The following is a 144,179-nucleotide window of genomic DNA, read 5'->3' as shown; positions in this document are numbered from 1 at the left end:
AGCATGTTTATGCATGTTTGATCTTGAGATGTGCCTATGATTTAAATGTCTATGTGATGATAAGGATTTTTTTTAGATTGATAATATGATAATAGGTGCATGCTAGGGTTTGTGTTTGGATTTATGTTGATTAAGCATGTAGGTTATTGTAGGAGTTTTGTGAAGCATGATGTAAAGATGAATTTCATGATTAAATATGCTTGCTGATTTTTGTGTATAATTGGTGAGAAATTTGGTGAAATAATGATTTGCATGCATAAGTGATGTTCCAAGTGCTATGATGATTTTATGAAATTAAAAGGGTGTTTTAACTCACATTAAAATGATATTTTTACTCAAATTAATACCTACAGTTTTTTTTTTTTTATATTTTCTGAAGAAAATATACGTTTTAATTCCAAGTTGGTGAATTTTAAGGGTTTAATTTGTTGCTGGAAGTTTTGGTAAAAATGTGAAATGTCTTTTAAATGAAAAGAAGTGTGTGTGTTTGTTGAAATAAATTTGTGTATCCTAGTTTCAGCACGAGATTTTCACTCAGAATGTGTACAGCTGGCAAATAAACGCATGGAAGAAATAGCCAGTGAGCCCATGTATTCTCCATGTAGACAACACGGTTTTCATGATGGTTGTACGAGCTAAAGATGCATAAATTGATAAGCGCGAGATTATAATATTCATAAGGCATGACCTCCATAGTACAAGCTCGGCAGTATATCCAGCTCGTGGCAACTTGGAGATATGGCGTGTCCGCGGATCCCTGAAGACCCGGATACTTTATACGATCGTTTATGACCAGCCTGTGATATTTAATGTCCCATATATTAGGAGACTATTTATTTCATGATCAAATCATATCCTAGTATAAATGGGAATATTTCATATTAAATGTAATAAATGTGTAAATCCGTGATTGACTCACGCGGTTACCAAAACCTGTCCAAGGAATTTCTCTATAAATAATGAGAATATTGGACAGGAAAAGGGACGATTATTCTGTAATATCGAAACTCTGTCAAAATAGAGAGAGAAAAGCAGTAATAATATAGACTAGTGGACTAGGTGGATTTTAACCACTGAACCACGTAAAAAGACCAGTGTTCTTGAGAGTTATTTTCTTACTTCGGTTTGTCATCAAGCACTAATTCAACCTTGTTATTCTCTTAATTCACAGTTGGCGAAGAACCGCGTCAACAAAATTAATACCCTAAATCATGCATATATTAAAATGATATTTTTAAATGTAACAATGAATTTTCACATTTTTAATAAGTATGGTTTTCTTTATTTTTAATTAAGAAATTGTTGGGTTTATATTCATTTGTGACTTTTAAACAAAATAAATATTTGCTGAAAATTTAGATTAATAAATTAAAAATAATTATTTTTTTAACATATATGGATTTACACTACATAAATTAAGACTTAAAAAATACAAGTAAAAATATATTTTTCCCACACTTAAAATTATATTTTCTCACATCAAATCTTGTAATTTTGTTAATTTAAAAGAAAAAGTTATTTTCTAAAAGAAACATGATATAAGTACCTTTAGATAAGTTCAATTTTTTGTTATTTATCTATGCAATTTAAAATAATAAATGGAATTATTATTTTTTGAGAAACTAAGAAAATAGTTAATTAAATTATTTTTATGAAATAAAAATAATGTCTTAAAATGTTTAATCAACTTAGGGATTTAGAAGAAATAAATAAATGGTGAGGAAATCATGTTGCTAAATCCTTATTTGAAAATGTTAGAAATAAGCATGTAGAAATTATCGTTTTTAATGTCACTTTTTAACAATGCTCTCACATATGCATGTCGCATGCAAATACACTTTTACGTTCAAATATATGCCTATTATGAAACCATATAATTCTTACTTGAAAACCATGCATGGATAATAGGTAGAATTGACATTATTCTTTTGTGATTCTGTGTGGGAAATGTGTATGTTTGGAAATTATGTGTAATTTGCACCATGTATGCATGGCCCATGCACACATGGGGTATATGTGTTGGGCACAAGTAATCTCATGTGATGCTAAATATTACTATTTGATTATGATTATAGGCTCGTTGTGAAGTTTGTTCAATTTTTTCTTTGTTTGGACCTGAGGTAAGGAAGTTAGATAGAATTCTATATGTTTATGCTATGAAATAGTAAAATGGGTTTGTTTGAGGATAAATGCTATGTATGATGATGTACCTTGTGATATGAAGTATGAAATGATATTTTGAGATGATATGATGAATTTGATGAATCATGTATTTCCTTTGTGTTGATATGACTCGATTGCATGTGTTTTGTATGTTGTATGAAAACGTGAATGGTTGTTAGCATGTTGAATGCGACACAACAAAGGGGTTACTAAGGATATAAGATGTAACCCGAGTTACTAAGGTATGATGTAACTCATAGGGCGATGCGCCGAGGTTATTCAAGGATCAGAGCCTCCTTTTTACCTCAAGATGTGACATGGACAATAGAGGGGGCCATGTTCACAAGGATGTGATGATAATGTCTATGATGTTGATACTTGAATATGTATAATGTATGCTCTATAATGGTTACGTTTATGCATGATGTATGATGACGACGTTTAAATATGATGTATGAATATGATTTATGTGAATCTTACGATATGATTATGTTTTGTTGTATTTTCTTATATGTTGTTTGTACTTCCTTACTGGGCTTTTAGCTCACCCCCTCACTTTCCCCCTTTCAGGTAATAAATAGGGTTTCTCTTTGGCACGCGCTGTGATGTGAGGAGTTCCGACGTCAGAGTGTGTATGGCATGGGGGTATCCTATGGACGAATAAACGATCAACTTAAACACCGAATTTTAAAGAACGATGTTATGGACTTAAATTTTAAAACTATCAGTGGGACTTAAGCTTTATTTATTTTAAACGTTGCATAAGTAGTCTTATTTTTATTTTAAACTATTGGGCCCAACTTGCATTTTTTATCAAGGCCCCACTGGATTTTCATATGTTAAGTGGTTTTCTTCTATATTTTATGAGTATAAAGACGTTTGCAAAGTATAAGCTTATGGCGTTTTACAAATGGTATCAGAGATAGGTTGTCCATGTTTCCAAGGACCCTCCCCATACACGCTAAAGACGGGAAAATCTCACCTCACCGGGTTATAAGTATTTGTTCAATATGTTATCATTTCCTTCTGCTTTTTAAATTTTATAGTTTTGTTATTGCAGTATAGTAAGATGCCTCCCATTATTAAAACCACTAAGAAATAGTTACTTAAGAAAATCTGCGCGATACCTAAGGTCCAACTCGAAGAGGACCCCTACGATTGGAGGATTGCGGTGTTGAAAACAACGACGGTGGTTTACGATCGTATTCAAGGAATTATGAACAAAAGAGGGGCATTGCTATGGCCTATAGAGCAATATTGGGTGTTGAGGGAAGCACTGTCGATGTATCCCGAGGCCCTTCTCCAGTTGGCCATGTCATGGCACAACGTCATTCAGAATGACCTGGACTTTAGCACCATCGAGTACGTGATCTATGATCTTATGGACAGCTGCGATTTTAGTCGTGAGGATCCGATTATGGTAAAGACAGACGACAGAGAGATGAAGGAGTGTTATGAGACGGTGCATGATCTAGATAGAGACATGGCGTGTCAAGAGGTTGTGCATGCCATACCTCAAGTGAGCGCTAGGATGAGGGCATTGGCAATCGCTCCTGACTACTTCCACATCTCAGAGGACGTCTTCGACTACAACTCTAGGATGAGTCCACAATTGAGGACTAGAGTTCATCACGTAGATCGTTCATTGAAATGTTAATGAATAAGATGGGACTTTTTAAGAACCCTAAGGACTTATGTTTTTGGTTATAGAACACTTTATGAGTTGTTTGAATTTTTGGAATAATTTTGAACACACTTTGAATGCTATGGTTTAATATTTTTCCTCTTGCAAACTCTAAATGGTGTGGATTTGAAATGTATGATTTGCACGAATATCTATCAAACCATTATGCGATTTGTCCTCTCTTATGATTTTCGTTTGGTGCCTTAGAATCTCATAATGTCAACAAGAGGAAGAGGAGGCAAGGGAAGAGGAGGAGGCCAAGGAAAGGATGTCTCCATAATGTCTAAGGCCATGACAACTCCTGAAGTAGGAATGCCATCAGTCCAACTTGCAGCCCCAGCTGCACCAACTGTGGATCTGGCCGCAGAGGTAGCAAGGATGAGGGAACAACTAAGACTAAGAGATGAGGAATTAGCATATGCTAGACAAGTGCCCCAAATGCCCCAAGTGCCTAAAGTACTAGTGGCGTAGCCTCAGCCGCCAACACCACCACCTGCACCATTACCTATGACTTATGGGTTTGAGCCAGTTTATGAGCATTTCCGAAAACAAGCCCCACCGACCTTTGAAGGGAAAGCTGATCCAATGGTGGCAGAGGATTGGTTAAGATCAGTTGAGGCCATCTTCGATCATATGGAGTTAAATGATCGCCAGAGAATCTCATGTGCAGCCCACTTGCTCAAGTTGGATGCACGGATATGGTGGGATGTGGTTAAATAGACTTGTAACCTGAATACCATGACTTGGCCAGATTTCATTTAGGATTTTAGTAAGAAGTATTACAATGTGGCAGTGTTAGCAACCAAAGTAGATGAGTTCGTGACTTTGGTTCAGGGAAACCTATCTGTCACTGATTATGCACAGAAGTTCGATAGGTTGGAAAAATTTGCTCCTGAAGTTGTACCAACTGAAGCTCTGTGAGTCCAAAGGTTCATGAGAGGACTCAAGCCAATGATTTCTAGGGACATTAAGATGACCAATGCTGAAGTGGTTAGTTATGCCGAAGTACTAGAAAAGGGAACATGAAGCAGAATACTTGGAGGATCGGATATGGAAGGACAATGCTGCCCAACGGGAGGCCCATCGAAACAAGGATTTCAACGAGGGCAATAATAGGAAAGCTAATGAAGGGCAGAATAATGGAACCGACTAGAGACTGAGACCCCCGACCATAAATAACAACAGTCACAACACTCAGAACCACCCTAACAACTGCAACAGTCGCTATAATGATCGAAACTGTGGGAATCACTAAAGCAATAGAGTAGAGCACCCCACCTATCCTAAATGCTCGAAAAGACATATGGGAGAATGCCAGACCGGAACCAACAAATGTTTCAACTGAGGTCAGGCAGGACATCAAAGAAAGGATTGTCCACAATGGAAAACAGGACAAAACAGTAACAACAATCTAGTGCCAGCATAAGTTTTTGCCTCAACCCAAAATGAAGCAGCCAATAGTAACATCGCAGTCACAGGTCAGCTCCCTATATCTGGTATGATGTGTAGAGTCCTTATTGATTCTAGAGTGACTCACTCTTATATTTCCATGAATATGATTGATAAGTTGGGTATGCCTTATAAATTGTTTGAGCATAGTTTTAGTACAATGTTACCGTTGGGAGACATGATGTTGTCAACTAGGTGGTTATAGTCAACACCTATAATGACAGAGGGCAGTGAGTGCCCAGTAGACCTTATAGAACTACATATACCAGACTATGATGTCATACTTGGCATGGAGTGGTTATCCAAACATGGAGCGTCGATTGACTGTTATGATGTCATAACTTATTTTGTTAAAACTAATATTTTTTTGTGGGCTTATAAATCCTTTTTTGTTGTCTCGTACACCCATAATATTGGCACTGGAAGCACAGAATATGATGCAACATGGTTGTTCGACATTTCTGGCTAGTGTGGTGGATAAATCCAAGGAAACAAAGTTGAAACCAGAGAATGTGCATATTGTTTGTGAGTTTCCGGAAGTGTTTCCCGAGGAATTACCAGGATTACCCTCGGATAGAGAAATTGAATTCATGATCAAACTTGCACCAGAAACAGCACCAATCTCTAAAGCACCCTATCAAATGGCACTTGCAGAGTTGAAGGAACTCAAGAACCAGCTACAGGAATTGTTGGATAAGGGGTTCATACGACCTAGTCATTTACCATGGGGAGAACCAGTCCTATTTGTGAAAAAGAAGGACGGGAGCATAAGAATGTGCATCGATTACTGAGAACTCAACAAGGTTACCATTAAGAACAAATATCCTTTGCCTAGGATAGACGACCTTTTTAATCAACTGCAAGGGGCAGCAATATTCTCAAAGATTGATCTGTGATCCGGGTATCATTAGTTGAAAGTAAAGGAGGCAGACATTCCGAAGATGGCTTTTGATAAACGAGTTTTAGGTTCGTTTATGGTCTAGCTTTTAGGAAGGTTTTCATTAGTTTAGGGCTATTTTATTGCATAATTATGCTTGTTTGTTCATGTTTCAGGTTTTTGATGCTAAGATGGTGAAAAGAGTGGAATGAAGTGAAAGTGGAAGAAAATGGAGTTATTTTGGAGAAAATTGAGTCTTTCGAGAGAAATAGGTCTGATTACTAGCGCTACAGCACTATCATAGTGGCGCTACAACGATTGAAAGGTGACCTTAAATCTTTTGTTTCTATCAATAGTGCTACAATGCTACAAAATTAGCGCTACAATGCTTGAAAAATCTGAAGAGTAGCGCTACAACGCTAGTACATCAAATTTTGATGGAATTTGGCTCTGTATGTAGCACTACAACACTCAAAACCTAGCGCTACAGCGCTATTGACACAGTTTTGAGATTTTTAGGCACTTTTAGCAGGACAAAATGGTCTTTTCACTTGGGAGCATTGGAAAACTATTTAAGGGATTCTACGAATTTAGCAAGCAATTTTAGTTTTATAAACCCTAGATCTAGAAAAGGCTGCTGTAATTAGATTTCCTTTTCTGGTTTATGACTTTTTAGATTTCTTCTTCATCTGAATTCTTTAGGTTATTTTCTATGAACAATTATTTGAATTTTATTGTCATTATGTTATCTATAAACTAAATCTCTTATCTAGGGATTAATGTAGTCACTTGAATTTCAATTTAATTTTATTATGATGTTCTATTGATACTTCTTCTCTATTCTAATCTATATGATGTTTGTTTAATGCTAGTAAATACTTGATCACTATTTACTTGATTTAATGGTTTTGATTCAAAATTCGAAAGATGAGAATTGAATATGCTATCATTATATAGACATAGGTTGCACATTGGACGAAAGTACCTGTATGGCTTGTGTAGTAATTAGGTTTCCATGCTGAATGCCTTATATATGTTTAAGTTTATCACAGAAATGTAGAAAACCTGCATATAGGCCGAGATCTTATATCTTGAAAAAGAATAGGAATCGATTATGTTAACCTGCTATTAGAATAGGAAGAAGAGATTTAGAACTAATTATTAAAATTAATAGAATGAAAAGTTGATGAAATTAATTCCTAGGATTTTTATTATTGATTTTTAATTCGTTAATTTATTATTCTGTTTCTAGTTATTTAAATTAAGTTCATAGTTTAGAATTATTCATCTTAATTTTAATCACCAAATAGAAAGTGAAAAACAATTATTGGTAATTGGTTAATAGTCTCTGTGGGACGATATCTGTTCTTACAGACTTTATAACTTGACATGACTATGTATACTTGTGTACAGATTTAACAAATCAAGTTTTTGCGTACAGACGTGGCTGTTCAGGTAAGTCTCTTTTCTCATTCTTTATGCACTTTAACATTGGGGACAATGTTCAATTTTAAGTTTGGGGGAGAGATTTATTTTTAGTGTTATGTTATTTTATGTGTTTTTTCAGTTTGTTTTTTTTTTGTGTGTGTTTTAGAGTGTAAATTAATTTGATGACAATTGCCATTTTAATATGATTGACTGTTATGTTGTATAATCCAAAGGAAAAATTGATGTGCTGCTGAAACAATCTATGTGCTTGGTTAGATTACTTTGTTTTTTTTCACTATGATCTGTTGATATTAGAGATCTATTGCTCAAGATGAGCAAATATTATAATTGAATTATTTTATGCATGACGAATTTGGATTGTGGACTGAAAAGATTGAAAAAAAATTCTAGAACCTGTTTGCTTACTATTTGAGATGAAATTAGAAACAATGCACAATTAGGAAAATGATATAGGCAATTTTTTGGACTGATTGTGCCTTTCAAGCTAACCCTATTAAATTTTATCCTTAGTCAACCCTTTTGAGCCTTATAACTATTTTCTTGTTAACACATTCTTTTGAGCCTAGCTGTGAATTGGATTACCATTTACTCTTTTGACCCATACCATGAGCATGAAAACTATTATGTGAGGGGAGTGAATGTGTAATGGGATGTTATGTATCATGTGTTATTCAGAAAATTCATTGTGATTGAGAAAAGTTAAAGAAAGAAAAGAAAAAGAAAGTGCAAAATGATTAACACTCCCAAACAATTATCTATTGAACAAATAAAAGTTTGGGAGAGTGTAGTGTGAGAAAGAAAAATAAGAATGAGCTGGTTTTGCATAGTTTTCTCAATCGTTGAAAAGAAAGAAAAAAATAACAAGGGATGAGTGGTTTGAAAAAAAAAAAACTGAATTGGGAAAGTTTGTTTAGTTGGAATGATTGTGGTATGATTAAGCTTAAAATGTTTCTTTATCTACCTGTACCAAAGCCTTCTATTACAACCTTTGTAAAGCCCTATTGATTCTTATTTGTGCATTTGTTTATATTAATGGAGAATAGTAAGTAGTGCAGGCATATGGAAATAACTTAGTTATGTGGTTAGTTGGTGAAAATTTGATGTGCATAAAGTGGTTCAATTATTCTATTTGTGAGTTATGAGTAAATGATCTTCAGCGTTAATAAATTGTAGTGAAAGGGTGAAGTATTTTGACTGAAAATCTAGATTAATATTTTACATAACATGTTGCTTTCCTGAGAATTATATGTGCATAGTAGTCGTGAGTGTTGGAATTGGTTAGTTATGTCAATTTGGTTTGCTTATGTTTGAGTTTAGTTAGATTCATTACTCGAGGGCGAGTAAATGATTAGTTTGGGGGAGTTTGATAAATGAGTTTTAGGTTTGTTTATGGTCTAGTTTTTAGGAAGGTTTTCATTAGTTTAGGGCTATTTTATTGCATAATTATGCTTGTTTGTTCATGTTTCAGGTTTTTGATGCTAAGATGGTGAAACAAGTGGAATGAAGTGAAAGTGGAAGAAAATGGAGTTATTTTGGAGAAAATCGAGTCTTTCAGGAGAAATAGGTCCGAGTACTGTTTCTGTGGATAGCGCTACAGTGCTAGAAAGGCGACCTTAAATCTTTTGTTTCAGTCAATAGGGCTACAACGCTACAAAACTAGCGCTACAACGCTTGAAAGATCTGAAGAGTAGCGCTACAGCGCTAGTACATCAAATTTTGATGGAATTTGGCTCTGTATGTAGCGCTACAATGTTATCGATGCAGTTTTGAGATTTTTATCCACTTTTAGAAGGATAAAATGGTCTTTTCACTTGGGAGCATTGGAAAACTATTTAAGGGACATTATTCTGCGAATTTAGCAAGCAATTTTAGTTCTATAAGCCCTAGATCTAGAAAAGGCTGCTGTAATTAGATTTCTTTGTCTGGTTTATGAATTTTTAGATTTCTTCTTCATCTGAATTCTTTAGGTTATTTTCTATGAACAATTATTTGAATTTTATTGTCATTATGTTATCCATGAACTAAATCTTTTATCTAGGGATTAATGTGGTCATTTGAATTTGAATTTAATTTTATTATGATTTTCTATTGATAATTCTTCTCTATTCTAATCTATATGATGTTTGTTTAATGCTAGTAAATACTTGATCACTATTTACTTGATTTAATGGTTTTGATTCAAAATTCGAAAGATGAGAATTGAATATGCTATCATTATATATACATAGGATGCATATTGGACGAAGGTACTGTGGATACCAAAAAATCCACACTAAAAGAAAAAAATACATGATCCCGTATTGAAATGAGTAAAGGTCTACGAACGTGAAATAATTGACCCAACGAGCAACACAAGCTAAGTTATAGAGTTCAGGCTAGCCTAGAGCCTAAGGCCTAAATGCTCATATGAGGATGGGCCACATTGCACAAAATAACCTCTATAGAAGCCAAAAGAAAAAGTAACATACTCCCGAGGTAGTCCCAAGAGAACATGAATCAAATGATGGAATCTTCAATCCTCACGATAGTGGCTACATCTTAGACAGGCCCATCTCGCACATATGCACCATGCTGCACCACGCCTTGCGAGGCCGCCTGCGCACCTATGGGTCTCGCCCAAGCGCCATCTCGCGCAGATGCTCCAGCAACCTCGCCCAGGCAGCGTCTTGCGCGAGTGCTCCAGCAGCCTCGCCCAGGCAGCGTCTCATGCAGGTGCTCCAGCAGCCTCGCCCAGGCAGCGTCTCGCACAGGTGCTCCAGCAGCCTCGCCCAGGCAGTGTCTCGCGCAGGTGCTCCAGCAGCCTCGCCCGTGCACCGTCTCGAGCAGGTGCTCCAGCAGCCTCGCCTAGGCAGCGTCTCGCGTAGGTGCTCCAGCAACCTCGCCCAGGCAGCGTCTCACGTAGGTGCTCTAGCAGCCTCGCCCAGGCCGCGTCTCACGCAGATGCTGCAGCAGCCTTGCCCAGGCAGCGTCTCGCGCAGGTGCTCTAGCAGCCTCGCCCAGGCAGCATCTCGCGCAAGTGCACCAGTGGTGTCGCCCATGAGCCTCGCGCCAAGTGAGGTGCACCCCGCCTCGTCCATATGCCATGCACCACCATGGTCTTGCACCACCATGGTCCCACAGCCCCCAAGGTGCCTCACACCACCATGGTCTTGCGGCTCCCATGACCTCGCACTACCATGGTCTCGCGCCTCGCATACTCGTATGGGGTCTAAGACCTCTAGAAGGAGCGTACAAGGAGCAATAGGAGAGACCCAAGAACTATTTGGTATTAAGCCAATAGTGGTGTAGATGACTGAGTATATCGTTCATGTTAACACGCAAGCTTTCCTACACTTAGTAGAACATGGGATAGCTTTGAGCAGATACATGCCTTGAAGATGCGAGAATAATCATCAGGTACAAAGCACCCGTACCTGTATGGGTGCAGGACGTACGACCATGAGGAGGACAGAAGCGTGACCCTGACATCTATATAACACAAGTAGTGGAGGTACGGATTTGTACAGAGAGTGGAAGCACTACATGCATGCCTCTGACTATGTACCAGGCCGACACCATGACCTTCTGCTCCACCACGACCTGTGCCACTACCCTGACAATGTACCTATGTACAATCTTGTCCCCTGGGACCACAATGTATGAGGAGCCATTAGAGCTCCAATATAAATAGATCATCACCCCTCTAGAAAAGGGGTTGAAAAATTCATTGTACACCCAGGCTATTAAAAAATATACAAGGGCTTACTCCATTGTTGATCTGTGTTGATCCTTTCATAAGTTCATCCTACGTTCTTATCTAAATATCTCCATACTTACCTTTGAGTTTTCTGATCTAATTCTGTTGACGAGATTTCACCATCAATAGTTTGGCGCCGTCTGTTGGAAGAACAAGCATCAAGCCAATGTTCTTTAATCATTTCCAACAAAGAAAGATGCTAAGACGTTCAAAACACCTACGACAAATACAAGATGATGAGGTTCGCCGGGACAGAGTAGAACGGAGGGCTTCTAGGGGAGACCCCCCTCCACCTAAGCATGGAGGTAAACCAGAGGAACCTCTTCCCCCAAGGGAGGAGAAGGAAGCATCGTCCCCGGCTATCCGGCCTGACGGAGGTCTTTTAGAGCCGCTAGTGCATCCACTTCACCGGCCCCTGGTGGCACCATCTCAGGCCACCAAGACCCAGGTCCTTCGACGCATGGGCCAGGCAAGGATCCCGGGGTATGCTCGGTAAGTTCCAACTCAAGGACTCGCTTCTACAAAGATGAGATTCATGAGTTACATAAAAAGACTCGAAGGCTGGAAACCACAATAGAGAACATGCAGGAGGTCTTAAACAACCTACTGCAAGGAAAGTCAAGCATACCCCTTCCTAAGCATAAAAAAAGGGAAAACACTGTCCCCATAGACGATGGGAGAACCTGACTTTCCACCAGTAAGACTCCCCCGAGGAACACAACCAAAGCAAGGGTTCAGTCTGAGGACCCGCGAGACCCCTCAAGCAAAATGAGGAAGGGACTAGACAATAAAATGCGAAGCCCTCGAGGCAAGATTACCACTGCACTTGGGGGGCACGAAGATGATGAATAATTTGACCGTGATTTACCCTTCGCATGGGAGATCCAGCTGAGCAAATGCTTACCAACCTCAGAGAGCCTCGCATGACTCCATACGAGGGTACTAGGGACCCAAAGTATCACTTAGACTACTTCAATAACTTGATGAGGTTAAGAGGGGTCAACAGCTGAGTAAAATGTCATTTCTTTGTTGTTACACTGAAAGGTGTTGCATACAAGTGGTTCAGGAGGTTAAGGCCAGGAACAATCAAATCATGGCAGCAATTCTCTAACGAATTTCTTCAGTAGCACCATGTGGTCAGCGATTACGTTATGCCGCTTACCAGCCTCGCTAACATAAAACAAGGCAAAAATGAGAGTCTGAAGAACTATATCCATAGGTTCAATATGGAGGCAACAAAGGTGGGAAGTCTGACCAAAGCGGAGCTCAAGATGGCTATTATAGCTAGAGTTTGTCCAGGAAGCAAGTTATGGGGTAACAAGCTCAAAAGAGAAGTTTCAAATTTAGATGATTTCTTCGAAAGAGCACAAAAGTACATACATGTGGAAGAGGGCCATAAGAACTCGCATGTTGAAGAAAGCAAACCTTCCTCCAGTCGCCCCACTTTCAATACGTTTGAAGATTCCATATAGAAGGGGACGTCGTGCTAGAAGGGTCGCTGACCAAGTTTAAAGTTGGACGAGGACCATCTAGCCATAAAAGTCCCGACTCGAGAGGAGATCACCTCAAAAATCATAAAAGGGTCTCAAAGTAGACGCTTGCAAAAAGGGTCTCAAAGTAGATGGTTGCAAAATGGGTCTCAAAGTAGACGGTTGCAAAAAGGGTCTCAAAGTAGACGCTTGCTAAAAGGATCTCAAAGTAGACTCTTGCAAAAAGGGTCTCAAAGTAGATGCTCGCAAAAAAGGTCTCAAAGTAGACGCTTGCAAAAAGGGTCTCAAAGTAGACGCTCGCAAAAAGTGTCTCAAAGTAGACGCTTGCAAAAATAGTACTATGCCTAATGACGAGAAGGACGCTTCTCGCAAGAAATAATAAGCGCGCGAAAAAATATATCAAAGGATAACTAGAACCCAATGGGTCAACATATCCTTATAGATACAATTAAGGTGCACCAAAGAGAGACCTATCGAACTCCTTCGCTTTGGCTCAAAAGGACCTCGAGCATAATAATAATGAAAAAAGAAGAAAGAGAAGAGTCTACAAGAACACCTAAAGGCCTCCCTATAGACTGGGGGGCAAGTGTGGATACCAAAAATCCACACTAAAAGAAAAAATACATGATCCCGTATTGAAATGAGTAAGGGTCTGCGAACGTGAAATAATTGACCCAACGAGCAACACAAGCTAAGTTATAGAGTTCAGGCTAGCCTAGAGCCTAATGCCTAAATGCTCATATGAGGATGGGCCACATTGCGCAAAATAACCTCTATAGAAGCTAAATGAAAACGTAACACACTCCCGAGGTAGTCCCAAGAGACAACAGATCAAATGATGGAATCTTCGATCCTCACGATAGTGGCTACATCCTAGACAGGCCCATCTCACACATATGCACCATGCTGCACCACGCCTCGTGAGGCCGCCCCAGCACCATCTCGCGCAGATGCTCCAACAGCCTCGTCCAAGCAGCGTCTCGCGCAGGTGCTCCAGCAGCCTCGCCCAGGCAATGTCTAGCGTAGGTGCTCTAGCAACCTCGCCCAACCAGTGTCTCACGCAGGTGCTCCAGCAGCGTCTGGCGCAGGTGCTCCAGCAGCCTCGCCCAAGCAGCGTCTCGCGCAGGTGCTCTAGCAGCCTCGCCCATGCAGTGTCTCGCGCAGGTGCTCAGCAGCCTCGCCCAGGCAGCGTCTCGCGCAGGTGCTCTAGCAGCCTCGCCCAGGAAGTGTCTCGCGCAGGTGCTCCAACAGTCTCGCCCATGCAGCGTCTCGTGCAGGTGCTCCAGCAGCCTCACCCAGGCAGCGTCTCGCGCAGGTGCTCTAGCAGCCCTGCCCAGGCAGCATCTTGCGCAGGTGCTCTAGCAGCCTCGCCTAGGCAGCGTCTCGCACAGGTGCTCAAGCAGCCTCGCCCAAGTAGCGTCTCGCGCAGGTGCTCCAGCAGCCTAGCCCAGGCAGCGTCTCACGCAGGTGCTCTAGCAGCCTCGCCCAGGCAACATCTCGCGCAGGTGCTCCAGTAGCCTCGCCCAAGCAGCGTCTCGCGTAGGTGCTCCAGCAACCTCGCTCAGGCAGCGTCTCGTGTAGATGCTCTAGCAGCCTCGCCCAGGCAGCGTCTCGCGCAGGTGCTCCAGCAGCCTTGCCAGGCAGTGTCTCGCACAAGTGCACCAGTGGCGTCTCCCATGAGCCTCGCGCTAAGTGAGGTGCACCCTACCTTGTCCATATGCCAGACACCACCATGGTCTCGCGGCTCCCATGGTCTCGCACCACCATGGTCCCGCGACCCCCCAAGGTGCCTCGCACCACCATGGTCTTGCGGCTCCCATGACCTCGGACCACCATGGTCTTGCACCTCGCGTACTCGTATGGGTTCTAAGATCTCTAGAAGGAGCGTACGAGGAGTAATAGGAGAGACCTAAGAACTATTTGGTATCAAGCCAATAGTGGTGTAGATGACTGAGTATATCATTCATGTTAACACGCAAGCTTTCCTAGACTTAGTAGAACGTGGGATAGCTTTGAGCAGATACATGCCTTGGAGATGTGAGAATAACAATCAGGTACAAAGCACTCGTACGTGTACGGGTGCAAGACGTACGACCATGAGGAGGACAGAAGCATGACCCTGACATCTGTATAACACAAGTAGTGGAGGAACTGATTTGTACAGAGAGTGGAAGCACTACATGCATCTATGTACCAGGCCGACACTAGGACCTTCTGCTCCACCACGACCTATGCCACTACCCTGACAATGTACCTATGTACAATCTTGTCCCCTGGGACCACAATGTATGAGGAGCCATTAGAGCTCCAATATAAATAGATCATCACCCCTCCAGAAAAAGGGTTGGAAAATTCATTGTACACTCAGGCTATTAAGAAATATACAAGGGCTTACTCCATTGTTGATCTGTGTTGATCCTTTCATAAGTTCATCCTAGGTTCTTATCTAAATATCTCCATACCTACCTTTGAGTTTTCCGATCTAATTCCGTTGACGAGATTTCACCGTCAACAAGTACCTATATGACTTGTGTAGTAATTAGGTTTCCATGCATAATGCCTTCTATATGTTTAAGTTTATCACATAAATGTAGAAAACCTGCATATAGGCTGAGATCTTATATCTTGAAAAATAATAGGAATCGATTATGTTAACCTGCTATTAGAATAGGAAGCAGAGATTTAGAACTGATTAGTAAAATTAATAGAATGAAAAGTTGATGAAATTAATTCCCAGGATTTTTATTATTGATCTTTAATTTGTTAATTTATTATTCTGTTTCTAGTTATTTAAATTAAGTTCATAGTTTATAATTATCCATCTTAATTTTAATCACAAAATAATAAGTGAAAAACAATTATTGGTAATTGGTTAATAGTCTCTGTGGGACGATCTCTGTTCTTACAGACTTTATTACTTGACACGACTACGTATACTTGCGTACAGATTTAACAGATCAACTTTCAGAAATTCGCTACAGGCATTATGAGTTCCTAGTGATGTCTTTTGGACTCACTAACGCCCCAGCAATATTCATGGACATGATGAACAGGGAATTTAAGGACTATTTGGACAAGTTTGCAGTAGTGTTCATAGACGATATCCTTATCTACTCGAAGACCAAGGAGGAGCACGAGGAGCATTTGAGGTTGACCCTAAAAGGACTACGAGAACATTAGTTATACGCTAAGTTCTCTAAGTGTGAGTTTTGGCTGGAACAAGTAACTTTCCTAGGGCATATAGTGTCCAAGAATGGGATAGCAGTGGATCCGTCAAAGATCAAGGACATTAGAGACTGGCCCCAGCCGAAGAATGCCTTAGAGGTTCGAAGCTTCTTAGGATTAGCGGGTTATTATCAAAAGTTTGTCAAGGGTTTTTCAAAGATTGCCACACCTTTGACCAACTTGACCCGCAAACATCAGAAGTTTGCATGGACCGAGAAATGTGAAGAAAGCTTTTATACCATGAAGGATAAGTTGATCTCTGTGCCTATCCTTTGTGTTCCCACAGAGGGTGGGAAGTTTGTGGTATATTGTGACGCATCAAAGAATGACTTAGGGTGTGTGTTGATGCAGGATGGGAAGGTGGTAGCTTATGCTTCTAGACAGCTCAAGGACTATGATCAACGGTATCCCACCCATGATCTTGAGTTGGAAGCAATGGTGTTTGCACTAAAGATATGGATACATCACCTATATGGGGATAAGTGCGAAATCTACACTGACCACAAAAGTTTGAAATACTTCTTCACTCAAAAGGAACTGAATATGAGACAACAAAGGTTGTTAGAAATAGTGAAAGACTATGATTGTGAAATACTATACCACCCAGGAAAGGCCAATGTGGTTGCAGATGCATTGAGTAGGTGGGGACATGGGAATGTCTCAGCACTCCGCACAATAGAGGTGCCTCTCCAGAAGGAGATTATAAACGCCTGCATCGAGTTCGTGACAGGAGGCCTAGCTAACCTTACGTTACAATCCTCCCTACTGGGACAAATTAGAGAAGGGAAGAAAGTGGATGAAGCCCTAATGAAGCAAGAGGCTTTGGTATAGGAGAATGGTAGTAGTGACTTCACGATCTCTAATGGTGGATTACTGCGATACAAGGATCAGATTTGTGTGCCCAATAATGATGAGATTAAGGAAAATATTATGAAAGAGGCGCATACAACACCCTACTCCTTACACCCAGGGTCGACGAAGATGTACCAAGACCTTAAGGCATTATATTGGTGGCCTGGAATGAAGAGGGATATTGCTGAGTTTGTTGCCAGATGCTTGACATGCCAGTAAGTCAAGGCAGAACACCAAAGGCCAGTAGGGCTACTTCAACCACTTTACGTTCTGAAATGGAAATGGGAGGATATAGCAAGGGATTTTGTGGTAAGATTACCCAGGACCACAAAACAACATGATTCTGCTTGGGTAATAGTTGATAGGCTCACTAAGTCCACCCATTTTCTACCAGTTAAGACCACCTACTCGGCAGACCAATATGCAGAATTATATGTGAGTGAGATAGTGAGACTTCATGGGGTTCCAAAGTCGATAATTTCTGATCGAGGGTCAGTGTTCACATCGAAATTTTGGAAGGGACTACAGAGAGCTATGGGAACAAGGTTAAAGTTTAGTACCGCGTTCCATCCTCAGACCGATGGGCAGTCTGAGAGAACTATACAAATTCTAGAGGACATGTTGAGATGCTGTGCTTTGGACTTTTCAGAGTCTTGGAACCGATACCTACCCCTGATGGAGTTCTCTTATAATAACAGATATCAATCCACTATTGGGATGACTGCCTATGAGATGCTTTATGGGCGCAAGTGTAGATCTCCTTTGCACTAGGATAAGGTTGGGAAGAAGTAGATTTTAGGCCTTGAGGCAGTTAGGGAAGCCAGTGAGGTGATCGAGAAAATTCGCCAAAGGATGCTTACCAGGCAGAGTAGGCAAAAGAGTTACGCGGACCTTAAGAGAAGGGACATCGAGTTTTCAGTGGGTGAGTTTATGTTCTTGAGAGTCTCGCCCATGAAAGGTGTTATGCGTTTTGGAAAGAAAGGGAAGTTGAGATTTTGGACAGAGTAGGGCAAGTTGCGTACCGTTTAGCACTGCTCCCAGCACTACCCGAAACACATAATGTCTTTCACATCTGGATGTTGCGTAAGTACGTGTTAGATCCCTCTCATGTTTTGAGTTACGAGCCGTTACAGCTGAAGCAGGACCTGAGTTACAATGAACAGCTAGAGCGTGTTATTGAAAAGGGAATCAAGGAACTGAGATCCAAAAGGATTCCATTAGTTAAGGTCTTGTGGAAGAATAGTACGGAACGAGAAGCAACATGGGAGTTGGAGGAGGACATGAGAGAAAAATATCTCGAGTTATTTGGTAAGAAATAATTTTGGGACGAAATTCCTTTTAAGGAGGGTATATTGTAGCGCACCATTTTTTTTAATTTTGTGCTTTGTTTTATTTAATTGTTAAGTGTTGTGAATTAATTTTTTTTATTTGTTAGAATTGTTTGATAGAAAGTGTGTGAATTTAATTGTTAATTGTTTGGTTATTTATTAATTTAATTTGTGAATAAAATGAGTTTTGGTTGAATGCACCAAGGTGCATGGTAGGTAGTGATGCACCTTAGTGATTAAGTGTGGATATGTGCATGGTTGCATGGTGCACATGCAGTAGAATTTTCTACAAGCCTTTATTTTTAGAATTATTTTTATTTATTTAAAAGAAGAAAAAAAATAAAAATAAGGAAAGGGAAAGTATAGTGGACGACAATGGGTGAGAAAAGGGAAAGATTTTTGTTCCCATTTATTTTTTTTAATCAAATAAAATAGATTGGATAATTATAGTTAAAATAGGAAAAGAGTTGTCATCTTTATTTTCCTACCATCAAGAGAAAAATCAAATAAAAATAAAAATAAATGAAAATAAATTAAAAAAGGGGAAACTTACCCATTTCCCACTAGGCTAGGCTATTTTCTCTAAGTAAGATAAAAAGGGAAGAGATAAAGGAAGAGAGCCATTTGCTTGGTGGCTGCCGAATTCAAGAGAGAGAGAGAGAGAGAGAGAGAGAGAGAGAGAGAGAGAGAGAGAGAGAAGAGAAAGAAGGAGAAGAAAAGAGGAGAAACTTTGAAGTCATAGGTGAGTGTCTTGATGTTTAATGAATTAAATCATCTCCTCTATATCCTCATCTTTTTATTTTAATCTCTAGTACTCATATTGATGATATTGTTGTTCTTTTTTTTTGTGTGGGTTTCGAATCCCTAGAGGTTGGTTGCAGTGTTGAATATTTTGTGTTCTTGATTTTACAAATCAAGAGAGGTAATGAATCCTTATCCTTTTTGTTTTTATGTTTTCTTGAGTTATATGAATGGTGGTATATTGATTTTGATTCTCTTTTGAGTTTGGGTTGAAAGGTTGTGTTGTTGGATGCATGGAAGATTTGACCTAGACATGTTTCTATGATTTTATGTGATATTGTGTTTTGATAGGGTTCATATGTTCATGCTTATGAGTTTGGGGTAAATTGCTAAATTGAGGGTTTCGGCCTGTAGGGCTTGATGTATGTTGTGTTGTTTGATTTTGTGTCACATATACATGTTAGAAACATGCTAGGAATTTCTTGGGTTTTGGAAAACAATAAGGGATGGAAGCATGAAGTGGGTTTTGACCCTAGGGTTTCTTGTATCATGTGTATCATGTTTGATCTTGAGATGTGCCTATGATTTAAATGTCTATGTGATGTTAGGGATTTTTCTTAGATTGATAATATGATAATAGGTGCATGCTAGGGTTTTTGTTTGGATTTATGTTGATTAAGCATGTAGGTTATTGTATGAGTTTTGTGAAGCATGATGTAAAGATGAATTTCATGATTAAATATGCTTGCTGATTTTTGTGTATAATTGGTGAGAAATTTGGTGAAATAATGATTTGCATGCATAAGTGATGATCCAAGTGCTATGATGATTTTATGAAATTAAAAGGGTGTACTAACTCACATTAAAATGATATTTTTACTCAAATTAATACCTACAATTTTTTTTTTATATTTTATGAAGAAAATGTAAGTTTTAATTCTAAGTTGGTGATTTTTTAGGGTTTAATTTGTTGCTGAAAGTTTTGGTAAAAATGTGAAATGTCTTTTAAATGAAAGGAAGTTTGTGTGTTTGTTGAAATAAATTAATACTCTAAATTATGCATATATTAAAATGATATTTTTAAATGTACCCATGAATTTTCACATTTTTAATAAGTATGGTTTTCTTTATTTTTAATTAAGAAAATGTTGGGTTTAAATTCACTTGTGACTTTTAAACAAAATAAATATTTGCTGAAAGTTTAGATTAATAAATTAAAAATAATTTTTTTTTTAACATATATATATATATATATATATGAGTTTACACTACATAAATTAACACTTAAATAATACAAGTAAAAATATATTTTTCCTACACTTAAAATTATATTTTCTCACATAAAATCTTGTAATTTTGTTAATTTAAAAGAAAAAGTTATTTTCTAAAAGAAACATGATATTTATATGTACCTTTAGATAATTTCAAGTTTTATTTATTTATGTAATGACTCGGATTTTTAAGACTCGATAATGCAGAAATATAAATGTTGTCATTTAACCAAATGTCTCAAAAACCCGTATAAAAAAAAAAACTTTTTAAAAGTCGTATGACCATACTTAACATTTAATACAAATATATTTTATAAAGAGTAGAGTGAGCCTAGTTTAGGAAAATAACACAACATTTTCAAAAATAAAACGGCTTCCTAAAAGGTCGGTCCACATGTACATTCGCAAGGTAGACTCTAGCGCTCACTGCTTTGCCTTACCCTTGTTCTTACCTACAACAGGAAACAACTAGGTAAGCGAAAACGCTTAGTAAGTTCAATTTTAAAACAAAAGCATGCAGAGAATTAGGGTTCCGGATCCATCCGGACCCTACACAATCAATTTTTAGAACGCAAAAGTGTCTTGAAAAACTTATGGTCATGTCTGATAACCAATGATAAATTATTTCATATAAATAGATAAATTCCTACACTCAGAAAATCCCAGAACAAGCAGATATATTATATCACAACTATTTCTTATCAACAAATAAATCCCTGCACTCAGAATATCCCAAAACAAGCAGATATATTATATCACAACTATTTCTTATCAACAAATAAATCCCTGCACTCAGAAAATCCCAGAGCAAGCAGATATAATATATCACAATATAATTAGAGACCAACACTCAACAACTTCCAAAAATTTGGGCATAACACGCCTTCCAGCATAAATGCTAATCTGTAAGAGAGAACCGAGTCTCAACACTAAGATCTAGCCAATAAATATCCCCATCAAGGGTAACTATCGTGTTACCTAGGGCATCGCTACTTATCCAAGAGTAAATCCCTCACAAGGGTAACCATCAAGTTACCTAGGGCATCACTACTTATCCAATAGTGTAATCAAATTTACACGATTTTACAGAGACATCTATGTTAATCAGTGGTGCTGGTGCCCCTAGGGTGTTCAACCTCACTCAAACTTGGAAACCCCTAGTATCTCCAGGCACTCTCACTGAATGGCCAATATTCATGGCTACTATCTTGGAATAACTTATTAGAGCACTTGCTCGGGTTCTAACCGTTCACTGATTAAGTAAGCATGAGGGCCCCTAGGTCCCATTCATTTTGGCGACCCTAGGTTTAAACTAGCAATCTTCATCTCTTGGCCACTCGTCGCGGTAATGCACTGGACATAATAAATCAAGTAGTGTGACGGGGATTAGCCGTCTAGGATATGACGGATATCTACCGTCCATATTTTCTAAATCAGCACCCACTAGACTAACGCCTCTAAGCAACTTTCTACGATAGTGTATATATGTGCATGTGTCTCTGTACTAACATACAATACAATAGTCGTTTCATGTTGCAGCCACACAATAGAAGTTGACTTACTTGGAGTCCTTTGCTCTTAGCAAGATTTCACCCTCCAATGTATAATCCAGTTATGCTTAGCCAATGCTGTAATTATCCATACAGTATACTCGGATTAATTATGACATTTCATAATTCACTATTATTATTTTGGGTAGTTTGGTCATTTTAAAAATCATTTGTAAGGATTAATGATCCTTATTTGGTTTTAAACCCATTAAGGAAATTCATACACAAATATTTGAGACTAAACCCTAAGTCTCGGGGAGACCTATCCTATGGTCTCGATACCTAGGCTTAGGTATCACAATAGTATTTTTCCACAATCTGCTAAAAACTTTAAAAGTATCACTATTAACCCGTACTTTCAACAAGTCGGGTAAATATATGGACGATTTTAGCCATTATTATATCCAGAAAATACTAATTAAATTCCTTAATTATTTTTCAAGAAAATAAACTCTTAATTTTCGTTTTATTTTTCTTAAGGTTTTAATCTCTAAAAACTGTTTTAAGAAAATAGCCTAATTTATCTTAATTAGGAAAACCGTTAAAAATTTCTCATCTTGACTAGTTAATTTTCTGAAGTCAATTAATCAAGTTTACTTACTAGAAAAATAATTCACTTTATAAAAAAAAAAGTGAATTATTCTTAAGAAAATGAGAATTCGTCTGAATGGTTGGGCAAGTCGCCATTTATCTTATGCTGGTCGGGTCCAGTTGGTGCACTCTGTTTTATTGGGGATTCGTTCTTACTGGATGAATATATTTTTGTTACCTCAGAGTGTAATCAGAGATATAGGCTGTCTTTGTAGGAAATTCCTTTGGGGTGAGAAGGGCAACAGAAGCAAACTTCATCTTATCTCTTGGGAGCATGTCTGTCGGCCGAAGTGTTTTGGTGGTTTGGGTTTTCGGGAGGGTCCTTCTTGGAATAAGATTCTATTAGCTAAATTCATCTGGGCTATTTCCTCCAAGCAGGACATTCTTTGGGTAAAATGGGTCAATAGTATTTACTTAAAAGGAACTTCAATCTGGGATTATCTGTAAAAGAAAGATACCAGCTGGTATTGGAGGAATCTTATCAAGTTCTGTCATGCCCTGTCTAGATCCGATTTGGAGGCTGCAGTTGTGAATGGGAAACTTCAGCTGGGAAAACTTTATTCCTTTGTGCTTCCTGGAAATTTCGTGTACTATGAGAAGGCTGTTTGGTGTAGGCTTTCGGTTCCTAAGCACAGATTCATCCTATGGCTAGCTGTGAACCAGAAGCTCCTCACAAGGAATTTGCTTCATCACTGTCATGTGCCTATCACTTCTTTATGTTGCCCTGTCTGTACTCAAGAAGATGAAAGTTATTCTCATCTATTTTTTGAGTGTCCTTTCTCCAAGAGAGTAATGCAGGCTGTTTATGTGTGGCTGGGAGGGGCTACTTGGCCTGTTCAGTATGCCGCTTGGACTCAGTGGTTGTCTTTGCCTCGCACTGATTGGATTTCATTGGTGGCTATTGCATCTTTTGCGGCTACTGTGTATTTCATCTGGCTGAACAGGAACCATTGCTGGGTTGAGAAGAGATGTTTGCCTGTGTCTAAGATTGATAGCTTGATTAGATTTTCAGTTAAGGTTAGAGTGTAGAACCTAATAGATCGGCATTGTACTATTAGAGAGAGACAAATGATAAATTTTGTCAGCAATTTGTAACTTGAGGTGGATTGTCTCCAGCCTTTGTTGGTTGTATCTAGTTTGTTTGATCAATATAATTTTCCTTTTGATAAAAAAAAAAAATTCACTTTATTATTTTCTCAAAATATAGGGTTTTAAACCATCTTTTAATTTATTAACTTATTAATAAATTAATTCTTTTATTTTTAGAAAGAATAAAAATTCTTTAATAAAAATAATTCTCACTAAACTCAAAGTGGTATTTTATGTCAAAATATGTTTTCAAGACTTACCGCAAAGTTTTACTTTTTACCTTAAGTTCCAAAATCTCATTTAGTGTGAAAACCTCAATTTTCACATTTTTAACTACATACTTTGTTAGGTCATAACTTGAAATTTACTTACCCAATTATTACCAAAATTTCCCAATTCTATTTTTGGTATGCCATTTAGGTCTTTGTAAAATATTAGGTCAAAAGGAGTATTTTTTATTGGTGAAAATATTTTCCAACAATGAGGTAAAAATGACCTTATTTTCAAGTCTTTAATTTTTCCAAACTTTGACACTTAATAGCTTTCAAACTGTTGAGTATTTTCTTACCAAATTTTATAGTGGAATACTAGGTTATGCTAAGATTATGTCCACCAAATTTTAGAAAAAACTGGGTTCATTTTCCCTATACATTGGCTGTCCAAACTTTGCCCCAAAATTAAGAATACGAAAAAACAGTTTTTTACCTAAACATTGAAATAGCATAACTCACTCATTTTTAAATATTTTTGAGTGTTTCAAAAGCTCAATTTTATGTACTCAATCTAAAAAATATCACGGTAAAATTTAATTTTACAAATTCAATAGACAGTGGATGCTTGACCCCTTGGAAATCACAGCTCAAAACTTGTCTTTTGTTTTAGGGTTCTCACCAAAACCCTTACGGATTTTGGTCCCTATTTTCAAAAATCAACACACAAGCATCATAAAAATTATAGAGAAACTACCATAGCCTTATTACTTCACCAATAAGAAACTTTAAGCATTAAATATACAAAATAATGCTTAAAAATTAAAACCATACAATAACAACCATAAAAAGTAAACTTTTTACCTCTTGTTGTTCTTGCTCTAGGTTTTGATGTTCCTACTAGCTTTGAGTCCTTCAAAACTCTTTCAATACCTTAACCAACTCCCCCCAACAACATATATAGTTAGCTATTGAAAGATGTATGGTGAAAAACTTTACAAAGTCAAGTTTTTTGAAACTCTACCTTAGGGAAACCCTTCCTAGACCAAAGCTTAATGCTTTCAAACCTTCTTAGTGTTCTTGAGGTTGAAGATGGAGAGAAAACTTGAGAGAGAGTTTTCAAAAAAATATGAGAGTGAACGTGAGAGAGAGTGGTCCGTTTTGGGGGGGGGGGGGGGGGGGGGTTAGAAGGGTTTAGACTTCTCTAAAATATCCTAAAAACACTTGAGTGTTTTACTATCCACTTGCCTATTAACCCTAATATTTAAAAATGGGATTAAACTTAATGAATTTGGTCTACACAATATTTTTTCCTCACTTGGTCGGCCACCCTTTATTTATATATGTGATTATATATATTTTTTATATAAATGTTAATAAATATTTCCTAAGAAGAAAAATCCAATTTGACTTCATATAACCTTTTTCACTCTTATTAAGTTTTAAAAATAAAAATTAACACATAATAATTAAATTAAATGTCTCTCAAATTTAATTTAATTAATCACACAATAAAATTTAAGCTAAGGTCCATTCATGGAATAAAATTCCCCAATTCGGTAAAATTAAGCATTTAACACAAAATGCCCTAAAATTTCCATTTTCCCTTAGGTTTATTATTTTTGACCAAAATTTAATTTTTATGAATGTATTTTATGCCCAAAATATATTTGCCATAGTTTTTCATTTTATTTTCTAAGATTTTTACTCGAACAGGGTTTTTGTGTTAGTCAAAGACCGAAAGTCTTATCTTGACTTTTAATCACAAAATTCATAATTTGGCTAGCAATAACTCATGGAAATAAATTCCAAACAAATAAAATATTATTTAAAATAATATTCTTAACTCGGGGAAAAAAATCCCGACCCGAGTCGTTTCAAGGTACCCGAAACGCAGGACGATACAATTTATCTATGCAATTTAAAACAATAAATGTAATTATTATTTTTGAGAAACTAGGAAAATAGTTAATTAAATTATTTTTATGAAATAAAAACAATGTCTTAAAAGGTTTAATCAACTTAGGGATTTAAAAGAAATAAATAAATGGTGAGGAAATCATGTTTCTAAATCCTTATTTGAAAAAGTTAGAAATGAGCGTGTATAAATTATCGTTTTTAATGTCACTTTTTAACATCGCTCCCACGCATGTCACATGCAAATGCACTTTTACGTTCAAATATATGTCTATTATGCAACCATATAATTCTTACTTGAAAACCATGCATGGATAATAGGTAGAATTGGCCTTATTCTTTTGTGATTCTATGTGGAAAATGTGCATGTTTGGAAATTATGTGTAATTTGCACCATGTGTGCATGGCCCATGCACACATGGGGTATATGTGTTGGGCATAAGAAATATCATGTGATGCTAAACAACACTATTTGATTATGATTATAGGCTCGTTGTGAAGTTTGTTCAATTTTTGCTTTGCTCAGACCTAAGGTGTGGAAGTTAGATAGAATTCTATTTGTTTATGCTATGAAACGGTAAATGGGTTTGTTTGAAAGTATGAAATGCTATTTTGAGATGATATGATGAATTTGAGGAATCATGTATTTCCTTTGTGTTGATATGACTCGATTGCATGAGTTTTGTATGCTGTATGAAAAAGTGAATGGTTGTTAGCGTATTGAAGGCGACACAACAAAGGGGTTACTAAGGATATAAGACGTAACCCAAGTTACTACGGTATGACGTAAGTTATAGGGTGACGCGCCGAGGTTATTCAAGGATCAGAGCCTCCTTTTTACCTCAAGATGTGACATGGACAATAGAGGGGGCCATGTTCACAAGGATGTGATGATAATGTCTATGATGTTGATACTTGAATATGTATGATGTATGCTCTATAATGATTACGTTTATGCATGATGTATGATGATGGCATTTAAATATGATGTATTAATATGATTTATATGAATCTTACGATATGATTATGTTTTGTTGTGTTTTCTTATATGTTGTTTGTACTTCCTTACTGGACTTTTAGCTCACCCCTTTACTTTCCCCCTTTCAGGTAATAAATAGGGTTTCTCTTTGGCACGCGCTGTGATGTGAGGAGTTCCGACGTCAGAGTGTGTATGGCGTGGGGGTATCCTATGGACGAATAAACGATCAACTTAAACACTGAATTTTAAAGAACAATGTTATGGACTTAAATTTTAAAACTATCAGTGGGACTTAAACTTTATTTATTTTAAACGTTGCATAAGTGCTCTTATTTTTATTTTAAACTATTGGGCCCAACTTGCATGTTTTAACAAGGCCCAACTGGATTTTCATATGTTAAGTGGTTTTCTTCTATATTTTATGAGTAGAAAGACATTTTGCAAAGTATAAGTTTAGGGCATTTTACACTTACATTTTGAATGTTATCCCATCTAAGACCATAAGCAAAATGCTACTGGAACTATGGAATGGAAACAAACCTAGTTTGCACCATTTTTCGCATTTGGGGTTGTCCTTCTCATGTTCTTAGACATGAATCAAGGAAACTTGATTCGAGGTCTGAAGTATGCATTTTTGTGGGCTATGCTCTAGAAACAAGAGGCGGTTACTTCTATAGTCACAAGGACGAAAAGGTATTTGTTTCAACAAATGCGACCTTCCTTGAACACGACTATATGAATACCTATAAACCTCGAAGCAAAGTACTTTTGGAGGAACTCACAACTGATAAGATTCCATCTCTTTCATCGTCATCATTAAATGATAAATACAAAACAATGAAACCACTATTCCTGAAAAGGAAACCCCAGTGCAACGACGTAGTGGGAGGATTGTGAGACAACTTGTTCGCTAGGAATATGAGGCATATGACCTTGTTTCTAATACAGACAAGGACGATCCATTAACCTTCAAAGAGGCTATGGATGATCCTGAAAAGGAGAAATGGCAAGAAGCCATGGACCAAGAAATGGAATCCATGTATTCCAATTCTTTCTGGGAACTTGTTGACCCTCCTAAAGATGTCAGGCCCATTGGGTGTAAATGGATATACAAGAAGAAAAGAGATGTTGATGGGAAAGTGGAGACTTTCAAAGCAAGGCCAGTAGCCAAAGGTTACACTCAGAGAGGTGTTCATTACGAAGAAACATTTTCTCCCATGGCCATGCTAAAATCCATTCGCATCCTCTTATCCATAGCTGCCATGCATGATTATGAGATATGGCAGATGGACGTCAAGACAACCTTCTTTAATGGCTTTCTTGACGAAAGTATCTATTTGGTACAACTAGAAGAGTTCATCAAGAATGGGGAAGATTAAAAGGTGTGTAAGTTGTTGAAATCCATTTATGGGTTAAAGCAAGCATCTAGATCTTGCAATATCACCTTTGGTGAAACAATTAAAACATATGGCTTTGAACATAATGTCGACAAAGCATGCGTATATAAATATATCAAAGGAAAAGTGGTGGTTTTCCTAGTTCTTTATGTGGATGACATTCTCCTCATTGGCACAATGTAGAGACACTGTCAAACGTAAAGAAGTGGTTAGCCGAAAAGTTTGAAATGAAAGATTTGGGTGAGGCAAGCTATGTTCTGGGAATCTGAATCCTAAGGGATAGGAAGAACAAGCTCTTGGCACATTCTCAAGTTAATTATATAGAAAAGGTGATTGAAAGGTCCTCTATGAAGAATTCCAAGAAAGGTCTGTTACCGACCAGACATGAAATTACTCTTTCTAAAGAGCAATGTCCAAAGACACCTCAAGAGGAAGAGGACATGAGAAAATATCCCTATGCTTTAGCAGTTGGGAGTCTTATGTATGCTATGTTGTGTACTAGGCCTGACATATGCTACGCAGTAGGGATTGTAAGTCGTTATCAATCAAATCCATTTCTGGAACACTGGATTGCAATAAAGCACATTCTCAAGTATCTTAGGAGAATGAGAGTTTTATGCTTGTATATTCAAGGGGTGAGTTAAACCTTACTGGATACACTATTCCTGATTTCCAACAAGACAAAGACAGTCGTAAGTCGATGTCTGGGTCAATATTCACTCTTGGTGGAGGAGTTGTAGTATGGGGAAGTATGAAACAATCCAGTATTGCAGATTCAACCATGGAAGTCGAGTATATAGCGGCTTGTGAAGCAACTAAGGAAGCGGTTTGGTTGAGAAAGTTCTACATTGATCTGGAAGTAGTTCCAGATATGGATAAGCCATTCATTTTGTACTGTGACAATAGTGGAGCATTAGCTAATTTCAAGGAACCTAGAAGCCACGAGAGAGGAAAGCATATAGAAAGGAAATACCACCTAGTTAGAAAGATTGTGCATAGTGGTGATGTGACTGTTATGAAGATAGCGTGGAAAAAAACCTGGCAGACCCGTTTACCAAGACACTTCCTGCAAAGTCATTTATGGGTCATGTACAAAACATGAGATTAAGGGAAATGCCTCACTTGCGTTGAGGGTAAGTGGGAGATTGTTAAAATTAATGCCCTAAAAACATATAAAGACATTTTATTGATTTAAATAAAAGTACAATTTTATTATATTTGAATGTTATAATTAATGTTTGAATTAATTATATAATAATATCAACAAAATTCCTTATTCATTCATAAGAATATGATCTTTTATTAGTACGAGAGAATTAAGGTCATATATTATGAATAAAATAGTCAGTAACATATTAAATTAAAGAATCTTTAATTAATGGTTACTAGTGCGGTTTACTAAGCATACAGGATGCGAGTGATCTAGACTCGGATTACAGATGTAGATAGACATCTTAGTAAATGTGTATTATATAATAGAGATTATATATGACATGACCGATGACAATTAATTATCTTTATAAACTCATCGTTTGACATGAAGTCCTGTTTATGTTTATTGGGTCTTTTGATTCACTCGTTAATGTTTCTTAGTATAATGAGGCTAATGACTTTTGTTTTGGAGATTCAATATCATGAATGGCTGGGAACATGATTTACAATAATAGAATCCATACTTTCCTAACTGATCGAATATTGGTTCCCTTAAGGGTTAATTCTGGAACTGAATAGTTATTGAGCTCAAATCTATGATATGATTATAGATTAATTATTTGCTAGTGAATTAATGGTACTTAAGGAGCAAGTAGTAATTAGAAGGGAAAAATGGTAATCTTGACCAACCCTAATTAACGAACCAATAAATGGAGGACATAACTAATTTATTGATTATATGAATGGACTATAAGAGAAAACTTTGTAAATATAGTTCTATAAATACTTAGAGTGAAATTCCATATTTATAATTGAGTAATCATGGAATTAATAATAAGATTATTGGATTAAAGAGTTTGATTAATAATCTAGTTTATTAGAGCTTCATGTTATAGGTCCATGGTCCCTAGTTCATCTCTACCCTACACATGCAAGGGTAAGGGTGTGAAAAGAAAGATTTGTAGAGAGGACTTAATTACAAAAGAATTAATTTTCCATGGCAAGAAAATAATTATGTGATAATTATTGGCAATTGATTAATTATGAATTAATTAATTATTTAACTCTATAGTTTTTATTTTGAAAAACTATAAGTTAAAATAAATATTAATCATGTTTGGATTTATATAAAAAGAGATTAATAATTATATTATATAGAATAAGATATTTATTTATTTATTTACAACTGATATTTTAAGATAAAGTTTTTAAATTAATTGATATTTATTTTGGGATAAATATATTGTCTTAAATATTAATTAAATAAACAAATAAAAAATTAGGGATAACCTTAATGGCGTGGTCGAATCACTCACTCTACAGTGAGTGTGGCGCCACACACATGAATTTACTACCCCTGGGATTTGAATTTTGAATTTCAAATGATTTTTTTATTTACTTATTTATATTAAATTTTTTAAAAATATGATTTAAATTAAATTATTAAATAAGGTTATAACTGATCAGTTTTATTTTAATAAAATAAAGATTAATGTAGTGCACCAATTTTTATTTTATTTTATTATTATTACAATGGTTTGTTTATTTTTTTTAAAAATTAATTGTTAAGTGTTAGAATTTTATTTTTATTTTTTGGTAGAAATTATGTGAATTTAATTTTGTTAATTGTTTTATTTAATTATTCTATTTTAAGAGCATTCCTGAGTGTTGGTTGGGTGCACTAAGGTACATGGTTAGTAGAGATGCACTAGAGTGCTTGTGTGTGTGCATGTGCATGGTGTGCATGGTGAGCATGCATTAGTTTTCATGCATGGTGCATATTTTTCTATTGATTATTTATTTATTCATTTTGCTTAATTAATTTAGAAATAAAAAGAAAATAATAGGAGGAATTATACATGAATATTTTTAGAAGATATGTGTTTATTAGAGGATTCGAGATTTCATAGAAAAAGAAAAGGAAGCAAGAGGAAGAGGAGAGATAGGGTAGGTGTGTGTCATGAGGGAGAGATGTCATGGAAATTTGTTTCCTTATGTAGTTGATAGACATCTTTTCTATTGATTTTTTTTGTATTTTTCTTTTATCTAAAAATAAAGGATAAAGGGGAAATAAATTGGGGAGTTTCCTTTTCCATTGGAGCATAGGGTTTCAATAACTAGGGCATTTAAATAGAAATAGGAAGAGCTTGGGAGCTTTTGTTGGTGGTCGACTGCATAGAGGAGGAGGAGAGAGAGAGAGAGAGCACGAGCAAGGGAGAAGGAGGAAGAAGAAAGAGAAGGAGAAGAGGAAGGGTTTGAAGTCTTGAAAGGTGCCAAAAGGTGAATCAACTTTGTGAGATCGATTACTATCAAATGAGGTAGTTGATCTCTAGCCTTGTTATTGATTTGTTTTTATTTTGATTTATTGTTGTTGTTTTGATTTTTGTTTTCATATATGTGTTGATGGTTGTTCCCCATGTCTTTATTTTCATCAAATCCATAGAAACATGCTAAGGATTTTGTCTATGGGTTGGCGGGTTGAATATTGCTTGAGGCCTATGGGGTTCGACCTAGGGTGTTGAAAAGGGATTGCGAGTATAGTTGATTTTTTTTGTTGATTCTTTTGATTTTATCTTGATATTGGAAACATGATCATATTGGTTTTGATATTGCATCATTTAGGGTTTTCGAGAATCCTTGTGGGGATCCTATGTTTATGTTACCATAATCATGTTTAATTTAATAATTTGTAAACGGATATGCAAGTATGTTGATAGATGAATGCTAAGGCTTAAGATTTGTTTTGGTCTATTTTATATTATGATTGTCTTTTTAAATATTCTTGCAAATATGAAAAAGGGGTTTGGGTTGTTGGTTATGAAGGTTTGGACCTAGGGAGGAAATTCACATGTTCAATTGTTGTTTCATTTTTCTTTTGTTTGTTATTTTATTCTATTCTCATTTTTCATAAGAAAGGGACTTAATGGATTTGGAAAGTTATTTTGATGAGAGAACATGTGTATATTCGGCCTTGGGTGTTGACATGGTTAGGGTAGTTTGCTTTCTTTTATGTTGTGAGTCTTCCATGCTAAATGTAATATTGAGGTGTACAAGTGTAGAAGAATGTTAGGATAAATTGCTAAATTGTTAAAATCATTATAAGCGTTGTTTAAGCATGTTATATGATTTTATGCTTGCTGTTATTTTTATTTTATTTGATGGTGATGATAAATCAATGATTTTAAAATGTACAAGTTATGCCTCAAAGTGATGTTATGATTTTATATAAACAAAAGACATTTTATTTCACATGTTAATGAGGTTTTTATAAAATTAAACACATGTAGTTTTTTTTTTAATGTTGTGAAAGAAAAACTATACAATTTTTATGCTTACAAATTGATTATTAAAAAATTATGTAATAAAATGGTTGCTGGATTTTTTTTTAATTTCTTGAAAGAAATTTTCTTTTAAATTAAAAATATAAGGTATATGCTAAAATATTGTACGTCTTAGATCTTATACATAAAAAATATAATTTTCCACATTCTAAATACATATTTTTCTCATTTATATTTATCTAGTTTTTTTTATTATTTGTATTTATTTACAAAATAATTAAGTAAATTAATTTAAAGGTGATCTAAGAATTTATTTAATTATTTATAAGTACCTACAAAACTTTGTCACATTCTATTAATTATTGTTAAATAATAAATGGGAGTATTACTTTTATACAAATTAAAGCTAAGGAATTATTTTATTAAATTAAAAATTTTGTAATAAAATTTATGAATGAAAATGTGTGATTTAAAGAAAGAACGTGGTATTAATTAAGGTGGCAAATTATTTATGTATGCTGAATTTTTAAGAAAGTGGCAATAAAATGAACAAGTAGAATTATTAACATGAACACTAATTTTAAGAACACTCTCACGTATGCATGTTACATGCAAGTGTTTTTTTTTTTTTTTTATGTTTAAGCACAGCCTATTATTCAAATGTATGATTTTTGTTTTGTAACCGTGAAAGATTAATTGGTAGAATTGGCATTATTCTTTATGATTTTATGTGACGTTGTTATGTGAATAGAATTGGTGTGCAACTTGTGCCACGTGTGCATGACCCATGCACATTTGGGGTATGTATGTTGGGTATATGTAACTATACATGATTTTAAAACGAACGTTTGATTATGATTATAGGCTCGTTGTGATGTAACCGCACTTTACTTTTTTCTTGGACTTGAGGTAAGGAAGTTAGCTAAAATTCTATGAATTTTGTTATGAAAGGTATGAACTGAAATGATAGCATGAATTATGGTGTTATGGAATGTATGAGCTAAGGTAAGCTAAAGTGTTATGAAAAGTATGAATTTCTATGTTATGATATGAACTGCTATACATGTTGTAGCACACCAAATTATTATTATTTATTTATTAATAAATGTGCTTGATTTTTATTATTAAATGTTAAGTATTAGGAATTTTTTTATTTGTTTGAATTTTTTTGTAGAAATTATGTGAATTAAAATATTTTTAGTTGTTTTATTTAATTATTTTAATTTGTAAGTTCATGAGTTTTGGTTGTGTGCACCAATGTGCATGGTTGGTAGAGATGCACTTGAGCACTTGTGTGTGTGCATGGTATGCATGGTGAGCATGCATCGGTTTCCATTCATAATGTATTTTTTATCAATTAATCATTTATTTATTTTGTTTAGTTAGTTTAGAAAAGAAAATGAAAATAATGAAAATATGGGAAATAAATAGGAAAAGGAGAGAGAGGGTGTAGGTGTGTGGGAAAGGAAGAGCAATGGAAGTGAGGGTTTACCTTAATTAGATGGGTTGACAATCAATCCTTGATTAAATGGATTTGAAGGCAAAAATAAAGGGAGGTAGAATTTTGGAAAGTGCTCTTTTCCCACCTACACATAGGGTTCAACGACTAGGCATATAAAAAGAAAAAGGTAGGGTTTGAGGAGCTCGTAGTGGCTGCCATGCAAAGAGAGAGATAGGAAGAGAGAGAGAGAGAGGGGGAGCTCATGGAGAGGAAGAAGAAGGAAAGAAGAAGGAAAGAGAAGGAATTTGAATCCCCTAAGGTATGAGTTTAGATTTATGGTTTCATTTTTCCTCTTCTTCTTGGTTCTAAGTTCGGTGGAATTCATGGTGATGCTAGGATTTAATTCAACAAGAGCATAGGGGAGGTATTGGCCTAGGGTTTCAGCCTACAAGGGTAAGATTGTTCTTTAGTCTCTTATGTTGATTGATATGAGAATTTGGTTTGGTTGGTCTAATGGTTTGGTTATTATGATAAGTTGTTGGAGGCTAGCAGTCAAGAAAGGTGACCATAGTTATTTTTGAGTTCTTTGATTTCTATCAAAAGAGGTAATGGAACCTTTATCCTTATTATTGTTTTTGTGGTTGCTATGATCTCTTTGGATATAATCTTGGTGTGTTTTATTGGTTGATCAATTATGTTCTTTTATGTTTGAAATTTGTTTTCTATCTTGTAATCCATAGGAACATGAAAGGAAATATGCATGTAGATTATGTATGAATAGTTTCTATAAAAGATTTGCTATGAAGTTTATATTCTTGTAAGTGGCTTAGACGTGTGGGCTCTATGGTTGTGTGTGCTTGTGTATGCTTGGGTGTGTATGGGTATTTAGGCAAACATGAAGAAAACTTTGGGCTTACATGATGTATGAGGTTAATGATATCTTATGTTTATGTTTCCATGATCATTTTGAATCTAATGATTTATGTAAAAGGATGCAAGAATGTTAATAGATACATGCTAGGGCTTAAGTTTTGGCTTGACCTATTTTATGTTAATGTTGCCTCTTAAATATTCTTGTAAAAAATACAAAAGAGATTTGAGATGTTTGATCATGAAGGTTTCGGCATAGGGTCACAATTGGTGTTTGAATTTTTTATGTTTATTTTAATTGATTTTTTCTATCAATTGTTTGTGCTTTGAAATAGAAACATGGATATAAGTGGGTTTCGACCTTATAAGTATAGTAGGGTTTAGAGGGGTTTTATTTTGTGTTGATTAATTTGCATGCTAAATGTAATATTGTGGTGTACAAGTGTAGGAGAATGTTAGGAAAAATTGTTAAATTGTTAAAAGCATTATAAGCATTGTTTGAACATATTACATGATTTTATGCTTGCTGTTTTTATTTTATTTGATGATGATGATAAATCAATAATTTTAAAATGCACAAGTGATGCCTCAAAGTGGTGTTTTGATTTTATATAAACAAAATACATTTTATTTCACATGTTAATGGGATTTTATCAAATTAAATACTTGCAGTTTTTTTTTTTATGTTTTGTGAAAGAAAAAATGGTTTTACTACAATTATGTGATTTTAATTAAATAAAAAGCTTGTTGGAATTTTTGGTTTATTTAGAGAAAATTTCTTTTAAATAAAATAAGTAAAACATGTGTTCAAATAAAGTAAAACTTAGGCTATGTATACGATACATGTGATTTTTCCACACTTTAAATATGTATTTTCTCAATTATATTTATGCTGCTTTTTTATTTACAAAATAATTGATTAAAATTATTTCTAAAGGTAATCAAAGAATTTATTTAATAAAGCTAATGAATTAAATCTTTGCAATAAAGTTTATGGATGACAAATATGTGATTTAAAGGAATAATGAAGTAATAATATAAGTGGCAAATTATTTTATACTTGCTGATTTTATAAGAAAATGACTATAAAATGAACAAGTAGAAGTATCAACTTGAACGTTAATTTTAAGAACACTCTCACGTACACATATTACATGCAAGTGCATTTTTACATTCAAACGTATGCCTATTATTCAAATGTATAATTTTTGTGTTGTAACCATGAATGATTAGTTGTTAGAAATGACATTGTTCTCTATGATTTTATGTGACGTTGTTGTGTGAATAGAGTTGCAATACAACTTGTGCCATGTGTGCATGCCCCATGCACACGTGGAGTATGTAGGTTGGGCATGTGTATTCTTATGTGATTTTAAAAACGAACGTTTGATTATGATTATAGGCTCGTTGTGACATACCCACACTTTACTTTTGCTTGGACCTGAGGTAAGGAAGTTAGTTAGAATATTTTTATGAATTATGTTATGAAAAGTATGACTTGTTATGTTGCAAAAGTTAAAGTGTGTAGAGTCCCAGAATGTTTACTTAGTTAGCTAGCTAGTAGTAGATGTAGTATTTTAAATTTTGTGGATTTTGGTTCAAACCGGGACTTAGTTGGAAACTCCTAGCAATAGTTATGGATTTTATAAGTTTAACCTATAGTTTAAAATTATTAATTATAACATAAGGTTTGATTAATGTTGCTGGTTATAAATATGATAATTAATATAACCTAAGGTTTAGATAGAGCCAATTGGAATATGACACTTGTCATAAGCATGATTATTAAGGATTCATTATTTTAATGATAAAATAAGGGAATATAAGACTTAGTCTTCACCAGAAATTGTTAGGGTCGTATTTTGACTCAGTCAAAGTAGTCATACAACCTTAATTATGCTGAAAAAGTGTAATTACGTGTTTAAAATAATCACGTATGCCGATATATCGCAGCAATAGAGCCGATATATCGCCTGACGATGAATACAGAAAACACGTTGATGTTGCACAATCGTACGAACGAAGACTCGGAACTAGGGGGCAGCTGATATATTGCCACATTGGGGCGATATATCACCCATATTTATTTATTTATTTATTTTATTTTTGTTTTAATTTTTAAAAACCACCTTTGACTCCTTAGACATACCTCTGTTTGTTTTGACCGAGTCTTCAGCCTCTGATTGACGAATATTAAATTATCTTCAATTAAATTCATTATTTTTATTCAAATCAAAATGGGGTTAGTTTCACTTACCTCTATAAATAGGACATAGTACCCAACTTTTTCACTTACTCTTCAGCTGTGATCAGACTCCAAGGTGCTAGTGAGACCATAAGAGTGATACACTTGGGTTGGGAAAGAAAAATATTTATCATTCTTAAGCTTTATCAAACACTTGGGAAGTGAGGATTAGAGTATTTCGATATTGGAGTTAGGCCAATCCATAAGGTCAACAAAGGTACCCTTATTCTTAAGTTCAATTCTGTTTGATTCCTTAGTTTCTTTAGTTTTCATTCATGTTCTAACTTTTGTTATGGTTTGTGGTTAGGTTTTTAAGTTCTTTGAACTTAGTTCTATTCTTTTCATCTCTTTCCTTTAGAAATACTCACTATTCTATTGCTGGTTTTAGGAGTATTCCAAGCCCCGCATTTGTTCTCATATCCCGGCTTTGGTAAGGAAAATAGGCTAGATCTTGTATGTTTGTATGATATGTTATGCTTTTATGTTATGTTATGTATAATATGTTATGATAAGTTTATGTTTTAATATGTTATGTTATGATTTACCCTACCTCAAATATTAGACAGGGGACCTAGATGGGTGATCATACACTACATGTGATCTAACCTACCTCAAATATTAGACATGGGACGTAGATGGTTTATCACATGTCATAATAGCCATTATTAGTATAGTCTTATATGGTGTATGTTTTTATAGTCATATTTTTATAGTATATGTATGATATGTTTATAGTATATGTTATGTATATGTTTTATGTTGTTAGTAGTTTTCCTTGCTCGGCATTAGGCTCACTCTTTTTCTTTTAGTATGATGCAGGAAAAAAGATGCAAGGGTAGAAGGATTCTTGGAAGCTTGGTGTGTGTATGGAGGTGAGTGGAGTGGATGGGCCGCGTGTCGATTCGAGGACAATGTCTTTTGTTTTAGTCTCTTTAAATTACTTTGTTATGTATTTTTCTGCATTTAGCTTTGTAAACAATTTTATTTAATGTTATGTTTTATTTTAAAACAATGAGCTCATTTATGTATTACAAATATTATTTTTTCAAAGTTTCAATAAAGTTATGAATTTTCTTATGTATGTTCTTTTCAAAGTTGTAGTTATGTCTAGTAGGTTTAATGACCTAAGTCTTATAGATAGTTAGGTCATTATAAAGTGTTATGGAAAACATATGTATGATTAGCCAAGTTTTATGAAAAGTATGAGTTATTACATTATGTTATGAATTGTTGTTATGTTTGCTTGTATATTGTATGTAAAAGCAATAGGTTATTAGCGTACTAAAAGCGACACAACAAAGGAGTTACTAAGGATATGATGTAACTCATAGGGTAGATGTGCTGAGGTTATTCAAGAACCTGAGATCCTGTTTACCTCATAGAGGAGGTCTTACTAGTTTATGCTTTTCCTGGTTACCATAATGTAATAGGGGTGCCATGATCACGTGATGTAAATGTATGATTATGATGTATGATTATGAATATGATTTTGTTATATGATTTTATAATATAATGTAATATTATATTATATTATAATATAGTGTTTTAAATTAAATAAATGTGACAAAGTGTGTCACATATTGTAACATATAATAGAGAGTTACAATATTTAGATATATGAGATATATCCAAATAATGTAACATATTTGGTGTTACAAATTTGTAACTTCCAAATATTACCCTTTATTGTGTAAAATTGTTGTTACACGATATTGAGATGAATTTCATAAAGCCATATGTGATATGGCTATTAGAGATATGATTTTAACCCCAATAATGTGTTTTGGGAGTTACAAAATCATTTGGGAGGGTTTGGAACCGTTTGGAAAAACATAACATTTTTTGTGCTGAAATTGGTCGGTGGTCGCGACCTGTGGGACAGAGACTAGTGGCCGTGGCCACAGGCCAAAAACAGACAAATTTTTCAGTTTTTTCAATCTTTGTTGAATGGCTCGAAAAACCCAAATAACTCCCAAATCTCTTTTTTAATTCCATATTAATCCAATTAAACATTGGTAACAGCCATTGGGGTTGCTGGAATTTGAAATTCAAAGGGTGTCTCTAAACTCTATAAATAGGAGCCTATAGCTCACTTGTTAGACACAACATTTCTATCCATTAAAGCACTTGGCTAGAAACACCTTGAGGCTTGATTATTCCAGAAAGCATTTCCTATAATTTGTGAGAGATCCCTTAGTGCTAGAGTTAGGGGGAAATATGCTTTTGGACAAAGGTTTCAAACCTTGTTCAAGTTGGTGATCCCCAACACTCTTCACTTTGGTTGTGTGAGTGAGAGTTTATTGTTTTGGTTTTTGTTCTTATTTTCTTCTATTGCTCTTTCTTCTTTTCTTCTTATTCTATTTACTTGTACTTTTGTTTAAGAGTTGTAATCCTTTTATTTCCTTTGTTCAAACACTTCTAGTTTACTTGTATCTTTTTGTAATAGAGTTGTACTTTCTATTTCTATCATCTTACATCTCCTTCTCCTTTTATTTGTATTTTCAGTTATAGAGTTGTAACACTTTATTTAATCAATCCTTGTCTATTGTAATATTTTGCATAGAGTTGTAATATTTTCTTACCATTTCCATTAAGGAAATTTATATTTTCTTAACATTCAAAAGCTTACCCCTTTTTGTTTCAATGGAAGGGGAGACCATCAAGATCATGAACCAAGACCTAGTGAGGTTGGATAGGTTTGATGGATCCAATTTTTCTAGGTGGCAAGACAAGGTGAGGTTTCTTTTAACCACTCTCAAAATCGCCTACATCCTTGAGTCATCCTTGGCACCTCTAGCCGAGCCATCCGACAAAGACACTCCCGAGGAGGTGGAGAAGAGAAGGAAGAGGGAGAAGGACAATCTCCGTTGTAGGGGTCATATCCTCAATGCCCTATCCGATAGGCTCTATGACCTCTACACCGAGACCAAATCGGCCAAGGAGATATGGGATGCACTTGAGAAAAAGTTTAAGGCGGAAGAGGAAGGTACCAAAAAGTTTTGATATCTCAATACTTCGATTTCAAATTTTTTGGTGATAAACCTATTCTTCCTCAAATTCATGAATTGCAAATAATTGTTAACAAATTGAAAGTGCTAAAGATTGAGCTTCCCGATGCCTTTCAAGTTGGTGCTATAGTGGCTAAATTACCACCAACTTGGAAGAGCTATAGGAAAAGAATCCTTCATAAAAATGAGGATTATTCTTTGGAGGAGATCCAAAAGCATATTCGAATTGAAGAGGAATCGATATGTAGAGATAAACTTGTGGAGGGGTCTAATGGAGAGACTTCCAAAGCAAATGCGGTGTCACAACCAAAACATCCCAAAAACAAAGGGAAAAAGGGTAATGAGAAACCTTTGGGTCCAAAAACCAACCCAAACAAGTTTAAGGGCGAGAAAGGCCTTTGCTTTGTGTGTGGGAAAAAGGGTCACTATGCTAGAGAGTGTAGGCATAGAAAAGACCAACAAGGACCTAAGGTGAATGCAACTCAAGAGGAAAACATAGTTGCTACCCTTAGTGAGGTGAATGCGGTCCAAGGCAAGGTGAAAGGGTGGTGGTATGATACATGTGCCACCGTCCATGTCACCTATGACAAATCATTGTTCAAGACCTTTGAAGAGTCAAAGGGCAACCATGAGATACAAATGGGCAATGAGAGCAAATCCAAGGTACTTGGCAAATGTACTATTGAAGTCTACTTCACCTCCGGCAAGAAAGTTACATTAGTGAATGTACTTTATGTTCCGGAAATGAGTAGAAACTTGGTAAGTGGTGATTTGCTTGGAAAGCCCGGCATTAAAGCTGTTTTTGAGTCCGGTAAACTTATACTTACCAAACCAAATGTATTCTTGGGAAAAGGGTACTCTTGTGAGGGAATGGTTAAATTGTGCACCAATGATGTAACTTTCAATGTTATCAATTAAATGCTAATTCCGCCTATATTGTTGAGTATGATTCTTTATTTTTGTGGCATCTTAGACTATCGCATATAGGTTTTTCAACCATGAAAAGAGTAGTAAAATGTGGTATGATTGCATGCAATATTAAAAACTATGGTAAATGTGAAACATATGTTAAGGCGAAAATGATTAAGAAACAATTTCCTAGTGTAGAAAGATAATCTAATTTACAAGATTTAATCCATAATGATCTTTGTGAATTAAATGGTGTTTTAACTAGAGGTGGTAAAAGGTATTTTCTTACTTTTATAGATGATTTTAGTAGATATACCTATTTATTTCTTTTAAAGCATAAAGATGAAGCTTTTGATGATTTTAAATTGTATAAATTAGAAGTTGAAAATCAACTAAATAAAAAGATTAAGGTGCTAAGAAGTGATAGAGGAGGAGAGTACTTCTCTAATGAATTCAATACATTTTGTGAAGAAAATGGTAGAATTCATGAGTGCACTGCACCTTATACACCACAACACAATGGTGTTGCCGAAAGGAAAAATAGGACTTATCTAGAGATGATAGATTCTATGTTGGTGTTTTCTAAGTTGAACTTCAACTTATGGGGTGAAGCGCTTTTAACTGCTTGTCACATTCTTAATCGAATATGGATGAAGAAAAATGAGATATCTCCATATGAGTTATGGAAAGGAAGAAAACCCAACATAGGGTACTTCAAAGTGTGGGGGTGTCTTGCATATTGCAAGAAAAACGAACCTAATAGAACAAAGTTAGGTTCAAGAGCCATAAAGTGTGCTTTTGTTGGTTATGCCAACAATAGTAAAGCTTATAGGCTCTTAGACATAGAGTCTAATATTGTGATTGAATCTAGAGAAGTTGAATTTTTTGAGAATATGTTATGTGACAACAATTCTCAAGCTTCAACATCTCTAAAGGAGAATTTGTTATATGAGAACAATTCTCAAGCTTCTACATCCAAAGTTCATTCTCAAGAGAAGAATTCTCAAAAGGATATAAAGCAACCCTTTGAACCTAGAAGAAGTCAAAGGCTTAAAAATCATAAAAGTCTAGTAGTGGATGAGATAGATTCTCAACGAATTTCATTCTACATGGTAGAAGGAAATAGAGAGGAAGTCATTAGGAAAATTCCTATTGTACTTCTCGTTGAGGATGATCTTAAGACTTATAGAGAAGCTATGCAATCGAGAGATAGTGTATTTTGGAAAGAAGCCATCAATGATTGAGATGGATTCCATTCTTTCCAATAACACTTGGGAATTGGTAGACTTCCCACCGGGGTCTAAGCCAATTGGGTGTAAGTGGGTATTTAGGAGAAAATACCACACTGACGGCACTATCCAAAGTTTTAAAGCTAGATTAGTAGCTAAAGGGTTTAGGCAAAAAGAGGGTATCGATTATTTCGATACCTATGCGCCTGTTGCAAGAACAACTTCTATAAGAATTTTGTTCGCTTTAGCTTCCATACACAACTTGTATGTTCATCAAATGGATGTCAAAACAACATTCCTTAATGGTGACCTCAATTAGGAGGTCTATATGGAACAACCCGAAGGGTTTGTCCTACCAAAATATGAACATAAAGTTTGTAGACTTGTAAAATCCTTATATAGATTGAAACAAGCTCCTAAGCAATGGCATGAGAAATTTGATCAAGCCATCATGTCTAATGGGTTTAGACATAACAATGGAGATAAGTGTTTGTATTCCAAAACTTGTAAGGGATATGTGATCATTGTTTGCTTATATGTGGAAGACATGCTTATTCTAAGTAATAGCATGAAAGGGATAGAAGAAACGAAGAGGTTTCTATCATCAACGTTCAAGATGAAAGATCTTGGAGAAGTTGATACCATACTCGGTATCAAAGTAAAGAAACATAGTGGGGGGTTTTGCGTTAGGGTAAGCCCATTCTGTTGAGAAAGTATTGAACAAATTTAACCATCTCAAGGTTAAAGATGCCAATACTCCATTCGATCATAGTGTAAAACTAGAGAAGAATGAAGGAAGAGCGGTGGCTCACTTGGAGTACGCTAGTGCTATAGGGAGTCTAATGTATGCTGCCTAGTGTACTAGACCTGATATAGCATTTGCAGTAAATAAACTTAGTAGGTTTACAAGTAATCCAAGTGTGGATCAATGGAAGGCAATTGGAAGAGTCCTATGTTATCTCAAGAAAACCAAAGGACTAAGCCTTCACTACTCCAAATTTCCTTCGATATTAGAAGGATATACAGATGCAAGTTGGATATCCAATCTTGGGGGCAACTTGTCCACAACTGGTTGGATATTTACACTTGGTGGAGGTGCAATTTCTTGGGGTTCCAAGAAACAAACCTGTATATCCCATTCCACTATGGAAGCAGAGTTCATAGCTCTAGCTGCTACCGGAAAAGAGGCCGAATGGTTAAGGGATTTGTTGATAGAGATTCCCCTAATCAAAGAGAATGTATCTACTATATCGATACATTGTGATAGCCAAGCGACATTGACTAGAGCATACAGTGGAGTGTATAATGGGAAGTCTAGACACATTAGTCTAAGACATGGATATGTGAGAGAATTGATTCAAAGATGAGTCATCTCAATATCCTATATGAGAACAAGTGAAAATCCGGCGGATCCTTTCACTAAGCCACTAACGAGGGATTTAGTGGCTGCATCATCTTGAGGGATGAGACTTAAACTCCCTAAAGAGATTCATGATTGATGGTAACCTATCTTAACACTAGTTATTCAACTAGTGTTAGGTTCAATGTAACGACTCGGATTTTCAAGACTCGATAATGCGGAAATATAAATGTTTTCATTTAACAAAATGTCTCAAAAACCCATAGAAAAAAAAACTTTTCAAAAAGGTCGTATGGCCATACTTAACATTTAGTTACAAACATGTTTTATATAGATTAGAGTGAGCCTAGTTTAGGAAAATTACACAACATTTCCAAAAATAAAAAGGCTACCCAAAAGGTCGGTCCACATGTACAATTGCAAGGAAGACTCCAGCGCTCATTGCTCTGCCCTGCCCTTGCCCTTACCTACAACATGAAACAACTAGGTAAGCGAAAACACTTAGTAAGATCAACTTTCAAACAAAGCAGGTAGAGAAATAGGGATCCGGACCCATCCAGACCCTACACAATCAATTTCAAGAACACTAAAGCGTCCTGGCAAATTTATTGCAACGCCCCAACTTCAGGGACCGTTACGGTGTGCCTTGTAAACAGTGCTAAACTCGCTAATCGAGTCATTTGGCCAAAATCGTGGACTAAGTACGATTAGCGGTTTAGGGATTAAACATTTTGGATTAGTTGTAACGTTTTGCTAGAACGTTTAATATATATATTGGGATCCCGAGAATAAATTTCAGAGTTTATTACAGAAAATATATACAACAGGCTGTTCTAAGCGGCAAAACAGGGTTCAGCCCTAGTTCCACTTTAAACCTCGGCCGTGGCGGATGAGCAGCTGCATATGTACACGTCATCACCTAAGCTCTCCAACTCAAGGATGGTCCAACTTCCTCTTGCCTTTACCTGCACCACGTAGCACCCGTGAGCCGAAGCCCAGCAAGAAAACACAGTATAACATGATATAGTATCAACAATAACCACAGTTGCCATTCGGAACCAACGGTCCATACAGATAGGTGACAATAGCCAAAAGTCACAATATTGAGCATCGCTCCCTCTAGCCATGTGACGATAGGGTCACCAGGGCTTAGCTGATAAGTGATTCTTTCTTAAGTTTGTTTAGGACAGGTGCAAGGTGATTAGTCACCAACATAACCTTCCTCACGACTCTAGAGTAGAAACGATGGACAACGTCCCTTAGCCATGTGACAAACGGTCACCGGGGTCATATACCTTGGCTATAGTCATCTGGTCGTAGACCAGGCAAGCGCTTATAGTTCTCATTGACCTTCCGGTCGGTCCAGCATTAATACCCGATACGAGTCATTCAATGCCGACCTTGATTGGATCCAATCTTTATTTGGCCCGGCGTTCACAACGCACTGCCATTTCTGACCCTTGGGTCGGTGAAACACGACCAGTGCTCAGCCCGTGGTGAACTTAACTAATAAGTTACAGCTTCACAGACGGATCTGACACCATTGTCGATTCTGACTAATAAGTCAGCGCCATACACAGGTAAGCCATGCCGCCAAACATATATCACATGTCTATTATCCATAAACAAGGTATTCAGCATGCTTACTTAACATGTATTAGTACGATTAGGACTATGCATAAACACAGAGGTTCAAGCTCTGAACAATATCATAGCCAGTATACAAAGCATGTCCTAATCACATGTTTCTCATGCATCATATGTAATATATCCTGCAATCAACGTGCATCAATGCCAGCCATGCATGCCACGCTTAATAACCAACCAACATGCATCAAGAATAGCCATGCATGTCATACTCAATAATCAACCAACATGCATCATAATAGCCATGCGTGTCATACTCAATAATCAACCAACACGCATCAATAACAGCCATGCATGTCAAATATACGCAGGGTGCATTTTTCTTACCTCAAAGTCGAGCTAGAACGATTAAAAGAACGACCCTTGAGAACGATCAACTTTTAGTCCTTTAGCGGTCACCTAGTCATAACCAAATATAAGGTATCATTAATAAAAATGATAACTGAGGGTTCCCAAACCAAATCCCAGCCCCCGAGACCTCAAATACTACCCAACCGGGTACTAGGTCCAACCCCGAGGCCTATGGTTTGAATCCCTAAGCTAAAAACCACTTTTGAGCAAAATTGGCCTTAAGGGCCGCGGCCCCCAAAAGCTGTGTTGCGGCACGCCCCCAAGCAGAGAGGCCCCTATCTGCCAGACGCGCATGGGCCGCGGCACGCAAAAACCGTGCCGCGGCACCCAGCCCAGATCAGCCTAAGCCCCACACACGAACCAGATTTTCAACCCTGCACTTCCCCTCTCAAACCAGACCTTCAAACCCTCTCTAAACCTCTTCCAAACATATAATTGAACCCCCAAACAACATCCTTATCTCACTCACACCAAACCCCAATCAAACTAACACTAAAACCCCCCTTTGATTCACACTTTCCACATCAAAATCCATGAGCTAAAAACTAAAACGAAAACAGAGCATAGCTTAAGTTCAATGATCAAAACTTACCTTAAAACTTGTTTGAACCTCCCTTACAAGCTGAACCAAGTCCCCAACCTAGCCTTTAAGTTCCTCTAGCTTGAATTACCACCAAGAACACAAAACCATCAAATGAGGCAATGGAGGAAGTGGTGTACGGGAAGAGAAGAGAGCAAACCCCTGTTTTGTTCTGTTTTATTCTACAGCCTTCAGCCATTTAAAACAAGTATATCCACCCCTAAAACGACCAAAATGCCCTTATACCATCCAAAGCCTCTTAAACCAATCCAAGGGCAAAATTGGTACTTCTAGCTTAACCCGTTAATTATAATTAACGCTTCCCAATTCCCGCTAATCTCAAAATCCTCAAACACCAATAATTCACATCCGTTACCTTAAAATCCCCGGTAACGCTCTAATCATTAAATTCACCCCGAGACTCACCCCGAGCCTCGAACTTAAACCTGTTATGACTAGACCGAACACTTACATCTCATGATCGTCTCATGTCGACAAGCTCGAACCAATCCACCTTATAATGTGGCTATATTAATTAATCACCATCACGCACCCAAAATATACAATTACGCCCACAGTGGCCAAATTACCAAATTACCCTCATAATTAACATATGAGCCCATATGCATGCATTCACCATCATATAATAATATAATTCACGTAAAGATGCATATAATCATTAAATATTATAATAAATCAATTATGGCCCTCCCGGCCTCCTAATCAAGGTCCCAGACCTTATTAGGAAAATCGGGGCATTACAACTATCCCCTCCTTACAGAAATTTCGTCCTCGAAATTTAATCAACAACTCGGAACCGGAGTTCCACTCACTGGATATAAACTTCCTTAAGTCATTCCCTGACCTCAGTATTTCGATAACCTTACCTTAACCCAAGGTACATTCTGTTCAGTAGAACCTCATTACTTATGTCATAATCTGAACTGGCTATTCCTTGCCGGAATACTTAACCTAACTTTCAGATTCTTATAATTCAACTCATAAGTTCCTTCGGCCCATGCCCACTGCACGGAAGCACATAACTCACTGTATACAACTGCCAGTGCCAAAAGTAAAACTAATTCAGAGTCACCCTATCCAGACCCAATCAGGATCCAATTGCTGAAACAAACTAGAGCTTAATTTGTCTTAATTCCCATAGTGATATCTTAGAGAAAATACCTTCTTCTACTTGGAATACCACATTCCTACCTTCCAGTTCAATAACACTGTTCTGTCTATTCTGAGAAATGAGCAACCAAAATTCAAGCTCCAACGATCTCATAACTTCCCTGAACCACCTCAGGACTCAGATATGTATATATATTTCCTCACTCATCTTATAAGATGTTCCTCCAATAATAATTGGATAACCCTCTCTCTCTGATTTACCACCAGTCTGAGAGTGATAAACTGTACTGAGTTCCATTTATATACTCATCGCCTTCCTAACCCTTCCAAAACCTGGAAGTCACAATAAAGTTTTCATCTGATAAAATAGACCTTGAGTTCACGAAGGCTCTCTATCCTTACTGATAAAATAAACTCACTTGGACTACCAGTCCACAATGTCTTAATGCCAAATCATACCGATCCATCAACCTGGGAATCCCATCGCGAAACTCACCACGATGCTCTCTTATTCCCACTATGAAATACCCAAAGGCTGTAATGGCCTTGCTGTTTGCTGATACACTGTTTCAATCTGTTAACAGGAAAAATCTTTACACATGCCTCGAAATATATCTCTTCATCTCAGGCTATCACTATAAATTTTCCATATTATGTTTCCCCTTTCACAATGCCTGAATGAAACGAATAAAAGAATAGCATGAGATTCATCCAGAATCTCTCAGTTAATCTTAATGTTCATCGGATTCCAAATCCGATCTCTATACCACCATAAACTCATGTCTGTCACCAAACAACCTTTAGCTAATCCAGCTAAAGCTTTCCATTCAATCTTGCCCGTTTGTGGCTCACTTAACCATCTTTCCCTTTTACCTTTCTCGAGATAATAATCTCAAACAATAAACTGGCCACTTGGCCCGCCAGAAACTCTACCCAGTCCTGACCAGATCCTTTAATCAATATGTTGCATAGGCAAGCACTTTTCTCTATCACTAGGATGTCATAACAATCCTCAAACTGATCCTGGTCTATACAGACCCAGCACTTTCTTCCCAAGGCACCTGAAATATCTTTATTATCCATGGACACTCCTGTCCCCAAGGCACTCTTCACTCTTGGCAATTCTCCACAGAGAAAACACCACTATACCATCGTCCAAGACGATCATAAATCCCATTCAAATAAACCTTTGAATGCTCTATTCATCTGACTCACAAACACTTAGTATCAAACAACTCTCAAGATTTGCTCAGCGCTTGAAGTGCTCTAATCTGATACCAACACAACCCTTTACTTGATTTCCTCACTTTGATCTCTGACTGGTCCTAACCAGATCCAAGATCCACCTTAAAAGATTCCATCTTACTCAGCAACTAACTCTTTAATTCTTATAACCCCACTGAGCCACTCAAAACAGTGTTTACATCTGATTTCATCTCTGGTACTAAATCAATCACCAATCTAATCTTCTTTCAATAAAAAAAAAGCCTGGCAGACCATCTGGTAACCCACACTCAGAACCCACAGACTAATCCAGTCTGTCTTGATCTCACCGGTACAATCTAAGTGGCATCCACCACACTGGCTAAGAGTTCCATGCACCTCCCTGCACAAACTCTAGCCCTCACATTTGGTACCATAAACATATCAAATCCATGCACAGTGTCAATTGTCACAAGACTTTCCGCTTTCAAGCTCAATAATTGCTGCACTTTCCTTGCCATTCAAGACCACTCTTTAATTACTTAACCAATCCATACCTGGGTCAAACCAAAGCCAGTCATAACTAACTCAGGGAAACCACTAATGAGTCTCTTTCATAACCCAACTCATCTATTGTATTACCAGTGCCGTCTTCCATTTCCCATCACAACATAACCATGTGATCTACATATATCATCAATATACCCTTCTCTATATACATACCAACAAAAGAATAGCATGACGCTAAAGCCAAACAACATAATTCAAAACTCAGAACTAGAAGACTGACCTGTCATCCCCGAGGAACTGGTCTCGGTCTCAGACTCTGATTGCCCTGGAATAAACACTCGAGTTGGAATCCCCCTTTGCTTATGCTCTGTCCCTCGACTTGGGCAATCCCTCTTGAAATGTCCAACCATACCACAAGCAAAACATGACCTTGCTCGGCATTCTCCCAGATGATGCTTCTTGCACCAAGCGCACTCTGGGTAAGGTTTCCAGCTTTTCCTCTTGCTTTCTCCAATAAGTGGAGGTACCACTATCTGGGCTCCATGCTCTCCAGCACCCTGCTGCCCAACTACTATACTCTCAACAGCAAGAGCCTTCTCTACCACCTGAGCATAGGTAGAGACTTCATGCACTGGGGCAACTCTAATGCCCTGAACTATTCCAGGATTCAACCCCTGAATAAACCTTTCCTTTCGGGCTACGTCTGTGGGTACCATGTCTAAGGCAAACTTGGCCAACTCGTCAAATTTAGTAACATACTCGGTCACTAATGCATTACCCTGAACAAGATTCAGGAACTCATTCATCTTGGCAGTCTTAGCTACATCACAATAATACTTCTCATTGAACAGCTGCCTGAATTCTTTCCAGTTCATCACAGCTGTGTCTCGTGTCTGGGATACTACCTCCCACCATGTCCGGGCATCATCTCGCAATACACATGTAGCACAGATCACCCTATCGTGACCCACCAGTCCCATACTATCAAGAATGGAGCTGATCATGCCCATCCATTGCTCAGCTCTGAATGGATCTAGGCCTCCCTCAAAGATTGGAGGATAAAACTTCAGGAATCTTCCACAGAGAAATTCCCATCTATTCTCAACCCTAGGCTGAGTTGAAACTGATGCCACCCCTGGCATAGCAAAGGAAGAGGTACCACCCAACAGACTCCGTTGTTGCTTCAAATACCTGATCTCTTCCTCCTGCCTCTGCAATCTTAATTGCAAGTCTGTAAGCGTCTGCTGAACATTCAGAGATGCAGATGAAGAACTAATACCCTGGCTGTAACTCCCAGCCCCTGTATAGCTATCACCAGGCCTCATAATCTGCCTTGAATATAAACCTGCTGATTCAATCTGCAGTCAATAACTTGACCCATTAATCATAATAACCATGTCAAGGGCTTTCTCCCACGGGATAAACCTTACCACACCATAATCATAAACCACTTGTAGTGCTGCAAACATGCCCATGGCATTCATACATTATTCATAATCCCTGCTCTTCCAATACTCAAACCATGCCTCAACTCCAGCATGCAATAACACAATTTATATATTCACAGAGCAGGTAATCATATGATCACAGTCATATTTACATATATATTCACGGAGCATATAATCATATAGTCAAGAGCAAGGCTCTATCAGAATCTCATGCTCCCTAATACAATGTGCAGGTAAATCATTCACATTTTATTTAGATAGCTATACACATAGCTACAGAAATATTTACCATTCCTTAAGTGAAGCTATCTTCAGTGATGAGTGTACATGCCCAGCTTGTTTTCAAGAACCATAAACCTTGGCTCGCTCTGATACCAAGTTGCAACGCCCCAACTTCAGGGACCGTTACGGTGTGCCTTGTAAACAGTGCTAAACTCGCTAATCGAGTCATTTGGCCAAAATCGTGGACTAAGTACGATTAGCGGTTTAGGGATTAAACATTTTGGATAAGTTGTAACGTTTCGCTAGAACGTTTAATATATATAATGGGATCCCGAGAATAAAATTTCAGAGTTTATTACAGAAAATATATACAACAGGCCGTTCTAAGCGGCAAAACAGGGTTCAGCCCTAGTTCCACTTTAAACCTCGGCCGTGGCGGACGAGCAGCTGCATATGTACACGTCATCAACTAAGCTCTCCAACTCAAGGATGGTCCAACTTCCTCTTGCCTTTACCTGCACCACGTAGCACCCGTGAGCCGAAGCCCAGCAAGAAAACACAGTATAACATGATATAGTATCAACAATAACCACAGTTTCCATTCGGAACCAACGGTCCATACAGATAGGTGACAATAGCCAAAAGTCACAATATTGAGCATCGCTCCCTCTAGCCATGTGACGATAGGGTCACCAGGGCTTAGCTGATAAGTGATTCTTTCTTAAGTTTGTTTAGGACAGGTGCAAGGTGATTAGTCACCAACATAACCTTCCTCACGACTCTAGAGTCGAAACGATGGACAACGTCCCTTAGCCATGTGACAAACGGTCACCGGGGTCATATACCTTGGCTATAGTCATCTGGTCGTAGACCAGGAAAGCGCTTATAGTTCTCATTGACCTTCCGGTCGGTCCAGCATTAATACCCCATACGAGTCATTCAATGCCGACATTGATTGGATCCAATCTTTATTTGGCCCGGCGTTCACAACGCACTGCCATTTCTGACCCTTGGGTCGGTGAAACACGACCAGTGCTCAGCCCGTGGTGAACTTAACTAATAAGTTACAGCTTCACAGACGGATCTGACACCATTGTCGATTCTGACTAATAAGTTAGCGCCATACACAGGTAAGCCATGCCGCCAAACATATATCCCACGTCTATTATCCATAAACAAGGTATTTAGCATGCTTACTTAACATGTATTAGTACGATTAGGACTATGCATAAACATAGAGGTTCAAGCTCTGAACAATATCATACCCAGTATACAAAGCATGTCCTAATCACATGTTTCTCATGCATCATATGCAATATATCCTGCAATCAACGTGCATCAATGCCAGCCATGCATGCCACGCTTAATAACCAACCAACATGCATCAATAATAGCCATGCATGTCATACTCAATAATCAACCAACATGCATCATAATAGCCATGCGTGTCATACTCAATAATCAACCAACACGCATCAATAACAGCCATGCATGTCACATATACGCAGGGTGCAGTTTTCTTACCTCAAAGTCGAGCTAGAACGATTAAAAGAACGACCCTTGAGAACGATCAACTTTTAGTCCTTTAGCGGTCACCTAGTCATAACCAAATATAAGATATCATTAATAAAAATGATAACTGAGGGTTCCCAAACCAAATCCCAGCCCCCGAGACCTCAAATACTACCCAACCGGGTACTAGGTCCAACCCCGAGGCCTATGGTTTGAATCCCTAAGCTAAAAACCACTTTTTAGCAAAATTGGCCTTAAGGGCCGCGGCCCCCAAAACTTGTGTCACGGCACGCCCCCAAGCAGAGAGGCCCCTATCTGCCAGACGCGCATGGGCAGCGGCACGCAAAAACCGTGCCGCGGCACCCAGCCCAGATCAGCCTAAGCCCCACACACGAACCAGATTTTCAACCCTGCACTTCCCCTCTCAAACCAGACCTTCAAACCCTCTCTAAACCTCTTCCAAACATATAATTGAACCCCCAAACAACATCCTTATCTCACTCACACCAAACCCCAATCAAACTAACACTAAAACCCCCCTTTGATTCACACTTTCCACGTCAAAATCCATGAACTAAAAACTAAAACGAAAACAGAGCATAGCTTAAGTTCAATGATCAAAACTTTCCTTAAAACTTGTTTGAACCTCCCTTACAAGCTGAACCAAGTCCCCAACCTAGCCTTTAAGTTCCTCTAGCTTGAATTACCACCAAGAACACAAAACCATCAAAGGAGGCAATGGAGGAAGTGGTGTACGGGAAGAGAAGAGAGCAAACCCCTGTTTTGTTCTATTTTATTCTACAGCCCTCAGCCATTTAAAACAAGTATATCCACCCCTAAAATGACCAAAATGCCCTTATACCATCCAAAGCCTCTTAAACCAATCCAAGGGCAAAATTGGTACTTCTAGCTTAACCCGTTAATTATAATTAACGCTTCCCAATTCCCGCTAATCTCAAAATCCTCAAACACCAATAATTCACATCCCGTTACCTTAAAATCCCCAGTAACGCTCTAATCATTAAATTCACCCCGAGACTCACCCCGAGCCTCGAACTTAAACCCGTTATGACTAGACCGAACACTTACATCTCATGATCGTCTCATGTCGACAAGCTCGAACCAATCCACCTTATAATGTGGCTATATTAATTAATCACCATCACGCACCCAAAATATAAAATTACGCCCACAGTGGCCAAATTACCAAATTACCCTCATAATTAACATATGAGCCCATATGCATGCATTCACCATCATATAATAATATAATTCACGTAAAGATGCATATAATCATTAAATATTATAATAAATCAATTATGGCCCTCCCGGCCTCCTAATCAAGGTCTCAGACCTTATTAGGAAAATCGGGGCATTACACTTATGGTCATGCCTGAAAACCAAGGATAAATTAATTCATATCTAGATAAAAATCCTGCACTCAGAAAAATCCCAGAACAAGCAGATATATTATATCACAACTATATCTTATCAACAAATATATCCCTGCACTCAGAAAATCCCAAAGCAAGTAGATATATTATATCACAACATAATTCGAGACCAACGCTCGACAATTTCCAACAATTCATGCGTAACGCGCCTTCCAACATAATTGCTAATCTGTAAAAGAGAACCGAGTCCCCACACTAAGATCTAGCCAATAAATATTCTCATCAAGGGTAACTATCGTGTTACCCAGGGCATCGCTACAGTTACGCTTAGCCAATACTGTAGTTATCCATACAGTATACTCGGATTAATTATGGCACTCATAATTCATTATTATTATTTTGGGCAGTTTGGTCATTTTAATAAAAGTCATTTGTAAGGATTTATAATCCTTATTTGGTTTTAAACCTATTAAGGAAAGTCATACAAAATATTCGAGACTAAACCCTAAGTCTCGGGGAGACCTATCCTAAGGTCTCGATACCTAGGCTCGGGTATCACAATGGTATTTCCCCACAACCCGCTAAAAATCTTATTCTTTCAAGGTATCGCTATTAACCCGCACTTTCGACTAGTCGGTTAAAATATGTAAGATTTTAGCCGGCATTATATCCAGAAAATACAAATAAATTCCTTAATTATTTTTAAAGAAAATAAATCTTTAAATTTTCCTGTTATTTTTCTTAAGGTTTTAATATCTAAAAACCGTTTTAAGAAAATTGCCTAATTTGTCTTAATTAGGAAAACCGTTATAAATTTCTCATCTTGACTAATTAATTTTCCAAAAGCAATTAATCAATTTTACTTACTAGAAAAATAATTCATTTAATTATTTTCTCAAAATATAGGTTTTTAAACCCTCTTTTAATTTATTAACTAATAATAAATTAAATCTCTTACTTTTAAAAAGAATTAAAAGCTCCTTAATAAAAATAATTCATTTAAACTCAAAGGGGTAATTTTAGTGAAAATATGATTTCAAGACTTACCATTTTATATCTTGAAATAAACAAAATTTTACTTTTTACCTTATGTTCCAAAATCTCATTTTTATACTAAGTGTGAAAAACCTATTTTTCACATTTTTAACTACATATTTCGTTAGTTCATAACTTGAAATTTACTTACCCAATTGTTACCAAAATTTCCCAATTCTATTTTTGTTATGCCATTTAGGTCTTTGTAAAATCTTAGGTCAAAATGAGCATTTTTGATTGGTGAAATCATTTTCCAACAATGAGGTAAAAATAACCTTATTTTCAAGTCCTTATTTTTTCCAAACTTTGACAGTTAATATCTTTCAAACCGTTCAATATTTTCTTACCAAATTTTACATTGGAATAATAAGTTATGCCAGAAATATGTGCACAAAATTTTAGAAAAAACTGGGTTCATTTGCCCTATACAGTGGCTGTCCAAACTTGGTTCCGAAAATAAGAATACGAAAAAAACTGTTTTTTACCTAAACTTTGAAATAGCATAACTTACTCTTTTCTAAACATTTTTTAGTGTTTCAAAAGCTCAATTTTTTGTACTCAATCTCAACAACATCACAGTACAATTTAATTTTAAAAAAACAATATACAGTGGCTGCTTGACCCCTTGGAAGTCACAGCTCAAAACATGTTTTGTTTTAGGGTATCCTACAAAACCCTTGGGGGTTTTGGTTCCCATTTTCAAAAATCAATACACATGCATCATAAAAATTATTAAACAACTACCATAACCTTATTACATCATCAACAAGAAACTCTAAGCATTAGATATACAAAATAATGCTTAAAACTAAAAACCCTACAACAAAATCATCAAAAGTAAACTTTTTACCTCTTTGGTGTTCTTGCTTAAGGTTTGGACCTTCCTATAAGCTTTGACTCCTTCAAAACCTTTCAAAAAACCCTAACCAACTTCCCCCAACAACATAGTTAATTAGCTATTTGAAACTCTAAGCTTAAAACTTTACAAAAGCCTAGATTAGTGAAGCTTTACCTTAGGGAAAATACTTCCTAGACCAAGACTTAGCCTCCAAGTTTTCCTTGGTGTTCTTGAGGTTGAATATTGAGAGAACACTTTGAAAGGTCTTCAAAAATCAGATGAGTGAATGAGAGAGGGAGAGTGGTCGGTTCTTAGTGTGGGAATTGCTCACAAAACTCTTCAAAATATCACAAAGCACTTAAGTGCTTTTCTACCCACTTGCCCACTTGACTTCTTCATTAAATGGGATTTAATCTTTATAAAATTGGGTTCACACCACTCTAAAATACCACATAGCCGGCCACCCTTTGCCATATATGATCATTTCATATTTTTTTTTTAATAAAGGTTAATAAATGTTTCATAAGAAGAAAAGTCCAAATTGGCTTTTGACACCTTTTTCACTCTTATTAAGTTTTAATCACCAAACTTAACATTAATTAATTAAATTAAATGTCTCTCACATTTAATTTAACTAATCACATAATAAAATTTAACCTAAGGTCCATTCATGGAATAAAATTCCCCATTTCGGCAAAATTAGGCATTTACCACAAAATGCCTTAAAATTTCCATTTTCTTTTAGGTTTATTATTTTTGACCAAACTTTAACTTTTATGAATGTATTTTATGCCCAAAATATAATTGCCATGATTTTTCGTTTTATTTTCCGAGATTTTTACCCGATCAGAGTTTTTGTGTCGGTCCAGGATCGAAAGTCTTATCTTGACTTTTAAAATCACAAAATTCATATTTTGGCTAGCAATAACTCATGGAATACTTACAAACAAAATATAATATTATTTAAAATAATATTCTTAACCCAGGAGAAAAAAATCCCGACCCGAGTCGTTTAAAGGTACCCTAAAACGTAGGACTTTACATTCAATAGGTAACAACAAGTCAATCAAGTGAATATTAGTTGTACTCAAAACAAGTCTCATATGAGATATTGAGTACTTGTGTGTTACCAAGTGGAGGTTTAAAACCGAAAGGTTTTTTAATAGAATTCAGTCTTGTAAAGACAAGTATTTTTGGTAACGAAATACTGTAAGAATTCTACCTATAAGGACCTAGGGGTGGTGCCGCCTCTCATGAGAATTGGGAGTATTCTCAAGAACGTCCATGAATGGAAAGTGCACATGGACATTAACGGTGCAAAGCGAGACATAGAGGTCTCAAGTGAACATCGCTAAGGTGTGTGTGTTATCACCGATTTGTTATCATGAAAAGATGGTTCAATGCCTAGTGCAACCAAATTTATGACAAATTTTGTGATAATTACACTATAGTAAAGTTCAAGTTGAAAAACACTTTGCTTTATGCACTAATGCAATGACTCCTATAAGAGAGAGTTCTTATTTAATCAAGTGGGGGATATGTTATATTTCAAAATATAATGATTGATTAAATAAGTGTTACAATAGATAACTATTTAATCTAGTAGGGGAATGTCATATTATTTTATAATATAATGTAATATTATATTATATTATAATATAATGTTTTAGATTAAATAAATGTGACAAAGTGTGTCACATATTGTAACATATAATAGAGAGTTACAATATTTGGATATAAGAGATATATCAAAATAATGTAACATATTTGGTGTTACAAATTTGTAACTTCCAAATATTACCCTTTATTGTGTAAAATTGTTGTTACACAATATTGAGATGAATTTCATAGAGCCATATGTGATATGGCTGCTAGAGATATGATTTTAACCCCAATAATGTGTTTTGGGAGTTACAAAATATTTTGGGAGGGTTTGGAACCGTTTGGAAAAACAACACATTTTTTGTGCTGAAATTGGTCGGTGGCCACGGCCACTGAATGTTGGTGGCCGTGGCCTATGGGACAGAGACTAGTGGCCGCGGCCACTAATGTCTCTGGCAGCGGCCACAGGCCAAAAGCTGACCAATTTTTCAGTTTTTTCAATCTTTGTTGAACGGCTCAATAAACCCAAATAACTTCCAAATCTCTTTTTTAATTCCATATTAATTCAATTAAACATTGGTAACAGCCATGGGGGTTAGTGGAATTTGAAGTTCAAAGGGTGTCTCTAAACTCTATAAATAGGAGCCTATAGCTCACTTGTTAGACAAAACATTTCTATCCATTAAAGCACTTGGCTAGAAACACCTTAAGGCTTGATTATTCCAGAAAGCATTTCCTATAATCTGTGAGAGATCCCTTAGTGCTTGAGTTAGGGGGAAATAAGCTTTTGGACAAAGGTTTCAAACCTTGTTCAAGTTGGTGATCCCCAACACTCTTCACTTTGGTCGTGTGAGTGAGAGTTTATTGTTTTGGTTCTTGTTCTTATTTTCTTCTATTGCTCTTTCTTCTTTTCTTCTTTTCTTCTTATTCTATTTACTTGTACTTTTGTTTAAGAGTTGTAATCCTTTTATTTCCTTTGTTCAAACACTTCTAGTTTACTTGTATCTTTTTGTAATAGAGTTGTACTTTCTATTTCTATCATCTTACATCTCCTTCTCCTTTTATTTGTATTTTCAGTTATAGAGTTGTAACACTTTATTTAATCAATCCTTGTCTATTGTAATATTTTTCATAGAGTTGTAATATTTTCTTACCATTTCCATTGAAGCAATTTATATTTTCCTAACAGATTTATGAGTAGGGATATGATATGTTTTGCCACGAGTTTACGATAAGAATATGTTTTTCTAGTGCTTTCTTGAATATAGTTGTATTTGTTTGTACTTCCTTACTGAGCTTTTAGCTCACCCCCTTACTTCCCCCTTTCAGGTAGGCAATAAGATTATGCACAGTGATGTGGGAGGTACTGACGTCTAGGCATATGCGAGGCGAGGTGTCCTATGAACGAATAACGATCAAGATGAGCGCCAAGAATAATTAAGAAACTTATGTTATGGATTATGTTTCAAATTTCGTCAGTGGGACTTATTTTGTTTATTTTATTTCCAAAAACTACATAAAGACATAATATTTTTATTTCAAACTGTTGGGCCCAAATTGCATGTTTTATCAAGGCCCCACTAATTTTTTTTCTTAAAATGGTATTTTTCTAATACATGTCAGTTGAGTAACGTTTTTATAAAGTAATAGATTAGGACGCACTTTACAATTGGTATTAGAGACGGTCGTTCATGTTTCCAAGGACCATTTGCATACATGCTAAAGACGGGAAAAGCTCACCTCACCTTGTCATAAGCACTTGCTTTAATTGTTGTTTGCTCTGTTTTAAATATTTAGTTTTGTAATTGCAGTATAGAAAAGATGCCTCCTATCATTAAGACCACTAAGAAATAGTTACTTAAAGAGATCCGTGCTATACCTACAGTGCAAATTGACGAGGATAACGAAGACTGGAGGATCCCCGTACTGAAGACGACTGCATCAGTATGTGAGGGTATTCAGGGAATGATTCACAAATGAGGAGCGCTGCTTTGGCCATTGAGTTATACTAGATGATGAGGGAATCACTGTCAATATACCCCAAGGCTCTCTTTTAGTTGATCGTAGCATGGCATGACGTCATCCAGGATGAGTTGGATTTCGATACTATCAAGTACAATATTTATGACCTTGTGGACAATTATGAATTCAATCGTTTGGAGGTGATTCTAGTTAAGAATGATGACAGAGAGATGGAGGAACATTTCGAGACAGTACACGACATGGAAGGAGCAATGGTGTGTCAGGAAGCAATACGCACCATACCAAAAGTGAGCATCTAGATAAGGGTGATGGCTAGCACTCCTGACTACTTCCACATCTCAGAAAACATCTTTGATTACAATTCAGAGGACGAGTTCACGATTGAGGACTAGAGTCCGTCTTAATTTTCAATCAAAAAATTCTACTTAAATAAAATGGGACTTCCTTAAAGACCCTTAAAAACCTATGGATTTTTTTATGGTTTTATTTAGACACTTTGTTGGATGTTGATTTATGGGGTACTTTTGAGAAAACCTTGGATATTATAAGTTTTATCTAGTCTCTCTCTTGCAAACTCTAAATGTTGTGTGGATGTGAGTATGTATGATAACTTTCATGATTAGCTAATAAGTAACCAAAACACGATGTGATTTATCTCCTATTATGATTTTCTGTTGGTGACTTAGAATATCATATCGACAAGAGGAAGAGGAACGAGAGGTGGAAGGGGAAGAGGCTGAGGAAGTAGTGCCTCTGCAAACCTGAATGCTGCAGAAATCCCTGACCTAAGAATGCCACCAAACCAACTAGCAGCCCCAGCTGCACTAGCTTTGGATTTGGCTGTAGAGATTGCAAGATTGATGGAACAATTAAGGCAGAGGGACGAGGAGTTGGCCCAAGCCAAACAAGTACCCCAAGCACCCCAAGTATCTTTGGCGCAGCCTGAGCTAGCAGTACCACCACAAGCACCATTGCTAATGGCTTAGGTTTCGAGCTAGTCTATGATTGCTTTAGGAAGCAAGCCCCACCTATCTTCGAAGGGAAAGTTGATCCTACGGTGGCAGAAGATTGGTTAAAGTCGGTAGAAGCTATCTTTGATCACATGAAGCTAAACGACCATCAAAGGGTTTCGTGTGCAACTCACCTACTTAAAATGGATGCAAGGATATGGTGGGACGTGGTGAAGCAAGCTCATGATTTGAACACTATGACCTGGGCAGACTTTGTTCAAGCATTTAGCAAAAAGTATTATAGTGTAGCTGTATTGGAAACTAGAGTGGATGAGTTTGCGACTTTGGTTGAAGGAAACCTTTATCTTACTGATTACCACAGACCCCCGACCCCGAATGGCAATGAGAAGAGGCCCAGACCCCCGACCCCGAATGGCAACAATCATAACAATCGTAATTACCACAAAAACCGTAATAGTTACAACAATGGTCATAACTGTGGAGTACCCCAACTGTCCTAAATGCTTGCGTTGACATTTGGGGGAATGTCAAGCTGGCACCAACAAGTGTTACAAGTGCGGTTAGACATGCCATATGAAGAAAGATTGCCCACAGTTGAGAGCAGGAGCAGGAGCAGGAGCAAGGCAAGGCAACAATAGCAATCTAGTGCCAACAAGAGTCTATATATTGACCTAAAAGGAAGTAGCTAACAATAACACCATTGTCACAGGTCAGCTCCCTATTTTTGGTATGATATGTAGAGTCGTCATTGATTCTAGAGTGACTCACTCTTTTGTTGCTATGAATGTAATTGATAAACTGGGATTGCGTTGTAAACTATTTGAGCATAGTTTTTGTACCATGTTACCATTAGGAGACATTATGTCATCAACTAGGTGGTTACAGTCAGCTTCCATAGTAGTTAAGGGAAGAGAGTGCCCAACAGACCTCATAGAGTTAGACATACCAGATTATGACGCTATATTTGGCATGAATTGGTTAGCCAAATATGGAGCAATGATAGACTGTCGAGAAAAGACAGTAGAGTTTAGACTGGAGGAAGGATAACTCTTTTCTTTTAAGGGAGAAGTGACGAGATTTTGTACACCCATTATATCAGCATTACAAGCTCAAAACATGATGCAGAATGGGTGTTAAGCTTATTTGGCAAATGTTGTGGATAAATCAAAAGAGATGGAGTTAAAACCAGAAAATGTTCACATTGTTTGAGAGTTTCTGGAAGTGTTTCCCGAGGACTTACCAGGTTTACCCTCGGATAGAGAAATCGAATTCCTGATCGAACTTGCACTAGAAACATCACCAATATCCAAAGCACCCTACCAAATGGCACCTGTAGAGTTGAAGGAACTTAAGACCCAATTACAGGAATTGTTGGACAAGGGGTTCATACGACCTAGTCATTCGCCATGGGGGGCATCAGTTCTGTTTGTGAAGAAGAATGAAGGAAGTATGAGAATGTGTATTGATTACCAAAAACTCAATAAGGTAACGATTAAGAACAAATATTCTTTGCCTAGGATAGATGACCTATTTGATCACCTGCAAGGGGTAGCAGTGTTCTCAAAGATTGATCTGCGATCTAGGGACCATCAGCTGAAAGTGAAGGAAGGAGATATTCCTAAAGCAACATTCAGAACCCGCTATGGGCACTATGAGTTCCTAGTGATGTCTTTTGGACTCACTAATTCCCCAACGACATTCATCGATATGATGAATATGGTGTTTAAGGACTACTTGGAAAAATTGGTAGTGGCGTTTATAGAAAATATCCTTATATACTCAAAGACTAAGGAGGAACATGAGGAGCACCTGAGGTTGATGCTCAATAATCTACGAGAGCACCAACTTTATGCTAAGTTCTCTAAGTGTGAATTTTTATTGGAACAAGTGACTTTCCTAGGGAATATAGTGTCTAAGAATGGAATAGCAGTGGATCCAGCAAAGATTGAGGCAATTAGAGACTGGCCCCAACCCAAGAATGCCTCAGAGGTTCTAAGCTTCTTACGCTTAGAAGGTTACTATCGAAGGTTCGTCGCGTGTTTCTCTAAGATTGCCACATTGTAGTGTCCCAGAATTTTTACTTAGCTAGATAGTAGTAGTAGTATGTAGTATGTTAGATTTCGTGGATTTTGGTTCAAGCCGAGACTTAGTTGGAAACTCATAGCAACGGTTATGAATTTTATAAGTTTAACCTATAGTTTAGAAATATTAATTATAACATAAGGTTTGATTAATATTGCTGGTTCTAGAAATATTATTAATTATAACCTAAGGTTTAGATAGAATTAATAAGAGCATGACACTTGTCATACTTATGTTTATTAAAGATTTAAGTATTTTTAATGAATAGTTTAAATAAAAGAAAGATCTAGAAGCTCTAGAACCTTCCTGAAACTGTTAGGATCATGTTTAGACTCAGTCAAAGCTGTTTTATCAATTCAAAATATGCTCAAAAAGTGCAAATAAATGTTTGATATATCAACGTATGCCGCTATATTGCAGCTATAAGGGCTGATATATCGCCTACAGAAGATACGAAAAATACGTCGACTTCGCACAAACGATCGAAAAGGGCTCGGGAAAATGGTCTAGGTGATATATCGCCCCTGGTGCATCATTTTTGAATCTTGATAGTTTTTAAATTTAAAAATAGCCTTAACCACATGGACCTGCCTTTGAGCAATTTTGACCGAGTTCTAGGCATCTGTTGAACGAAAATTCAAATCTTTTTCATTTTAAATTCATTTATTTATTCAAAATAAAATGGGTTCGTTTTAATCCTTGAACTCTATAAATAGTACCTAGTACTCAGTCATTTTCTTCATTATTCAAGCATTTGTTCAGAGCCTCCAAGTTGCTAAGATTACTATAGAGAGAAACACTTGGATTTTGGGTTAAAAGCTTTATCGATCTAAGCTCTTCTAAACACTTGGGAGGTGAGATATAGTGAGATTTTGGTATCAAGGTTTAGATCAAGTCATAAGATCATTCAAGGTATTCTTATCCTTAAGTTCAGATCTTCATGGTTCTTTAGTTTTCTTTTATTTTCTTTCAGATCCCAACTCTTGTTTATGATTCTTGGTTAGGTGTTTAAGTTTCTTGAAAACTTAAGATTCTTCTCAGTAAGTTTCTTCTTTGATGGTTTAGTACTCTTCTTCATCTTCTTTCTCTAGAAATACTCATGGTTTGTGCTGTTGGTTTTTAGGAGTGTTCTAATCCCATTCTTTTTCTCAAATATCCCGGTTTGTGGTAAGGAAAATAGGATAGATTATATGTGCTTATATGTTTATGTTATGATATGTTTTATGCTATAATATGTATAAATATGTCTTGTAGTCCTTGGGCATATGACTTGTTTAGGTAATAAGCCCCAAAAATATGTTTTATAGTCCTTGGGCATATGACTTGTTTAGATAACAAACCCCAAGAATTTTTATCATTTTCATGGTTTAGAGTTATGATTTACCCTACCTCGATTAGTGGACAGAGGACCTATATGGGTTATCATATACTACCATGTGATCTAACCTACCTCGATTAGTAGACAAAAGGCCTAGATGGTTTATCACATGCCATGTTAATGAGTTAATGGCCATTAATATTGTAGTCCTATATGATATATGTTTTATAATATATATTTATGATATAGTCTTATGTTTATAATTCATGATATATGTTGTTAGTAGATTTTCCTTGTTGGGCATTAGGCTCATTCTTTTATTTTTAGCTTGATGCAGGAAAATGAATATGGAAGGCAGAAAGATTCATGGTAGCTTGGCTTGTGTGTTGAGGATAAATGGATTGAATGGATTGCTTGGCGATCGAGGATGACGGTGTTTTAAAATCTTTTTTATTTATGTTTTATGTATTTCCACACTTAGTTTTTTAAACAATTGAATTAAGTTATGTTTTATTAAACAATGGGTCCCCATACCATATTTTACATTTCATATTTTACTTTGTATTTTGCACAATATTTAGTTTGGGGTATTAAATAAGTTATGTTATTCCTTATGTATGTGTCCCAAAATAGTAACTATGTCTAGTAGTTTTAATGGTCCAAGGTCTTAGAAATAGTCGGAGCATTACACACACCTTGACCAACTTCACTTGCAAACACCAAAAGTTCACATGGACTGAGAAGTGTGAAGAAAGCTTTCAGACTATGAAGGATAAGTTGATCTCTGCACCTATCCTTTGTGTTCCTACAGAGGGCGGAAAGTCTGTGGTGTATTGTGATGCATCTAAGAACGACTTAGGTTGCGTGTTGATGCAGAATGGGAAAGTGGTTGTCTATGCCTCAAGGAAACACAAGGACTATGAGTAGAGATATCCCACCCATGATCTTGAGTTAGTGGCAGTGGTGTTCGCACTGAAAAAATATGGAGCCAGCTCCTTTATGGGGATAAATGTGAAATATACACTGATCATAAAAGTCTAAAGTACTTCTTCACCAAGAAAGAGCTGAATATGAGACAACAGAGGTGGTTAGAATTAGTAAAAGATTATGATTGTGAAATTCTATACCATCCAGGCAAGGCCAATGTGGTTGCAGATGCATTAAGTATGCAAGGACACAGAAGTGCCTCAACTCTGAGTACAATAGAGACACCTCTACAGAAAGAGATCATTAACGTTGGCATTGAGTTAGTAGCAGGAGGTCTAGCCAACCTCACTTTACAGTCCTCCCTATTGGAACAGATTAGAGAAGGGCAGAAGATGGATGAAGCGCTAATGAAGCAAGATGCTTTGGTACAAGAAAATGGTAGCGGTGACTTCACTATGTCTAGCAGTGGATTGCTGCGATATAAGGATAGGATCTGTGTGCCTAACAATGATGAGATTAAAGCAGGTATTCTGAAAGATGCACATACAAAGCCCTATTCCTTACATCTTGGGTCAACAAAGATGTACCAATACCATAAAGCATTGTGTTGATGGCCTGAAATGAAGAAAGATGTTGTTGAGTATGTTGCCAGATGTTTGACATGTTAGCAAGGCAGAACACCAAAGGCCAGCAGGACAACTTTAGCCACTTTACGTTCCGGAGTGGAAATGGGAAGACATAGCAATGAATTTTGTGGTAGGGTTACCTAGGACCACAAAACAACACGACTTTCCTTGGATAATAGTAGACAGACTCACTAAGTCTGCCCACTTCCTGCCAGTTAAGACCACCTATTCAGCAGACCAATATGAAGAGTTGTATGTTTGTGGGATTGTGAGACTTCGTGGGGTACCAAGGTTGATTATCTCTGACAGAGGGAAGCTATGGGTAAAAAGCTGAAGTTCAATACTGCTTTTCATCCCCAGACCGATCGATAGTCTGAGAGGACCATTCAGATCCTAGAAGACATGTTGAGATGTTGTGCTTTGGACTTTTCAGAATCCTGGAGCCGATACTTACCCATGATGGAGTTGTCCTATAACAATAGTTATCATTCCACTATTGGGATGGCTCCCTATGAGATGTCGGCACAAATGTAGATCCCCCTTACACTAGGATGAGGTTGCGGAAAAGTAGATCTTAGGCCTCGAGGACATTAGGGAAGCCAATGAGGCGATTGAGAAAATTTGCCAAATGATGCTTATTGCTCAAAGTAGGCAAAAGAGTTATGCAGACCTTAAGAGAAGGGACATCGAGTTTTCAGTTAGCGAGTTTTTGTTCTTGAGAGTCTTGCCAATGAAGGGGGTTATGCGTTTTGGGAAGAAAGGGAAATTGAGCCCGAGATTTATAGGTCCATTTAAGATTTTGGACAGAGTCAGGAAAGTTGCGTATTGTTTAACATTGCTCCCAGCACTAGATGAGACGCATAACGTCTTTCATATCTCAATGTTGCGTAAGTACGTGTTAGATCCCTCTCATGTTTTGGGTTATGAGTCGTTGCAGCTAAAGCAGGACCTAAGTTACGATGAACAACCAGAAAGTATCATCGAAAAGGGAATCAAGGAACTGAGATCCAAAAGGATTCCATTAGTTAAGGTCCCGTGGAAGAATAGCACAGAGAGAGAAGCAACCTGGGAGTTGGAGGAAGACATGAGAGAAAGATACCCTGGGATTTTTGGTAAGAAAGAATTTCGGGACGTAATTCATTTAAGGAGAGTATATTGTAGCGCACCAATTTTTTATATTATTATTTTAATGGTTTGTGTATTTTTTAAAATTAATTGTTAATTTTGAAGTGTTATAATTTTATTTTCATTGTTTGGAAGAAATTATGTGAATTTAATTTTGTTAATTGTTTTATTTAATTATTCTATTTTAAGAGCTTTCTTGAGTTTTGGTTGGGTGCACTGAGGTGCAAGGTTAGTAGAGATACACTAGAGTGCTTGTGTGTGTGCATGTGCATGGTATGCATGGTGAGCATGCATTAATTTCCACGCATGGCGCATATTTTTCTATTGATTATTCATTTATTTACTTTGTTTAATTAATTTAGAAAGAAAACGAAAATAATAGGTTGAATTATACATGAATATTTTTAGAAGATACTTGTTTATTAGAGGATTCATGATTTAATAGAAAAAGAAAAGGAAGCAAGAGGAAGAGGAGAGAGATGGTAGGTGTGTGGCATGAGGGAGAGAAGTCAAAGGAAATTGTTTCCTTATGTAGTTAATAGACATATTTTCTATTGATTTTCTTGTATTTTTCTTTTATTTAAAAATCAAGGATAAAGGGTAATTAAATTGGGGAGTTTCCCTTTCCCATTGGAGCATAGGGTTTCAACAAACTAGGGCATTTAAATAGAAATAGGAAGAGCTTGGGAGCCCTTGTTGGTGGCCGACTGCATCGAGGAGGAGGAGGAGAGAGAGAGAGAGCACGAGCAAGGGAGAAGGAAGAAGAAAGAGAAGGAAAAGAGAAAGGGTGCGAAATCTTGATAGATGCCAAAAGGTGAATCGACTTTGTGAGTTCGATTACTATCTAAGGAGGTAGTTGATCTCTAGCCTTGTTATTGATTTGTTGTTATTTTGATTAATTGTTGTTGTTTTGATTTTTGTTTTCATATATGTGTTGATGGTTGTTCCCCATGTCTTTATTTTCATCAAATCCATAGAAACATGCTAAGGATTTTGCCTATGGGTTGGAGGGAGGAATATTGGAGGCTTGATGCCTATGGGGTTCGTCCTAGGGTGTTTAAAAGGGGTAGTGAGTATAGTTGATTTTGTTTGTTGATTCTTTTGATTTTAGCTTGATATTAGAAACATTATCATATTGGTTTTGATATTGCATCATCTAGGGTTTTCGAGAATCCTTGTGGGGATCCAATGTTTATGTTGCCATAATCATGTTTAATTTAATAATTTGTAAAAGGACATGCAAGTATGTTGATAGATGCATGCTAAGGCTTAAGATTTATTTTGATCTATTTTATGTTATGGTTGTCTCTTTAAATATTCTTGCAAATATGAAAAAGGGGTTTGGGTTGTTGGTTATGAAGGTTTCGGCCTAGGGAGGAAATTCACATGTTTTATTATTGTTTCATTTTTCTTTTGTTTGTTATTTTATTCTATTCTCATTTTTCATAAGAAAGGGACTTAATGGATTTCGAAAGTTATTTTGATGAGAGAGCATGTGTATATTCGGCCTTAGGTGTTGACATGGTTAGGGTTGTTTGTTTTCTTATATGTTGTTAGTCTTGCATGCTTAATGTAATATTGAGGTGTACAAAATACATTTTATTTCACATATTAATGGGATTTTTTTTAATGAAACACTTGCAGTTTTTTTTTAAAGTTGCGAAAGAAAAACTATACAATTTTTATGCTTACAAATTGATTATTAAAAATTTATGTAATAAAATGGTTGCTGGATTTTTTAGTTTCTTGAGAGGAAGTTGCTTTTAAATTAAAAATATAAGGCATATGCTCAAATATTGTAAGTCTTAGATCATATACATGAAAAATATAATTTTCCACTTTCTAAATATGTATTTTTCTCATTTATATTTATGCAATTTTTTTTATAATTTTTATTTATTTACAAAATAATTAAGTAAATTAATTTAAAGGTGATTAAAGAATTTATTTAATTATTTATAAGTAACTACAAAACTTTGTCACATTCTATTAATTGTTATTAAATAATAAATGGGAGTATTATTTTTATGCAAATTGAAGCTAAAGCATTATTTTAGTAAATCAAAATTTTTGTAATAACATTTATGAATGAAAATGTGTGATTTAAAGAAATAACGTGGTATTAACTAAGGTGGCAAATTCTTTATGTTTGCTGAATTTTTAAGAAAGTGGCAATAAAATGAACAAGTAGAATTATTAACTTGAATGCTAATTTTAAGAACATTCTCACGTATGAATGTTACATGCAAGTGTATTTTTACGTTCAAGCATACGCCTATTATTCAAGCGTGTGATTTTTGTTTTGTCACCATGAATGATTAATTGGTAGAATTGACATTATTCTTTATGATTTTATGTGACGTTGTTATGTGAATGGAGTTGTAGTGCAACTTGTGCCACATTGGCATGACCCATGCACACATGGGTATGTATGTTGGGCATGTGTAATTATACATGATTTTAAAACGAGCGTTTGATTGTGATTATAGGCTCGTTGTGACGTACCTGCACTTTACATTTTGCTTGTACTTGAGGTAAGGAAGTTAGCTAGAATTTCTATGAATTTTGTTATGAAATCTATGAACTAAAATGATAACATGAATTATGGTAATATGGAATGTATGAGCTAAGTTAAGCTAAAGTGTTATGAAAAGTACTAATTTCTATGTTATGATATGAACTGCTATATATTCTCTGGTATGTTGTATGAAAAGTAATAGGTTGTTAGCGTGCTGAACGTGCCACAACAAAGGAGTTACTAAGGATATGATGTAACTCATATGGTGGATGCACCGAGGTTATTCGAGGACTTGAGATCCTATATACCTCACAGAGGAGGTCTTACCAGTTTATGCTTTTGCTGATTACCCCATGATGTGACATGGACAATAGGGGTGCCATGATCACATGACTTATGATTATGATGTATAACTATGATTATGATTATGATTTATGGTATGAATATAATATGATTATGATATGTTTCGCCATGAGTTTACAATACAAATATGTTCTTCTTGTGTTTTCTTGAATTTGTTGTATTTGTTTGTACTTCCTTACTGTGCTTTTAGCTCACCCCCTTACCTTTCTCATTTCAGATAGGCAATAGGGTTTCTCCTTAGCACGCACAGTGATGTGGGAAGTTCCGACGTCTAGGCATGTATGACGCAGGGTGTCTTATGGACGAATAACGATCATGATGAGCGCTAAGAATAATTAAGAAACTTATGTTATGGATTATGTTTCAAATTTTGTCAGTGAGACTTATTTTGTTTATTTTATTTCTAAATATTGTATAAAGACATAATATTTTTATTTCAAACTATTGGACCCAAAGTGCATGTTTTATCAAGGCCCCACTAAACTTTTTCTTAAAATGGTATTTTTCTAATACATGTGAGTTGAGCGACGTTTTTATAAAGAAATAGATTAGTATGCACTTTATAATTAATTAAATTAGTTAATTATCTTTATAAACTTAAAAAGAAGCGATATTTTTCAAGAAAAACAAAAATTGGTTTTCATAGATTGTCAGACACCCTCTCTGAAAAAGAAAGCAATAGTTTTTCCTAAACCTAAAAAACTTATCAATATATCTTCTCTCTATCAAACATCTCTAGATCTCATATGTTGAGTACATCTAAAGATTCCTAAATCAACCTTTTGAATTCTATGTGCCCACACACGCCCTTGTGTGTTTGGGGATTGGTCGGAAGATCAAGGTGTGAGCTTTCCGAATCTGGATTGAAAGATCATTGATTTATACAAAAAGAATCGTGGATACTTGATAGGCTTCAAGAGGTAATCTCTAATCTATTTGTATGTGATTTAATATATCTATATATGTATGATCCTGGCTGGTATTAATAAAATTTTCAAAACCCAATTTCTCTGCTGCGTATCTGTGATTTACACTTTTAATACCAACATATCAAGCTCGAGGAATCAAAATGGCAGCTTATCTAGCTAAGGTAAAAAGCGAGCTCATAGAGTTTGAGTTCTACTCCATTGAACAAGTCCCTCGATAGCAGAACACCAACATTGACGCTCTAGCCTGGCTCGCCACCACCAAAGAATCATATACATTGAGCGTAGTCCTCGTTGAATACTTAGAAAAGTCGAGCATAGAAGAGGGGCCAAGAGAGTTCGGAATGATTTGCAAAGGACCGATTTGAATGATTCCAATAGTAAAATACATCACATCTAAAAAATTGCCCAAAGACCACAAGGACGCATGGAAATTGCTATACCTAGTCCCGAGGTATGTTATAGTCGAGGGGATTTTGTACAGGCGAGGTCATTCCATGCCTCTTCTAAGATGTGTTCTGCCCGAGGAAGCACAAATTATCCTCAAAGAGATCCACCAGGGATTTTGTGGAGATCATGCTGGGGGGCAACGTTTGGCCTTGAAGGTTCTAAGGCAGGGTTACTTTTGGCCAACACTAAAACAGGACTCGACCTCAGATGTCCTCAAGTGTGACAAATGCCAACATTTTGCCTCCAATGCCCGAGTTGCACCCATGGAATTAACCAGGATTTCCTCACCCTGGCCATTTGCTATATGGGGGATCAACCTAATTGGCTCGTTGCCTATTGGAGAAGGAGGAGTTCGCTATGCGGTTGTTGCAATCAACTACTTTACAAAGTGGGTTGAGGCTGAACCTTTGGCGACTATAACCTCGAAGAGAGTTCTGGACTTCATAGTGAAGAGCATAATATGCCATTTTGGGCTCCCAAAGAATACCATGTCTGATAACGGAACTCAGTTTGATAGCGATCTGTTCACGAATTTCTACTAGAAATACGACATAATTAAGAGTTTCTTTTCCGTGGCATACCCACATGCCAATGGGCATCTTAAGGCATGCCTAAAGAAATGATTAGACAATGTTAAGGGGATATGGCCTGGGCAGGTCCCACAAGTGCTCTGGGCCTATAGGACCTCACACCGTGCCTCCACTAAGCATACTCCTTTCTCTCTAACTTTTGTAAGCGAAGATATGCTCCCACTCGAGGTTATGGAACGTCACACAGACAGAGAATCTTTAGCCAAGAATGCAACCATGACCTACTTAATACATCCCTAGATCTAGTTGAAGAGCTACGAGAAGAGTCTCAATTGCATTCACCTATTACCAACAAAGGGGGATGTGTTATTTCAACTTGAAGGTCAAAGAGAGGAGAATCGAGTTTGGAGATTTAGTGCCTCGAAGGGTATTCCTAGCTAACAAAGACCCAAAAGACGGTGTACTTTGACCAAACTAGGAAGGACCCTATCATATTGTGAAGATCTTACGGGAAGGAACCTTCAGACTAGCTGGTTAGACGGAGAGATGGTTTCACGAACTTGGAATACCTTGCATGTCAAGAAGTATTACCAATGATAAGAAATATTTGTTATACTTTATTTATTTCATCTTTTGTAAGGATTAAGTATAAACACTACAAGAAAAAGCTATATTCATAGCATTGGATATGGACACTTTAGAAAAAATGCAATAAAATACCAAAAGTAAAGAATGTTGATTAATGATAAAAAAAGCGCCAAATTCTAAAAAAAAAAACTTCACTTTCCCTGCCTAAAGAAAGAAGCTCTACTTAATTAGCTTCACTCATTCCCTCCTCTCCAGTACCCTTTAGCCGCACGACTATTATTCTCCTCACGGTGCTATGGGGACTGGGTCTACGCTATCCATACAGGGCGATGGAGGTTCGGTATGTAGGAGAGAGTTGACGATGATGGGTGGCGCAATAAGGGCTCAAACTCTGTGACGAAGGTGGCAACGATGGGTCGATGGGTGTCTTGGACTTTGAAAGTGTGGGTGATTTCTTCAAGTAAGTTTTTGAGTTGGCTAATTTTGTTATGGGTTTGTGTTTTATACATGGCTCTGTTTTGAGGTTAGGGTTTCTCAGTTATAACAATATATATATATAATACACAAATATATATATATATATATGTGAAAGATCTAGCTATTTCTAATTTTAGGAACCATTTCTACTTGGGAACTTACTAGCCTACCATTAACAACAACGACCTCCCCAACCTCTCCCGGTAGGAAATGCTATCCAAGGCGATTTCCTCATGTAATGATCTGGCAACAATCTTGACAGCTACAAGGTGATGAAATTAGAACAAATTCTTATTGTTAAATTGATGTTTTTTATAATAAGCTTTATGAACAAAGAAGAAATAAATGTATGATTGGAGATGGGTTAAACAATTTTGTTTTGTTTCTATGTTATTTTAATAATATACATGTATATATGTTGTGTTGGGTTCATATTATCATAACTAGGTTTCAACTAGAAGCTTTAAACCCTTGAAGCCACAATTGCTACACCAATTTAATTCCTAACCCAAACTCCATATGTACAAATTTACCAGTAAATAGACTTATTTCTAACCTGATAGTTCAAAATTTTCAGGTTCAATTCCTTCATAGTTTGACAACTTCTTTGGGTCATCTTGTTTTTGACATGAAAGGTAATCTTTTGAACTTAAATATATTTATTTTAAATTCTGGGTTTATTATTTGTGTGTATGGTGTGTTTATATGTATATGTATATATATCAACACTATCACAACTTTTTGTTTTTAATTCAAATAACATGTTCGATGCCAATTTTGTGTTAGTTATTGAACCACCGTCTTCCTTGCTTAGATTAGAATAAAAAGATAACAATTCAAAGATCTCTAATGCTTAAGTTTTCTCCCCATTTCAGTTTTTTAACTTTCAATTAATAGATTTTATAAGGCTCATTTGATTTGGTTGGAGTATAAATTTGAGGTAGTTAGAGATTGGTTAGCTTACATGTATTTTATTTGACACGAGCATATTACTTTCATGATTTCAAAATAATAATTCATTTTTCTCACTAAAAGATGACTTAAAGAAAAATAATTTGCATTCTTTAAAGCTTTTGGAATTTAGGATTGCTCATAATTCCAAGTCCTACTACGTGTTCTTTCTCAATATTTAACTCTCTCAAAGTCATGCTCGCAACATGTATTTTTTGGCTGGTTTGTGTTGGTGTTGTAGCTTGTTGCAGTAATTTGCTAGAAAAGGAAATCCAGACTTGTTCTGTTCTGCTTCTAGTTTTATTGATGTTGTTATGTCTACCATTTCTCTTGTTTCTGATGGTACATTTAGGTTTGCTTCATCTATGTTCATTCCATTTGTACTTCCTTTGATAATTCTAGATATGCATGTGCTTTGGTTTCCTCTGTTTTTACAGCTTCTTTCACTGCTACAATTTTCAACTTTTATGTTGGATGACTAATTATAAACAATGTTTAGTAAACTCAAAATTGTTTTTTTTGGAGTATGGGATCTAGGAATAGTTTAGGTTAGTGATAGACTTGATAACTTAAGAAAATTTAGTGATTTTTTATGAGAATCTTTGGTATGTTGATATCTAGTGTTGGTATTGAGCCTATTGGCCATGGTTAGCTACTTAGGATTTCTAGCTTTTTGTCTGTTATGGATTTCCTCATGATGAGCTTTTGGTTATTGAGGAAAAAAAATTTGTTGAGTTTTGAATTAAATGTTGGTTTCATTGTGTGATACTAGATATGCATTTTTTTAAACTACATAATTTAACAATGAAGTGTAGATAATCACTAAAAAAAAGTGAAGTAATTGTCACTTAAAGTTCTTAGTTTAATAATACTGCATATACTCATATGATAAGCAAAGGATAAAGATTGGATCCTTATTTTATAATATTGTTTCATTGCAATAATGTATAAAAAAACACACACTTATATATATGGAAGACTTCTCAATGGTTATTACATATGGATGGTTACCATAAATCACTAAACAAGTTTTTTATTATAATGGTCACGGTTAATTATTCCTATTATTTCCAAAATGCTTTTTTTTTCTCATGGTATGGATAAAATGAATGAATCAAGAATGAAGAAGGAATGGAGAATGAATATTAAATAAGATTTTTTTAATTCTTTAATTAATAAATATGTGACCAACATGTCATCAAGTAGTCCTTCCAAAAATTTGAAAAAGTCAAAATTTATTTTTATAAATATTAATTAACAATTATAAATATGGACCATTGATCCTAATCCAATGGTTAATATTAAAGGAACCACCATGGGTAGTAACCATTAAGAGTGCCCCCATATATATACTGTGTTGCAGATTTAGTTATTTCTATTGTAACGTCACGTAAAATCTCATAACATAATTTGCGGAAAAACATAATCATTTTCTCAAACAAGGCAATCGAAAATCCATATAAAAAAATATTTTCAAAACATGCAAGAGTTCGGAAGTATGCGCATACTTAAAAGTAAATTACAGTGTCATAATTTTAAAACATTCAGCAAGCCCAAAATAATTTCTTAGTCATCAGATGGGTTCTAGTTCCCAAAACATAAATTCCCAAAAGGTCGGTCCACATGTACATCCTCGCAGATAAACTCCAACGCTCACTTTTCTATTTTGCCTTTGATCTTACCTACAATAAGAAACAACTAGGTAAGCGAAATGTTTAGTAAGAACAACTTAACAAACATAACCACATAACAGAGCAAGCACTTAACTAACTGTAACTAGGCAGATAATCAACCAAGAATAGGATTCTGATGAAATTGAACTGTAACATAAAATTTAAGAACATGCGAACTTCCTGACAAACTTATGCCTCATAACCAAAATTTGTATCCTGAAAGTACACCTGCACACAGAGAATCCTAGAGCATACATAAAGTCTTAATTGGTAACATACATACTAGTTATTCGTATCATAACATACATTCTTACTAAGGTTTCCGGAGGAACCTTCAACATAGCTTAACATATCTTAACATATCTTAGCATAGCTTAACATTTCATAGTACAACTTAACATATCTTACCATAGTGTTGACATGTGTAAACTAGTGACACCAGTTACCCAGACTCCTAGAAGAATTCAGCATACTTTCTTAATCATAGAGATTTGATTCCGAAATTAACTTACTTACGTGTCACGGAGTTTAACCGGACTTTTATGTCACGGGTGTTAAGCCAGACTTCTTACATATTGCGGTGGCCAACTGACCTTAGTCACACAGACATCGGTGGCGAACCGGTTTCTCACATAGTTCCTTGGTGGCTAGTCGAAGTTCATAGTTGTCACAGTAGCTAGCCAGACTCAGAATCAACTTACTTATGTGTCCCAAAGTTTAACCAAACTCTTATGTCACGGGTGTTAAGTCAGACTTCTTACATATTGCGGTGGCCAACCGACCTTAGTCACACAAACATCGGTGGTGAACCAGTTTCTCACAGTTCCCCGGTGGCTAGCCAGAGTTCATAGTCTTCGCAGTAGCTAGTCGGACTGCTTACCTTAGTCATGAGTGTGAACACTCTAGGACCACGGTCTTGAGTAAACCTTCTAAGACTAGTTCAAATTATTAGCTTATAACTTAGTTATCTATACTAGTCATTAACGTGTTGTAGCCAAACATATCATAAGTTATCTTACTCGAATTCCTTAGAGCTTGCTTGTGGAAACCTTCTATCCCAAAGCAAGCCTTCATGCTTAGATAACACTGTAGTGGAACCACACAGTGACTCGAATTAAACTATGGCATATTCTTATAGTTAATCACGATAACTACATGACATAAATTATTAGGGACTCTATACTATAGTCTCTTATACACTCCGAATTTCATTTCAGTCTTAATGGTATCATGGGAAAATCAGTCTCGCCGCAACACGCTCACCGTGCCATGCATTTTAATATTCTTTAAATGAAGAACTCACTTATCGGATAACTCGTATTTTGGTTTTAGGAAAAAAGAATTATGCTCAACTCATACCTTTATAAAATACCAACTTGTTGTCATCTTATGAAAATTTACCATTTTCTATCACTTACCAAAATACCGCTTATTGATCTGTTTCAAATAATATCTAACAATGTCATATCGCTCTGTTAAAGGTTCTACAAAATCCAAACTCCTATTCTTACCAATTCTTACCCATAACCCAGGATCTCTCTTTATGTTTTTTTTTTTTGAAAAGAAGGACAAATTGGACCCTTAACTTATAAAATGGTAAAATTAACTTTTCGTTAAGATTCGAAATTGCTACCTTTCAGTTTTAAGGGAAACTTGGAAAAATTATTTCTCTTAAACTGTAACACATTTTTCTCTAAAATTTTTCAAGAGTTCTTGTAAATATCTTAAATAATTCTCTTCAAAATTTTATAATTTTTGGGATGGCAAAACCATTCAAACTTATACAGAAATATGGGCAGTACCTGCTGCCCAGAAGTTTTTCCCAGTTTTATGGTAACTTTGAAAATTTATTAATATTACACCGTAGCCCAGTTCTTTCTGAAATTTTATACATATCTAAGTTATCTTTCTGAAAAATTTCAAAATTTTTTAGAAAATAAAACCCAACCAATTGTTTAAAGTCATCCGGCAGTGCTTTCTGCCCAGAAGTTTTGTTTCTAGATTCTAGGGCAAAATTTGAAAAATTATATCTCTTATATCTTAACATATTTTCCTCCAAAATTTTACACTGAAGCTCATTCAAGTTTAAATTGTCACCTTAAAAAATTTCATAGCTTTTTGATTAGTAAAACTTGTTCAAAAGTCAAAACAATCTGGGCATTGCATGTTGTCCAGAAGTTTTCCAGATTTACAACAATTTGCCAAAACGTGCATATCTTGGGTTTAAATGTATATTTTCACAATTTTCCAAAGTCTATCATCAAGTATTCTCAACGAACTATGCAACTACACAATTATGTTTCACAATCAGAGAAAGTAGGGTGCGATCTGACCTATTGGAAGCCAGACCACGAAATTTTGGCAGCATGCATTTTACACAACCTAACCTCAATAAGCACCTCTAGCATAACCTTAGCCACATGCATGCATGCAAATCAACAAATCAACCAATATAACCCTCAAGCATAAAATAAACTTCAAAAACCAACAAAAAACCTATACAACCAGATCTAATATCAATAACAAAAAACAACTCAAAACCAACAAGGAATCTACCTTTCGAAGCCCTGGCTTGGAGATATGTTCCTTAGCTCTTCAAAACCATCCTTTGGTGTTCTAAACTCTCAAAACCGAGCCCCAAGTCCCACATGCAAACTTAAGAAAAGGATTATGGTAGAAAAAAACCTAGATGAGGGACAAGAACATGCAAGCTCACAAAAACCTCTTACCTTGCTTTATTTGATCCCAATGGTGCTCAACTTGAAGATCCGACTAGTAAGGCTTCTCTTGAACCCTAGAACACAAGAAAAAGGCCATGCATGAATTTTAGATCACATGCATGCACAAGGAACCATAGGGTTTCAGGTTTGAATAAGAAGGAGAAGAATGAATCACAAGAGAGGATTTCACTTACCTTGAACTCGGTTTGCTTAAGGTTGAACACTAGCTTCAATGGAGTCTCACCTTAAGAGAGAAAGAGAGAGGGACGAAATGAGAGGGAATGGGAGATAATGAGGCTATGATTTTTTAGAAAAATGAGAAATGAAGACTGAAAGTGGGGGGGAGAAAAGGAAAAGTCTTGTTATTTGATTGGTTCTAACTATCTAGAAAGTAGAAATTTCTACGTGCATGTATGAGTGCCACCTCATGCCTACCATTCCCTCATTGGTTGAAACCCCTTGATTTATTCATCTATTTATTTTATTTCAAAACTAACTCCAAATAATGTCCAAACTAGTTATTAGCTAATTTTCACCATTATGCTAAATAGGGATTTTCCTCTTTTAACCTATAGTTTTTAAATATCTCCAAACTTAATTAAAATAAATGTGACCTAAAATAAATTTTTTCATATAACACATAATTTTGGTAATTTACTCAAATTGACCAAAATTCCCTTAGAGGCTCAGGCAAGAATTTCCATTCTGAAACTCGGTAAAATTAGAATTCAATCCTCAATCAAGTTTTCTTAAACTTATTGGCTCAACTATAAAGTCTCAGTGCCAGACAAAATCAAATTTTTTATGCAATAGTATTTCCTATTTAATTAATCCGAGATTTTTACCAAAGATCTCGGTTTTTAAAAAAAACGCACTTACCACAACATGACAAGCTTTCAAACATCACAACTTCTTGTAACATAAAATTTTCACCTAAAATAATAAATAATATAGGGAATTAAAATACCCGAACTAGGGTTTTATCCGGTGCCCTAAACACGGGGCGTTACAGCCATGGTTTTAAAAAACGGTTGAGGCGGTAAAAAAATGCCTTTGAGGCGCCGCCTCATAGAGTGGCAGTGAGGCGCACGCCTCACATGGGTGAGGCGGACTAAGGTGAACGTTTCTGAGGCAAGGTGGGCTGAGGCGTATGCCTCATGTTTTTGCTCTTTTTGGCTGTTTTATTGCCTCACACGTGGGGCTTTTTTAAAGTAGTGTTTTAGGCTTTTATTTTAACTAAATGGGCTTAAAGTTTGGGCTTATTTTATCAGATTTTAAGTTAAAAAAAACCCTAAGTTGCTTCTCTACCATCTCACGGCAATCCCCTCTCTTCTTTCTCTTTCTAACGCAAGAGCTTCCTTTCTCAAGCAGCAGCTCCCCTCTCTCCAGCTTCACATCAGCATCTCTCCATCATCTCATCTCAGCTCTCCCTCACACTCTTCATTTCTCTCCTTTTCATGCAAGAAGCCCTCTCCTCACTCATCATCTCATTTTTTTCACCTCTTTTTCTCAAAGTCAAGGTAGCTACCAGCCAGCCACTAGGCTAGTGTTGATTGTTTTAGAGAGGTAGATAATTTCTTCAATCTTCTCTATTTTTTGTTTTTCAATTCTCTTATTTTTTGTTTTAATGTTTCTGAATTTTTATTTAATTTTATGCTTTTAGTTGCTAAATTTAAGTTGGGAAGGGATGAGTAGAAAAGATCCTGCTTAGAAGTATAATGTTCAAATAGAAGTGCCGGAAAAAGGTTGAAAAAAAGGATACAAGTATTTAAAGTGTAATTTTTGTAGTAAGGATATTAAGGGAGGGGTGAAGATGTAAAACCATGTTTTAAAGTACCTAAAGAAGTCAAGGATGAGATAAGTCAATATTTGAAAGACTATGAAAATACAAAATTTATTTCTCAATGGAAGTTTGATGAGGCGGTGGATTGTGGATTCGACTTTGGTGATGGACCTAGTGGTTGTGGTAGTGGCACTCCTTTGGAGGGTGTGAATTCTTGTCCTAGCGGTAGTTGTAGAGGTGTTAGAGGGCCTATGGATCAATTTATGGAGAATAAAGGAGATGATGAAAATGAAAAAAAGACCGCTGCCACAAAAATGACTCCAACGAGTGCTAAAGAGCATCGAAACCAAGTTTGTTTAGATATTGGGAGATTCTTTTTTGAGAATGGGATCCCATTGAATTGTGCAAGAAGCCCATCATATTTCAATATGTTGCGTTCGATTGGGAATTATGGTCGAGGATTGAAAGCTCCTACAATGCATGAAATGAGGACCTGGATACTAAAAGAAGAAGAGAAGACAACATCCAAAATTGTGAATGAGATCAAAGCAACATGGAAACAAACAGGGGTTTCATTATTATCAGATGGTTGGTCAGATATGAGAAATAGGAGTCTGATCAATTTTCTAGTTAACAATCCCTATGGGACTGTTTTTTTGAAAACTATTGATGCATCAAATTGTGTAAAAGATGCATAAAAATTGTTCAAATTGCTTGATGGTGTTGTTGAAGAAACTGGAGAAGATATTGTCATTCAAGTGATCACTGATAATGCAAGTGCATACAAGGCAACTTGAAGATTGTTAATGGAGAAGAGAAAAAGTTTGTATTGGACTCCGTGTGCTGCTCATTGTATTGATTTGATGCTTGAGAAAATTGGAGTATTGCCACAACATAAAAATGCTTTGCTTAAACCAAAGAGAGTTATCAATTTCACCCATAACCATCAATGGGTATTGAGTTTAACAAGAAAATTTGCAAAGAAAGATCTTCTTCGACCAACTGTCACACGATTCGCCACTGCCTTTCTAACTTTAGAAAGTATGCATCAATTGAAGCAACCACTACAAATGATGTTCGTTTCAAAAGAATGGTCAAGTTGTGCATGGGCAAAGAAACCTGAAGGGAAAGCTGTGAAGAAAATCATAATGAATGAATTTGTTTTTGGAATAAGCGTAAGCGCAGCAAGAGAATTCTCTGCTTTTGTGCCAACCTTCTCGCCTTTCGTTACCTATTGAGTTCCCTCTCCTATATTTTGGCCTAGTGTGGTTTATTCCATTAAAACCACAAAGCCCCTTGTGAATGTTTTAAGAATAGTTGATGGTGAGAGGACACCAGCAATGGGATTTATTTATGGTGCTATGGATGAGGCAAAAGAAAAGATAGCAAAGAACTTAGATGGAGACAGCAATCATAATGATGTCATCATATAAGGATATTTGGGATATCATTGATCAAAAGTGGGAGTTTCAATTGCATTGCGACTTGCATGCAATTGCATATTACTTGAATCCTCGATTCAGATGGAGTCCCAATGTTTCTGAGCATCCAGAGATTAAAACTGGTTTGTATAAGTGCATGGATAGACTCATCAAGGACCAAGAAACATATGTGAGGGTCGATGCCCAACTTGATGAGTATAAATACAAGCGAGGATTGTTTGGCTTCAGATCATCCTTAGCATCATACTTAAAACGTCCACCTGGTGAATACTTAAACTTTTATCTTATTTTTTGTTTTATTATAGTTTATATTAATATTATAAAATAAATTATTCACTACTTTGCTTCTTTTTTCATGTCTTTAATTTGTATAGTTGAATGGTGGGACAACTTTGGAGATGAAGTTCCAGAACTCAAGTTATTTGCAACAAGAGTTCTAGGTCTTACTTGTTCAGAATCGGCATGCGAACGTAATTGGAGTACGTTCAATCAAGTGCACACAAAGAGAAGAAATCGTCTGAGCACAAAATAGATGAATAGTTTGGTGTACATTATGTACAACAAAAAGTTAAAGCACAATTTTTTAAGAAACAATCATGAAGAGAGGAAGATGCTCCTTTGATTGTTGAAAATGTGTCTTCTGATGATGAATGGGCAGCCAATCCAAATGATGAAGAGGATGGTGATAGTAGACCAATCGAAGTTGGTGGGGAAATTGAGATTGAGGACGAGGGCGGAAGTTTAGCACCGAGGAAGAGAAAAAGAAATCAAGCACCAATTGAAGTGAATTTGGATGAGGAAGATGAATTTGAAGGAGGAGAAAATAACAGTGAAGATGGAGATGATGGTAGAGCTATACAATTTCACGCGAGTGATGATGAAGAAAGTGATGAGTTCTTGGAGATTTAATGCATTTTATCTATGATTTTAAGACTTATAACTAGTACTTTTATGACTTTGATATGGACTTATGTGTTGTTTGTTATGAGTTCTATGAATTTTATGAAATTTCATGAATTTTAGGTTATTTTATGAATTTTATTATATTTTTAAAATTTTATTTGTTCTTATAGTTGAGGCGTACGCCTCGTTGCGCCTTGAGGCGTATGCCTCGCGGTACTAAGAGAAAACGCCTCACCTTGTGATTTCGCCTTTCAAAACCTTGGTTATAGCTACCAGGAATAAAATTACCCATATATTATTTAGTGAATCTATTATATTTAAAAGTTAATTTAGTTTTTTATTATTTTATTTATATAATATATATGATATAATGCATTGATTATTTATTTATTTAGCACTACATGCAAGAATCATGAGTTTTCACTAATTCTCTTGGTAGTTTATAGATATTTGCTTTATGTTCTACTTTATAAATATTTATATAATATATATGTTGGGGTTAATTTGTAACCATTTATTTTCTCTAATTGAGTTGATATTTGAACTTTTGATTAGATTTGTATATAAATTCCGAGAGAAATGAAAAATGTATAAATGGAATGTAGAATTTTTTATCTTGAACTAGATGAATGGCTACCACCTGTTTGAGAAAATGGCTCACCTACTCTGTCTCTACTCTAGCTTCTTCTCCACCACACTTACTGACATCTGTGGCTGAAAAGTATACTAGATTGCTTCCAAGTCTTAAATATCCAATGACAAAGACATTCTACTGAAGCTCTGCTAAGTCACCAACTTACCGCTCCTCCAATCTCTACTCCTCCACTCAGCTATCATGGTAAATAGTTTTCTTTGTTTCGCTTCACTTTTCTGTGGGGGCTGATTTTCATTCCATTTTATAGCTCTCTGTATTTTGATATTGCTCGAGATCTATTGTGATAATATTGGTGTTGCATATCTTTGTTCCAAGTTGCCAAAAAAATCTTGGCGAATAGGACATTTGATTCAAGATATCTTGGTCCAATTTTCTTTATTATTATTTGTTGACGGTAAGAACTCGTCAACGATTGATGGTTAGAAAACTTCGATCTCTATACTATAGGAAGCTATGAATCAGATAGAAAGAACTCTAAAGAACAGGAGAAAACTTAGGCAACCATGAATACCAGAAACATATATTTCTTAAGTCTCGTTTTTACATTCAGTTTTCCAACCCCTTAGCCTGAGGGGTTGGAGCCTATTTATAGGGGGGGGCTCTATTGGCCCAGGATACAAACAAGTCCCAGACCACAGGGACGTACACAGGTATTCTGATAGTGTAGTGGCCCAGGGCGTAGTGGTGTCTACCCTGATGGTGGTAGAGTCGTGGCCCAGAACAAAGTACTGTCGGCTCTGGCGTATGGTCGGGGGTGTCCAAGTGGTACCACTACGCTTCGTACAGGTTCGTACCGCCACTACTCCTCAGACGCAGATCATAGGGTCGTGCCTCTGTTCTTTCCATAATCGTACACCCCGTGTCAGCGCACGTGTTCCGTACTCGGTTGTCCTCATCAATTCCCGTTCAATGCTCCATGTTCGTTAGACATATCAACAAGGTTCCCCCAAGTGATCTCGTGCCTATGCCAAGGAGGCTTCAACCTATGCATGTCCTGAGAAGTCAAGGTGCCAAGGGCCAGGGACGGCCTATGCGGATCGCATAGACACGAGGCCAGCAGCAAGAGCGACGTGGTAAGGCCACACCCTCGCATAGCGAGGCTGGCCTTTTTCCCTCAGGTATGGGCATGGCACAGGCGTTGCAACAAGGTAGCACCCTCGCATAACGAGGGTCCCTCGCATAGCGAGGCTGCCTCTCCTCCTTCCAGGTGTAGCGTCGCGAGGCTAGGAGCACGGATGCCACGACAAAGCCCTCACCCTCGCATAGCGAGGCTGACATTCTCCCTCCGAGTGTAGGCGAGGCTTGATGCCTGATGGAACGGGGCGCATGCGGACGACCAGTTGGGGACCCTCGCATAGCGAGGGTGAAGTTCGGATGGGCAATTGGCCGAGGGCCCTCGCCTAGTGAAGGTGTCTCGAAGTATAGAGCTTCATCTGTGAATAGAATTCTCAAGGAGAAATTTCCACATTTACACTTCCCCCCGAGTCTATAAGTGCACTTTTAAGTGTGTTTGTAGACTCTCTCCACTTCTCTTGCTTGACATGCACGGGCAATCTTGGGGGATTTTGCCTTGGCAATTTTTCCAACGCCTTTTGAAGAAGCATGAGGTGAGGCTTGGGGTTGTGTTTCTTTTTTTAGTGTCCAAAGAAACACAAAAGTCACCCAACACTTGAGGGAATCCATGAGAGATCCTAAGATTGCATAAGGACCAATCATCCTCCATCGCGGATCCCAAGGTTACCCATACTCTTGATCTCCACCATTTATAGGGAAATAGATCCAAGGGCTAGGGAGCATTGACTTTCCCTATAAATACTCCAAGGCTTGAAACCACTTCTCTACACAAAAACTTGCTTAGCCTAGTGGTATTCCCTCTAAGCCTCTTCCAAGAGCTCCAAGGTTCTATTCTCAATAGAAGCATTTTTGAGGTATCCCTTCTTTTATTTCCATTCTCCTTTCTTTCTCTTCTTTTTTTTTTGTTTTAAATTTTTTTTTCTTTTTAGCTTCGTGGTGAAGCTGGGCATTACCTCGCTCCTACGATCTTGCTCCTGCTCCTTTGTAAGTCTGTCCTTGCGTCCCCTCAGTTTCGTATCCCCACAGGTATGTCTCCTTCATCTCTTCTCCCTTTTGTTTTGCATTGATTATACGAGAGTAAGATTGATGGTTGCATGACACTCAACCTTCAGAGTTTAGCATTTTCTCCGCATAGCCTTTCCAGTACCCATACACCGGCCCTTTTCTTATACCCTCACACTCGTGTTGTAGATATTGAGTCGCCCTTATGCGCACACGCCCTCGAGTCTTAGCTTGTCCATGGCGTCTAGGCGATGTCTCGAAGGTCCGTCTAATGTTGAATTTATTGAGTTGTCCTCCTCTGACTCGGAGGTCGACGAATGTAAACCTTCTAACCGCAGGGGTGTGCAGGCGCTCTACCTCAGGAGATTATCTTACCTTAGACATAAGGCGCACTGTCTAGAGAGGGAGATAGAATCCCATCCCGGGGACGCGGGTTCTGATCTCTTCCCCCGGCAAGCGACATACATTTCCCAGCTACAATCCACCCTCCAGGATTGCCTTTCCGAAATTGCTTGCCTAGAAGAAAACTTGCCCCCCGAGCCCTTTTCCTTCTGTCGTGACGAGTCTCCCGATTACATGGATTCCTCCTTTGAAGGAGGTGGACATGAATTGGTTGAGCCGGAGTTCCTTTCCATGGTGCCGCCCACGTTCCCTCTCCTATCCCCTGTCTTGCGCCCTAGGGTTAAGCAAAGAGCTGGTAGACATAGGACATGTGGGGGATCTTCTAGGACCCTAAGAAAGTCGGTTGCTCATAAATTGCCTTACTTTGTCCAGGTACCCGAGATGCCGAAGAGAGTTTTGGACACTTCTGATGAAGTTGGAAGGTCTACCGTTACCCTGAAGAAATTGGGCAACATGCTGAAAGCCCATAAGTTACCCCTGAACCTCAAGTTTGTTATACCAGAGCGCAAGGAACGCGCGTCTGCACCGCAAAAGGGATTCGTGGCGTTTAGCGATGCCATAATCCGATCTGGTGGAGCTCTGCCACTCCACTCTTTCTTCATCAAAGTGCTGGACTACTTTGAATTGGCGCCACTACAATTGTCCCCCAACTCCTGGGTGATGCTCAACTGTTTGTATGTGTTGTACCATCAGGTGTACTCTAGGGGGCCTTCCACAAGTGAGGTTCATTACTTCTTCACCCTGAGGGAGAATACATCAGCCCCCGGGTTCTACCAGCTCCAGAAAGCTGCGGCCCTTAAAGGGAGTTCCCTCTTGGAGGGATCTATTTCCAATAGGGGGGCTTGGAAGTCGGACTACTTCTATACTTATAGTGGGCAGACCCGATACTCTAACTTCAATGCCCCACGTAAGGCTATCATCACTTTGATCCCATATACCAGAAATTTCTCTTATTACTCGACCTCTTTTTTTATAGTTCTTGTAACTGTGGTAATTTCCTTTCGTTCGATGGCAGGTCTCTTAGGGGTCGTCGGTCCTAATCTGAAACGGGCAGCTCATGACCGGGTAATACAAATCCTGGCTATGCCGAAGGAACGCAAACAAGCCAGTGCCCTTTTCACGGAGAGCAATCTCCACTTATGTGGGCTGCTGACCCCGGACCAGAAAGTTACCTTATGCTCCATTTCCCCTGAATCTGAGGATCCACGCCCCGCGTCACCCGACTCTGTTGATTTACCCCCAATGGCACCCGTACTTGAGAGTCCGTGGGTATATGGTCACGATGAAAGGAATTATGATGAAGCAGCCGATAGGGATTACGTCTATTCCCCGGGTGACCATATGGATGTTGAGGAGACCGTGGTGTCTGAGAACTACTCCTGCTTGTACTCTGTTTATGTATGCTTTTGTTATGTAATCCTTTGTACCATTTCTTCTCTCTTTTTTTGTCAAACTTAAGGGGCTCTGATGAGTCCCTCTTATCACTGTTGTTCGTGGATTACATTTTTTTTTATTTGATGGAGATAACCTTTCTGGTGCACCTTGGTTATACTTGTAAGGACACTTTAACCCGTTGGGCTGTTGGGGTCCTTTTATATTCTTTGCGCGCGCTTGTTACTTTTTGCGAGAAGCGTCCTTCTCGTCCTTATACATAGTACTATTTTTTTCCAAGGGTCCCTTGTGAGACCCTTTTTGGGCTAGCCGGCTTAATGGCCGATCTAGACTTATTGGGTGATTCCCTCCTTACAGCCTCACCTGTTGGGGTGTCGGCCTTTCGTCGGAGGTCATCCTTTTGAACCAATCCCTCGATATTCATAAGGGTAGCTAATCCTTGTGAATATAAGAGACAATTTTTTTTTTGTTTACTTTTGTCGTCCTGCCCCCCAAGTACCTGGTGAGATTTATCTCGGCGGGGACTTTAGTTGATATTCGCATAAAGAAATAAGTTACACACGAAGTGGAAGACAATTTCATTCATGGTAGTCGGATTACAACGATATATAGATAGGTAAAAGGCTTACATCTACTTGGGAGGTTATCTAGGTAACCTCTTTGATTCTTATCTACTAAAATAGCATAACCTGCAACAAACTAAGCATAGCTACTACTTGTACCAGGCGTGGGAGTCTCATTGCTAGTCTTACCTGGTTGGGCCTTTCGTGATTCTGGGGTCTTGTCCCTGTGGGTCTGTACCTCCGTGCATCACCATCGCTGTTGGTTCCGATGGCTTCTCTGACTTGTGAAGGGAGGTGTTATAACACTCCCTCGCCTCTCTTTGTTCTCCCTTCATACTCGCTACCCCACCAGGAGTTGGGAACTTGACGGTGAGGTGGTATATTGAAGTGATTGCTTTCAATTCTCTTAGGGATGGTCTCCCCAATACCGCATTGAAAGCAGAGGCGCAATCTACTACGACGAAGTTTGCTATGATCGTGGTTTGCGGGGTTGTTCACCCATAGTGAGTGCTAATTCGATCACCCCTAAAGGTTGTATCGAGTCCCCTGCGAACCCGTATAGGGAGGATTGACAAGGCTTCAAGTGCCTGATGCCCAAACCCATCTTTTCCAGGGCGGGGCGATATAAGATGTCCACAGAACTTCCATTGTCTACGAGGACTCGATGCACCCGCCGGTTGACCAACTGAACTGTCAACACCAGCGGATCATTGTGGGGGAAGTGTACCCCCCGCGCGTCCTCCTCAGTGAAAGTGATCGAGTCATTTTCTCCCTTGAAGCTCTTTGGGGGTCGTTGTTCCAAACTCATAACGCAGGGTGGTGGACTTCGCCTGGCTTCTCTAGCATACTGATCTCGTCCTTTCCGAGAATCCCCCCCAAGCCCTGGACCTCTGAAAATAGTTCTCACTTCCCCCTGTATCTCTGGAGCTTCTCTATGCGTCCTAGATAGCACTGGTTCGTCCTCCGTTTTTAGCCTTTCCTTCCTGACATACCGACCTAGGTGCCCCCTGCGGATGAGTTCCTCAATTTCTTCTTTCAGGTGGATACATTCTGCTGTGGTGTGACCAATATCCTTGTGGTATTGGCAGTACCTATTGGGATCCCTCTGGGACCGATCCTTCCTCATTGGTGGGGGCTTCTTGAAGGGAACCCGCTTCTCGTTGGTGATGTAGATATGCTCCCTTGTATCCGTCAGGTCCGTATAGAAAGTATAAGCCGTTTGCCTATGGTCGCTTCCCCGCTTGGGTTTTCTATGTTGATCATCCCTTGATCCTTCGTATGCCCTCTTCTTCTTCGCACCATTCGACCCTTCATTAGTTGGGGGTTGTGCAGGGGACTCGCCCGTTCCCGCCTTTAAGTTCGCGTGACCATCCTCTACACGAATATACTTCTGCGCTCTCTCGTAGAAGTCATCTAGATCTGTGACTTCCCTCTTGAGCATATTATCCCACAACTTGCTTCCCGGAAGCACCCCGGCGGTGATGGCCATTTTTAACTCTCTGCGGGTCAGGCTCCCCACTTTGGCTGCTTCCATATTGAACCTATGGATATATTTTTTTAGGCTCTCATTTTCGCCCTGTTTTACATTGGCTAGGCTAGTTCCTGGCATTGTATAATCACGCACGACATGATGCTGCTGGAGAAATTCGTCTGAAAATTGTTGCCAAGACCTGAAGGACCCCGGTCGAAGTCTCTTAAACCATTTGTATGCGGGCCCTTTCAACGTGACTGCGAAACAGTGGCATCTAGCCCCGCTACTTATCCCCCTCAGCTTCATTAAGTCATTGAATGCGTCTAGATGGTACTTGGGGTCGGTGCTTCCTTCATACGGGGTCATATGAGGCTCCTTGAAGTTGGCTGGGAGTCGAATGGCTTGGATCTCTTTGGTGAAAGGCGATTCATAGTCGAACTCTTCCTCAAGGCTCTGCCCTCCAGACACGGTGACAATCTTACTCCGCAGGCTCTTCATCTCCGTATCGAGGTCTTGCCTCCTCTTCTTCAGGGAGTCCCTCAACATGGACGGGTTGACATCTTCCTTTCCTTTGCCGTCTCGGGGGACAGTAGGAGGGGTAGTTCTCTTATTCGCCCTCTTCTTGTTGAGCTCCTCTCGTAGGTCTGAGGGCGTCCTCTTTGAGGTGACCTCGACGTCGTTGCGAGAGCCACCATTGTTCCCTTGCTTTGGCTCCTGGGGTGGCCTCGATGGTCTAGGATGCTCTTGTGGCTTTTCCCTGGGGGTGTTACTGGTGGAGTGTCTGGTCCTTCCGTCGTCTACTGGGATAGTGGTTTCCCGACCCTTCTCTTTCCTCTTGGGCAGGGTCACGTTCGACTTACCTTGCAACAGGCCATTCAGCACCTCCTGCATGTTCTCCAAGGTAGTCTCCAGTCTTTGGTTTTTACGGTGCAGTTCACAAATCTCCTCTTCATAGAAACGAGATTTAGAACTCGAGCTCACGGAATGGACCCAGGGTAGCTTATCGCGTCTGTGCGTTGAGGGGCCCGGGTCTTGCCGGCCGGAGTTCGGTACCTTCGGTGGTTTGGGAGGAGGGAACTCGTTGGCGTTCCCGGGTGGTGCAGTAGTTGTCCTTGGAGGATTCTCACCGGGCGGGATGGCCGGAGACGAGGCCTCCTTGTCATTCTGGTGAACCTCAGGGTCCCTTGGGGGGTCTACGTCTTGGGGTGGGGGTGGATCCTTCATGGAGGCCTTCAGCTGGACTCCGGTAAGGTGGACCTCCATCTCTCGAGGCTCCTTGAGACGCTTCGAACGTCTCGGCATTTTTCCTTGCCGGAAGTAATGGAAGAACAGTAGCTTGGTGCTTACGTTCCCACAGACGGCGCCAAACTGTTGACGGTAAGAACTCGTCAACGATTGATGGTTAGAAAACTTCGATCTCTATACTATAGGAAGCTATGAATCAGATAGAAAGAAATCTAAAGAACAGGAGAAAACTTAGGCAACCATGAATACCAGAAACATATATTTCTTAAGTCTCGTTTTTACATTCAGTTTTCCAACCCCTTAGCCTGAGGGGTTGGAGCCTATTTATAGGGGGGGGCTCTATTGGCCCAGGATACAAACAAGTCCCAGACCACAGGGACGTACACAGGTATTCTGATAGTGTAGTGGCCCAGGGCGTAGTGGTGTCTACCCTGATGGTGTCAGAGTCGTGGCCCAGGACAAAGTACTGTCGGCTCTGGCATATGGTCGGGGGTGTCCAAGTGGTACCACTACGCTTCGTACAGGTCCGTACCGCCACTACTCCTCAGACGCAGATCATAGGGTCGTGCCTCTGTTCTTTCCATAATCGTACACCCCGTGTCAGTGCACGTGTTCCGTACTCGGTTGTCCTCATCAATTCCCGTTCAATGCTCCATGTTCGTTAGACATATCAACAAGGTTCCCCCAAGTGATCTCGTGCCTATGCCAAGGAGGCTTCAACCTATGCATGTCCTGAGAAGTCAAGGTGCCAAGGGCCAGGGACGGCCTATGCGGATCGCATAGACATGAGGCCAGCAGCAAGAGCGACGTGGTAAGGCCACACCCTCGCATAGCGAGGGTACCTCGCATAGCGAGGCTGGCCTTTTTCCCTCAGGTATGGGCATGGCACAGGCGTTGCAACAAGGTAGCACCCTTGCATAGCGAGGGTCCCTCGCATAGCGAGGCTGCCTCTCCTCCTTCCAGGTGCAGCGTCGCGAGGCTAGGAGCACGGATGCCACGACAAAGCCCTCACCCTTGCATAGCGAGGCTGACATTCTCCCTCCGAGTGTAGGCGAGGCTTGATGCCTGATGGAACGGAGCGCATGCGGACGACCAGTTGGGGACCCTCGCATAGCGAGGGTGAAGTTCGGATGGGCAATTGGCTGAGGGCCCTCGCCTAGTGAAGGTGTCTCGAAGTATAGAGCTTCATCTATGAATAGAATTCTCAAGGAGAAATTTCCACATTTACATTATTTATTATAGAATTAACATCTATGTTCATTAATTGTCTACTCTGGTTGGCTTAATTGTTGATATGATTTGTTTTTTAAAAGAAAATATGTCTTTGTTATGATCATTCCTAGTGGCTTTATTGGGGATGGTTAATACTTGTTGAAACAACTTTTAATAGGAAAATAAAAACTCACGGTCCAACAGAGAAAACAAAATGGGCCTGAGGAAAAAACTAATCTTTTTATAAAAGGAGAAGAAAGTTGTATTTCTATTATTTACACTGAAAAGCAAGGTATATATAGGGTCCAAATTAAGAGCCCAACAAATAAACTACCCAATAACAACTAACAAACAAAGCCCAACAAATTAACGAAAAACTAACAACTCAACTAAAATATGGTTTCTGTTAATCCCCCTCAAGTTGGGGCAAAAATGTTGAGAAGACCCATCTTGGAGACAAGAGAGTGAAATTGAGGTGATGACAAAGCTTTGGTGAGGATGTCAGCGAGCTGGTTGTGAGTAGACACATGTAAAGTTTTGATGATTCCTTGGTTTATTTTGTCTCGAACTAAGTGACAATCTAACTCTATGTGTGTAGATGCTCAAAATTCCATGCTTGTAAAGGATCCAAAGCACACACTAAGGTCCCCTAAACTCCTAAATACACATTGCGCCACCAGGGCCTTGCGAGAGGCTTCTCGCCCATCAGTGTTGCGCGCGCAGGGCCTCGAGAGAGGCGTCTCACACCATCAGTGTTGCGCGCGTAGGGCCTCGCAAGAGGTGTCTCGCACCATTAGTGTCGCGTGCGCAGGGCCTCGCGAGAGGCATCTCGTGTCATCCACGCCGCGCCACCAGGGCCTCGCGAGGAGGCATCTTGCGCCATCAGTGGTGCGCGCGCACGGCCTCGTGAGAGGCATCCTGCGCCATCAGTATCGCACACGACTGGCCTCACGAGAGGTGTCTCGCGCCATCAGTGCCATGCGCGCAGGGCCTCGCGAGGAGGCATCTTGCGCGCAGGGCCTCGCGAGAGGCGTCTCACGCCATCAATGCCACGCGCGCAGGGCCTCGTGAGAGGTGTCTCGCACCATCCGTGCCGTACCAGCAGGGCCTCGCGAGAGGTGTCTCGTGCCATCAGTGCTGCACAACCAGGGCCTCGCGAGGGGCGTCTCGCGCACCTATCATCTACGTCTCCTGGGTGGCGTTGAGGTTCTTCGGGCGCCTTGTGCTAAGGATCCAAGAGCTTCGTTTCGCGCCACGACCCCTGCGTACACCGAGTGTCTCGCACCCTACACCTAAAGAGGGTGTCTCCTATGAAGACCTATGAAGACCCTAACATTTAGAGGTAAAATCCCCAGCATAATTCAAAAGGATCGTACTAGTACGATATTGTACGGGGTACGACCTTTAAGACCTCGTATGTCTGATCCAAATACTCATGCCCGACAAGTAGTGGGAGTACTAGGAGAGGGGACATGGCCTATATGCTTCAAACCAGATGTCAGAGCCAACACCACCACCAGCACCACTACGCCTAGGGCCACTCCTCTCACACATGTACTAAATAAGTAGTGGAAACATCCCCACAGAACCTGACAATGTACTGGAGCCAACACCACTACCCCTGAGACCACTCTCCTGACAATGTACTTGTGTACTATCTGGCCCCTGGACCACAATGTATTAGGAGCCATTAGAGCCCACTATAAAAGGAACCCTACTTCCACATGGAAAGGGGTTGGAAAAAACACTGTAGCACCATAACATAAGAAATACAAGTTCTTTTCACCATTTTCGTTCTGCAAGTATTATTGAAGTTTCTGTTTAGATTTTTGAAGTTCTTCATTGGTAAAATCTATACTTTGATTTTTCTAATTTAACTTCATTGATGAGTTCTCACCGTCAACAATTTGGCGTCGTCCGTGGGAAGAATAAGTATTAAGCCACTGTTCTTCCGTCGATTCCGCTAAGAAAAAGATACCAAGACGTTCGAAACGATTGAGAGAGCCACGGGAGGTGGAGGTCCATCTCGATGGAGATCAGCTAAAAGCCTCTATGAAGGATCCCCCTCCACCCGCAAACGTGGAGGCCCCGAAGGAGCCTGAGGTTCACAGAGATGAAGGGAAGCCTCGTCCCCGGCAGTCCCACCTGAGGAGGATCATCCAAGGCCAATGGCTGCCTCAGCAAGCGGTGCCGGTGAGTTCCTGCCTCCAAGGCTGCCGCAGGTGCCAAACTCCGGCTGGCAAGATCCAGGCCCGTCGACGCGCAGACCTGACAAGCACCCTCAGGTCCACTCCGTGAGCTCGAGTACTAGGTCTCGATTCTACGAAGACGAGATACGTTAACTTCATTGTAAGAACCAGAGGCTAAAAACCACCCTGGAAAACATGCAAGAGGTGCTAAATGGCCTATTGCAAGGGAGATCAAACGTAACACTCCCTAAGCGGAAAGAGAGAGGCCAAGAGGGGGTAGAAACCCTCGTCCCAGTAGATGATGGAAGGACTTGAATCTCCACTAGTAACACCCCCCAGACAAAGCAGCACGAACGACTTGGACCACTGAAGCATCCCCAGGGGCCAGAGCCGAAGACCAACGCTGCCCCTCATAACGATGTCAAGGTCACCTCAAGGAGAACACCCTCAGATTTACGAGAGGAAATCAACAAAAAGTGGGCAGGTAAAAGGACCACGCCTCCTATGGCACCCCAGGAAGGCAAACGAAAAGGGGACCCTAACCCATCCACGCTGAGAGACTCCTTGAATAAGAGGAGACAGGGCCTGGACACAGAAATGAGGAGCCTACGAAGCAAAATCATCACCGCCTCTGGAGGACAAGCCTTTGAGGATGAGTTCGACCATGAGTCGCCCTTCATCAAGGAAATCCAAGCCATCCGGCTTCCAACCAACTTCAAGGAGCCCCATATGAAGGAAGCACAGATCCTAAATACCATCTGGATGCATTTAACGACTTGACGAAGTTAAGGGGGATTAGTAGTGGGGCTAGATGTCATTGCTTCGCTGTCACATTGAAAGGACCTACGTACAAATGGTTCAAGAGACTTAGACTAGGGTCCATCAGATCTTGGCAACAGTTTTCCGATGAATTTCTCCAGCAACACCATGCCATGCAGGACTACATGATGCCGGGCACCAGCCTCGCCAACGTGAAGCAAGGAGAAAATGAGAGTCTAAAGAGCTACATTCACAGGTTCAATATGGAGGCGGCCAAAGTAGGGAGTTTGACCCATAGAGAGCTGAAAATGGCCATCACAGCCGGGGTACGCCCAGGAAGCAAGTTATGGGATAACATGCTCAAGAGGGAGGTCACAGAGTTGGATGACTTCTACGAGCGGGCGCAGAAATATATTTGTGTGGAAGATCATCACAAAAGCCTCAAGGCTGAAAAAGGCCAGTCGCCACCAAAACCCTCAATTCGAGAAAGCCAAAGTGGTACAAAGAAGAAGATGGTATATGAGGGAGCGAGAGATGATCGACCCCAGAAGCATCAGTGCTCTGATGAGCGCAGGCAGGGCCCCTACACCTTTTATACTGACCTCACCCATGTGACAAAGCATATTTTTGTTATGAAAGAAAACCAAGTCCCTTTTAGAAGGCCCCCCGCCAATGAAAAAAGGCCAATCCAAAAGAGACCTCAGCAAATATTTCCAGTATCACAAAGATATCGGCCACACCACCGCGGAATGCAACCATTTGAAGGTAGAAATCGAGGAGCTTATCCGCAGGGGACATTTGGGTAGATATGTCCGCAAGGAGAACCAAAGGCTGGAAGAAGGAGCATCCTTGTCGTAGGCGCAAGAGGTGGCCCTGGAAGTACAAGGAGAGGTCAGGACCATCTTCGGAGGGCCAGGATTCGGGGGCGAATCAAGGAAGGGACGAGATAAATATACCAGGGAGGCCATACGAAGTCTAGCACCGTGTGTCTTAAGTTTGGAGCAACGTCCCTCGAAGAGTTTTAAAGGTGAAAATGACTCAATAACCTTCACTGAGGAAGATGCTCGGGGTGTACATTTCCCCCATAATGACCCCTTAGTGTTGACTATCCAACTTGCTAACATGAGGGTGCATCGGGTCTTGGTGGATAACGGAAGCTCTGTGGACATCTTATATCGCCCAGCTCTGGAGAAGATGGGACTAAACATCCGGCACCTAAAGCCTTGCAGTACCTCTTTGTATGGATTTACGGGAGATTCAATACAGCCCCTAGGGGCGATCGAGTTAGCCCTCACTGTGGGAGAACAACCCAGACAAATTACCATAATGACAAACTTTGTTGTGGTATATTGTGCCTCATCCTTCAATGTGGTATTAGGGAGACCTTCCCTAAGAGAATTGGAGGCGATAACTTCTGCATACCACTTAGCTATGAAATTCCCAACTCCCGGAGGATAGCATGCATGAAAGGAAGCAGGAGGAAGCGAGGGAATGATATAACACATCCCTCCGCATGGCCACAAAGCCATTAGCGCCTATGGAAATTGTTGTGCATGAAGGCACGAACCCACATGAATTAGACCCACGAGTCGCGGAAGAGCCCAGAGCTGAACCAGTAGAGGAGTTGGAGGAAGTCACGGTCATGAATGAGCTGTTAAGAAAGTTGAAGGTATGAAAAAACCTTGTGGGTGACGTGAAGGAGAAGCTAGTAGAATTCTTGAAAGACAACCTTGACATATTCGCTTGGAGTCACGAGGATATGGTAGGAATAGACCCAGCGGTCATTTGCCACCACCTGAACATCGACCCAAAAGCAAGGCCTGTGAGGCAGAAAAGGAGAGCACTGGACCCAAAAAGATATGCTGCCCTAAAAGAGGAGGTTGACAAGTTGAAGGAAAATGGGTTCATCTGAGAGGAATTTTACCCACTATGGGTATCAAACCCAGTGCTAGTCCCAAAGCCCAACGGAAAATGGAGGACTTGTGTGGACTTTACTAGCCTCAATAAGGCCTGCCCTAAGGACAACTTCCCGCTTCCTAGGATAGACCAGTTAGTAGATGCCACAGCAGGACACGGACTACTTAGCTTCATGGATGCATATTCTGGGTACAACCAAATACCCATGAACCCAGCTAATGAAGAGCACACTTCGTTCATAACAGACAAGGGGTTGTATTGCTATAAAGTGATGCCCTTTGGTTTAAAAAACACAGGTGCTACTTATCAAAGGCTGGTGAACAAAATGTTTGCAAATCAAATAGGAAGGAACATGGAAGTATACGTGGACGATATGTTGGTAAAGACAAAGAAGGCGGGAGAGCTCACCAACGATCTCATGGAAATGTTCGACACCCTTCGAAAGTTTAGAATGAAGCTGAATCCACTCAAATGCACCTTTGGAGTTTCGTCAGGAAAGTTCCTGGGTTTTATGGTGAATTACCGAGGTATTGAGGCTAATCTTGAAAAAATCAAGGCCTTGCTGGAAATGAGCTCACCACGAAGCAAAAAGGAGGTGCAGTGCTTAACGGGGAGAGTAGCAGCCCTCAATAGGTTCATCTCTAGGTCTACTGACAAATGCCTCCCTTTCTTCAACATCCTAAAAGGGAACAAAAAGTTTTCTTGGGATGATGAATGCCAGGATGCCTTCACCAAGCTAAAGGAACACCTTGGAAAACCACCCCTTTTGGCCAAGCTAGAAAAAGGGGAAAATTTGTATTTGTATCTATCTGTGTCAGAGCATGCCATAAGCGCCGCCTTGGTCAAGGGGGAAAGGAAGCACCAGCAGCCCGTGTACTATGTGAGAAAATAGTTAATAGATGCAGAAGCTCGGTACCCAGAAATAGAGAAGTTAGCATATGCCTTGATAGTGGCTTCTCGAAAGTTGATGCCTTATTTTCATGCTCATGCTATTGAGGTGCTCACAAACACTCCCCTTCGTCAAGTCTTGCACAAGCCAGAGACTTGGGAAGGTTATTAAAATGATCGATTGAATTGAGTTAGTTCGACATCACTTACATTCCAAGACCTCAATCAACGAGCAAGTACTTGCAGATTTTATAGTCGAGTTTGCATACCGACCCCGTGAGGAGGGAGAAATAGAAGAGAATGAACCGGCGCATGAAGAGGAAAAGCACCCTGAAGAATGGAGCCTCCATGTAGATGGGGCGTCTAACGAAGGGGGAGCCGGCGCTGGCATATTGATGACGGGACCTGAAGGGCACAAGATGTATTGTGCCTTGAGATTTGGATTCGAAGCTTCCAATAATGAGGCAGAATATGAGGCATTGTTGGCCGGTCTGCGGCTAGATAAGGAGTTAAAGGTAACCCACTTGCATGTCTTTAGCGACTCACAGCTGGTAGTGTTTAAGGTGAAGGGTGAATACCAAGCTAGAGGTCCAAAAATGATAGCATATCTCGCCAAGGTGAAGGGGTATTTGGATCAGTTCAAAAAATGCACCGTAGAACAGATCCCAAGGGAGCAGAACACCAACGCTGATGCACTCGCGAAACTCGGCTTCACACGAGACGAAGACATGCTTGAGTCCATACCGGTCAAATACCTCCCCAAGCCAAGCATAGTAGAAAAAAGAATCAATATGGTCAATAACACTGAGGAGCCATGGTTTGCACCCATCGTGAGGTACTTAAATGACGGGACCTTGCCTTTGGACAAAAAAGATGGCTGTAAACTGACTTACAAAGCAGCTCAGTACACCCTAGTAGATGGAACCTTATATAAGAGAGGCTTCTCTACCCCGCTCTTGCGGTGCGTAGACAAGGAAGAGGCTTTAAATTTTTTGCAAGAGATACACGAAGGGGAATGTGGAAATCATACTGGGGGCAGTCCATGGCAAAAAAGGCCATCCGCCAGGGGTATTTTTGGCCAACCATGGAGAAGGACGTGAGCGACTTCACGAGAAGGTGTGACATGTGCCAGAGACATGCGAGTTACCCCCGACAGTCAACAAATGAGTTGGTGAGAATGACCAGTCCGTGGCCCTTCGCTGTGTAGGGAATTGACTTGATTGGAGCACTGCCAACAGGAAGAGGAGGAGCTAAATACGCGGTGGTGGCAGTTGACTATTTCACTAAGTGGGTGGAAGCAGAGCCTTTAGTCAACATAACGGCTAAGAAAATCACCACCTTTGTCAACAAGTATATTGTCTGCAGATTTGGAGTACCTTATAAGATTATCTTCGACAATGGAACGCAGTTTGAAGGAGGAATATTTGAGGAATACTGCAAGGAAAAAAGAATCAAGAGGAGTTTCTCCGCAGTAGTACACCTACAAGCCAATGGACAAGTAGAGGCCATCAACAAGATCCTGAAAAGGAACTTGAAAACAAAGTTGGAAAAGTTGAAAGGGGTCAGGGTCGAGGAACTCCCCAATGTACTCTGGGCCTACAGGACCACCCTTCGTTCCACCACTGGGGAGGCACCTTTCGCCTTGGCCTACGGCTGCGAGGCTGTCCTTCTGATAGAAATGAAGATTAACTCCATCCGCACGCAAGCATATGATGACCAAGCTAATATCACAGCATTGGTCGGGAACTTGGACCTGCTGGAAGCCAAGAGAGAAAGGGCACAACGGAGGTTAGCCATATATCAGCAATGAGCAATGAGGTACTACAACTCAAGGGTGCGAGAGAGAATGTTGAGGGTAGGAGACTTGGTACTAAGGAAAGTACTCCGCAACACGTGAGACCCGGGGGCGGGGGTACTAGGGGCGAACTGGGAAGGACCCTACCAGGTTGCTTAATGCATACCACCAAACACCTACAAACTGGCCTGCATGGATAACACCGTTATACCTTGGGCATGGAATGTGGAACACCTCAAGAAATACTACCAGTGAGACTTCTGCACCCGATGCAAAGAAGACCTATGTTTAGTTTGTTCCTTGTTATGTTAACTTAGTGGGTAAGAATCAAAGAGGCTACCTGAATAACCTCCCAATTAGATGTAACCCTTTCATGTATGTCATTGTAACCCGCACGCTATGAATGAAACTGTTCACAACTTCACGTGTTATTCTTATTCTCTATATCATCCCCCAAAGTGCCTGCTGAAATAAATTTCACCAAGCACTTGGGGGGGGGGGGGGTAGGACAGGAGGAAAAATATACAGCAAAGAAGAGGATCCTAAAAGGACCCCCTTATCAGGAGGACCCTAAAAAGGACTCCTTTTCTTAGGATCCTAAACGAGACCCTCATATACATATGTATAAAAAAAAAGGGGGACCCTTATCCTAAAAGGACCCCTGATATCAAAAGAATCCTAAAAGGCCCCCTCATATCAGAGGGAACCTAAAAAGGACCCCCTATCAGGAGGATCCTAAAAGGACCCCTTATATCAGGACCCTAAACGAGGCCCTTATATATATAAAAAAAAATGTGATGAACCCTTATAAACAGGAAGAGCACCTTGCAAGGCATCACTTGAGTTCATAAGGATTAGCTACCCTTGTGAACATCAAGGAGGCCAAAAGGTTCTACAAGAAAAGCCTCCAAATAAAGACAGATGCTCCCATGAGAGGAAAGACCTCAGGAAGAGCACCCACCAATAAGCCTAGAGCGGCCACCAAGCCGTCTAGCCAAAAAGGGTTCTAAAGAGACCCTTGCAAAAATAGTACTATGAATAATGACGAGAAGGATGCTTCTCGCAAGAAATAATAAGCGCACACAAAAATATATAAAAGGATAACTAGAACCCATGGGTCAATATATCCTTATAAGAACAATCAAGAGGCGCCAAAGAGGGACCTATTGAACCCCTTCGCATGGGCTCCAAATGACCTCAAGCCTAATAAATAAAAAAGAGAACCTATCGAACCCCATCATGCAGGCTCAAAAGGACCTCGAACACAGAGGAATAAAGATGAATGATCACATATGTATATATAAAAAAGAGTTTTTATAACATAACAAGACTCGGAGAAATTACAAGCAAAATAGGGCTTGAATGAGCATACATCCACATTGGACTAACTGGGCAAAATTGCAAAATGATAATCTCAAGGCCTCCTGCCATGGGCGTTCCACTCAGCCGCCCGAGCAACGACGTGCTTGCCAAAGGAGGAGAAATCGAAGTTAGGATTCTGCCTCCATACTCCGTAAAGGGTGCACTCTATGGATCTATACTCAATAGCCTCCTTGTCTGCCTCTAAGGAAGCGACCCACCCCTACAACGCTGCGATAGTAGCCTTGGCACTCTCAAGTTCGGCCTCTAATCTAGTGACCCTTTTCCTGCAGCATTGTGGCCTTGGCAATCGCCCTCTTATTCTTTTTTTATGAGGAAGAATCCTTCGCCACGACCTTCTCTAGCTTAAGCCTGGTTTCAGCAAGTTCCCTCTCGAGCCCCTGGACTTGGACCGTAAGACAGTCCCTCTCAGCATTCGACGTGGAGAGGTCTTGAGCCGAGTCGGCAAATCGCTGAGCCACTGTATAGGTCTGCACAAGAAAAATAAAAATAACGATGATAAGCAACAAAAAAAAAAAAAGAGAGAGAAAAGGGATAAGGCCGACAAAAGATGCATGAACTCACCCAAGCGTCGGAACACGCAAGGGTCTCCACGAGCTTCGACATAGCAAAACTCCCAAGACCACTCCAATCAGCCTTAGGAAGGTCCGTGGTGATCTGGACATACCGTCGCCCATAAGAGGCTGCCATGCGGCCCTCCCAAGGCGCCCCTTCTGAGCCAAGGGCGCTTGGCTGAGTAAGGATAGATGACCCGCTCGCCAAAGTAGGGAGGGGGGGGGTGCAGGAAGATATGAAAAATGAGCCCCCAATGGACCAGGAGGGGGCGCAGGAAGATCAGAAAAATGAGCCCCCGATGGACCAGGGTCAAGGGAATCCTGAGGAAAAGCATTGAAGCCCTCAGAATAAGGACAGGCGAAACTCCTCGGCGTGGCCTGTTGATCTTGGGAGTGGGAGGCCATGTCACGGTCTGTAGGGGCTAAAGGAGGCACCCCCTGGGAGATGAAGATGGTTGGTGGGGTTGCCCATGTCCAAGGGAGACCCCCTCTGGCACACGCTCAGCCTCACCCCCATCCAAGTGATGTTCAGCCGAAGCAGCCTTCTTCCTCTTTGATCCATAAATACTCCACAACAATCCGGGATCCGAAACCGGGGACAACTTGTGAAAGTTGAGTTTGTCCACGGTGAAGAGGTATGCAACCATTTTCTTAGTAGGGTTAGCCTTGAGGAATGCATCCACTACATTCGCCTCTGACCCAACAACTCCAGGCGTGGCGAAATGCTATGCACAATCCACATAGATGCCGACACAAACATAAGTTCCAAAACAATAAGTTTCAAAAAAAAGGGGGGCTTGAAGTACTTACTAGGAGCAGAGCGAAAGTGCTCACAAACAGAGAGGGGACCTTTCACAAAGAAAAAGTCCTGCTTCCAGGATCCTAGGTTGGATACAGCACCCTCTATCAAGGGGACCGAAGTATTGGCTTTTTGCAGGAAATAAAAGCCCTTGGACTTAGGAGAGGGCATGAGATTGTACATGAAATGCACCTCTTGGGCAGTAGGAGCACGCTTGAAACGATCCATATACGAGATGAAGAGGCAACTCAAGGTCAGCCAGCTGTTGGGCACCAACTGGAGTGGAGCAAGGTCAAAATAATTGAGAACCGTGACGAAAAATGGGTGTAATGGGATTGTACCACCTGCTTTCAAGATATGCTCGCTCATAGCCACGTAACTCGGATTTGGGCAGTCAGCCCAGCACTTGTTCGAAGGAACGTATAATGTGTATTCTGGGGGAACACGGTAGTTCTCCATTATTTCCAACAGTTTATTTTCAGACACATAGGACACTAGAGTGGATGCCAACAGGGGGCCAGTGTCCTAATCATCAGCAGTCACTTGTCGTCGCCCTCTCTTCGGCATATCTGCAAAACCAAAAGAAAAATGTGAGGTGGAAACAAGGCACTTTATCCTCCATTTTTTCTTCCTAGCAAGGGTCTTCCACCGAGGCACCAGGTGCGAAAGCACTAAGCTAGGGTAGATCGAGAATAAGGGTTGAGGAGAAGACGGGATGGCCCCACGACAGTCATTAGGGGAAAACGGGTAAGGAGGCTCAGGCAGGAGATTTCCCTCCATAAACTCCATCTCCATCTGCAAATCTAAAAGGGTCACCCTAAGGTTTGCTAAATGGTCGTTAAGTTCAAGGGGGAAAGGTACTCTATCTCCCCTCAGCACTGAGTCTATTTTGCTCTGTACCACCCAAATTTTACGCCTAAGTTCATCCATATGCTCAATATGATGAATGCGGGCCTGCCTTAAGGTGTCGTAGTCATGGTGAGGATTGTCCTCAGGGGACTCCGAGTCTGAAGACAAGTAAACAAACTCGACCCCCGGAGGAGCGTTGAATGAACCTTCACATGCCTTGAGACCCTGTCCCGAAAGCAAAAAGGGTTCACATATAAATGAGAAGATTGCTACAAAACACAAAGGAATTGGCTCAAAACCTCTAGGTACAAGCGCACTAAATAACCCACTATGGGGTATTTATAAGGGCATGCAGCTGGGTTCACTCACGACAAGCTCATGCCAAAATACCCTCTCCCGAGTGGTGCTAATTTGAACCCAATAAACATAAGGGGAAAAGAAAGTATACCTCAAGCAAGTAAAATTGGGTGCTGTCATGGTCAAAAGGAGGTCGGGGGCCGAAAGCACCGTCACGTTCAAATAGAGACGAGTGGTCGAAAGTACGCATCTGCGAAAACAAAGGAAAAGGGGGTTTTAGTCCTCAAATGCCTGCATAGATATAGACATACAAGAAATGAACTCAAATATATATATAAAAAAAGGAAGGGAAAAGATAACAAAAATGAGGTTGTGGGGGATTGAACCCCTCACCTCTTGAAAGGAGAAGGGATCCCAAAACCACTAAGCTGAAGAGGTAAGGTGTAAATAATAGGCTAGACATGAAGGCCTATTTATAAGAATCAAAGAGAATAGTCTACCAGAGCACCTAAAGGTCCTCTCCTAGACTGGGGGGCAAGCATAGATGCTAAAAATTCCATGCTTGTAAAGGATCCAAAGCACACGCTAAGGTCCCCTAAACGCCTAAATACATTCTGCGCCATCAGGGCCTCGCGAGAGGCATCTCGGCCATCAGTGTCGCGCGTGCAGGGCCTCGCGAGAGGCATCTCGCCCATCAGTGATGCACGCGCAGGGCCTCGGAAGAGGCGTCTTGCACCATCAGTGCTGCCACGCAGGGCCTCGTGAGAGGAATCTCGCGCCATCAGTGTCGTGCGCGCAGGGCCTCGCGAGAGGCATCTTGCGCCATCCATGCCGCGCCACCAGGGCCTCGCGAGGAGGCGTCTCGCGCCATCAATGCCACACGCACAGGGCCTTGCGAGAGGCATCTCACACCATCAGTGATGCACGTACAGGGCCTCGCAAGAGGCGTCTTGCACCATCAGTGCTGCGTACACAGGGCCTCGCGAGAGGCGTCTCGCACCATCAGTGTCGTGCGCGTAGGGCCTCGTGAAGAGGCGTCTCGCGCCATCAGTGCTGTGCCACCAGGGCCTCGCGAGGGGTATCTCGCGCACCTATCACCTACGTCTTGTGGGTGGCCCTGAGGTGCTTCGAGCGCCTTGTGCCAAGGATCCAAGAGCTCTATTTCGCGCCACGACCCCTGCGAACACCGAGTGTCTCGCACCCTACACCTCAAGAGGGTGTCTCCTATGAAGACCTGTGGAGACCCTAACATTTAGAGGTAAAATCCCCAGCATAATTCAAAAGGATTATACTAGTACAATATTGTACGGGGTACGACCTTTAAGACCTCGTATGTCTGATCCAAATACTCATGCCAGAAAAGTAGTGGGAGTACTAGGAGAAGGGACATAGTCTGTATGCTTCAAACCAGATGTCAGAGGCAACACCACTACGCCTGGGGCCACTCCTCTGACACATGTACTAAATAAGTAATGGAAACATCCCCACAGAACCTGACAATGTACTGGAGCCAACACCACTACCCCTGAGACCACTCTCCTGACAATGTACTTGTGTACCATCTGGCCCCTGGACCACAATGTATTAGGAGCCATTAGAGCCCACTATAAAAGGAACCATACTTCCACATGGAAAGGGGTTGGAAAAAACACTGTAGCACCATACCATAAGAAATACAAGTTCTTTTCACCATTTTCTTTCTGCAAGTATTATCGAAGTTTTTGTTTAGATTTTTGAAGTTCTTCATTGGTAAGCTCTATTTTTTTATTTTTCTAATTTAACTTCGTTGACGAGTTCTCACCGTCAACAATGTGCTTTGTGCGTTCATGGAAGACAGGATTGGAAGAGATATGAAGAGCTGCTTGGCTATCACAATGAAGAAGAACTGGTTTTGTTTGAGGAAAACCAAGTTCTTTGAGTAAGGAGAGCAGCCAAATAACTTCAGAGGTGGCATTCGCCATTGATCTATACTCAACTTCAGCGGAAGAGCGTGAGATGGTGTGTTGTTTCTTTGATTTCCAAGAGACCAAAGAGTTGTTGAAAAACACACAAAAACCTGAAATAGAACGTCGAGTGTCTGGGCAAGCAGCCCAATCAGCATCGCAGAAAACTTTGATGGAAGTATCTAAGGGTCAATGAGTGGTAGCGATAGAGTCCTTGCTGGTACGATAATAGAGACCACGGCCGGGAGTTGTTTTGATGTAGTGTAGCACTTTGAGGGCAGCTTGATAATGGGGTTGCCAAGGCGAACAAAAAAATTGGCTCAATCTATTGATGGCATATGATAGATCAGGCCGAGTGATGGTCAAGTAGATGAGGCGTCCAATGAGTCTTCTATATGCCTTTGGGTCCTTAAGAACTTCGCCATCTTCAGCGGATAACTTGAGGTTGACGTCCATGGGGGAAGATATAGGCTTGCATCCAAGTGTACCACTGTCTTCAAGGATTTGGAGAGCATATCCTCGCTGAGATAGGAAAAGGCATTTGTTATTCCTAGCAATTTCAAGACCAAGGAAGAATTTTAGTTCACCAAGATCTTTTAATTAAAAACAAGATGATAGGTAAAGAATAAGAGTGTTTATGACATGTGTAGAGTTGCTAACAATCATAACATCATCAACATAGATTAAGAGAGCCAAGAAATTAGTAGTGTCATGTTTAATGAACAAAGAATAATCTGAATGTGAGTGTTGAAAACCATATGCAAGTAAGAAAGTAGTGAGCTTAGTGTTCCATTGTCTAGAAGCTTGCTTAAGGCCATATAGACTCTTGTTAAGTTTACAAACTGGTTTGAGGAAATTAGTTTGCTCCCCCTTAAGTGTGTATCCTTGAGGTAGAGACATGTAAATCTCTTCATCAAGGTCACCATTAAAAAAAGCATTGTTGAGATCTAATTGGTTTAAATTCCAACCATAATGGGCAACAATGGCCAACAAAAGTTTAACAGTGACCATTTTAGCAACAGGGGCAAAGGTGTCAAAATAATCCATGCCTTCTTGTTGAGTATATCCTTTAGCAACTAATCGAGCTTTATATCTTTCGACAATACCCTTGAAATTTCTCTTAAGTTTGTATATCAATTTACATCCTATTGGTTTATGTGTCTGGGGAAGGTTAACTATTGTCCAAGTGTTGTTATTGTCTAAAGCATTTAGTTCTTCATTCATGACATTGGTCCATTCTAAGGAGAGACTAGCTGTTTTGTAAGATGTTGGTTCACTTATGGAGCTAGCATTGCAAATAATAGTACGAAAGGAATGATGTAATTTAGAATAATCAAGGAAGTTAGATAAAGAATATTGAGTGGAGGATGTGGTAGAAGCTAAACTATTATAATAGTGATATTGTTGTAAAAAGGAGGGAGGTTTAGAAGATCTCCTTGTTCTAGTGATGACTTCATTGGGGTTATTGTCAATGTCGAAATGGTGTTGTTGCCTTTGTGAAATGTCCATTTCTAGGGAAGATGGATCATGGGCAGTAACTCCATTTGGTACATGCAAGGACAATGAAGAATGAATATTAGAAAATGAAGAATTAATATGGTCAATAGATCTATTAGAGAGAAAATTGATAACTTTCTCATAAAAAATAATATCTCTAGATATGAATATTTTATTTGTTGTTAGGTTCATGACTTTGTAGGCTTTTATACCTTGGGGATACCCTAGGAAGAGACAAGGTAGAGCTCGTGGAGAGAACTTATTTCTTGAGCTTGGCAAAGTGGAAGCAAAACACAAGCAGCCAAAACATTTTAAATGATCATAAGTAGGAGTTTTAGAGTGTAATACCTCATATGGCGTAATGTTTTTGAGAGGCATGGAGGGAAGCCGATTGATCAAGTGGTTGGCTGTCAGAACAGCATCACCCCAATATATTAAAGAAACACTTGATTGAAACATTAAGGCTCTTGCAACATTGAGTAAATGTTGGTGTTTTCGTTCAACCAATGAATTTTGCTCAGGACAATCAACACAAGATAAGTAATGAAGTGTGCCTTGTGATTTTAAGAAATTATCAAAAGCTAATTCTTTGGCATTATAAGATCTAACCCTTTGATTTTAGTGCCAAACTGTGTGTGAATCATTGTGAAAAAAATGTGGTATAATAGTGGAGACATCAGATTTCATTTTTAATAAAAAAAAAGCCAAGTATAACGAGAGTGGTCATCTACAATAGTAAAAAAATATTGATATCCTTCTCTAGTCTCATGCATAAAAGGTCCCCATATATCAATATGTATTAAATCGAAAATAGAATTGGAGATATGTCCATTTGAGGGAAAAGACAATTTTCTTTGCTTTGCTAAATGACAAATGTTACATGGATTCTCTTGTTTATATAAAGGTGAAAAAGAAAGTAAAAAATCTGCATTAGGATAAACATGTAAAGAAGGGTGTCCCAATCTTGAGTGTCATATGTCAGTAGAGATAGAAGCAATCCTAGGTACGTCCATGACATATAAATTCCCAATACATTTAGCCCTCCCAATCAGAGTATGGAAATCCTTGTCCTGAATAATGCAATCATGTAATGTAAAGATGACATTATAAGCAGATTTTTGGCATAATGCACTAACAGAAATGAGATTTATGGTGAATGTAGGGACAAATAACACATTATGCAAAATAAGTGTGGATGATAGTTTGATAGTGCCAATATTAAGGACAGGGGCAGTCATGGCATTAGGCATAGAAACAAAATTAGGAAAAATATTATCATCAAAAGCAGTAAACAAAGATTTATCTTTGCAAATGTGATGACTAGCACCAGTATCAAACAGCCAGGAGGAAGAGTTAGTGTATAGCAGAAACATGTGAGGCCGAGGCAGTGGGCTCGGGATGTTGAGATTGCATCTAATTAGTGAGATATGTGAGGAGTTGTTGGCACTGTTCAGGAGTGAAATTTGAAGAAAGCGGACCATTACAAATAGCAACGGCTACTCCATGTTTCGGTGGAGGCTTAGATGGAAAATCAGTTTTATTGGCAGTCCATGATGCGTTTGAGTCACGAGGTTTCGGTTTCCAACCAGGGGGAAAACCATGAAGTTTGTAGCAACGGTGGCGTGTGTGATTTTGGAGGCCACAGTAAGTGCACAGTAAAAGTTTTTCCCCAAAAGATTTGCTTGTGTGAACAGGTGCAGCAATGGGTAACTGAAGGTTGGACAAGGGTCATTGTTTTTCCTCTTGATGATGAGGGAAAACACTTTGTTAATGGTAGGGAGGGGCTCCATCATCTGAATATTTGAGCAAATTTGGGCATAGGATTCATTTAAACCCATTAGAAAAATACAAGACATAATCTTGTTCTTGGTAATTCGAATTGGTAATTCGAAGAGGCACTATCAGTGAGTGGCCTAAACATGGTCAGTTCATCACAAAGAGTTTGCAACTTGGTAAAATATGTAGTAATGCCAAGATCCCCTTGTTTGATGTTGGAAATGGATTGCTTCAGATTCAGATGGTAAATTCGAGGGCCATTGCTTTGATAGTACCGATCATGAAGATCTTGCCACATTGCAGAAGCACGATCACGATACAAAATGCTGGCAGCAATGGGAGGTGAAACTGAGTTAATAATCCAACCCATAACCATTGAGTTGCAGCGGGTCCATAAACTGTAGTGTGAATCAGGAACCGAAAGTGTGGGTATCGTACCAAGGACGAAACCCATCTTATTCTTGGCAATAAGAGAAATTGTGATAGAGCGAACCAAGATATAATTGTTGCTACCAGTGAGTATACTAGAGACCAAAATAGCTCCTGGTTGGTCAGCGTGAGAAAGAGAATAAGGATTCTCATATATGGGCGGAATTAGTGGAGTGGTGAGAGGGGGAACCGTGGCTGGTGGAGCTACAGTGGGCGGAGCTTGGTCGGTGGTGGTGGGATGGGTGAAGAAGAAAGGCCATGATCGGAGAGAGGGGCGTCTGAATGGGCTGGAGCTCCATGGTGGACAGAGTTGCGGTCTGTTTTGGAAGTTTGGTGCTGAGAACGAGTTCTGGCCATGAGCAAAAAGAAGTTGCAGAAATAGGGAAATATGGTGTCGAAAAACGAAGAAAGAATCAGAGCAAAGCAACAAGAAAAAGAAAGAAAGAAAAAAGAACTTGCAAAAAAAAAAGAGATGGACAAAGAGCAGAGTAACGAGGCAAGGAAATGTAGCAATGGAGATGCGAGTGAAGAGATGGCTAGAGTTTAAGAAGGAAGATGAGAAAAAAAAGGGTGATAAATGGCTTCGGTTTTAGAGGTATGTCGCTGAGATCACGATCTTGCCATGGCAGCTGGGAGAGGATATTGATGAAATGGGCGGCTGAAAATCATAAGAAGGCAAGGAAGAAGACAAGAGTGTATGCGGCTAGGGTTAGAGGACATATACTCGAGAAAGAAAGAGAGAAAGATATGTAGGGTTTCAATGGGCTGATGATATACTCTGATACCATAATAGCAAAACAAAAACTCATGGTCCAACAGAGAAAACAAAATGGGCCTGAGGAAAAAATTGATCTTTTTATAAAATGAGAAGAAAGTTGTATCTCTATTATTTACACTGAAGCAAATAATAACAAATAACAAATAACAAACAAAGCCCAACGATTAACTAAAAACTAACAACTCAACTAAAGAGAAAATTGCACTTAGTACCCAATTTAAGTTAACTTTTTTAATTTTTACCCATATTTTAAAACTCTTTGATTAATACCCAAATTATTAATGACTCTACCCATTATACAGTAGTCTAGTGGAACTGACAGTGGAATATTATTTAAAGAGGGAAGTAAATGACATGACAGAGGCAAAGATTGAGATTTTTACATTGGACTTTTAGTAGTGTTTTAAGGGTAATATGAGAAATGTGCTTAAAAAAGTGGGTAATATTCAACTAAATATTATTAGTAGCTATTTTTAGTTAACTAATCCTAAAACTGGGTATTTTTCAAGTTATCCCCTCAACTAAAATATGGTTTCTATTAACTTTTGAAGATCCTGCAATATTTTTGTAAATTAATTTATTTTCATGTCCTTTTGCTCTAAATTCTAATGCTCTGTGCATAACCTTTAATATTATTAAATGTAACTCATATAAAAAATTAAAAAAAAAAAATAAGAATACGTGTCATCATCTACGCACATTGACAGGTTGGAGTTCATTATGATGCCCTAAGGGGTTATTGTTATGTCATGGTAAATTTTTATTGCTAGTCAATGTCTCATTGTACTATGTTGGTCATGATATGGTTCAGTATCACCATCTGATTTATTTTCTCATTTGTCTGAGAGATGAACAGGTGCAAAAAATAGAAGACAAAAAAAATGTTTTGACTATAATCTATTCAGATTCTTTTAAAGCTCTTGGAAAATGAAGTATTGAAGTTCAAGTAATTCTAGAAGCCCAAAATCATGTCTTGCAAATGGAGGATGTCCAAACGAACAAATAGTAACTTGAGTAATGACTTATGAATCCCATCTGGGTGAATTCCATCACTACGTTTGCCATTGGTAGTTGTACCAAACCTTTATTTGGGTTTGCACGTACCTTGTATTCTATTTTAGTATCTTGAATTTTTGCTTCTCTTTGGTGGTTGTACTCTGCCCTTAATTTGAGCTTGCATGATCTTGTATCGTATTTAGTACCTTGTTTTTTTTTTGTTGGAAAATGTAGAGAATGGATCTCTTGTAAATTTTACTTGGAACATATTTTTGCATATAAGTACTTAACTATATTATTGTTTTTTCTAAATGTTTTGAGTTAATTATAGTCATGTGGTTTCCAAATAATAATAGTATAATGGGTAAATGTTAAAAATAGAAACAAAAAAGGCTTTGTAAAAGCCACGGTATAAGATTGTACAATATTTAAAAAAATGCCATTAAAAGCATTAGTCATAACATTTTGAAACACAATTGGAAGTCATATATAAAATATCATGATATCTTATTATTATAATTATAAATTGCTATAGTTTTAGTTTCTATAGCAGTCTCGCATCATATTTTGAAAACGCTATGAAATTGTTAAGACTCTAACATTATCTATGTTAAATGATAGCATTTCTAAAATGCTTTTGAAATGTCTTTTTCTTGTAGTGAAAAGCCATATTTCTTGTTGTTTCAATTTGAATAGTATAAGGTTGCTCTGTAATTTAAACATGATGCCAGAATTTTTGAATTTATTCTTGTTATTTAGCACGAGTTGATTATGTAAAAGCAATATAGAATATTTTTAAATTGTGATTTCTTGGGGGAATATACCATCGATAGTCTTTGGAATATTCAGCAAATTTAAGGTGAATTTTTGCAAATTATAATTTAGAAATTTGGAAAATCAGGGGCTTTTTAAAGCCTGTGTTTTCAAATCAATTCCGAATACAAACTAAGTTAAGAAAATTCAGAGTGAAAATTAAAATCCTAGAATTTAACTAGGTACAAAAATCCTGGAGCTAAACCAGTTCTGAGCCCTGAATCCTAACAGGTATGCGCAAATAGGTAGTTAAACTCCTAGATATAATGAGGTCAACGACTATAAAGTAACTGGTCAGGTCATCAGGCACATGTCTTGACCTAAAAAGCACTCCCTACAACTAGGCAAGTCTATAATAACTTCAAAGGTTTATAAACATGATAATAGTCAATGGAAAGGGGGAGCAGAAAGATCAAACATAAAAACCAACATATATAAGGAAAGTATGTATACATTGAACGAGGATAATTAACCTCGAAGCAATGCCTTAAGTCAATTGTCTCGACCTAAAAGGCTTCCTTACAAGGGTTTGAAATACTCCCAAAAATAAAAAATAAATAAAAATATAAACTAATAGATGTATGGAAGAGCCATCTCATCCCCGAGCTCCAACAATTTACTCTTGGGATGACACCTCTTCCTCTCCCCCATCAGCTCTAGCTCTAGAAGCTGTCTCCACCGTCTCCGCAGGCTCCTTTGCCAACTGATCCTGAAACTTGGGGAGATAACACCCCCAGATTTCGGCATCAAGGAATGAGAAATCCCCATCCTGATTGTACACCTAAAACTGATAGAACATCTCCTCCGAGGATTTCTCCATCCGGGCCCATGGCCCTTCGCCTGAAGATCAAGCTCCTAAATTTGGGCAACATCCTCCATGGCCTTTAATATGGAGTTCTCCTCGACCTCCAAAACCTTCAGCTTAAGATCCTCGATCTCCTTCAGAAGCTGATTGTGACCTTGGATCACTTCCAAAGCTTGTGCCTTAGAGATTTTTTCGTTATTCCAGGAGGTTTCCAGAGCTGCCTTGTTCTCTTCCACCCCAGCACGGATATGAGCAATGCCCCATATTTGAGCCATGTAGGACTACAACCAACAATTAATTAGGGGTTAGTTCGTGAAAACATGGAATTAAGGAAGGAGGATAAGGATAGGACTTACGATCAGAGACATCCCCAGTGCAGAGTTGAGGATAGTCGCCGAGGGTTTCCCTTCTATGGCCTGCAGCTCTCTGGTGCTGACCTGGTTTGCATGCCCTGTCATGTGGGTCATGATCCCTTGGACAGAACTGCCTACGGGTTCTAGATGTTTCTCCACCTTGATGTGAAGACCTAGGATCGCAACAGATGGGACTACAACTTGGATGACCTGCAGGATATTCGCAAGATCACGAGGAGCTGGGGGAAGAGCATCTTGGGTCGTAACCATGGAGGACTGGGGTTGCTTCTGGCTAGAGCTGGTTCCCTTAGTTTTGGCTGGAGATCCAGCAATAGCTTTGATTTATGATGTAGCCTTCTTCAAAATCCTCGGCCTTTTGACGGTAGGGCCGGTGCTAAAGATGTCTTGGAGGCTCATATCTTCTTTTGCAAGAACAAACTAAAAAGTTAGAACAAAGACTTATAATTATAACTATGTAAACAACAAGAAGTAATAGAAATGAACCCTACCTTCCGAACTGGAGGAGGAAACTACTACGATCAATTTCAGATTATGGACCAGGGTATACATAACCTCTAACTCTTGGATTAATGGGGGAGGGGGAGATTCTAACATTACTACTTCATGAGACTTACTAAATCCGGGTTCCTCATCTGGGCTTGGCTCATATTCGGCCTGCCTAATACCTAGGGTAAATGAGCCATGAGCCATGATAAGAGGTTTGTACCATATTGTTAAAAAATTGTGGACCTGAAGTATAAAGTGTTATCTACTACAATGTACTTAGAGAAGGAAAAGTCATGGTGAAGAAGACGCACTAATGCAAGGTTACATTCAGGTCCGGGTCTTTCAGGATGTTTGCTCATGAGTTGCCTCAGATTGAATCAAGATAGTACAAAACTAGCAAAAGCTCAGTTAATTTCCCTATCTTTATTACCTTAGTCGGAGACGCCGGTTGCTGCCCCCAATTCGACACGACCTTGGTCATTATTCTGCCCGCCTTTTGGAAATCTTCCTCTTACGCACTAATGGCACGACCTCCTCCTCTTCCTCGACCTCCTCAACGACTGAAGGTAGCTTCTTGGGAGGACCTCGAGGCCTGATGGCCAGGGTTTGATCTTCCCTGATCAGCTTGTAGGCTACCATGGTGGCATCATTCACCATAGCCTTGAACTCTTTCTCCTTGGCATGAGCACTGGATAGAGTTTTGTATTGACCCCAAGGGTCTCAGACCGCACTGTTCTCTTATAAATAGCTACACAAGATAAACAACTCGATCAGAATAAGTAAAACTCAGCAAAAGTAAGGAACTCAGATGAAGAGTTTAAAAGTTAAGATACTTACGAGGTTGGTTGAAGTAATAGTGATCGCAGTTCCAGAATAATTTTAACAAAAATAACTGGTATTTAAAGTCACTCAGATGACTGGGGAGGTCGATGAAGCTGGCGAATTTGGGAAATTGGGTGAGGTAATAAAAACCATCACCTCAGGTTTTAATGTCTGAATTGGCCTTCAGACAGAAAAAATATAAAATATTCTTTGGGGTGGGGACCTCCCACTCGTTCTTGAGGAATATATACTTTAACCCTGCGAGGAGGCGATAAGAATTTGGCAGGAGCTTAAATGGGGCGAGCTTCACATAGTTTAAAAAGTTTGCAAAGTACTGATCGAGTGGGAGGAGTGCACCTGCCTTCAGGTGTTCATCACTTTAGGCCCCGAAGTCCAACGGGGCACAACTCCGCTCACCCTCCAATGGAGGTCAAGTGTAGAAGTTGAGGTTCATCTCAAATCCACGACTTAGCATTATTTTATTCACCTTGGATTAAGAAGTAATTCGAGACACGACCCTCTTGACCTCGAAGAAACTCTCAGGTCCTACCTTGATCTCCTTCTCAACCACTGGACCAAAGTGGGAGATGGGAATTTCGGGGGCGACTTGCTTATCCTTGTTTGGAGAATAGGAGCCTGCCACGATCTTTTTCTTTTGAAAGGCCATGGCAATTGTTTTTAGTTCACCTGATTACAAAATGATTCATTAGAGACGACCTAGGGATGTAACCTATTTCTAATAACTAATGAAATGGCGAACTAAAGTATCTATGGGCTAAGTTCATGCTTAATACCCTGACGCGTGGCCTCACGTGTGTCCTAATTCACGTTCCCTAATCTCAGGAAGGACTGAAACTTCAGGATTCGTGTGTCAGACACTGTGGCTTCAAAAAGCGGTTTAATGAAAAACCACCCTAGTATCGTGTCCCTTAAGCTACCTGGATTTGAGTCTAAACATTTCACCTTCCAGACTAAAAACTCGTACATTTAACCTCTAAACCCAGAAAAACCCTGAAAAATGACCTCTTTTTATGCACTTAATTTAACTGTTTCTAGTCCTATTTGTTTTGGCAACTAAACACATGTAGAACCAAAATAAGGCAAAAACACACTGGAAAATTTCATAAACTTGGCAAAAAAATGAGTAAAAATAAATTTAAACCAAATTAAAGATGTACTTATGGATTGGTTCTTGATCGGGGTAGTAAAAGGATGAAGAACGACAAAGATTACAAGAAATCTGGGAGGTGACCATTGAAGAGGGTTGAAGGGATTTCTAAGAAGAAAGAAAGATAAAGGGTTTACGAGAATTTTTGGAAAGAAAGAAGAAAGGAAAAAATCGAATGCAAATGTGGTGAATGCCAAAATTTGTTCTCCTATTTATACGTCAATTTCGGGGGCAAATCTGGACCACACGATTTAAACAATTCAGAATATGAGGGTTAGAATTAAATGAAATAAACGACAGAAAAAGGTTGACAAGACAACTTTCACAGTACTCGAAACCCGAACAGACGCCTATAACATGCAGAAACGTATCCCAAACTTGAGTGAGTGGGTGGGAATGCTTTTCCAGATCAGAAAAAGAAAAGCCCTACTATGCATGTCAGAAGTGACGTCATGCACAAGTATGGACTTGGAGGGAAAATGTTGTACCCTAAAAATACGAGCTCAATTTTCTTGCTCGGGGTATAGCTGACACATAATAAATAAAGGTTGCAAGACTTTGGAGATGTTTCGTTAACTCCAGTCCAAATAGCTTGAGGTTGTATCACTGAGTCTAGGATAGCCCAGGGTCCTTCAGATCGTTTGAAATGTTGATGACAGAGATCAAAGTGTCCAGTGTTTAGATCGCCCTCATCATGCCTTAGCATTATCTATGTCAAGTCGTCTTGCTCCAGTCATATCCACTTCGAGAACAGAATCTAGCTCAAGGTGGTTCAAAGACATGCATATGGAAGAATCCCTACAAACTTGGATGCCCAATATGCGCAATAAATGCACATGATTGTTATATACATTTATTGATCGATGTAAATGGTAACATGCTTAATTAGGGTATTTACATATCTATTTATTTGGAAAGTTATCCAATTCTATATGTTACCATTTATGGTACGGTTATCCAATATTGTCCATCACAATTCCCTATAAATATAAGGGAAATTGGGAGTAAAAGGGACGGACATCTTGTTACCAAAACTCTGCTGAAATTATCATAAACAATCTCTTCAAGAGTTCCTAAGCAAGAATAAGAGTGGCTCGTGGACTAGGTGGATTTTAATCACTGAACCACGTTAAAATCTTGTGAGTTTACATTTACGGTTTATTAACATGCTTATTCTTTCTAATCGAGTTTCTTAATCATCTGTTGGAGAAAAACCGCGTCAACAGATAACTTTAATAAAGTTAATTATTTATTTTGAAAAGAGGGTTTCCAAAATAAGTTATTAAATAATAAACAAGTTTATTATTTTGTACAATTTAAGCTATAAATATTATGAGTAAAATAAATTTTTGTAATAAAATTAATGTATGACATTTGTATGATTTAAGAGACTAAGTGATAGTAACTAAGTTGGTAATTTATTTTGAAACATAAAATGCTTGCGGAATTTTTGTGAAATTTACAAGAAAATAAAAGATTTAATATTACCAACTTTAAGTGAATTTTTATGAATATTCCCACCTACGCATGGTACATGCAAGAGTACTTTTACGTACAAATATATGTTATTTGATTAAATCCATGGTTCTTGTTTTAAAATCATTGAAAATTAATTAGTGAATATGACATTATTCTTTTGTGATTTTATGTGAGGTTTGATGTATGAATTGAGTTGTGGTGCAACTTGTGTGAAATAGGTGCCACGTGTGCATGGTCCATGCACACGTGGGGTATGCTTGTATGATATATGTAATGACTCAACTATTTCTAAAACCTTGAACCATTAAAACTACTAAACATAGCTACTACTTTAAAGAAAACATTCATAAGAAATAATTATAACTTTATCAAAAATCCAAACTAAATATTGTGTAAATTACAAAATAAAACATAAAATGTGGTATGGGTACCCATTGTTTAATAAAACATAAAAACATAACTTTAAATCAATTGTTCAAAAACTAAATGCAGAATTACAAAAGAAACATAATTCAAAAGACTAAAATAAACGTCATCCTCGATCGACACGCAGTCCACTTAGTTTGTTCATCCTCAACGCACATGCCTAGCTTCCAAGAATCCTTCTGCCTCCGTATCTATTTTCCTGCATCACACTAAAAATAAAGGAGTGAGCCTAATGCCCAGCAAGGAAAATCTACTAACAACATATAACATAAATCATAAACAAAAGACTATATCATAAACATATACTATAAAACATATAACTCTGAAAACATCTATTACAATGGCCATCATACTTCTTGAGGCTTGCTAGCTAGGAAAATCATATGCCCATAAATTTGCAGGGCTTTGTTATCTAAACAAGTCATAAAAATTTATGGGGCTTGTTATCTGAACAATTCATATGCCCAAGGACTATATTCTTGGGGCTTGTTATCTGAACAAATCATATGCTTGTTATATGAACAAGTCATATGCCCAAAGAATTCTATACATATACATATCATAAAATACACATATCATTACACAAACCTATCATAACATAAACATATAAGCACATAAAATCTATTCTATTTTCCTTACCAACACCGGGATATTTGAGAACAAGGACGGGATTTGGAACACTCCTAAAACCAACAATAAGAATGGTGAGTATTTCTAAAGAAAAGAGATAGTAAAAAAGAGAACTAAACCACCAAGAAGAAGCTTACCAAAAAGAAACCTTAAGTTCAATACCTAACCAAGAATAAAAAACAACGAGTTAGGACTTGAGTAAAGAAAACTAAAGAAAACTAAAGAACCAAACAGAAAGGAACTTAAGAATAACAATACCTTTGGATGTACTAGAACCGATCTACACCTCGATATCGAAAACACATTATATCTCACTTCCTAAGTGTTTATAAAGCTTAAGATGATAAAGCTTTTATCCCAACCCCAAGTGTATCACTCTATAGTAACCCTAGCAGCTTGAAGGCTCTTAACACAGCTTGAAAAATGAGAAAAATGGATGGGTACTAGGTCCTATTTATAGAGTTCAAGGAGTGAAAATATCTCATTTTAGCTTGAATAAAAATAATGAATATTAATTGAAAAATATTTGAATATTTGTTCAACAGGTGATTAAGACTCGGTCAAAAACGTTCAAAGGCAAGTCAAGAGGTTAAGGGATGAATCAAGCTCGGTTTCTACGATGTTTGAAAAATATGGTCCTAGGGCTGATATATCACCAACCCTAGGTGATATATCACCTACCCTAGGTGATATATCACCTGGCCCTAGGTCCCGAGTGATCGTGGCTTCGTTTGTGCAAAGTTGACGTGTTTTTCGTATCTCCCGTGTGGCGATATATCGCCCCTATAGCTGCGATATATCGGCATACGTTGAAATATTAGACACGTAATTGCACTTTATCAGCTTAATTTGAATTGGATAAACAATTTTGACTGAGTCATAATACGATCCTAACAGCTGCCGGAAGGTTCTCGAGCTTCTAGATCTTTCTTTTTAATTAAACTATTCATCAAAATACTTAAATCCTTAATAAACATGCACACGACGAGTGTCATGATCTTATTAGTTCTATCTAAACCTTATAGTATAATAAATGACATCTTTATAATCAGTTATATTAATCAAACCTTATGTTAGAATTAAAATTCTTAAACTATAGGTTAAACTTATAAAATCTATAGGTGTTGCTACGAGTTTCCAACTAAGTCCCGACTTGAACCAAAATCCACGGTAACTATCATACTACTCACTAATACTAACTACTACTACTACTACTACTACTACTACTACTACTACTACTACTACTACTACTACTACTATCTAGCTAGTTAAGTAAATATTCTGGGACTCTACAATATGTGTAGTTTTACTTGGTATTAAGACGAGTGTTTAATTGATTATCGTAGGCTCGTTGTGAAGCTATCTCGCCATTTTATAGCTTGGACTTGAGGTAAGGAAGTTTGTTAGATTTCTTATACAATTGTGTTGAAGTATAAGAAATAAATTATGAGATAAATTATTATGTATGACTATATGAAAAGCAGAGTGTTGTTAGCGTGCTAAAATGCGACACAACAAAGGAGTTACTAAGGTATGACATAACTCATAGGGTTGACGCACCAAGAGACCCAATGGGCAATAGGAGGATTTACTGGATTATGCTTTCCTGGTTACCTCATAGAAATGTTACTTATTTGTTTTATGATGAATTTTAGATAAAGTATATGCTATTATGAAGTCACTATGTTATGTCATTTTAAGATGATTACATTGAGAATAACTTTTTATTGTGCTTATTTGTTCTTGTTTGTACTTCCTTACTGGGAATTTAGATCACCCCCTTACTTTCCCCATTTTTGATAGACGATAAGATTTATGTTTGGCACGCATGGTGATCTGGGGAGTTCCAAAGTCAAGTGTGTATCTCATGGGGAGCTATTAACGAAATTTTTTTAGCAATGCCATTAGATATATTATGAGTTTTATCATGTTTTATTAAATTTTCAGTGGGACCTTTTTGTTATTTTCTTTTACGAATTGCATAAAAGACATTATATTTTGCTTTAAACAAATGGACCCATAATACATGTTTTAATAAGGCCCACTTAACTTTTGGATAATTGTTGGCATTTTTCTAAATAAGCATAAATAGTAGTCGTTTGCAAATGATAGTAAGATAGGGTGTTTTACATAACTAAACATTTTTTCTAGGGTTATGATGTAGTCACTTTGAATCTTTATTATTATCTATGATGATTTTGTTATTTATTTTTCATCTCTATATTGAATTCATTGATTTATGTTTAATGTTTGTGAATGATTGGCCATCTTTTGCATGATTTATGTTTATAATTGATGTGTGTTGTTACCCGTATCAAATTTAACAATTTTTAATTTCAGATTTACCAACTATTTTGGTATAGCCAGAGTAGGAGTCAAACCCACGAAGACTACTAATTTCAGTTTATTATTCAATTTAACAAAGTTAATAAAATGAGGTTTTATGAATTATTAAAATAAAAACAAAGCAATAACGATGATGAAAGAAATTGACAAAAGATATAATGATTAAAGTAGCTAAGAGGTCATTCTCCACCACTAAATAATTATTCAAGTAATTAATAATGTCATTGAATCTAATTTCCTACCAAATTACTAACCGTAGATAATATGAAACCGTCATTACCCAAATCTCACAATATAATTAATTAAAGAAAACACTCTTAATTAATTATATTCATTAAAAAACCTAAAGGCAGACACCAAATATTTAATTTAATAAAAGCATTAAGCAAAATGGAGATAGGTTAGTCTAAGAAATAAATTCATAAACATGCAATCTATTTTACCTAGGTCATATTCATCATCATAATTAAAACCAACTTTGACATTAATCTCAATTACAAATTATCACTCAAAGCCTAAAATTATAAACGATTAAGTGAATAGAAATTCCAAGATGATAATAGATTAAAGAAAAACCATATTTAGGAGCTCTACTAAATAAGATCTAAATAATTATATTAGAATTTAAGTAAAAAATAATATAATCAATTTGACATATGAGACTAAAATAACAATGAAAATTATTAAAAGCAAGAAATCATATGTAAGGCTTTGAAATCACCCTTAACCTAAGAAAAACTTAGGTAGACATAATTAAACAATAAGCACAAAAATTCACAGAGAAAATAAAGAAAGAGATGAAGAAGAATTGAATTGAAGCACAAAAACTCTCTCTAATTTTCTCTAAAATCCATTCCAAAATAATGCTAAGTTTTTTCAAAGAAAAAGTGTATCTGAAAAAGTGTCTCTTAACAACACTCTATTTATAGAATACTAAAAAATATTTAAAAACTATTTAAAACTAATAATTAATAATTTTAGCTTTTGTATTATGTGTGATATCTTTAATTTTTTATGTAAGTTGGTCAGTTAGCAATTAGGAATCTCCCATTCTCATCCTTCATATTTTCACAGAATATCCACTGCATTTTACGATGAACAGAACGAGTACCCCCTCAAGTTTTGGCCTTCTTTTGTTTTGTACTCGTAGAACTCTCATCAACATCCACTGCATTAATTCTACAACACATAGGAATTTCAGTTGCTGAAAATACTTTAAATGACACTTCCTTCTTTTGCACTCTCAACTCTAATTCTCATTTTTACACACCGATTAATGCTCTCCCAGCAACTAAAAATGGTCTCCCAAGGATAATTGAAATATTTTTATCTTCCTCCATATCAAGAATGATGAAATCAACCGAAAAAATAATTTTGTCCACTTTTACTAAGACATCCTCAATCACTCCACGTGGATGTTTGGCTGATCGATCCACCATCTGAAGTGTCACAGTTATTGGCTTAGCTTTTCCTAAATTTAGTTTTGAAAAATAGATAAGGGCATTAGATTCACACTAGCCCCTAAATCACATAACGCTCTCTCAAAAACCACATCTCCTATCGAACAAGGAATATTGAAGCTTCCTGAATCCTTTAGTTTAGGAGGCAACTTCCTTTGCAATATAGTACTGCACTCTTCAATAAGTGCAACAGTCTCATATTCCTCAAATTTTCTATTCTTTGACAAGTTTTCCTTCATAAACATCATGTAAATTGGTATTTTTTTCAAGTGCTTCGTCGAATAGAATATTAATGTGAAGTTTCCGAAAGGCATCCAAAAAATTAAAGAACTACTTATCAAGTTTACTCTTTTGAAACCTCTGCAAATAAATGACCTTAATGTGATGATCAATACTTATTTGTGGGTGCTTCTAAAGGTTTTCAGTAACCTTCAACCCACTTACATCATTTTCCTTATCATACACACTCTCTTCAAGAGTCACTCCCTGTGTGGGTTCATTTAACATTTTTCAACTTCTCATGGAAATTGTATTTCACAGCTCTTTAGGATTCACTTCTGTATTACTCAAAAAATTAAATTAATGATGAATTTGTAACATACTTGCTAACTGACCAACTTTCACCATCAAATTTGTTACAAATTTGGATTTAAAATCTCGTATTTTCGTGGTCCCTAAGAAATAGATTTTTTCAGCGCCAAATTATCGTATTTTGGCCATAACTATCTTGATATAACTTGGATTTAGACGATTAAAAATGATATGGAATGCTAAGAAAAAGTTCTACAACTTTTATTTCTTCCAAAATTCTCAAAATATGGCTGCAACAGTGTTAAAATCATGCATGAAGTTTCAACTCCAGCTTTGGCTCGAGTTGAGCTTCAACTCTTTTATTTTCTTTATAAATTATCACACTCCCCTATAAAACAAAATAAATCAAATTAAAATTAAATATTTCCAAATAAAATATATTAAATTAAATCTATAGAAATATTAATTCAAACTCAGTCTATTTTTATAATAATAAATGTGTATGTTAACTCCTAAAATTCTTTATAGTCCAAAAATTACAAGATAACAAAGACAAAATATTAAAATTATTAAAATAATTAAAAATTAACAATTTATAACCCTAAGAAAACTAATAATATATAATTAAAATTGCACTCATCAATAATTCAAGATCTGAGAAGCGAGAGTTGTATATGCTAAAATTAAAGAATCATAAATATACATTGAATGAGAATACCTATATGATTTGTGTAGCCTTTGATTTTTCGTTTTTAATGCCTTTGACATGTAAAAATGATCGCAAAGATGTAGAAAATTCACATGTCAATTGAGTTGTTATATCTTGAGAAACAATGTGAATTGTTTTGGTAAGCTCGCTATCATTATAGGAAGAAGAATCATGAAATTGGAATAGTTATAATAATAGAGTGGATGAATTGAAGAAATCAAACACCCTAGGGCTTTTATCCAACTAATCTTATCATTTTGTTTATTTTCTTATAATTTAATTGAGTTTCACTAGTTTTATTCAATTTCTAAACATTGATAATTGACTACCAAATAAAAATAAGATTGATAATATTGGTAATTAATAATCAATCCTTGTGGGAATGAACTTTTCTGTCATTATTATTACTTGTTTACGATTACGTGCACTTGCGAATATAAAATAATACAACAAGGATCTTCTGACTAATTTGAAAAGTAAGCAATGGTAACTCCATTTTGATGACCAAGGATTATTTGGTGCCTAACTTTAGATTTTTTTTTGTCTCAGTCCAATAATATCCAATTTGATTATGATTATTCTGTCATTACTCCTAGTGGATATTGGGATGAAGAAATGAAATTAAGATTGATAATATTGGTAATTAATAATCAATCATTGTGGGAGCGAACTTTACTTTCATTATTATTACTTGTTTACGATTACGCGCACTTGAGAATATAAAATTATACAACAAGGATCTTCTTACGAGAGGACTAATTTGAAAAGTAAGCAATGATAATTCCATTTTGATGACCAAGGATTATTGGGTACTTAACTTTAGATTTGTTTTATTGTCTAAATCCTATAATCTCCAATTTGATTTTGATTATTCTCTCATTACTCCTAGTGGTTCTTGGGATGAAGATAAATTGAGGAGTCTATTATTGGTAACTAGTTTACCATATGCGCAGCGAAAAACACGGGGTAGTGGGCCCAGAGATTTCCAAAAAAATTATTTAAACAATCTTTAAATAACCGAATCCATTAATATGCCAAACATTAATCAAAGTGAATGAAAAAGATGAAGATTTACCAGTTGTAGAACAATCAAGAATCCTTGCTATCTTTTAGTACCTCCAATGAACATCTAATCCAAAGTAGCATTTTGAATACTCAGACCAAGATCTTCTAAGATGTATCTCTACACCTCAAGACGTGTGTGGGCACGTAGAGTAATGGTTGGAAAAATTTATGATTTACCATATGTACTCAACTCATGAGATTTTGGAATATTAAGTCTAAGATAGTTTTCAGGGATATAAAGAAAAATAATATGATATATTTTTCTCTCTGGGAAAAGCTTTTTGAATCCTCTAGAATAATGTAGAAACTAATTTCTATTAAATAGATTTATAAAAGAATTAATTAAATTTTAAATTTTAAATTCAAATTATAAACCAATTATTAAATAAATAAAAGAAATATCCAATACTCAGTCTTAGAACTAGTCACACGCAGCATATCCCAATTTCAGGGGTATGTGTCTTAACCACTATTATTTAATTATTATTTATTAAAAAATATCTAAACCTAATAACTAACTTTATCAGATTAATTAATGAAAAAATTTCAAATTAATTCAAACCAATTTTGAATCATTTGAATTATCTTTATACATTATTTAAATGAATAAAATTGATTAATTCAAAATTAATTATCTAACTTATTTAAATGTCATTTTAAAAAATCCCTATTTTATTTATTAAATTATTTTTGAAAATTATATTAATTATTTTTGTCTTAATTACATATTTGACCCTGAAGACCAAATTTCTTCCAAATATGTCATTTCCTTATTTTTTTCCAATTTCAACTCTTACCTTGAATAGTGTTGATAAAGTCATCTTGGGGACCTATGGACCTATAATTTCAAGCTCCAATAAATTTAGATTATTAATTAAAACTCTTTAATATGATAACTTTAATTTATTAATCTCAATATTATTCCACAAAAAATATGAGACTGCACTCTTGTAATTATAGACATTCATTTATTGAGTATTTTTAAGTATAAAAAGTGTCCATCAATTTAATCTTTACATACAATTCAATCTTCTATTAATGGTTCATAATTAAAGTAGGAATTAATTATTATTTAACCTCTTTTACTATATCTTGTATCCTTAAGTACCATTAACTTTACTAGTGAAGGTTAATTCATAAAACTGATTTATGAATTTTAGATTAATAACCTTTCAGTTCAAAAATCCAATCTTTAAGAGAACCATTATTCAATTCCTCTCGGAAAGGTATAGATTCCATATCCGTATATTATTTACCCACCCATTTACAACAATGAGTTCCCGAAACAAAAGTTTTCAGCCTGATTATTTTCACAAACCATAACGAGTGAATCAAAGAACTCATATGGCATAAATAGGAGTTCATAATAACTTTGGCATTAAGATCAATTTGTATATGATCATCTTATTGATATGTTAAATTAATACTTATAAAGTAAAAAATATTATTAAGTATTAATAACATATAGGGTCTCGTTCATGTATAACCACTTTATACAAAGTACATCCACTAAGATGTCATACTACACCAATAATCCGGATCTAGAATATATGTATTCATAATACTGGTGAACCGTACTTACAGTATTTAATCCAAAGATTCCATATAACTTTGTTTTACTGCCAACTATTTAAATTCATTCCCTACAATCTTAATCCTCTCGTACCAATACAAGATTGTAGTCACAACAACGAATTTGAGAATTTTCTAATATTCAAATAATAGTATTCTATCAATAATTATAAACAATCAATATATGCTAAAAAGTTAAATTATTTATTTCATAAAACATTGTTCAATGCATATACTTTAAAGGACATTAATCCTAACCCACTTGCCCTAAAGAAAATGATGCATCTCCCTCAAACCCATATTGCTAACATGACCTTTAAAAGACTTGGTAGATAAAGTCTTAGTAAAAGGATCGGGAAGGTTATGTTCAAAAACTCTCTTCATAACCGCTACATCTCCTATGTGAACATTATCCCTGATCAAGTGGTACTTCCTTTTGATATGTTTTCCCCTCTTGTCATTCCTTGGTTCCTTCGAGTTAGCTACCGCCCATCAGTTATCATAGTACAAGACCAGTGGCTTATCCATATCCGGAACCACTTCCAGATCAGAATATAAATTTTTGAGCCACACAACCTCTTTAGATGCTTCACAAGCCACTATGTATTCAACTTCCATGGTAGAATTTGTGATACTAAATTGTTTAATACAACGCTAGACCACAGCTCCTCCACCAAGTGTGAACACTGATCCAGAAGTCAATTTGCAACTATCTCTATCTGATTTAAAATCAAAATCAATGTATCCAGTGGAGTTCAAGTCACCACCTAAATATACGAGCATATATTCTCTAGTTTTCCTAAAATACTTGAGAATTTTCTTTACTGCAACCCAATGACTCAATCCAAGATTGGATTGATAACGAATGACTATCCCTACTGCATAACAAATGTTCGATCTTGCACACAACATGGCGTACATTAGACTGCCTACTGCATAGGCGTAGAGATACCATCTCATATCCTATTCTTCTTGAGGTGTCTTAGGACACTTCTCTTTAGAAAGTAAAATTCCATGATAGGTTGGCATATCACCCTTCTTGGAATTTTGCATACGGAATTACTCCAGGTCCTTATCTATATAAGTAGCTTAAGACAGAGCCAACACTTTGTTATGTCGATCCCGAAGCATCTAGATGCCCAAAATGTATTTTGCATCTCCCAAATATTTCATTTGGAATTGTTGGGCTAGCCATTTCTTTACTTTTGTCAATGTTCCTATGTCATTTCCAATCAGTAGAATATTATCAACGTAAAGAACCAGGAATATCACAATGCCATCTTTGATTTGTTTATAGACACAAGGCTTGTCAACGTTTTCTTCAAAACCATACCTTTTGATTGTGTCATCAATTCTCAGATTCCAAGATATAGAAGCTTGTTTGAGTCCATAAATGGACCTAAGAAGCTTGCAAACCTTTTGCTCTAAACATTTTATTTTGAACCCTTATAGTTAAGACATATAAATGGTCTCGTCAAGATAGCCATTTAGAAATATTTTCTTATCATCCATTTTCCATATCTCAGAGTATGAAAATAGATTTAAGCATGGCCACAGGAGAAAATGATTCTTCATAATCAACCCCTTCTCGCTGAGTATAGGCCTTGGCTACAAGCCTAGCTTTCAAAGTTTCCACTTTCCCATCCGCTCCTATTTTCTTCTTGAATATCTATTTGCAACCAATAGGTTTAACATTGTAATGACCCAACTAATTCTAAGACTTTGGATTAAAACTACTAAACATAGACACTACTTTCATGAAAACATACATTCATAACTTTATTAAAAAAACTACAAAGTAAAAGTTGAAATACATAAACGCGGGGTATGGTATGGGATCCCATTGTTTTAAAAAAATAAAACATAACTTAAATCTTAAATAAATTTGTTACAAAACCAACACTACAGCAAATTTGATATACAATGACTCCCTACAATGTCTTAAACCATTGGTGTAAGACATTAAAACTTATCAGGGGTTTTAAATGTCTAATGGTGTAAGACATTGAAAGTTTATATTAATGGCTACAATTGGAAGACATTAAAAATGGTGGAAGACGTTGGAAATAGGCTGGGGAAGTGGTCATGGGTACATCCAATGTCTCCCACTGAGAGACGTGGGACACGTGGCACATCTCCCAGTGGGAGACATTGGATGTATACGGGGGTACATCCAACGTCTCCCACTGGGAGACGTTGGACACATGGCACGTATCCCAGTGGGAGACGTTGGATGTCCCTTGCCCATTTAAACAAATTGCCTTCTTCTTCCTCTCTCATTCTACCATTACATGGATTGCAAACCAAAGAGCAAAACTGAGAAGGAAAGGGGGCTGCGATTTTAGGGTTTTAGAGGTAAGTTTTTTTTATTTTCTTGCTTTTTAGTTAATTATTTGGTAAAAAAAATCATAGGTTCAGTATTAGGATGAGTAATATACATGATTTTGTGTTAATTTTTCATTTTTATGCATTATATTATACACATTGTAGGATTAGTATTTTCATGGAAGTTTTTTTTTATATATTTATGTCTTTTTAGTTTTTTTTTTTTAATTTATCCTATCACATTGTATAGATTTCATTAGAGTATATATGCTCATGATTTTTTTAAATTTTTATAATTTTTTATTTCGAAATTTAGATATATTTTTTGTATATATTTAAACTTTTTTTTTGTAAATTGTAATATTTTGTTATATATATAGTTATGTTAAAATAAATTTATTAAATAATTTATAAAATATAAATATATGAAAATTTTTATGTTTTTGTTGATTATTAAGTTTTTAGGTTAGATGAGTGGGCTTTCCAAAAATACTAGCTACACAGGCGTATGATATTTCTCTCTCTCTCCCCATGGTTCAGAAGAGGAAAGGTGTATCGAAGCCGGTGGTGGTTTCCGATGAGACGCTGGTGGCGGAGGACCTCCCTTAGATCCAAGAAGTGGAGCCTGACTTGATTCCTGCAGATGAATTTCATGACCCCTGTGCTGATTTAGAGAGGGATCGTGGAGTTGATGAGATGCGTGATGGAAGTTTGCTTCATACCTCTCCTAAATCAGTGCGATGGGCTGAGGAGGTCGAGGGATCTGTGTATCAGAGCTCGACGAAGGATATTTGGAGTAAGTTCAAATCGAATCAGGTATTAACCCCATCTACTCGTTTGAACTTCACTGAACCCCTGAAAGTTGGTGATCAAAATGTCGCTCGACTAGATATGGAGGAGGTGGAGATTGAAGCATCATTCTGGAAAAATGCTATTGTTTGTATTGTGCTTGGTGCTAACCCGCCATTTAGAGTGTTTGAAGGTTTTGTCAAAAGGGTTTGGGGTAACCTTGGTGTTGATAAGATTGTGAGAATGCACTCAGGTTTCACATTAGTTGATTTCAAGGATGAAGCTACTCGAGACTTGATATTGGAAACGAGTGTCATTCATTTTGACAAGAAACCAGTTGTCCTTCGTCCTTGGACAACAAACATGGACTCTGTGAGAATGGTAAAGTCGGTTCCAGTGTGGATTCGGTTAAATGGGTTGGGACTGCAGTATTGGGGAAAAAATAGTCTTAGTGCTCTGGTGAGTACAATTGGCAAGCTGATAATGGTGGACAAGGTGACTCAAAATAGATCGATGGTGAAATATGCAAGGGTTTTGGTGGATATGGAGATTTCGGACCACCCTCCAAAATCTATTGCTTACATCAATGAACGGGAACAATTAGTTGATCAATTGGTTGAATATGAATGGCTCCCCTCTAAGTGTTCTGCGTGTGCTCAATTAGGGCATATAGTGGCTAATTGTAACAAGAAAAAAGGAGTGATTTGGAAGAAGAAGGCCACTGTTGACAAAGGAGAGAAACCTGAACAGCAGCAAAGTGGTACAAAGATTGAACAACAGCAGCCATCTGGGTCTGATATACCAGAAAATAGAGTGAATATTTCTACTAGTGTTGTTGCAGATGAGAGGAAAAAGAGCACGTATATGGGCTATGATTCAACGGAGCATAATGAAAATCAAGATAATCCTAGCTCTTCTCAGTTAGATGATATAGGCAGTGGTGAAGTTGCTGGCAATTGGATTACTCCCAAAAAGCGAGGGACAAGACAGGTTGGGGCAAATCCTACCAAGGCAGATGTAGCACCGAACAAAGCTAGTTCGAATAATGGATATGCGGCTTTACAAGAACTGGGGTTGGGCTTTTGGGCACCAATTCTAACCTGAATAACTGATGGAAGTTTGTAATATGGTAGGGTGGAATGTGAGGGGTATGAATAAAAAAGATAAGCAAAAAGCTATTCTTGATGTTTGTAAGGAGAATAAGGTTGGTTTTGGAGCTCTTTTTGAGACTAAAGTGAAACATGAGAAGATACAAGAGGTCTTTGAGAATAATTTCCATAACTGGGAATATTTTTCTAGTTCTATCACTTCTGGTAGGATTTTGGTTATTTGGCAAGCTAAGTTTGTGAAGGTCGAAATTTTGCTCGAGGATCCTCAACTAGTTCACTGCAGGATAAAAGTGTGTGGCCAGCAGGAGGTTTTCTTTGCCACAGTGGTTTATGGAAGTAATTCTATGGGGGAGAGGAAAAAGTTATGGGACAAGTTGGCTAGTATTGGTTATTTGAAAAATCCTTGGATTATTTTCGGGGATTTTAATGCTATGTTTAGTTTCCAGGATAGGAATGGTGGGAGTCAAATTTTAGCTAAAGATATCATTGATGCTCAAAACTGGTTGGCTTTAGGCCAAGTGGATGAATTCAAGTGCTCTGGTGCGCACTTTACCTGGTCTAATAAGCATGATGTCGGAGATCGAATTTTTTTCAAGCTAGATCGAGTTTTTACCAATGACTATTGGCTGGACACTTTCCAAAAATCTGAAGCTTGCTTCAAATGGGACTATGTTTCAGACCATAGCTACTGTGTGATTAAAAGCCAGGAGTTGAACAAGGTGGGTTTCAAACCCTTTAGATATTGTAATCACTAGTTGCTCTATCGTGGTTACAAAGAGACAGTTTTGAATAGCTGGAGCTCTACTTCAGGTTCGGGAGGAGGTTTAACTAAGACTGTGTAGAAGCTCCTTCGGGTTAAACATGTTTTGAAAAGATTTAACAGGGAAGTGGTGGGTGATGTAGTCTTGGATTACAAGTTGGCCAAGGAGGAATTCAGTAAAGCTCAGGAGGCCTTGGCTTCTAACCCCTCTGACAATACTCTTCACCACGCTGTTATTCAATATCAGCAGAAATTTTCTGATATGCTGAATCGGTACTCTAGTTTTCTCAAGCAGCAAAGTAAAGTTAATTGGGTTAATTTCAGTGATGAAAACTCGAGGTATTTCCATGCTATTATGAGGAAGAGAAGATTGGAAAACAGAATTACATCTTTCACTGTTGGTGACAAAATTGAAGATGATTATTTGACAGTAGTTGAGAACTTTCTCACTCATTTTAGGAATTTTATGGGGAGGAGCAGTTCGGCTACTGAGAAGATTGACTTAGATTGCTTGAACCAGGGACGAAGATTGTCTTTGGAGCAACAAGTCAGGTTATTCAGGCCTTTTAGTAAGAGTGATGTTAAGAAGGCACTTTTCAGCATTCACTCTTCTAAAAGTCCTGGGTTAGATGGCTTTGGATATCGAAAAACACACTATTAACCTTACTTCCCAAGTGTTTTTAAAGCTTAAAATGATAAAGCTTATAACTTAACTCAAGTGTTTATCACTCAAAAGTAAACCTAGCAGCTTGAAGGTTCTGAACATAGCTTGAAGAATGAGAGAAATGGTTGGGTACTGTGTCCTATTTATAGAGTTCAAGAGTGAAAAGATCTTCTTTTAGCTTGAATAAAAATAATGAATATTTAATTGAAAAACATTTGAATATTTGTTCAGCAGAGGCTTAAGACTCGGTCAAAACATTCAGAGGCTTGCTAAGAGGTTAAGGAATGAAATGAGCTCGGTTTCAAAATTGTTTGAAAAACTTGCCCTAGGGCCGATATATCGCCCATTCTAGGCGATATATCACATGGGCCTATATCCTGAGGCTCAACAGTGCATTTGTGCGAAGTTATGTGTTTTTCGTATTCCCCGTGTGGCGATATATCGCCCCTAGAGCTGTGATATATCGACATATGCTGAAATATTATACACGTAATTGCACTTTTTCATCTTAATTTGAATTGGGTAAACAGCTTTGACTGAGTCATAAAATGATTTTAAAGCTGCTGGCAGGTTCTGGGGTTTTCAAATATTTCTCCTATAAAACTATTCATCAAAAATGCTTAATTCCTTAATAACATGCACACGAAAAGTGTCATTATCTTATTAGTTCTATCTAAACCTTATAGTATAATAAATAACATCTTTATAATCAGCTATATTAATCAAACCTTATGTTATAATTAATATTCTTAAACTATAGGTTAAAATTATAAAATCTACAAGTGTTGCTACGAATGTTCAACTAAGTCCCAGCTTGAACCAAAATCCAATGTAATAAACATACTATAACTACTACTAGCTATTACTACTACTATTACTACTACTACTACTACTACTACTACTACTACTACTACTACTACTACTACTAATACTACTACTACTATCTAACTAGTTAAGTAAAGTTCTGGGACTCTACAATTCTCCCCTACTAAAAAGAATTTTTTCCCCGAAATTTACTTACCAAATAATTCTGGATATCGGGCTTGCATGTCCTCCTCCAACTCCCACGTTGCTTCCCGTTCAGAACTATTACTCCATAGGACTTTGACTATCGGAATACTCTTGGACTGTAACTACTTCATCCCTCTATCTAGGATGCTAACCGGTCATTCCTCGTAACTCAAGTATTTCTGAAGTGCTCATGTATCATGCTTAAGGACGTGAGATGGGTCTGACACATACTTACACAACATTGAAATGTGGAACACATTGTGGCTATTTGCTAAAGCTGGCGGTAGGGCTAATCTATATGCAACTGCTCCCACTTTGTCCAATATATCTAAAGGACCTATAAAACGGGGACAAAGCTTGCCTTTCTTCCCAAACTGCTTCACACCTTTCATAGGAGATATCTTTAGGAAGACTTGATCTCCAACTTTGAATTCCACATCATGCCACTTGGCATCCGCATAGCTTTTTCTGACGGCTTTGAGCAGCGAGCATATGCTTTCTAATTAGTGCTACTGCTTCCTAAGCTTTTCTAACAGCTTCGGGACCAAGGAGTTGCCTTTCTCCTACCTCGTCCCAATGTAACGGTGATCTGCACCTTCTTCCATAAAGTAACTCATAAGGTGCCATCCCGATCGTTGAATGGTAGCTATTGCTGTAGGAGAATTCTATCAGCAACAAGTACTTATTCCACGATCCTCCGAAATCAAGTACACAAGCGCACAACATATCTTCTAAAATCTGTATGGTACGCTCGGACTGGCTTTCTGTCTGAGGATGAAAAGTTGTACTAAGACTTAAATTAGTACCCATGGCTTGCTGTAAACTTCCCCAAAATCTCGATGTAAACACTGATCCTCTATCGGATACTATTGTCTTGGGAATTCCATGCAACCGTACTATTTCTTGGACATAGATGTCTGCGTATTGATCTTCTGTGTATGAAGTCCTAACAGGCAGGAAATGAGCTAATTTGGTTAGTCTATCTATTACTAGCCAAGCCGAATCATGCTGCTTATTCGTTCGTGGCAAACCCGTCACGAAATCCATGGCTATATCATCCCATTTCCATTCTAGAATGCTAAGTGGTTGCAATAAGCCTGCAGGCCGCTGATGTTCTGCTTTCACTTGCTAGCATACTAAACATTTATACACAAATTCCGCTATATCCTTCTTCATTCCTGGCCACCAATATATTGCTTTGATGTCATGAGTCATCTTGGTTGACCCTGGGTGAACTGAGTACGGGGTACTGTGCGTTTCTTCTAAAATCGTCATCTTAATCCTTTGATCATTTGACACGCATACCCGATCCTTATATCTCAATAACCCTTGACCTAATATTGAGAAATCTATGGCCTTCCCCTTTCTAACTGCATCCCTATTTGCTACTAATGTGTCATCATGCCCTTGCCCAATCCGTATATCTTCTAGCAGATTTGGCTGGATAGACAAATTAGCCAGCTTACCGATGACTACCTCTATTCTGGCATTGATCAGCTCCTGTTGTAGCGACTTTTCTATTCCGGCTAGTGCTGCTATACTTCCATAACTCTTCCTACTTAGCGCATCAGTAACTATGTTTGCCTTTCCCGAGTGGTATAGGATTTCGTAGTTGTAATCCTTCACTAACTCTAACCACCTGCGCTGCCTCATGTTGAGCTCCTTCTGAGTGAAGAAGTACTTTAAGATTTTGTGGTCCGTATAAATCTCACAGTGTTCTCCGTAAAGATAATGGCGCCAGTTTTTTAACGCAAAGACCACCACTGCCAACTCCATATCGTGAGTTGGATAGAGTTTCTTATACTCCTTCAGTTGTCTTAAGGCGCAGGCTATCACCTTGTCATTCTGCATCAGCACATAACCCAATCCTTGCTTTGACGCATCACAATAAACTATAAACTTGTTGTTGGGTGTCGGTACACAGAGTATTGGTGCTGAGCACAGCTTATCCTTAAGCAACAGGAAGCTCTCTTCACACTTATCAGTCCAGTTGAACCTTTGCTATTTCCGGGTCAGGTTGGTGAGCGGAGTGGCTATCTTAGAAAAGCCCTCTACAAACCTTCGATAATAACCTGCTAATCCCAGAAAGTTTCTTACCTCTAATGCATTCTTCGGTCTTGGCCAATCCTTCACAGCCTCTACCTTAGATGGGTCTACTGCAACTCCGTCCTTGGATATAATGTGCCCGAGCAATGCTACTTGCGAAAGCCAAAAATCGCACTTCTTGAACTTGGTGTAAAGTTGATGCTCCTTTAGTCGCAATAAGATCAGCCTCAAATGTTCCTCATGCTCGACTTCATCCTTTGAGTATACTAAGATGTCGTCGATGAACACTATGACAAATTTATCCAAGTAGTCCTTGAAGACCCTATTCATTAAATCCATAAACGCGGCTGGAGCATTGGTACGACCAAAAGACATAACTAAGAACTCGTAATGCCCATAACAAGTTCTAAAAGTTGTCTTAGAAATATCCTATTCCCGCACCTTGAGCTGATGATACCCGGATCGTAAATCAATCTTTGAAAACATGGTCGTACCTCGGAGTTGATCAAACAAGCCGTCAATCCGGGGTAGCGGGTACTTTTTCTTAATCGTTACCTTATTCAGCTCGTGGTAATCTATGCACATCCGCGTGCTTCCATCCTTTTTCTTCACAAATAACACCAGTGCTCCCCATGGCGAATGGCTTGGTCTGATGAAACCCAAATCTAGGAGTTCTTGAAGCTGCGTCTTTAACTCCTTGAGTTCGGTAGATGCCATTCGGTATGGTGCCTTGGAAATATGCTCGGTACTCGGTACTAATTCGATCATGAAGTCAATTTCCTGAGTCGGCAGCAACCCTGGTAAGTCATCGGGAAATACTTCTGAGAATTCTCTTACAATGCAGACTACTCCAACCTTAAGTGGTGTTTCCTTTACCACATCTGTGATGCTGGCTAAGAATGCTTGACATCCTTTTTCTATCATCCTTTGAGCTTTGAGAGGTGATATTAGTGGTGTGCGTAGTCCTGAAACTTGTCCCATGAAGCACAGTCTCTGGCCATCAGGAGTCTCGAATGTCACTTTCTTGCGTTTGCAGCCAATGGTTGCGCCATGCCCTGCTAACCAGTCCATGCCTAGTATCACATCGAATTCTTTGATCTCCAGTTCTATCAGGTCTCCTTCTAATTCTATGCCCTCAATCTTGATCAGTATGCCTCATACTATCCGTGATGATAGAACTACTTTGCCCGAAGGCAACTCTGTTACAAACCTAGTTCTAAATCTTTCACAAGGTTTGTCTAGTTTTTCTATCATTCCTAACGAGATATACGAATGAGTGGCTCTCAAATCAAATAATACAGAACATATATTATTGAGGATAGAAACCTGACCTGTGACCACTTTATTGCTAGCATCAGCTTCTCCTTGAGTTAAGGCAAATACCCTAGCATGAACCATCTTGTCTTCCTTTTTCCCCTCTGGCTTGAGCTGGGGACAGTCTCTCTTCTGTTGTCCTTCCTGACCACAGTTGTAGCATCCCTTGGTGTTTTCCCAGCATTCACCAGGATGTTTCTTCTGACACTTAGCTGTAATGCCCTGGATAGCCAAGACCACTACACTGTGTGTTTATAAAGTGCTAAACTTGCTAATCAAGTCATTTAATTAAAAACGTGTTATTGAAACTATAAAGGAACTAGGGTTAAAATGTTTTGGTCTCAAAAGCCACCTTTTTCATTAAGAAACGTTTCCTGTTTACACGGGATCCCAAAAACATTAAGATTAAAGACCATTTTCAAAGGACATAAGGTTTAAATACAATATCAAGCCATATTAAGGCAAAACAGACAGTTAGGCAATCCCTGTCTTGATCCACTTCTCGACCATGGCAGTCGAGCAGCTGGCTATGTACATTCAACCCCGTAGCTCTCCACCTCAGGATTGGTCCAACCTGCCCTTGCCTTTACCTGCACCACGTAGCACCCGTGAGCCAAGGCCCAGCAAGAAAACACAACAACAACAGAGCATAAGCAATTAACAGACAAACCAATATCTTATATTGCATCACATATTCTCAACCATATAAGCATTCAGTACAATCAAGTATTCCACATACTAAACATATCAACTCATATCATATATCAGTTCACAAGTGATAACTAGGGCTAGCTCCCTCAGGCCGCTCCCTCCGCTAACCCACTGACTCTGGCCCGCTTAAACTGAGCTCAGTGAATATTAAGCTGTCCTCGGCTACTAGTGGCCAAGTCGCGCCTTGTGCGTAAATATTGTGTTCGACACTCTTAGGCCGCTATCACATGTCCCAAGGCATGATACCATCATTGACATAATACAAATATCAGGAGCACTTAGTCCCATCATAAGCATATAGTCGGGTGCAGTTTTCTTACCTTTCAATTTGTTAGCTTTGATCACTCGACTCCTTGAGCACGATCCCCCTCGAGCCTAGTGCTCACCTGAAAAAAACCATAGGCCAAAGTCATCATCGGTCCTCAAGTCCAAAACCCAGCCTCGGGGCCAATCCTAAGCCCCCGGGAAGTCCTAGTTCCACCAAACAAGGTGGTGGAATCAAACCCTAAACCCTTGGTCAAAAACCCTTGCAAACAACCCTAAAATCCCTTTCTGAAAACAGGGCAGTGCTACAACGCTCTTAGAAGGGCGCTACAGCGCTACAAACAGAAGCAAAATCCCTTTAGCATGCATTTCCTAGCGCTACAGGGCCCAAAGGCTAGCGCTGTAGCGCTAGTCACAGACAGGCAAACTCCAAATTTCCCTTCCCGCGATTTCCTCGAACCAAACTCAACCAAAACTTCTCCAAACCTTTACCAGACTCAAAAACAACCTTATGAACATACTCCACTCATCCCAAGCACCCCAAATACTCAAAACCCAATCACATGCATCTCTAATCCCAAAATTCACCATAGTTGCCCCTAAGTTCAAAAACTCAGCTGAAATCAATCAAAACATCAGAGTTAGAAGCTTAGAATTCATGCCTTTAATGGGATTTCGATTTCAAGACAACCTCTACACCTCCTTAGCTTGCTCTCCCTCAACCTCTGGCCTGAATTCCCTAAAGTTCCCATCAAACTCAGCTTATACACCACAGTTCAAAAACCAAAACCAAAAACTGAAGAAACTACAAAACCTTACCTCAAGTGTTAAGGTGTTCTTGCTAAACCTCTGCCAATTCTCAAAGCCTAGCTTAGGATCCTTGTTGCTCAGCCTACCCCAGCTCTCCTCTGAGCTTTGCTCCAAGAAAACCCAGGAAAAGTGATGAGAGAACCACAAACCTACCCTAGAGAACACAACTCTGTTTTCCCTTCCTTTTCTCTTTTCTTTCCTTTTCCTTCTTTTCTCTCTTTCAGACTTCTATACTTTTCTACAACTTCCACTAACATAAAGCCTCAGTAATTCCCATCTTTAAAAAGCCAAATGACCTTAATGCCCTCCCCTTTATTTCTAACCCTTTAATCCACTTAAGGGCATTCTAGTCATTTTACCCAATTCTACCCCTCGAGTGTCTCTAATATTTCCCCGTTTGCTTCCCAGTACCTAATTAATCACCAATAATATTCCTCAATGTCAAAATAGACCCCAATATGCTCACTAAATTCCCATTTATACCCCTAGGCTCACCCCGAGCCAGGTATAAATCCCCTCCATGACTTTTTCGCTACTTTGCTCACTAGGATCGTCTCGAGTCACAGATCACAGATATATCCACATAATATTGTGGTCTTGACAATGATCACATATATCAATACAGTTATGCCCATAATGGCCAAAATTACGATTATGCCCTTCTAACCTAATCAGGGCCTACATGCATACTAATACACATAGTCATGCATCTCAAATATTCAAATAGTCATATATCATGCTTTAAATCATAATCATGCATTTACTCATCAAAATCACACATAATTCCCATTATGCCCTCCAGGCACACTAATCAAGGCCCTTAAGCCTTATTAGCAAATTTGGGTCGTTACATTAGCACATTGCAGTTATTAAACATAACCCAACGTATTACTTCCATTATTCGTCTGTGCCCTTTTATCGCTATCGAACTGCTTATTGTCAGGATGCCTTCTTTTCTGACTGTTACTGTTGTTGCTAGACTGATTGCTGTTGTTGTGGTAGTTGTTGTTCCGACTAGTCTGAGGTTGACTCTGCTGTTTAGGCTCAGGCTTACTAGCTTCTTCTTTACTAATGTTTGCCTGAAGCCTTTCTACTTCTATTGTTGTTTCTAGAACATTGGCATAGGTAGTATTTCCTGGGTTTGCTAGCTTGACCCCTAGCTCAATCTTCGGTCGAAGTCCTCTAACGAACTTGGTCACCTTCAGAAAGTCAGTTGGAATTATTTCCAGTGCAAACTTAGCTAATCGGTCGAACTGCCGAGCATATTTTTCCACTGATAAACTCTTTTGCTTCAGGCCAGCGAACTCCTCGACTCTTGAAGCGATGACTGCTGAATTATTGTACTTTTTGTGGAACATCTCCACAAATCGAGTCCAAGTCATGGTGGCAACATCATGATTCTGCTGAACTAAGTCCCACCATATTCTAGCATCTTTCTTGAGTAAAGATGAAACGCAGGATATGCGGTCCGGGTTGCAAGGATTCATGTGCATCAGGATTGGCTCCACATTTCTAAGCCATTCTTCCACCTTGAAGGGGCCTGTAGTCCCTTCAAAGTTTGAAGCGTGTTGCTTACGAAACCGCTCATAAACTGGCTCCATGTGCTGAGCAGGGTATGGCGCATAGTTCGCCACTGGCCATTCCCCATATGGACCAACTTGATGGGGTGCTTGAGCCATATGTTGAGGCTGTGGTTGTGGCTGAGGCTGAGTCTGAGGCTGAGCTTGTTGTCACTGTTGCTGTAGTAACTCCTCAACTTGTTGTCACAGTCTGGCAATTTATGCAGTGTTGTAAACCGGCGGTGGCGGCGCGTTGCGGTTGGCAGCAGCACGCACTCCCCTTCTGCGAACCGGAGGGGCTTCATTGCTCTGCGAGTAGATCTTCAGAGCAACATCTCAGCAGAGTTCTAACAGTTGAGAAAAACATGTTAGAACTTTACACTAATAGGCTCTAAGGCAAAAACTTAATCTAAACAAACATAACTCGGACCTATTAATTGTGATTTCTTATGAAAATTATATAAGCCTTCTTTATTATTAGAGTGGGTTTCTATACTTAGAAAAATAAGCCATCTATATTATTTTCTAAGTCTGTTTCCAATCATCCTATATGACTTAATTCTCAGGCTCGAAACTCGTCGTTGTTCCAAAGTTAACCATATTGAGGGAGGGCTGGGATCAGTAAAATCGTTCCCACTACTATGGCCCCCTAACTCTCAATATAGAGAACCCGGTTCATTGATTTGTATCCACCCTCACCAAACTTAGTCATTATTTATTAAATTTATTATTTATTATGATTGCAAAAGAAAATCAAACTCATACATGTTAACAAAATAACAATGATATTAATTTGGAAACAAAAGTTTTCACTATTTACAATCATAAATGCAAATAAATAAAATAAACAAGGAAACTAATCTATTCTAAAAATCGGGATCTTCTACATATGATCCTTCAACTAACATATTGTCATCTATTTCTTCATAGTCATCATTGTCTTGCGCCTCAAAATTCCCTCGAGGAAGATTTGTAAAATTTCTATGTTTTTGCTCATTTGTAAATTGAAATTCCATTTTAGAAGTGAACCTAAGTATGAGAAAATAATATCTCATAGCTACTGGTAATTCATCTTCATCATCTATCGTCTCCCAAATATCTTCTAAGACTGTAATCACAGTTGGATAATCTTTAAAAAAATCTAATTACTAAAATGTATTGCTCCATTGATCTCATCATGATCTGCTTAGTTTCTTGGAGGTGACCTATCTCCTTGTGGAACAAAAGTAGTCTCCGAGTGATTCTTTCTAGCACTCCTATGGTGTTTCTAGGTTCTCTAATTCTTTTTAAGGCCTTAATGGCTCGGATATCCTGATAAGTTAATGCTCCATTCATTCTTAACTGAAAACATAAAGGCTAAAATCATTAGCTATACATATAAACATTATAACTATAATCATAAACACTTACTTGGCAGTTAGATTCGGAGCTTGAGCGTGTGTATCAAGGAGAACTTCATGCGAATGAACCGTTTCTCTGATACCAACTGTAATGACCCAACTAATTCTAAGACTTTGGACCATTAAAACTACTTTACATAGACACTACTTTCATGAAAACATACATTCATAACTTTATTAAAAGAACTATAAAGTAAAAGTTGAAATACATAAACGCGGGGTATGGTATGGGATCCCATTGTTTTAAAAAAAATAAAGCATAACTTAAATCTTAAATAAATTTGTTACAAAACTAAGTGTGGAAAATACATAGAAAACATAAATTAAAGGACTAAAAACAACATCATCCTCGAATCGTTCACGCAGTCCACCGAATCCATTCTTCCTCAATACACAACCCCAAGCTGCCAAGAATCCTTCCGCCGGCAACTATTTTCCCGCACATATAAAAATAAGGGAATGAGCCTAATGCCCAACAAGGAAAATCTGCTAATAACATAAAATATATACATAAACATATCATAAACATATACTATAAACATATGTCATATACTACTACAATGGCCATTATACTACTTGGGGCTTGTTAACTAAGCAAGTCTTATGCCCAATAGATTTGTGGGGCTTGTTAGCTCAGCAAGCCATATGCCCATAAATCATTGGGGCTTGCTAGCTAGACAAGTCATATGCCCAAGGCTATAAACATACTATACATATTACATAACATAACATCACATAAGATAAGATAAGATAACATATAAACATATCATATAACATAAGCAGAACATATCATATAAACATACAAGGTCTATCCTATTTTCCTTACCAATACCGAGATTTATGAGAACAAGGACAAGATTTGTATCACTCCTAAAAACCAACAATGAAAAGGTGAGTATTTCTAAAAGAAAGAGATGAAAAAGAAATGAATCTAACCCACCGAGAAGAAGAGCTTACCGAAAGGAAACCTTAAGTTTAAAGAACTTAAATACCTAACCAAGATAATGAAAAATAATGAGTTAGGATTTGAGTAAAGAAAACTATAAGAAACTAATGAAACATACAGAAATGAACTAGGAATAAGAATACCTATGAATGCACTAGAACCGAACTACACCTCGATATCGAAAAACACACTATTAACCTTACTTCCCAAGTTTTTTTAAAGCTTAAAATGATAAAGCTTATAACCCAACCCAAGTTTTTATCACTCAAAAGTAAACCTAGCAGTTTGAAGGCTCTAAACACAGCTTGAAGAATGAGAGAAATGGCTGGGTACTAGGTCCTATTTATAGAGTTCAAGAGTGAAAAGATCTTCTTTTAGCTTGAATAAAAATAATGAATATTTAATTGAAAAACATTTGAATATTCATTCAGCAGAGGCTTAAGACTCGGTCAAAACGTTCATAGGCTTGCTAAGAGGTTAAGGAATGAAATGAGCTCGGTTTCAAAATTGTTTGAAAAACTTGCCCTAGGGTCGATATATCGCCCATTGTAGGCGATATATCACCTGGGCCTATATCTCAAGGCTCGACGATGCATTTGTGCGAAGTTACGTGTTTTTCGTATTCCCCGTGTGGCGATATATCGCCCCTAGAGCTGTGATATATCGGCATACACTAAAATATTATACACGTAATTGCACTTTTTCATCTTAATTTGAATTGGGTAAACAGCTTTGACTGAGTCATAAAATGATTTTAAAGCTGCTGGCAGGTTCTGGGATTTCAAATATTTCTCCTATAAAACGATTCATCAAAAATGCTTAATTCCTTAATAACATGCACACGACAAGTGTCATTATCTTATTAGTTCTATCTAAACCTTATAGTATAATAAATAACATCTTTATAATCAGCTATATTAATCAAACCTTATGTTATAATTAATATTCTTAAACTATAGGTTAAACTTATAAGATCTACAGGTGTTGCTACGAGTGTTCAACTAAGTCCCGGCTTGAACCAAAATCCACAGTAATAAACATACTATAACTACTATTTATTTCTACTACTACTACTACTACTACTACTACTATCTAACTAGCTAAGTAAAGTTCTGGGACTCTACAAACATGTTCAAGAAGGTCTTCAAGATTCCAGATGGAATTGGAATACATCAATTCCATTTCCATGTTCATGGCATCTTGTCATTTTTCTTTGTCAGAATTCATTCATTGCATTTCTATATGTCAATGGATCATATTTGTTTGTGTTAGACGCAAGAATCTGAACTTCGTGTTCATAGCAACTTGGCTGCCTGACAACCCTCCCACTACGATGAAGCTCTCTATTGTTCTAACTAAAATTTGTGGCTTCTTCTGGTCATTATTTATTACAAACAGTTGGTGATCTATTTACTTGATTTGAGACCATCTGCTCTAGTACAACCTTACTGCGAGGCTTGTGGTTGTTAATATAGTCATATTCAAGAAAAGTAGCATTTGTCGATACAAATGTTTTATTTTCTTTAGGACTATAGAATATACCACCTCTGGTCTCTTTGTAATATCCTACAAACATGCACAATTCAGTGCGAGATTCCAACTTTCCAGTCTTTCCTTTTAGCACGTGTGCTAAACACTCCAAATACGAAAATGATATAGACTAGGTTTAGTAGCATTCCATAATTCTAACGATGCCTTCTTAATATACTTGGATGGAACAACATTCTATATGTACATTGAACATTGAATGGCATGCCCCTAGAATGATAGTGGCAATGATGAATAGCTCATCATTGATATAACCATGTCTAATAACGTCCTGTTCTTCCTTTCTAAAACACCATTTTGTTGTGGCGTTCCAAGTGCAGTGAGTTGTGATTGAATTCCATGCTCACATAAGTGGTCCTTGAATTCATATTCCAAGAACTCTCTTCCTCGATTAGAATGACGAACTTTCAGTGATTTACCTAATTGCTTTTCAACTTCAGCTTGGAATTCTTTAAACTTTTCAAAAGTTTTAGATTTCTTTTGCATCAAATATAGGTAACCATATCTCGAATAATCGTCAATGAAGGTGACGAAATATTCAAACCCTCCTCTCGCTTGCACATTAAGTGGTCCACACACATCAGTGTGTACGAGTTAGAGTGGTTCTATGGCTCTTGAACCTTTTGCAGAGAAATGTCTTTTGGTCGTCTTGCCTTCTAGACAAGATTCACAGACTGGAAGAGACCCAATAGTTAATTCTCTTAAAGGTCCCTCCTTTGCAAGTCGCTAATTCTATCCAAACCAATATGCCCCAATCTCAAATGCCATAGATATGTTTCACTTTCGGAATCAGTCTTTTGATGTTTAATAGACCTTGGGTTTGCAACTTTAAACATTTCAGAGTTGTATATAGATCACTCTTTTGACTTAAGTTTATATAGCCATCATTATATTTTGCATGAAATATTTCAATACCATATCTTAAGATAACAATCAAATTATTATTGAAAGAAATATCGAAACTTTGTTCATGCAACATAGAAATAAAGTTTCCAATTAATAATATACAGATCGCTCTTTTGGCTTAAGTTTATATAGCCATCATCAGATTTTGCATGACATATTTCAATACCATATCTTAAGATAATAATCAAATTATTATTGAAAGAAATATCGAAACTTTGTTCATGCAACATAGAAATAAAGTTTCCAATTAATAATCACATTACTAATCATAAACTAAAAAATTTCTAAAACATTAGTTTTCTTGTTCTAAATAGAAATCTAAAGTTTCTAAATTAAGAACAGACTAAAACTTTTAAATTTTTCATAACAAAATTAAAATTCCAAATAAAACTAAAATCAAGCTCCATCTCTATCCAGGATCTGGTGCACAGTTAACCTCTTTGTGGAAAAATTCTTAACCTGTGATGAAGAACAAAAATATTTTTAGCAGCATGTGTGAGTACAATAATCACCAGAAAAAATATATGTAAATCATATTTACCTTAATTTTTTTCAAACGATTAGACTTAGAAACTTCTTCTATTATCGAGTGCCATATATCATAGGCATTCTTGATATGTATATATTTTCTTATCATTTTGCCAGGCAAGCTATAAAGCAAGCAATAACAAACCAAATGATTGGACTTACTTCAATCACTATATTCACCAGATGTACTCAACTCAAGAGTTCATAATAACTTCAGGATTAAGATCAATTTGTATATGATCATCTTATTGATATGTTAAATTAATATTTATAAAGTAAACGGTATTATTAAGTATTAATAACATATCGGGTCCTGTTCATGTATTACCACTTTATACAAAATACCTCCACTAAGATGTCCTATTACACCAGTAATCCGGATCTAGATTACATGTATTCATAATACTAGTGAGCCGTACTTACAGTATTTAATCCAAAGACTCCATATAACTTTGTTTTACTGTGAACTCTTTTAATTCATTCCCTACAATCTTATTCCTCTCATACCAATACAAGCTTGTAGCCACAATAACAAATTTGGGAATTTTCTGATATTCATATAATATTATTCTATCAATAATAATAATCAATCAATATATGCTAAAAAATAATTTCAATTATTTATTTCATAAGACATTGTTCAATACATATGCTTTAAAGGGCACTAATCCCAACATCTATTTATTTCCAGTATTGTGGAAGTTATCTTGGCTATTCATTCGCCTTTTGCTGACCAATTGAATACTCAAATCTAAAGCTTAACTCCTTCAGATATACAGTGAAATCAAGTTACCACTTAGCTTTCTCTTCTTGATCAGATCCCTTTTCATCCAACTCCGGTTCTCTCAAGAAATGGAGGTCTAAGCTTTGACACTTAAAAAGCCCTTCTAAAATTAAACATTTTGTTTGGAGAGTGTGCCATCATTCCCTTCCTTCAGCCTTAAATCATTTTAGTAGAAAAGTTATATCTTCTCCTATGTGTTATTATTGTTCTAATGAGGTTGAAACTATAACTCATGCATTACTTAAATGTTCTAGGGCCTTGAAAATATGGTGTTATTTTCAGTTTTTATTATTTCATTTATGAAAATCAAAGCTTGGATATTTTTATCTCATTTTATTTGCATATAACACTTTACCAACTAATCATCTAGATCTTCTCCTAGGGTGCTTTGAGCTATTTGTAATAATCCCAATAACCTTCTCTTTAAACAATTATATCTTCCTCGCCATTTGATAGTTTCTTGGGTTAACTAATTTTTGCAAGATTATAAAGAATCTATTGTTGGTTCTCATGTAATTTTTCATCCTAAGATTTCTTGTCATCGTGATTGGCAGCCTCCTCCCACTGGAGGTCTCAAATCGAATGTTGATGTTGTAGTTTTTCCTAAATAAGGATGGGGTGGTTTAGAGGTAATTCGAAATCATTTGGGAGAGGTGGTAGATGGTTTGAAGATTCCTTGTAATGGTTTGTGGTCTCCTTCTATTTTGGAAGCTCATTGTCTTCTTTCTACTCTTCCATAGTGTTTAGTTGTTAGCCTTCTCATGACACAAGGGGAGACTATTGTCAAGAAAATTGTGGATAAAACCAAAAGCAATGTTATTGATTTATCATCTTTA

This window comes from Humulus lupulus, chromosome 4, assembly GCF_963169125.1.
Source record: "Humulus lupulus chromosome 4, drHumLupu1.1, whole genome shotgun sequence".
NCBI lineage: Eukaryota > Viridiplantae > Streptophyta > Magnoliopsida > Rosales > Cannabaceae > Humulus > Humulus lupulus.
Note: the sequence above shows the minus strand (reverse complement) of the source record.